A 103207-nucleotide genomic window follows, 5' to 3' on the forward strand; every position below is an offset into this window, starting at 1 on the left:
GTGATTCCCTGTTATGAGCATTTTTTTTTTTTTAATTAATCTTAATTTGTTTTTGTGATTTCCCTATTTGAGTTGATACCAGGATGTTCTGTTTTGTGACCTTGTGTTGTGCTGGTATCTGATATTATTGGTTTTCTGACCAAACAATATCCTTTAGTATTTCTTGCAACTTTGGTTTGGTTTTTGCAAATTCTCTAAACTTGTGTTTATCTGTAAATATCTTAATTTCGCCTTCATATTTCAGAGAGAGTTTTGCTGGATATATGATCCTTGGCTGGCAGTTTTTCTCCTTTAGTGCTCTGTATATGTCGTCCCATTCCCTTCTTGCCTGCATGGTTTCTGCTGAGTAGTCTGAACTTATTCTTATTGATTCTCCCTTGAAGGAAACCTTTCTTTTCTCCCTGGCTGCTTTTAACATTTTCTCTTTATCTTTGGTTTTGGCAAGTTTGATGATAATATGTCTTGGTGTTTTTCTTTTTGGATCAATCTTAAATGGGGTTCGATGAGCATCTTGGATAGATATCCTTTCGTCTTTCATGATGTCAGGGAAGTTTTCTGTCAGGAGATCTTCAACTATTTTCTCTGTGTTTTCTGTCCTCCCTCCCTGTTCTGGGACTCCAATCACACGGAAGTTATCCTCCTTGATAGAGTCCCACATGATTCTTAGGGTTTCTTCATTTTTTAAAATTCTTTTATCTGATTTTTTTCAGCTATGGTGGTGTTAATTCCCTAGTCCTCCAGATGTCCCAGTCTGCATTCTAATTGCTCGAGTCTGCTCCTTTGACATCCTATTGTGTTGTCTAAATCTGTAATTTTATTGTTAATCTTTTGGATTTCTACATGCTGTCCCTCTATGGATTCTTGGAACTTATTAATTTTTCCACTATGTTCTTGAATAATCTTTTTGAGTTCTTCAACTGTTTTATCAGTGTGTTCCTTGGCTTTTTCTGCAGTTTGCCTTATTTCGTTTCTGATGACCTGAAGCATTCTGTAAATTAGTTTTTTATATTCTGTATCTGATAATTCCAGGATTGTATCTTCATTTGGGAAAGATTTTGATTCTTTTGTTTGGGGGGTTGTAGAAGCTGTCATGGTCTGCTTCTTTATGTGGTTTGATATGGACTGCTGTCTCCGAGCCATTACTGGGAAACTAGTTTTTCCAGAAAATCTGCTGACTGGGATGCTGGCTCCAGGCTCCGAAAACAATCGCTGCTTCCCCGTATTTGTTCGTTTTCCGTCTCTAAATCTGTTTGTTGTCAGGTTCGTAGATTGTTATGTATGTGATCAATTCACTTGTTTTTCCGAGTCTTTGTTGCAAGAGGGATCCGAGGTAGCGTCTACCTAGTCCGCCATCTTGGTGCCGCCCAATCCAGATCTGCAGGGTATTTTAATTGTGGGAAAAAATAATCCCCTATAGTTTTAATTCAACAAAGTCTTGAAGAAGGCTTTGAAAGTGGTATACGACTAGAGGGGAGAAGAAGAAATAAACATGTCAGCAGGAAAGAAATTGAAAGTATGGAAACTGGACCAAGAAGGGAGACAGGGGTCTTGTTCCTTGATGTCAACCCACCTGGTTAAAAATTTGAATATATTCATCCATTAGCCAGGGGTATTATTTCTGTCATAGGAATCAATTTATTTGAATTGAATTTTTTCCTCTAGTACAATTTTTTTTTATACTTTTTGCACAGCTAGGGAAAAATCAAAACAAAGAAAAGTATCAGACCATTGATTTACCCAGCCAGGAACCTTAACAAATTTCAGAAAGGATAAGCACAAGGAAATACACTTCTGTATTCATAATCAAACTACAGAAAGACAAAGATAAAGATGCATCTATTGGTCTCTATTCGTCCGAAGTAAAAAAGGAAGAAGGAAACAAATGACTCAGAGAAGAAACTCGTCTATAGGACTAATCGTATACAGGAACTAAGGCCTTATCTACGCTGAGACCAGGAGAACTATATGGTGCCTGGCTACCAACACCAACCATTCTGATCAGGGACACAATACATGGGTCCTGACCGAATGGGAGAAAAATGTGGGACAGAACTCAGATTCTTAAAAAGTCCATACTTGCTATACTGGTTGAGATTAGAGGACTCCATGAAACTATCGCCCTGAGATACTCATTAAACTTTGAACCAAAACTATTCCATGAGGTCACCTTTTAGCTAAATAACAGATTGGCTCATAAAATAAAGAATATCACCCATGAGTACTGTTACTTAAAAAATCATCTGTATGAGACAAAATAGTTACTGTTTATTCTAAGGCAAAGATGAGAAGGCAAAGAGGCAAGGAAACTAGATTACTGGAAAGAGAACAACTGGAACAGAAATAATGAGAATGTTAACACGCTGTGAAAAATGTAACCAATGTCACCAAACAATTTGTGTAGAAAATTTAAATGAGAACCTAATTCGCTGTGTAAACTTTCACCGAAAATACAGTAATTACTTAAAAGAAAAAAAAAAAGATAAAGAGAAAATCTCAACTGCTTGTTGCATCTAGAGAGACAATGGTAAGATTACTGTATTTTTATGCAAATAACGCACCTTCTATGTTTGTTTGCCAACCGCACCCTTGCCCTTGTGAGGTATTTTCAGAAGTGCCGCTACACCAATTTTTTTTTTTTAACATGTTGCTGTAAGAAAACTAGCAGAGAGTGCTTACAAAAATATCTCATGGTGGGAGGGCAAGGTTGGCAAACAAGTGTAGAAGGCACGCATTATTTGTGTAAAAATACAGTAATAGCTGAATTCTCATCAAAGTATGTGGAAACTATAAGACACAGTGGAGCTCTGGTGGCGCTGTGGTTAAGAGCTTGGGCTGCTGACCAAAAGCCTGGCAGTTTGAATCCACCAGCCGCTCCTTGGAAACCTACTGGGGCAGTTCTATTCTGGCCTATAGAGTCTCTGTGAGTCAGAATTGACTCAATGGCAGCGGGTTAGAAGACACACTGGAACAACACATTCAGAATGCTGAAGGAAAAAAGAAACTGAACTGCCTTCCCAGTCCAGGACTCAGCAATTGTTTGAAGCAGCTCGGTGTCATGGGAAGATTGTGGGCTTTAACATCAGATCTGGTTGGATGTTGGATGGGCTAATTACCAACTGTATGATCTTGGTTAGGTTACTTATCCTCTGATCATTGATTTACATATCTAAAAATGAGAAGAGTTTAGTGTCTGGGAATCCTTGCATTAATAACCGAATTAACTAAGTTTGGCAAGGTTGTGGGATTTACTCATGATGACACACCTAGAGAACAACTCATATTTAGATTTCCTGGTGTTCCAAATCCCAACATCGTTCTATAGTAACACAAAAGGTGAATGAGATAAGTCACCTTCTACTCAAGCTAACAGGAATCTGAGTATTATTCTCTACGCTGGTTAATCAGTTTCACAGTGATAAACACAAAAAGTAGGTGATAGGAAGTAACTGAAATTGGGAATTATTATACTTGGCACACAAAGGTAATACTTAGGGCAATGCCCAAAACATTAGTCCCAATGCTAGTGTAACTTAAGGACCTACCGTGATGGCCTGCAAGTCCAATATCTATAACCAGTTTATGTTATCAGTGGGATATGTAAACAGGAGGCCACTTAGTCAAGAAACACATGAAATAGAAAACATATCTCAAAACTACATATATGCTATATGTGAGATTTTTTTTACATTTTCTATCTACTTGCCTATTTGATCTGTTGCCACATTTATCAACTTTCTGAGACCAAGTGGCAAATGTCATAAAAGACCAGTTACAAGCCAGGAATGTCTAAAGCTTAGATTTAAAAATACAATGAAAATGGGACTTAGTTGCCTTACAGAATTAAAAAAAAAATACAACAAATTCCATAACAAGTTTTTAGTTTTCCAGACAGTATCTACATCATTGATAGTGTTATCAGGTGGATATGTTATCAAATATATTGATATCAGGCATCACGACTCACACAGTTTTAGTGCTTTTAGCATAAGAAGAAATCTCTGGGTAGTGCAAATGGTTAACACACTCGGCTGCCAACCAAAAAGTTGGCAGTCCAAACCCACCCAGTAGTGCCACGAAAGAAAGGCCTAGAGACCGGTTTCCATAAAGTTTAAATCCAAGAAAACCCTAAGGAGCACAGTTCTACTGTGATACACATGGGGTCATCATGAGTCAGAGCTGATTTGACAGCAACTGGTGAGCCATGAGAAAACACACTAAAATCTACTTTTAAAAAGTATGATACTTTTTGACATGGTCACTTGAAGTCTTATTAAAATATCAGCTTTACTCAGTATTAAACTTCCAGAAGAGTAAATATATGGACTTCTCAGTCTAGGTTAGAAAAAAAATGTTTAAAAGTTTCGATTAAAAAAATTAAACAACATTTATCAGACTCAGAGACTTAAATAATCTCATAAAAGAAAACTTATTTATTCAGCATTATACAGACGTATGGATGTGGGTGATCTGCAGTGACATAGAGGCTGTGACTGGGAGGTCTGCCCACCAGGTGGCTCTGGCGGTGGCCCACTGTACTTCCCCGGCGCTCACTCCTCCTTTCCCACCCCACCAAGAACCTTTCCAGTATTTCCGAATAAAATCATAACATTATAACTATGACATCATGAAGAACCATTTCAGTGTTTATAATGTAGTTTCTAAAAATAGGACATTAATGATATAAAAATAAATGTCTTAAAAAAGCAACCACAGGTTTAAACAGCATCACTGAGCATTGGGGGGCTTTACGGCTCTTCCTGGGGGAGGAGCTTCCACTTCACTGAGGCATCAATTTCTTCATCAAAATCATCCAGCTCCTGCTCTTTGGAAAGTTCCAGGAAAACCTGAAAGGATTGAAGGGAATAGAGAGCTCAGAAGGTCACGCAATCTTCTGTAGCTCCAAGTGAGCAGGAAAAATTGCATTATGAATCCATTACAGTCATGTAGCTGATATAAAGTAACTCAAATGACCCACCTGCTCCAGGGTGGACTGAGACAGGCTGTACTCCTCCAGGTCGAAGCTCTGCTTCACTGCACAAGGATGAGCTTATGTTAGAGGTTCATGTATTTTTATATCTAGGCGGTCTGATAAGTCAGCATATAGTACATGTAATATTTAAAATCTTAAATAAACAGGTTAAAGTGATAATTGTTGGTGGCCTAAAAAACATCATTCAGTTAAAAATATACCAATGCATGCATTTAGGTTTTGGAGGAAAGTGTTTGGGTTATGCTTCCATGTGGCACAGGGTTTCAGACCTGGATTTAAGGGAGAAAGCAATGCCGAGAAGGCTTCCTGCCCTGCACTTGATCCAGCATTTTCGCACACTGGGCACAGCAACAGGAAGCGGTGGGAGGAAGGCATATTTTGAAAAATGAAACACCAGAACAGTAAAAGGAAGACGTTTGTGGTTTTCTAGGGAGTAGATATCCTCGTGAGCCTCTCTCCAGAAGCCACTGCAGCTTCTTCTCATTGGCTGAAACCCTTCTCATTGGCCAGAATGGACTGGGAAGGGCAGGTAGAGCCCTGATAAGAACCCAGCTCTGGAAATACACCACCGACCATCCTGGCCAGTAGTGGCCACAGAGCCAGTCTGGGGACATGTGACCTAGAAATTGAGGTGCTCAGCTCAATCAGGGAATGGAAAAAAGATGCGTCACTGTGACCACTGATGCTCTCAGCCAGAGTCAGAACAGTCTTTTCTAGAACCGGGAGACCTGAGTCTCTTCCTAAGGGCAGATGACAAGCCAGCAAAGATGCTACTGAGCAGTGAGGTGAAAATAGCACAGGAAGGGGGCTCAGAGTAGCCGAGATCATGGGCTAGGGATGGCAAGGAAAACGTGACCCTGGTGACAGGTGGTCCCTTTTAAAGTGCGACAGGTTCAAGAAGATTGTTTTGATGGCCAGACAGGATGTCAGTTTCTTAGGTTTAAGCTTAAGGCAATAAAATAAGATGCAAATCCACATAAAATTTAATTTTTTATTTCCATGTATCTATGCGCTAAAGGGGGCCCTGGTGGCACAGTGGTTAAGACCTACGTCTGCTAACCAAAAGGTCAGCAGTTTGAATCCACCAGCTGCTCCTCAGAAACCCTATGGGGCAGTTCTACTTTTCCCTACGGGGTTGCTATGAGTTGGAATAGATTCGACGGCAGCAGGTTTATTTTAGTTTTTATGAGCTAAAGGAAGGTATTGTCGTTCAATGAATATATAACTGAGTTTTGACTTATTTTGTACCCACATGTGTGCGTGGGACGCACAACACATGCACACAAATATATAAAAAATCTCACAAAATGAAAGTAAAATCACTCCATACCCCTCTCCCCACGTGCACATACACACAGACTCTCTCTGCCTCCCTGGTTTTGTACTCCTAAAGTTCAATTAGCGTGTTTAACTTTTAAATTTTGCACATTATGTCATGTTTCATTTTGTCATGTATCTGGATTACTTCATTACTCGGAATTATCTGCTTTCCAGGGTCTTATTTCCAAACCACAGCTCTTACCCTGCTCTAATTTGAAGAAAGCCTGGGATAAAGGTCGCACATCCTCCACCGGCAACTTGTAGACCATCAGAGGGGAGTACCTGGAAGGAGAACAGAGTGAGGCTGATACCACCTATGGCAGATGTGACCTGACTGAAAACACCTTTCTGGTCTTCGTTTCTATAAATAAGAGTCTATCTTGTGTTAGTGAAAAGCTTTGGCTGAATCCATAGTAATTCAAAGAAGAACTGGGGATGGGAAGGTCTGACCCAGGTAATTTAGTGCCTCTGGCTCCTTGGATGGAAGTGACTAGGTGTACCAGTTGTCATCGAGTCAACTCCAACTCATGGTGACCCAGTGTGCGTGTCAGAGTAGAACTGTGCTCCATAGCATTTTCAACGGCTGACTTTTTTAAAAGTAGATCACCAAGCCTTTCTTCTGGGCACCTCTGGGTGGACTGAAACCTCTAACCTTTCAGTTAGCAGCCAAGTGCATTTACCATTTACACCTCCCCAGGACTTCTTGAGTAGATGTAGCCCAGGTGAAAATTTGAGATTTGCTAAAGGCACCTTCCACCTTACTTTTCTAAGGTGAACACTTGATCTTGGACATCATGTTCCAACCAGGCGGTGACACCATATAGCTTCTTAAAGTTTCCCAAGTAGAGTGGAGATCTAGGTCTATTCTCCAGGAAGCTTCATACCTCTTCCTCCCTCCTCCATCCTACTCAAATTGCTGTCCCAATATAGGGTACCTGGGTCTCTGATTAGGAGATTGGGACTCTTCAGGAATTCAGCTTCAAATTATTTTTGAAAATTCAGCAACAATCATTTTTAAATAATTTGTCTCTCACATAAATGTTTATCTTTTTATCATTTGCAAATCAGGAAAACTTGAGATTTAATTTCATCAGATACAATCTCATATATTCATGGGAACATCACTTCCATCCATAGTGCTCATTTTCTGTACTTTCATTTGTCTATTCAGTGACGGACTGCATGCTGAGTTATTCCCTTGCTTTTCTATTCTCCTTTGTTGAAGAACTATGTTATCCCACCTTGTCGCTTTGACTTCTTATTATCTTTTCTCCCCAGCTCCTAATTCCTCTGTCTTCTACAGCACTCGATGGCAGTGGGTTTCTGCAGCACATTCTAGCATTTTTACCAAGGTCACTCTTTGATTTTTGTTGCATTACTTTCCTAAGGAGGGTGCCATCCATCAGAATTTATATAAGGTTGGAAAGACTAACTTAACTGGAATAAAATAATTAGGTTAACACCCTGATTCTATCACTTGTTAGCTCTGCCATGTGACCTAAACTGTCCATTTCCTATTCATAAAAATAATAATTCTACTTAGTAATTTCTTTGTAAAGGCCAGACCCTCACTACCCTTTTCTCAGGTTATCTCATTTTTTCACGGAAATAGCAGCGTCTCCTTTGGAACGTCCGTGTGAGGATAAAATAAGCTAACAGAAGATCAGGACAGTACCTGGCACATAGTAGGACCACAACCCATGCTACATTAGTGTCCAAATCAGTTCTATTCCCTAGTTTATATTCTGGAGTATTCGATAAATAATATCTTTCTTTTAGATTCTCATTTATCTTTCTTTTTGGCTAAACGTGGTTGTGAATGACTACAGATCAATGTAACTGACAGGGAAAAGCAGACATCTGGTACTGATCAAAACCAGCAGCCATCTTTACCTCTCCTGCCGAGCAGCCTGGGGGAAGAGCCTCAGAATCTCCTCGTGGAGGGGCTCCACCTGTGCGGGGGTCTTCGCCTTCATCTCCAGCAGGTAATCTTTACCAAATTTGCTTTTCAGGTGTTGGATGGAACCGATACATCTGGGGGCAGGAGGAGGAAGAAGCCATAGCAGAAAGGACAACAACAGGTAGAATACAAGACTTGGGCCCTGTGATCTGCCGCTAACATCGCCTGCAGGTCCTCACTGTTAGCAGTAGCTTCTGCGGCCCCACAGTGACCTCTCCGTCTCCACAGAGAAACTCTCCTGGTCCTGCTCCCTGGGGCCCAAGGGCAGCTGTGGACAGGCACCCACCTGAGCCTCCCGGACACCATGATGGCCACACGGTCGCACACAGCCTCCGCCTCGGCCATGTAGTGTGTGGTCAGGAGGGCGCCCCGCTCCGTGTTTCTGATGGTGGCCCGGATCGCCTGCCTAAATTTTCATGAGGATACTTGCAATTAAAGAAAGTCCTCGAATTAATCAAGAAAGAATGGCAAAACAAATTTTTAACCAGGGCCTCAAATCGGTTCATTCCAGTTTGAACCCCTGTGGAGAATTTGCATTTCCACCCCCGGATATAGTGAATCAGAATCCACATTTTAATAAGATCCTGGGGTGATTCTTAAGTACAATAAATTTTGAGAAGCACTGCTCTACTAGTGCTTCTCAGAATTGGTCCCTAGCCGGCAGCATTAGCATCATCTGAGAACTTGCTAGCAATGCAAATACTAAGCAGGGGTTTGAACCGGTTCAAAGCCATGTTTTTAACTGGCACAAATGTGAAACGGTAAGCAAATAGTTATGATTAAGCAAGGGAGATGCCAGGTAAAGGCAGTTAAACTCAAGATATGTTAGAATAGGGCTGTTGGAGGGATAAACTATTACGTGGTTGTATTGAAAGACAAATGCTCAGCAAGAGAGAATTCTTAATAAAAAGGCTGTGCAGAGTTATCACAAAAAGAAAATAAATGTACAGCATATACACACAATCTCCAGAAACCCCACACCTTTACAGCTTAATATACTCTCATGTCACTATTGGCAACTACGTGACTGTGGTACAAAGCTAGTGCACCATCCTTACCTAAACGATAAATGAGCAATTATAATACCCAAAAACCCAAACCAAACCCACTGCTGTTGAGTTAATTCTGACACAACAACCCTATCGGACAGGGTAGAACTGCCCCATAGGGTTTCCGAGGCTGTAATCTTTACAGACTGCCACATCTTTCTCCCGTGGAACGGCTGGTGGGTTCCAACTGCTGGCCTTTTGGTTAGCAGCTGAGCACTATAACCACAAGTGAGGGTTTTTTTTTTTTTTTAACTAAGTATTGGTTTTACTAATGATATTGTATGGATAGCTTTTTTCACACTAAGAAAAAGTTTAAGGGACAAGTTTTAGAGGATAAAAACAATTCACAAATTTCCTGCCAGGTATGGGCAGCTGGCCCTGCCCGTGGTCATGCTGCTCACCACATCTGCTGTTGCCCTTCGGGGTCCATCCCCGTGGATGGCTCATCTAGAAGCACCACCGCTGGGCCACCCAGGATGCTCAGCACGAAGCACAGCTGGAACGAGAGGAGCAGTGTCCGTCCCCGTCTGTGCTGTGGGTGGAGTGACCCTGTGCCCTGCCCTGCCCATACCTTCCTCTTTATCCCCTCTGACAAGGTCTTCACGGGCACCTTCAGCTGGTCCTGCAGCTTGAGTGCGTCTACTAACCTGATAGAAACACAACAGGGCCTTACAGTCTATTGTCTTCTTGACAATGAGGAAAGTTGGGAGAATGGGCCAGCAGGACCGGGATCGTGGGGTAGAGCTCAGAAATGAGGTTCTGGTGATAGTGCTGGGGCACCTTGCAACTCACTGCTCTGACACCCCTCTCCCCACAACCCGCCAGAAGAGTTTGGTCTTCCAAAAGAATGTAAGCATATTTCATGATATTCAACCAAATAGTTGTCCCATAGTATAGCTTTTTTTTTTGAGTCCTTGGGTGGTGTAAATGTTTAACACACTAGGGTTGGAGGTTCGCATCCACCCAGAGGCACCTCAGAAGGAAGGCCTGGTGATCTACTTGTGAAAAAGCAGCCATTAAAAGCCCTGTAGAGCACAGTTCTAGTCTGGCACACATGGGGTCGCCATGAGTCAAAATCAACTCCATGGAAACTGTTTTTTCTTTTTTTAATGTATACTTAAATTTAGTAACTTTGATAAATTTCACTAATCAATGCTTGCTTTTTTTTTTTTTTTCCATGTTTAATATGAGAAAAAAGAAATTTTCTATACTTTGAAATCCAGCAAACCAGTTTCTAGTTGCAAACCTACCCAATGTGGCCTGGCCCAGCATTTAGAATCTCCCTTTGTGAAATTCCTGTGAATGTTGTCATTCCCAGCCTTCTCCCCGTACCCGCCCTGTACCCTTGTCCTCTTCCTCCAAGCTCCCCCTCCCAGTATAGAACTACCCCTACCGTGTAACGGCAGCTGTAGCGTCTCCTTTCCTCAGCCCTTTCACAGTGGCGTACACGTCCAAATGCTCCCTCACTGTCAGGTTGGGCCACAGTGTGTTCTCCTGAGGACAGTACCCCAAGAACCCGGTGGTATCCCCTCTGCTGCTGCCTTGTAGTAACACCTGCAGAGGCGAGTTCACCTTCAGATCCCGTACATGTTTTTCTGCGTATTTCAACGACATCTTTCTCTTGGTTGTTGTTGGGGCCATGGAGTCAATTTTGACTAACAGTGACCCTGTGTGACAGAGTAGAATTGCCCTATATGGTTTTCTAGTCTATAATCTATATGGAAGCAGATGGAGAAACTCTAGGGCCTAATAGAGTTTAATAGTTTATAATCATTTTGGGTGGGAGCCCCTGAGTAGTGACAATGGTTAATGCCCTCAGCTGCTAACTAAACGGTTGAAGGTTAACCAAATGGTTGGAAGTTTGTGCCCACCTAAAGGCACCTTGGAAGAAAGGCTGGTGATCTATTTCTGAAAAACTAGCCATTGAAAACTCTACAGAATAGAGTTCTACTCTTACACACACGGGGTCGCCATGAGTCAGAATTGACTCAATGGCAACTGGTTTGTTTATTTGTTTGGTTAATCATTTTTGGAGAAAGTTGTCGGAGAGTAAATCCATGAAAACAAGAGTGTACACGGCTAGCAACCTAACCTAAGGTGGGAAACCAAATATACCATAAGTATAAAAAAATATACATGTGTGCAAAAATGTGTGGTTTCAAAGGTAAGTACTTTATCAAGGCCAACTAATGTAATTGTATATACTAAAGGGTTTCTTTTATTTTTTTGACAGTTCTATTCAAAATTAAAATATTACATACTAGGAAGACAATGCTTGTTGAAAGTGAAAAATCCATGTGTTTTGTTGTTATGTTGTTAGCTGCCATCAAGTCAGCTCCGACTCTTGGCAACCTTATGTATAACAGAACAAAATGTTGCCTGGTACTGCACCACATTCATGGTTGTTGATATGTTTGAATCCATTGTTGCGGGAATTGTGTCAATTCATCTCATTGAGGGTTCTCCTCCTTTTCATTGGCCCTTGACTTTACCAAACATCCTTTTGTAGCAGTTATGGTTCTATGTTTTGTTGTTGTTGTTAGGTGCTTTTGGGTCAGTTCCAACTCATAGTGACTGTCTACAACAGAACGAAACACTGCCCAGTCCTGCGCAATGCTCACAATCATTGTTATGCTTGAGCCCATTGTTGCAGCTACATGTCAGTCCGTCTTGTTGAGGGTCTTCCTCTTTTTTCTGACCCTCTACCTTACCAAGCATGATGTCCTTCTTCAGGAACTTATCCCTCCTGATAACATGTCCAAAGTATGTGAGACGAAGTCTTGGCATCCTCCCTTCTAAGGATTACTTACTTACAGATTAGTGAGTAAGCATAATTAAACTCGTGTGTACCTTGTTTACTGGGTAATCCATCCCTGGATATGAACCTCTCTTCCAAGGAGAAAAAAATTTTTTTTTTTTTTCCAAGGAGCACTCTCGTTGTACTTCTTCCGAGCTCAACTTGTTCATTCTTCTGGCATTCCATAGTGTATTCAATATTCTTGACCAACACCATAATTCAAAGGCATCAATTCCTTTTTGGTCTTCCTTATTCATTGTCCAGCTTTGGCATGCATGTGAGGTGACTAAAAATATCATGGCTTGGGTCAAGCACACCTTAGTCCTCAAAGTGACGTATTTGCTTTTCCACGTGTTTTATGGCAGTATAAATAGGATTTTTATGGATTCTGATAATGATTTCTAATTTGATATTGGATGTGTCACATTCCTTCTCAATGCCCTTGAAGGACATAAGATAGTTAATAACTATTCCCTGGTACCGATTAATTTTTGTGTGTATTAATGTGATAATTAATGAATTTATTCCTCTTTATATTTCATGAATCATTTCAATCATTGAATGATTAATGACATTTTGCTCCTTGTATGATTGTAATGTCATATGAATTTATTTTGAGCACTACCGGATGACATATTTTCCACATAATTCACCTACCTGTCCTGCAGTTGGTTTTGTGTCTCCAGTTATAACCTTGATAGATGTACTCTTTCCAGCTCCATTGTGTCCTAATAATCCTAAAACCTCACCTGAAAAAGCATGGCCACACTTAGTATTAATTGATTTGAATAGTAAAATTAAGAATAAAACATTAATGGGGGTGGAAAAACACTAAATAGACAATAGATAAGTGGTAGCTTTGGTGAAGGGTAAGACAGTACACAATACGGGGGAAGCCAGCACAACTTGTACAAAGGAAGGTCATGGAAGCTCCATAGACACATCCAAACTCCCTGAGGGACCGAATTGCTGGGCTGAGGGCTGTGGGGACCATCGTCTGGGGGAACTTCTAGCTCAGTTGGCATAATATAGTTTATAAAGAAAATGTTCTACATTCTACTTTGGTGAGTAAGGTCTGGGGTCTTAAAAGCCTGTAAGCAGCCATCTAAGGTAGTCCACTGGTCTCACTCCTTTGGGAGCAAAGAGGAATGAAGACAACTAAAGATACAAGGGAAAGATTAGTCCAAAGGACTAATAGACCACATCTACCATGGTCTCCACCAGACTGAGTCCAGTACAACTAGATGGTGACCAGCTACTACCACTCACTGCTCTGATAGGGATCATAATAGACGGTCCTGGACAGAGCTGAGAAAAATGTAGAACAAAATTCTAACTCACAAAAAAAGACCAGACTTACTGGCCTTACAGAGACTGGAGATACCCCGAGAGTATGGCTCCTGAACACCCTTTTAGCTCAGTAATGAAGTCACTCCCGAGGTTCACCCTTCAGCCAAAGATTAGACAGGACCATAAAACAAAATGAGACTAAAGGGGCATACCAGCCCAGGGGCAAGGACTAAAAGTCAGGAGGGGATAGGAAAGCTGGTAATAGGGAACCCAAGGTTGAGAAAGGAGAGTGTTGACATGCCCGTGGGGTTGTTAACCAATGTCATAAAACAATGTGTGTACTAACTGTTTAATGAGTAACTAGTTTGTTCTGTAAACCTTCATCTAAATTACAACTAAAAAAAGAATAAAACACAGTCTGAAGTCTCACTACATGACAAGCATCGTGCTATGTGCTTTATGTATAGTTTCTCATTTAATTGTCACAGCTGGCTGAAGCTCTCAGAGGTGAGGTTACCTGCCAGGGTTACATGGATGTGAAGTGGCAAAGCCACCCTTGGAAGCCAAGGGTGTCAGACTCTGTCTCCTGTCTTTGTCTCCTAACCACTGTGTGACAGTCATGCAAAGCAAGGCATGACTTGGCCTAACACCTCCTGGCCAAGACTTCAGAATGTGCTAGCTCATCTCCTGTCAGTACTCTTGTGAAAAATAATGAGCCTTACGATATCAGTTGTGTTGATTGCATAGAAATGTCATGGTTTCAGTGGTTCACTTTAGTAGAGAGCTTATGGTTTCAATGTAGATGTGAATATGTCCCTACTCATGGGGGATGTTGATTAAGTTCATTTAGGAATGTATCATGTAAAAGGAGCAGTCAGGGTCACCCTGCAGATCGGTCTGCCTGTGAACCAATAGGTGATTTACAGAATAATTCTCATCCATATCCATAAAGCTCTGAGGAAGGCCCTGAGCCCACAGTGGGAAAGCCCAACCTTTTCTAATACAGAAAGAGACATTTCTTGTGGCTATTTTCTTCTTCTTCTTAGAAATGCAGCATTTCCTCTGCCCTGTATACTCCTTGCGTAGACAGTTGGCAATAATGACTGGCTTCTGTAAATGATAAGTAAATCATGTCAGACTTTAATTTTCTCCATTATCTTTAAAAAGGCTCTACTTTCCCACTGGGTCCCTGGTGGCACAGTGGTTAAGAGATCAGCTGCTAACCAAAAGGTCGGTAGTTGAAATCTTCCAGTTGCTCCTTGGAGACCCTATGGGGTAAATTTACTCTGTCCTATGGGGTCTCTGTGAGTCAGAACTGACTTGACAGCACCTAACAACAATGCGACCCCCCCGCCCCCCAGTGGCTAGCCCCTCACTGCACAAACCAGGCATCAAAGGAGACCGTATATGAGGTGACATGCCCACTGGCCATTCTCCTGTCCTAATACTTATTTTAAAGGACTGTCATTTTCCTCTCCTACAAAGACAGTTACTCAGGAGCATATTATTTACACAACATGCCCAACTCCTCTCAACAAGAGCAAAGAGTCTTGGAAAAGTACTGAGTCATCCTCAAGGATAAAATGGCACATGCTGTGGACTGGACTTGATCCTGAATTTTGGACAGCTCACTTTGCTCAGTTTCTAAAATTCACAAGTTCTTTCTTGGCTTTTGCAATTTTAATTGTATTAAAAAAAAAATTTATATATATATATATTCCACCCCGCCCCCCCCCCCAAGGAAAACAGGTAGTTAACTTGACTTCTGATCTTCTCATTTAGATGTAAGGATGGTGACTACCTTTTAAAATAAAGGAGGTCCTCATTTGTATAGACTGGAGAAACTCAAAATCATTTGAGAATTAGTCTGGTAGGCTGGCCACCATAATTGACAACATCTGCGTTATTTGGCGAAATGACAACATTTGTGTGTTTTACCTCATCAAAATTTGTAGAATTCAAAGCATTTGCTGTTCTCACTCTTTCCATCTGAACATCTTCATCCTCCCCTTCTGGGACTTCTGGATTTTGACACACATCATTGCTTCTTGGAGAAATTCTAGAGTCAAAGCCATCCATTCATAATTAATTTTTGGTTTTCATCCTTGTAGCAAGAATATTGAATTCCTTCAATCTTATATTAAGTAGAGGGGATAATTAATAAATCATAATCTCCCTGCAATGCAGCAGTCCTCTCGTCCTTCATAATCTCCTTGTTCCTATCAGTACTACCTATCTATAGAAACATTCTAACATTCTTCTTCAATCTCATTTTGCAACTTAGTACATATTACCTGACAAATTTTTGTATCATAGCTTAATGAAGTAACTATTTTGATAATCATAGCTTTGACACTAACATGTCAGCATTATTGTGTTATTATAGAGAGGATGGGAACTCTGGTGGCATAGTGGTTAAGAGCTATGGCTGCTAATCAAAAGGTCGACAATTTGAATCCACCAGCTGCTCCCTGGAAACTCCATGGGGCAGTTCTACTCTGTTCTACAGGGTTGCTATGGGTCAGAATTGACACCAACTTTTTTTTTTTATATAGGGAGGATGGGCCAGGATAGTTGAAATCAGGGCTTTCCCAGAAGATACAAGTTAGCTAGTTGATCTCCTATTAAGCCTGATCATTTCTTTGGAATATGTGTGAGAATCACACTTTCACTCCATTCTGTCTGCTCCTTTACACAGAGAATAATATTCATTCTAGGAATCCCTGGGTGGTGCCAATGGTTAATGCTCTGAGCTGATAACCAAAAGGCTGGAGGTTCAAGTCCACCCAGAGATGCCTTAGAAGAAAGGCCTGGTGATCTACTGCCAAAAACTCAGCCATTGAGAACCCAGTGGAACATAGTTCTATTCTGACACACATGGGGTCACCATGAGTAAGAATCAACTAGGTGGCAGTGGGTTTGGTTTTTGGCTTTAATACCAGGGCTAGTCCATGATCTATCAGCTAGGATTCTCACTTCCTCAGGAAAACAAGCACATTTTTTTTTTTTTTTTAAATTTTGCCTCTTGCTCATTCTATTTCTCCTTCCTGGATTGGCAGTATTCCTCCAATTGCCAGTCTACTTAAATTGATTGCTGTTTAAACTGAACCTGCCCCACAGAACTTTCCCCTGTGCTCACCACATATAGTGTCAATCCAAAACCAAAACCAAACACACTGCCATCGAGTTGATTCCAACTCATAGCGACCGTATAGGACAGAGTAGAACTGTCCCATAGAGTTTCCAAGGAGCGCCTGGTGGACTCGAACTGCCTACCTTCTGGTTAACAGCTGCAGCACTTAACCACTACACCACCAGGGTTTCCATAGTGTCAACAGAACCCTTCATTTTCAAAGTTTTAGGTGTGTTAGTTCCTCCACTAGATTGTAATCTTCCTTGGTTTTGGTGCCTGGATCTCTACTATTTGTCTTGACACAATAGTTCCTCTTCCAGCCTATTCTAGTATGTAGCACCTCTTTGCAAATACATTGGTTTCTGCATGAGGAAATATTTTTTAATACTGATCAATGAAATAAAAGACAGAATCCAGTTTGATTTCTCCCAACCTAAAGACGGGATCCTTTCTCATTGTTCTCTTTCCAAACTTCCATTCCAGACATCGCAGAATAAAAACAAAGATGATAAAATGAAGGAAAGGCTAGGGATAAAGAGAGAGATGCACTCTTAGAAACACCAAAAGATCATTGTTTCGACATCGTAGATGAATTAGGAATATCTGGTCTTCTACAAAGATACATTTGGCAAAATCATTACAAAATGTCTGAGAATCTATCTGGTAAATTATGAAACTATCAAATTCATTTTCAAAATTGTTTACAGAAACCACTGGAAACCAATATAATTATGTGATAGTGTTACTTTGTGTCATTTTCTCTAACGGTTGTACAGAGTTTGTAAAATTTGGGAAGCATATTATCCGGTCAGTGGATCTTCATAAAAAGTTTGTTCCAGATTTTACAGCTTATATCTCCATGAGCTACAGATATCTATACTCCCACTTTAATAAAAATTTCACAGTGCATATAGGAATTAAAATTACTGAGTACAGTAAAAAACACAATAATTTTAAAATGATAACACGTGCTTACGATTAGGAATACCAGGAATGCGCCTACAGCACCTTTTTCACTAAACATAGCAAACATGAAAAGCTGCAAAAGGAAACACAGTGGTTAAATGTAAAGTTTTCTAATTCATGAATTTTATCCAAATAAATGTGATTTGGTGCATTGAATAGTCCTTCTGACATCCTTCCTGCTTTTACCATGCATATCTGGTAACTGTCAGTCCCAAAATGTGGAGGGAAGAGCTGTCTTCTCTCTCCCTATGGCTATGAGCCACTGTGCTGTTATTTGAAGCAATAGGATTTAGGGATTATTCATCACCTGGTGAGAAAATCCTGGGGTTCTTGCTGGCACAACCCCAAACAGTGAGGGAGACAAGACTTATCCTCTGCACACAGAGCTTCACACATTGTTTGTGTCCATTGCTCCCCTTTGTGGTGTCATTTCTTTTATTTTCCCTTCCCCATAGATAACTCTTCACTCAGAAATAGATGATCTTAGCTTGGGGTTCATGGAAAAGAATTCTGATGAGTACTTTTCTGAGGAGAGAGATGGTCCATAGTTGTCACCAGATTCTCAAAGGGAGGTTCCCTTACCCAGAAAACCTCTTATTCCTTTTGGGGAAAATTACAGATGTTATACATGTATTGTACCTTCCTTCTTTTTGTAGAAATATAGGTTTCAGTAGGCTAGAAAAAATGGGGTGCTTTTCTAGAACCCTGAAACTGCAAAGATAAGGAGCATTCATTTTCTTCCTTCTAAAGCTGAGAAATGCCCAGGCGTATATAAATCCCAGAATGAGTGTAAACACAGTTCTATTTCCCACCACCTATATATCAACAAGGGCCAGACATCTGATTACAGGTCAACAGGAGCACATCTGGGAGAAAACCAATCACGGGGAACCTTCAAGCGACATGCATGTTCAGCATGTTGTAGAGTCCCAACACTAAGCAAAGCTTTCACAACTATGAATTCCAGGTCACAGAGACAGAAGGTGGCATTACTTACACGAAAAGATAAGAACATACAACCAATCAGTGTGGCAGGTGGAATTAAAAAGGTTATGCAAAGTAGTGCACTAGTTCCACTGATTTCTAACAGAAATCCAGTCACAGAGAATATGGTGATCTAAAGAAAACACAAGTCTGCATGTTAATCACTCTGAATTCAATGTCTGTTGTCTCAAATTGTGATGGCTTTTCTTGGAGATATTCCTAATTTCAACTCCAACCTCATAAACTAAGCTGAAATCAATGTCTCCACTAACATTTTCTCTTAGTGGCTTAGCCAAATTCCTTTTGCCTAGAGCATCATGAATGAGACATCCCTGGATATACCTAGGATCTGATATATAGAATATTTTAATTACAGAAGTGAAATAAAAGTTGTCTTTGGAGCTAAAATTCAGAATAGTAGATAAGCAATAGTCATAGAGAAAAAAAAACCTTAAAATTGATCTGAAACAGAAACAGAAAAAACAAACAATGAAAGGAGACTTTTGTTAACTCTACCAATAGAGAAATATAAGCATTTAACAACTTAGAGTGGCTTAGAGAGAAGTACCAAAATACAAAATTCAAGGATAGGAGAATGAAGCCTCATGCTTTCTCTTCTAAATCCCTTCAAAGACTCCCTAAAAGCTTTTATACTTCTTTCTCTGTATTTCAAACCATCACTTTCATAACTGTCAGAGCACTCTTCCTAAGAGTGTACCTCTGATTGTATTTCTCTTGCACACCAAAGGCTTCCATAACATCCCATAGCCTATAGAATAAATTCTTGGGTAGATCATTTAGCATTTAAGGCCATTCCTGATTCCAACCTTTATTTTCACTGTAACTAGGACCACATCCAGACAGCATCTTGTATTCCAGCCTGATCCAACTAGACAATTACCAGTTTCTAGGATAGGGATTTTCTTTCCTCCTGAGTTTTTGTTCATTCATGATTTCCTGTTTGCACCATCAATCTTCTCTAGCTGTTGAAAACTTATTCTTCCTCAGGTTTCACCTCCTAAAAGAAATCTTGTCTACTCCATTTCTAGAAATTAATCTCTCCCTTTTCTGGTTTTCCCTTTTTACTACTCAGCTATACTCAATTTAAATGTGGAAATACCCCAATGAATAATCTTTTCCTTATCACTCTTTACTTATCAGTTTACTTCCAGAGAGTTCTGTCAGGGTTGAAACTGTCTATATAATATTGCTTCTCCATTATCAGTCTTAGTTTGCAGCACATTGTGGAAGTCAACCAATGTTTATCAAATTAATAATTTACTTTTTGGCATCCTGAAGTCACAGGGAATTAGAAGAGACACTCATGAATTATGCATATTTTTCCTCTCAACTTTAGACAGCTTTTGGCTTTACAGAATTAATTCTTAGTAGGGAGTTTGGAGAAGTAGTTCCTAATTTTAACTTTGCTGCTAACAGAATTTGTATTCACATGTCTGTTTATGGGCTTTGGGCTTTTTTTTTTTTTTTTTCCATTAAAGGTATAGATGGTCCCCGTGCTTCCTTCTAGTTCAATATTTTATGGTTTTACAGGTAATTTGGCCAGTTTTAAAGAACACAAAAATGGAAACAGGAAGAGGAAAAGGTGCAAATTTTTAAAGAGATTCATATATGATACAACCTTAAAATATCTTAGGCTGTAATATTAATATAGCATTCTACCTAGAGTAAAATTTAAAGAACTCGCTCAGAATTGTATATTAAATATATAAAATGAATGGTCACAAGAAACATACTTACAATATGGAAGCAAAAGGCCCAAATCCCACTATTTTTTCTCCCATTTCGAGAAATGAATGAAATTACGTATGTCAGAAAGATAAGTGATGTGGCATAACCAATAGCACATGGTATCTGAAATCAACAGGAATGCTAAGTTTAAAGACAAATACAATCTAGGAAAACATTTAGGATCCAAAACATTGTCACAGCACAGGATTTTATAGTTTTAGCGTATGACAATTTAAATATCAATGAAAAAAGTTTGCATTGTTGAAAATTCTCTAATTAAATCATACAATGATATTTGTTCTTTGACTGTTGTCACTTACTTGCATAATCTTATTTACAATTTTAAATATAGTCTCTTCAGAGCTTAAAATGTAGTCCATTAAATACATAAAAAGGAAGATCAAGCAGTACAATGGAACATCCACCAGTGCCTGCCCAAACCAGTAAGAGGAAGGGAAGAGCCCGGATATCCGTAGCTGAGACCGGACTTTGTTCTGATTAGGAGACAGAAAAGATAGAAAGTGGTATTTCAACTTGAGGTTTAAGAAAATGTAGATTATGTAAGAAAATACTCAAATAAAATCTTCATTTGTCATAATTCTGCACCATGTCTACAAATGTCATCCAGGGCAGTTCCAAACATAAATTTTCAGTTGGCTTTTTTAATTAATGACAGCGATGCTCCTCATACATCTGGTACAGAAAGAAGACCTCAGAGTAATTGAGGTGTAAACACTGAAGTAAACAAAACAGTGACTTAATGACTTATGGGGGGGAGGGGAGGCAGAGTACAGATATATCCATCTAAGCAAATAACTTCACATCGCAGAGTGAATCTGTATTGACTCCACACTGAGGACTGCCCTACAACTAGCGGATTAACCAGTAAGCATAGTATGCACTGGATTACGGTAAGCAAGGTACGGAGGGGCTTAATTGTGTTTACTTACTAATCTGTAGTGCACAGTTTCACATGGGTTTCACCATACCTTTGATGAAATTTTGCACTACAGAATAGTTGTTAGGTGCTCTTGAGTCAGTTTCAATTCATAGAGACCCCATGGAAAACAGAAAAAAACACTTCCCAGTCCTGCACCATCCTCATAATTGTTGTTATGTTGGAGCCCACTGTTGCAGCCACTGTGTCAATCCATCTCATTGAGGGTCTTCCTCTTTTTCGCTGACCCTCTACCCTACCAAGCATGATGTCCTTTTTCAGGGACTGGTCCCTCCTGATAACATGTCCACAGTAAATGAGATGAAGTCTTGCCATCTTCCCTTCTAAGGATTAGTTACTTATAGATTAGCAAGTAAGCACAATTAAACCCATGTGTACCTTGCTTGTTGGGTAATCTGTCCTTGGATGTGAACCTGTTGGGGTGTCTACCAAATAGCAGCCCCGGTGGCACAACGGTTAAGTAGCTTGGCTGCTAACCAAAAGGTCAGAAGTTCAAACCCACCAGTGGCTCTGAGGAACAGAAGACCTGGCAATCTGCTCCTGTAAAGATTACAGCCTTGAAAACCCTATGGGGGGCAGTTTTACTTTGCCCTATAGGGTCGCTATGAGTCCTGATGGACTGGAAGGCACACAACAATAATACCACTGCCAAATATACAGGTATTCACTGAGAACTTTCCCCACTTCTCATGGAACATCTCCCAGCCCTGTGGAGATCTGGAAATTGTTCATCTTACAGCTTCCAAATTGTTCTTTGGCTGGCCTCACCCTATATGTGCTTAGCTTAATATTCACCATTAGACTCTGTGAGACTCCGAGGCAGATTTCTATAGAACACTCCTATCGGATATTCTATCATGTAAATTTTAGCCACCTCAGTTGTCCTAAACCCTGAGCTCTGTATTCTCAATTCAGGAAAACAAAGTGCTCACTTTGAACTTCCCCTCTTTGCACTGTGGTCCAGAACATGCCCCTAGAAAGACAGAGATATAATGGGGTCCACACGATGTCTTTCCTTTCTCTATATGATCATAGTCCTCTATTGCCCATTGTCAAATATCCAATATTCTGTCCATTTTCCTAGTTATTTGTCATGAAAGACCAAGTCAGGCTCTAGTTTCTTCATCATGGCTAGAAGCTAAATTCCTATCTCTCTACCTAAATCTCTCTCTATATTTTTTCCTTTATTTTATATACATATCATATTATTATAGATAATATATGCATAAAATATAATATGTATAAATAATATGTATAGAAAATAAAATATTTCCCTTTTATTATATATAAATATATATATATAAAAAATATACACACACATATATATATTTCCATGTTTCTTTTTGTTTTTATAGCTTGAATTTTATTTATGAATTGGCCGCTCAATATGTAAACATGTATAAGTATCCTGTTGAAAAATGCTATAATTATGTTGCCATAAGCTTCTAATTGGAAACCCTGGTGGGGTAGTGGTTAAGTGCTATGACTGCTAACCAAAGGGTCAGCAGTTCAAATCCACCAGGCACTCCTTGGAAACTCTATGGGGCAGTTCTACTCTGCCCTATAGGGTCGCTGTGAGTCGGAATCGACTCGACGGCACTGGGTTTCTGGGAAGCTTCTAATTATACCAAAGGAAATTCCAATTACTCACTATTACCTTATAATCTTCAATGCTGCTCATGGCAATATAAGGAGAACAGCTGGCTGCCAAAATCAGCCAGAACATGGTAAGGCTTAGGAATTCAAAGGGGTTACTCTCTTCTTCCTGAAATTGCAAATAATACAATGAGTTGAACAAACAAATTCAAAATTAATTTTCTGGAGCACATTTTTAAAAAATACTAAACTGATTGTAGGTAATTCTGCTTTAGGCCCTTTTTGAGATTCCCAAACTTTTCCATTGTCCACCCAGTTTTGAAGCTTGACTTTTGGCTTCACACTCAAATATATGGGTAAGGAAACTGATTCAGAGGCGGCAAATGAATTGATAAAATTACACAGAAATTTATGAAGTAAAAGCAAGATCTCTTATTTTCTTGCCTTAGGATTCTAAAATTTATCCTGGTGCTAAATAATACTCCACAGTTAACATATTCAATTGATCTTGAGTTATTTCAAATATGAGTGCTTGACTCAAAAATTGTATAGGGTATTTTATGGGAAAATAAGTTGTCTCTTTAAATATACCATGAGACCAGATAAATACTGGTTTGAGGATTCAAAAGTAGAGATGAAGTATTAGAAAGGGGAGTGAAAAGTCCAAGAAAAACTTTTGCTCTTAGTTGCATGTATTGCTGTTCATGGTTTTAATAATCTTCGGGGACAGAAGATTCACAAACTGTCTTGAAAGCCAGAACCCATGTTACTATCATGATTCATAGAGCTGTTGTTTAATTAAGTATATTATTGAAGAATGTCATAGCTAGAGGCTGGTGGTCTTCGTCTTAGCCATTAGAAAGACACTTGTTAACTACAGAATGGTGAGATAGAAGATTATTGTCAGAATCCTTCCAGAACACCCTTCAAGTTGGGTGGGTTCAATGTTGTTGTTGTTGGGTACCATTGAGTCAGTTCTGACTCATAGTGACCCTGTGTAAAACAGAAGGAAACACTGCCCAGTCCTGCGCCATCCTCACAATCATTGTTCTGCTTGAGCCCATTGTTGAAGCCACTGTGTCAAACCATCTCATTGAGGGTCTTCCTCTTTTTCACTGACCTGCTACTTTATTAAGCATGAGGAACATGGTCCCTCCTGATAACATGTCTAAAGTATATGAGATGAAGTCTTGCCATCCTTGCTTCTAATGAGCATTCTGGCTGTACTTCTTCCAGGACAGATTTATTCACTCTTCTGGTAGCCCATGGTATATTCAATGTTTTTTGCCAACGCCATAATTCAAAGGCATCAATTCTTCGGTTTTCCTTATTCACTTTCCAGCTTTCACATGAATTTGAGGTGACTGAAAACACCATGGCTTGTGTCAAGCACACCTTAGTCCTCAGAGTGACATCTTTGCTTTTTAACACTTTAAAGAGCTCTTTTGCAACAGATTTGCCCAATGCAATGGATCTTTTGATTTCTTGACCTCTGCTTCCATGGGCATTGATTGTGGATCCAAGTAAAATGAAATCCTTGATGACTTCAATATTTTCTCCGTTTATCGTTATGTGGGTTCAGTACTCAGTAGCAAATCCATTGACTTTGGGCAGGACAGAAACAAGGTCTGAAACTACTGAAAATTCTTACGTTTGTGGCAACAAGCAGGTAAATCCCAACAGAGAATATCTAGCTACATATTTTTATACTCTTCATACTTATCACAGACACGTAGTGTACCAACCATGTGCTAGTCACAGTGCTCTGTAATTCCACTTTTGTTGTCTCATGTGCTGTTGGAAAATGTTTTGTTACTTCTATTTTGCTCCTAATATGTAGTTAAATATTCAAGCCCTGAAAAATATAATGTATGGATTTTCTAAACCCACAGAGTTAGCCTGAATCCCAATGTTAATTTTTTATGTAGTGGTTTACTCAATAAGATAAAAGTTGTCCCTTAAAAGGGACAACTGGGAAATTCCCAATTAAGTAGAGTCTATAAGATTATATACTTACCCCCCAAAATGTGCTTCTGTCAGTTTGGATATGTGCTGATGGTTTAAACATTCCAAGTAGCCCATTACTAACAATATCCATAAGAACTGGGAAACAATTCAATCTTTTGGCGTTGCAAGCTAATGAAAAGTGGTACTTCTAAGACATAAAAAGAAAAATATAAATTGTCAAAAATCTTAATTTTTTCAAAATCAGTCAAAAATCTACATTTTAATAAAAAAAATCATGATTTTAAAATGGTATCAAATAATTAAAACAAAACATGTATATAGGCTATGTCTGATTTTCAGGACCACCAGCTATCTAGCCTAAGGCTTCACAGAGCCAGGTATTGAATGTTTATTATTTAAGAACAAAACATAAGCTTCAGAATATGTGTATTATAAAATCCTTGAGGAAATATAAATCCTTTAGACTTAAATACGCACTTGGCAGTGGATATTAAATATGCACTTGGCAGTGGATATTGCATAGTATATATTTTACTGATACATACTGTTTGTGTTGGTAGCCAATGATTGATACATAAATTAATTTTAATTACTTATTACACCAACAAATATGATTTATTAAGTAATAAATTTAAAAAGTTTTTTTTTTTTTCATTTTTGTGTCTTCAGTTGGAGACCTAAATATATTGATATTATTTTCAAATAGCCTTCTTCACCTTTGGGAAAATCACCTGGTGGTGCAATGGTTAAGTACTTGGCTATTAACTGAAATGTCAGTGGCTCAAACTCATGAGCCATTCCACAAGAGAAAAGACCTGGCAATCTGCTCCCATAAAAATTACAGTTTAGGAAATCCTATGGAGCAGTTCTACTCAGTCGTGTAGAGTTGCTATAAGTCCGAATTGATTCAACGGCACACAACAACAGAGTCCATCTTACCTTTTTATTGCTAGACACTATGATGGCTCCATTATAAGATGGGTCATCCGTGCCATTTCTAGTTCCAAATGCATCCACCTCCAGAGCTATGTTCTGGCGTTCCACAGGATACATAAAGTCATCAATGCTTGCCCCTATTTCCAATACATAGTTAAATACGTTAAATATCACAAAACTAAGAAAATTAATGTCAAGTTGTATAGTAAAATTAAATTTCCTAACACAAGAAGGGCTATTGGTTTTTAAACTAACTCTTTGTACAGTAAGTGTATTTGGAAAAAGAGTGTTTTCCACATTATCACCTGTTTTATTGATGATCAGTAAGCGAGTGAGGGGGTCATGTGGTTGTTGTCCAGGAGCCAGAAAGTACATATGAGGAGAAAGTTCCCAAGTGTAACTTTTTTGATATATTTTTGTGATGATATATTCCAAAAGAAGAGGAGAAAATCCAACCACTACAATCAATAGCCTACATGGAAGAAAACTGATAATGTTAATCTGTAGCCATTTCACAATCTTTTAAAAATGTCTGAGCAGATTATAATTTAATAAGATCAAGAAATTATGAAAATTAAACATATATAGATCTCTGTCTCAATTCTTGCTTTTTTTTTTTTGGTCTTTTTGTATCTCTCAGGTGATAAGATGTAGATTTATTATCTTTCATTCATTTCTGTCTGGCCAATGGATATCATACAATTTTACGGGAGATGTCTCCTTTAGCTGTATGTACAAATTCTGCACCTCTTCTGGGCTTCCAGTGTACTGCTCTCCTTTTTTGGCTGGTCAGTCCATCACCGTTTATTCTAATTTTTTCACTTCTACTCTTCTCACAGTACCTATTTCTATTACACACCCCACAATTTCCTTAGTCTTTCAGTCTAAAAATTTTTACTATTTTTCACTGTTTCTTCTTCCCTATTCCACCTTTCAGCAGCTCGAAAAATCTTACCTGCTATGCCCTCAGAAAACCTAGTGGTGTAGTGGTTAAATGCTATGGCTGCTAACCAAGAGGTTGGCAATTCGAATCCGCCAGGTGCTCTTTGGAAACTCTATGGGGCAGTTCTACTCTGTCCTATAGGGTTGCTATGAGTCAGAATTGACCTGACAGCAGCGGGTTTGGTTTGGGTTTATTATACCTTCATTGTATTTATTGCTTCAAAATCTTTCTGCAAGTCCTAATTTTATAATTTTTCATCTTGTCCGACTTCTTATTAAATGACTGGCATCCGTCCATTCTTTAATCTCTCAAGGATCCTTTATACGGTATTGCCAGATTAATATTAAAGATTTTTATTTAGTCATGCTAATCTCTGTCTCATCTTTTGAGTGCCTTCCAACCTGGGGGGCTCATCTTGCAGCACTATATTAGACAATGTTCCGCTGCTATTCATAAGGTTTTCCCTGGCTAATGTTTTTCAGAAGTGGATTGCCGGGTCCTTCTTCCTAGTCTGTCTTAGTCTGAAAGCTCAGCTGAAACCTGTCTTCCATGGGTGACCCTGCTGGTATCTGAATACCAGTGGCATAGCTTCTAGCATCACAGCAACACACAAGCCCCCACAGTATGACAAACTGACAGACATGTCAAGCAGGTAAAGCAAAAGGAAGAAATGATGAAGTAAACGAACTGAACAGAAGATTTCAAAGGGTGTTTCGAGAAGACAAAGTATTATAATGACATGTGAAAAGAGCTGGAGATGGAAAACCAAAAGGGAAGAACATGCTCAGTGTTTCTCAAGCTGAAAGAACTGAAGAAAAAATTCAAGCCTCGAGTTGCAATAGCGAAAGATTCTATGAGGAAAATATTAAATGACGCAAAAGAAGATGGAAGGAATACACAGAGTCATTATACCAAAAAGAATTAGTCGATGTTCAAGCATTTCAAGAGGTGGCATATGATCAGGAACTGATGGTACTGAAGGAAGAAGTCCAAGCTTCTCTGAAGGCATTGGCGAAAAACAAAGCTCCAGGAATTGATGGAATATCGATTGAGATGTTTCAACAAACAGATGCAGCACTAGAGATGCTCACTCGTCTATGCCAAGAAATATGGAAGACAGCTTCCTGGCCAACTGACTGGAAGAGATCCATATTTATGCCTATTCCCAAGAGGGGTGATCCAACTGAATGTGGAAATTATTGAACAATATCATTAACATCACATGCAAGCGAAATTTTGCAGAAGATCATTCAAAAACGGCTGCAGCAGTGTGTTGACAGGGAACTGCCAGAAATTCAGGCCAGTTTCAGAAGAGGACGTGGAATCAGGGATATCATTGTTGATGTCAGATGGATCCTGGGTGAAAGCAGAGAATACCAGAAGGATGTTTACCTGTGTTTTATTGACTATGCAAAGGCATTCGACTGTGTGGATCATAACAATTATGGATAACACTGCGAAGAATGGGAATTCCAGAACACTTAATTGTGCTCATGAAGAACCTTTACATAGATCAAGAGGCAGTTGTTTGGACAGGACAAGGGGATACTGATTGGTTTAAAGTCAGGAAAGGTGTGCGTCAGGGTTGTATTCTTTCACCATACCTGTTCAATCTGTATGCTGAGCAAATAATCCGAGAAGCTGGACTATATGAAGAAGAATGGGGCATCGGGATTGGAGGAAGACTCATTAACAACCTGCATTATGCAGATGACACAACCTTGCTTACTGAAAGTGAAGAAGACTAATAAAGATCAGAGTCCACAGCCTTCAGTATGGATGGTACCTCAACATAAAGAAAACAAAAATCCTCATGACTGGACCAATGAGCAACATCATGATAAACAGAGAAAAGACTGAAGTTGTCAAGGATTTCGTTTTACTTGGATCCACAATCAATAGCCATGGAAGCAGCAGTCAAGAAATCGAAAGATGCATTGCATTGGGTAAACCTGCTTGCTGCAAAGGACCTCTTTAAAGTGTTGAACAGCAAAGATGTCACCTTGAAGACTAAGGTGCACCTCACCCAGCCGTGGTATTTTCAATCACATGTATGTGAAAGCTGGACAATGAATAAGGAAGAGCGAAGAAGAATTGATGCCTTTGAATTGTGGTGTTGGCGAAGAATATTGAGTATACCATGGACTGCGAAAAGAATGAACAGGTCTGTCTTAGAAGAAGTACAGCCAGAATGCTCCTTAGAGGCAAGGATGGTGAGACTGCATCTTACATACTTTGGACATGTTGTCAGGAGGGATCAGTCCTTAGAGAAGGACATTATGCTTGACAGAGTACAGGGTCAGTGGAAAAGAGGAAGACCCTCAGCAAGGTGGATTGACACAGTCGCTGCAGCAAAAAGTTCAAGCATAACAACGATTGTAAGGATGGCGCAGGACCAGACAGTGTTTCGTTCTGTTGTGCATAGGGTCGCTATGAGTCAGAACCAACTCAACAGCACCTAACAACAACAACAACCTCTGTCTGAAGAAGCCCTGGTGGCACAGTGGTTAAGCATTCAGCTGCTACCTGAAGTTGGCAGCTTGAACCCACCAGCCTCTCTGTGGGATAAAGATGTGGCAGCCTGCTTCTATAAAGATTTACAGCATTGGAAACCCTATGGGACAGTTCTACCCTGTCCTATGGGCTCAGTATGAGTTGGAATCAACTTGATAGTAATGGGTTAATCTGTCTCATAAATTATCAATGAAGTCTCATTACTTATTCATTTAGGAAGCATCTGTTGAGATGCTATTATGTGCCAGGACTCCTATCTATTTGATCCTTAGACACAATATTGATTGACGAGGTACTGATTGGCAGCCAAGGTACAATGGACACCAGGATATTTACGTGAGGTAAACTGGTTTTTGGGAGCAGAGATGATGTCTAGTATTCACATAGTAGGGATGGAGAGTGAGCTACCTTCACTTGGGAGGAAAGGAATGAAGTAGTCAGGATACCTAGAGAAGATCCAGTAGGACAACAATGGGGGAAGCAGAACATTCAAGAAAGAGTCAGTAGGATGACTATACAGTATCTAAAATATTTAGGGCATTGGTATGGATCCCTGGAAAGAGGATCCACATTCCAATGTGTCTGTCACCTACCACTGTGGAGAAACTGAAGAGAGGGAATATTAAAGGAAAACCTACATTACTTAAACAACTTCAACTAAAATTTGTCTCTGAAATACTATAAAGTCAACCTGCTGGTCTGCTAATGGATAAATATTAAGACCATTGATTAAACAGGACAGTATACTTCACCCAAGTGTGTAGATGAAGAAATTTATTTTTGTTTTGCATTTGTTTTCTCTTGGTTTTCCACCTTAGGTTTGTTTTTTGATGCACTGACTGAAAAAAACATGTATGGCAGTCTGGTACTCACAGTGATAAAAGTGCTCTTCTTTCATGCTTTAACTTTAATAAGCGAACCTTTGCAATTGCACAGACTTGCCTCCCCCAGAGAGCCATGCCACTCATTGTGTTTTTCATCTCATTAAGTGAAGAGAGGACTTGTTCCATCTCAATGAGCCTTTCTGTGTCTCCAGCTCCTTCTGCTTGTACTTCTCCCAAAATGCCAATATCTGTAAAACACACAATAAGCAATTTATAAAATCTCGCTTCAGAGGTGCTTTACGGAGCTTATGGTAGGAGTTTGTTCTACCAAGGATATCACAATTAGAGAGTTTTCTGCATAAAAAGAGTTAATAATTTATGTGATACTAGTGACTACTGCCTTAAACTAGAAGATCAAATTAAAGATTCATTCCTTTCAAAAAAAAGAGTAGAAAGGAGATCTTAGAAAGATATTTTGGCTGTAGACAATGCATAAAAGCAGTTAAGTTAAGGTAATATACAAAGTCATCATAGTGCCTAGGTTGGTAAACTTGGAAATAGAAACATCTTCCTTAGGTGCTTACCTAAGAAATGATAAGCTGTAAGCTGGGGGTGAACTATAAATTGTTGCCACTAGAGATATTTCAGATCTATTCACGTGGCTTGAGGCTGCACTCTTTTGTATGTTCTGTATAATCCCTAGATACCAGGATGGTGTCCCTTGTATGATGCTGATAGCAAACCTCAAAAGGCACACATCCATAAATACACAAACACAATCACAAACACAAAAATAAACCATGCCAGTTATGAATATAGATGTAAAGATTTTAAACAAGCTAGAGTTCAATAGTATACTAAAAGAATACTTCAAGAAACTTCTTCCAGTTGCAAGAGGCTGTCATCCCGCTTACCAAGAGACTATACTTTAATTTTTTTTTCAATTCATCAGATACAACAGTGCACAAACAAATAAAAAAGCCAAACCCACTGCTACTGAGTTGATTCTGACTCTTAGTAACTCTACAGGCCAGAGTAGAACTGCCCAATAGGGTTTCCAAGGCTGTAAATCTTTATGGAAGCTGACTGCCATATCCTTCTCCTGCGGAACCACTGATGGGTTCGAACTGCCGACCTTTCAGTTACAGCCAATGCTTTAACCACTGCATCACCAGGATTCTGAGGAGGACACAAAGAAGACTAAAAAGACTAAATTTCATAAAGGGAAGAGCCATACTAAGAGAGAAGATGCCTGTGGTTGTTTTAACATCTAGGGGCATGGCAAAAAGAGGACGGAACTACTATAGCCATGAAGAAAGAAAACGATGCCCATATTAAATTCTGATGTTCTCATATGGGCTGGGATGACTGACTGTAATCACATGGTGCCCAAGTCACAAAGTGAGTTTGTATCATCTACCAAGTCTTTCCTATGGGGTCTTTGTTAAGTGTGTGGGGATAGTACACTGAATGCTTGGGGATAGAAAGGAAAAACTAAGGGAGAACCATACCAAGGTGCAAGGGGGAATAGAAGTATATATAATATAATACTATTGGAATATAGACTATTCTAAGTAAAGATTCCTATTGTAATATATATGTTGATCATGAAAAACAAATAATACCAAGAAGTATAGCTAAAAAGGCAATAGGGAGATAAAATGATTTAGTAATAGTATGTAAAAGATGGCAAGCAGAAAGCAACACAAAAGCAAAGACCAGATGGGACTGACAGGACAGATTTAAACCTAACCATACTAACAACTGCATTAAAAAATAAATGGGCTAAACATACTACATTTACAAGAAACAGACTGTAAGATGTTTTAAGAAGCAAAATTCAACTACATGCTATTTACAAGAAATATACTTTAAAACCACAAGCAGGTTGAAAATTTTGCAAACAGCGGAAAGCACACCATGCAAACACAAATCACATTAAATCTGAATTAAATTAAAATTGAAATGCCTCTATTTTTACTAGATAAATTACACTTCAGGACAACTGCCATTACCAGAGTTTAAAAGGGATCTTTCATAAGGATAATGGATGCAATTCATCAAGAAGTCATATTACTCCTACATACCAAGGTAAGTCAAAAAGTATTGCTATGAAATCATAGAAAGATTTATTAAATAAAGATATCAAAATGTGAAGTTATTGTTTATTGACATATCCTCCATCTAGGTCTATATACTACTGAAGGCAGTGTTTCCATCTCTCTAACCCTTCCCCAGAGAATTCTGCACTTTTCAATTTATGCACATCAAATCAGCAATTTTGGCATCCTTAAGGGACTCAAATCGTGATTCTTTTAAATGTTCTTTGAGTTTTGGAAACAAAAAGAAGTCTGAAAGAGCAAGATCAAGGCTATAGGGTGGATGGGGTAAAGTTTCCCAATGAAATTCTTGTAGGACAGCCCTTGCTATCCTTGAAGAACAAGCACATGCATTGTCATGGTGGAAAAATAAATTCCTTAGTTCAAGTTTCCTGTACTTTTTCTCACCAATGCAGTTTACAATTTTCTTAAAACTTCTTCATAATAAGTCCCTGTGATTGTCCTGTGTCCTTTGAGAAAATCTAGCAAGATTACTACTTTGGAATCCCAAAAAACAGTCGCCATAACCTTCTAAGTGGCCTTCCCTCCCTTGGCCCATTTTTGAGGTCTTCCTTACTCTCCTTAAAATGCTTGATCCACCCAAACACTGTTGTCTTATGTGGGGCAGCATTCCCACAAACTTGTTGCAAAGCTTCTATGATTTGGGAAGATGTCCACTGAGTTTTGTTAAAAATTTGGTATTAGCCTGGATCTCAAAATTGTTTTTTTCCATGATACAAAAAGTATCCCTTTTTTTGAAGGCACCCTAACAAGACTAAGACAAGTGTATTACTGAGAGAACTTGTCTGCAGCCATCCACTGATCTCAGACACATGTTTAAGCATGTTTTGTTTGAAATAAACCCATGCATGTATGAACTGGAACCCTAGCAGCAATACTTTTTGACTTACCTTCATTCGTATGTGCTTAAAAACAGATTTCAAATTACATGAAGTAAAAACTTACCCAACTATAGGGAGAAGAAGACAAATCTAGACATGTCTAAAATCATAGTTAGAGATTTCGATAATCCTCAGTAGGGAAAAAAAAATCAGTAAAGACAAAATACGTTGAACAACACCATCATCCAATTTTACCTAATTGGCATATATACAACTCTCCATACAACAACTGGAGTTCTAAAAATACATATTATATATGTATATAGTTCACTCAACACAAACTTTAAAAAAAAAATAGAGTAAAATAAACATTCACCAAAATAGACCAAATGTGAATTCAGCAATAAGCTTAGTAAATTTAAAAGATTTTAAATTATCAAGTATGTTCTATGACCACACTAAAATTTTTAATATATCAATAACTATACTATACAGGAAATTCCCAATTATTTGTAAATTAAACTGCACTTTAAATGATCAAGATGACAATCACATCTCACAAAATAGGAAAAAAAATTTTTTTTTTTTTTTTACAAAATAGGAGATATCATTAAAGAAATAAAAAATTATTGAAAAACAAATTATAAAAAATAAAGTTTGAAGTTGAAAAGTATAATAATTGAAAAAGAAAAATACACTACAGGAACTCAACAGTACATTTGAACTGGTGGAAGAAAAATCAGTGAACATGACAAAAGATAAATTGCGATTATCCTATAGGGTTGCTATGAGTTGGAATCGACTCGACGGCACTGGGTTTAGTATTAGGAATGGAAAGAAAAAAGAAATGAACAAAAACGAACAGTCTCAGAGAAATGTGGGATGCTATCAAGCACAAACATACATATAATAGGAGTCCCAGAAGGAGAAGAGAGAAATTGTCAGAAAGTATTCTTGAAGAAATAATGGCTGTGTTCCAAATTTGATGAAAAATAATAATCTACACTTTAAAGAAGCTCGACTAACTCCAAGTAAGACACATTTAAGGAGATCCACACCTAATCACATCATAGTCAAACTGTTAAAAGCCAATGACATGTCAGGGAAACTAGGTTAATGGAAATAAAACAACCAGAATGGAAACAATGAGAATGTTTGTGCATTGTGAAGAATGTAACCAATGTCACTGAACAACTTGTGTAGAAATTATTGAATGGAAACCTAAACTGTTGTGTAAACCTTCACCAAAAACACAATAGGATATTATTTTAAAAAAGACAAAAAGAGAATCTGAACAGCAACAAGGGAAAAATAACTCATCATACGCAAGGGATCCTTGATGAGATTAACAGTTGGCTTCTCATCAGAAACCATGGAGGCTAGAAGGCAGTTATTCACAAAGTGCTTACAGAGAGAGATTTAGAATAAATGTTTAGTCTGAAATTTCTCTTGGTGGGCTGAGGATAAGATAAGGACAATGAATTTGGGTTAGAAGTAAAAGGGCAATCTTCGATAGCAAGACAATCCTGACAATAGAAGTAACAAATGTGACAAGGATACATTGTGTCTTGATGAAGGTTTGTCTAAAAATGGCCACAGACTTTGTAGTCACATACGTGGAACAGAGCCTTCTGGAAATATATATTACATTGGGGGTTGTGAATACTAAATTTTACACGAGTTTTCATGGATTTTTTTTACCTGATTCATCAATGGCTGATTTTCCTTCTAATTTCAGGAACACCTCATTCAAAGTTGTTGTGGAAACACCATAATTCTCAATTCCCAGGCCAGGACAGACATCGAGATCCCTGTAAAGTTCTAAAGAACACACACAGAGCAGCAAATAAACACACACACACAAAAAATACAAGTGAGCTGAGAACAGTTTTTCAAATGAAAAAGGGCAAATATATGAAATTATACTTGTGATACGTGCAGCACATTTGAAAAACTGAAAATTTCATAATAAATAACTTTATTATTCAAATTCTATATATTATTTTCAATTTGTATCAGGTGTCATCCCAAATATTACCTTCTTATGATCAAGTATTTATATTCATTTGCATTTCTATTAAGATTTCATTTTACCTTTCCTCTGAATTGCTTATAAAAATTAACTAATATGAGAACTTTTGATTTCTTCAACACTAAGCCTAATTAATTGAAGAGTATTTTCCAGAGAACAGATACAAATGGGAGTCATTTATACTCCAACTGACAAAAAGGAAAAGAACTTTTTTTTTTTTTAAAGAATTAATTGGATGGTGCAGAATCTTCTTCAGTTCAGAAAATATCTGTAAAAGGAAGGACACAACATATGTCATTTTTAAAATTTCTGCTTCTGGCAATGGAAGAAAAAATTCAGAATATCTCACAGATGAAGAATGAGGAATTGATTTAGGGCGTATTCTGGGAAAATTAAGAAATTGTGATAGTAAATACTCCCTCTCAGCAATTCTGTCTCCAGTCATTTTTTAGTTCATCAAAAGTATTTTGTATCAGTTGTCATTGTTAATATAGCAATGAACAATGTCCTTGCTTGTAGAGATTTAAATTACAGTGGTTAATTAAATGAGGTTTAAGTAAAAATCTAATTCCAAATCCTAGTGTGTTGGCAGAAGTTCCAGGGCTTCAACCTGAGGCTTCTACCAGGAGAAAGGAAAAGTTAAAAAAGCTTCTCTTTGTTGAAGTATCCAGTAAAGTAGAAAAGAATACTAAACTGCTAGTAAGTATTATGTCTTACTCTTCATTCTATTGGAAACCCTGGTGGTGTAGTGGTTAAGTGCTACAGCTGTTAACCAAGAGGTTGGCAGTTCGAATCCACCAGGCACTCCTTGGTAACTCTACAGGGCAGTTCTACTCTGTCCTATAGAGTTGCTGTGAGTCGGAATTGACTCCATGGCAGTGGGTTTGGTTTTGGGTTTTGGTTTTCTTCATTCTACCTAAGTCTTTCACAGACTTTCTCTAAATTATAATTACTACTAAAATGCTCTAATAAGATTTAAGTAACAACTTCCTTGTTGGTTCTAAGGAACACTTGTGTTGCCATTATGAAATGTACATTTGAAAGGCTTTGTGTGGTAATTTATGTGTCTTTGTTAACCACCCACATGGCAAGGTTAATTGTTTCAACCATTCAACCTACCCTTCATGGGAAAACAAAAACCTGTGGCCATCAAGTTGACTCATAGAGACCCTATAGGACAGAGTAGAACTGCCCCATGGGGTTTCCAAGGAGCAGCTGGTGGATTTGAATGGTCGACATTTTGATTAGCAGCCATAGCTCTTAACCACTGTGCCCCCATAACATGCTATTATCAGGGAGAAGTTTCCCTGAATGACAGACAAAATTAGAAAATTTTTATGTGTTCACCTGAAAACCCCAAAATATGGCAAAAGTCATGTCAAGAGAAATAGCCATATCATGGCTCTGTTTAACATAGTGGTTAAGCCAGAAGTTTTCAACTATTTGTATTCATATATGGTTATGAAGGAGCCCAAGCAGTGCAGTAGTTAAGAGCTTGACTGCTAACCAAAAGGTTGGAAGTTCAAATCCACTAGCCAATCCTGAATTGTGGTGTTGGCAAAGAATACTGAACATAATACCATGGACTGCTAAAAGAACGAGCAAATCTGTCCTGGGAGAAGTACCAACAGAATGCTCCTTAGAAGCAAGGATGGCAAGACTACGTCTCACATACTTTGGACATGTTATCAGGAGGGACCAGTCCCTGGAGAAGGTCATCATGCTTGGTAAAGTAAAGGGTCAGTGAAAAAGAGGAAGACCCTCAACAAAATGGACTGACACAGTGGCTGCAACAATGGGCTCAAGCATAACAACGATCGTGAGGATGACAAAGGACTGGGCAGCATTTTGTTCTGTTGTACATAGGGTTGCTATGAGTTGGAACCAACTTGACAGCACCCAACAACAACAATGAAGCCATTCCTTGGAAACCCTATGGGGCAGTTCTGTGCTGTCCTATAGGGTCACTATGAGTTGGAATTGACTCGACAGCAACAAGTATAGTTATGAATACTTGAACATTCTTCTAAACACTGCAAGGCAAATGAAAGACTAAAAGAAACTCTGTAAAATGACCAGGTATTACAATGCAACTATTAGAATAAAATAATATTTCCCCATATAGATAAAACAGTCCAGTTACTCTACTATTCCTTTGACCATCTTTCAAATATGTGACACATATTATACTCTCAATAAATGTTAGTTATAGTAATTATCATTATTATTATGAATATTATTTACATATTTCATTTCACGGTATTCATGTACATTACCTGGGAATTTATTTGTTCTTTCTAAGGGCAACGTATAGATAAGTTTTCCTTCACTTTGTGCTGATAATTTGGCATCAGGGATGTGCTGTTTAATAAGTGCTGTTATTTCTTCCTGAACACACGTTTCATCCACCTGCAAACTGGTGTTCAAAAGAAAGGCATATGTTATTTGACATAGTCCCCAATACCATGAAAAAAAATTACTAGTGTTTATGGGACAAAGAAAAAAAAATCACTTAAAACCTAATGTAAGAAATAGGCCATGTGAACATCAAATAAGAGGACAAAAAATCAGGTCCTATAAATGTGGTGGGGAAAAAAAAAAAGAGCTAACCAGAAAAACTGTCCAGGTTAACCAGGGATGGTACCTTGAGAAGATCAGTGTTGATCATGTCCTTAAAGAAGAATAGCTACTGAGTAGGGACACCAGGTGTGCAAAACAGCAAAGATCAGGATTATACAAGATAAATAATGTTCAAGGAAAATTAAATAAGAGGATTGTATTAGGCAAGAACAGAGGACTTTGGATAGACATAGGAGCAAAAGATGCTCAGTATTCAATGTAGTCATCCATTGCAAATTTATTGAGTTCTTAATATGTGACAAGCATCGGACTACCTGCTGAAGGTACAATAGTGAATAATTGGTTCTTGCAGAGTTGACTGACTGTCTAGTGGAGGGATGGGCAGAAAACCAATAAACAAACAGATAAGTGCTATAAAGAAAACAGGGCTATAAGATAGATTAACAGGGTTATGAGATGGATAAATGTTGGTGTGGCTTGGACGATGGCTAATTTTTCCCTTCCTTTGTAATATTAACAATAGAACTTTGAAGAAGAACAGAGTATCATTGAGAAAAATAAGTCTATCCATTCAAAAACACCCCCAGGTAAGTTTCCTATTGTAGAAAAACATTTAACAAGTTCTGCAAAATCAATCTATAAATCAAGGTTATAGAGTATACAGTAGGTAAAAATATAGGTAGTGACCTGGCTTTAAAAAGTGGTTTTGCAATTTGAAATGTGTTAGCCTGTCTAAACAGTTTCCTCATTAGTAAACTGGAATACTGATACTAGCATAGAGACTTGTTCTAAGAATTGAATAATAATGAGGTTTGCACTTAACGAGCTCTCAAAAAAATTGTTATTTGCCCAGTGGTTAAGTCGAAATTATTCCATTTACTCATAAGGTATGCACAAACTTACAAGAATATATGCCATACTTAGAACCAGTGAAATCCACTGTGGGAATGAAGCAAAAAGTATCTGAGATGTTCTCCCTGATGTCACCATAAAATACAAAAACCATTCAAGAAATATTTCATGTTCACTTTAAGGACTTGTTATGGGCTACAGAAGACTTCATGAGCAGGACCCAGTGTCCTTCTCCCAGGAGCTTACGGTTTAAAAGAATGGTTTACTATCTATAAACAGCCAGATAGTAAATATTTTAGATTTTTTGTGGCCCTGTAAGTCTTGGTTGCAATTTCGCAACTCCGCCATTGTAACAGGAAAGCAGTCATAGAAAATTTGTAAACCAAAGGCATGGCTCCGTTGTAATAAACTTTATTCACAAAAACAGGAAGTGGGTCAGATTCAGCTCCTGGGCTATAGTCTGCTGACCTCTGGTTTAGAAGGAGAAGTAAATACACAAATTACTATCTAGGAGCAGCCAGAGAGACTTGTGAATTAGCCAGGGATCCTAACTAGCATTGTTTGTTTTTATGTTTTGAGAACATGTTATGTTGCCATGCAATATGGTAGTCATCATCTCATTTATTTTTCTATAACATTTACTCACAACTAGGAATTACTACTCCCACTTCATAAGTGATTTTTAATGATTCCCAAGAAGAAAATTCAAACAAAATGCTTTAGGAAATCAGGGAATTGGGAGCTTACACAGAGCTGGAATCTTAATAACGTCTACAGGAAGAGGTGGCATTTACATTAACTCTTTAGGACTTAAACAGTGGAAATGAGTTCAGTGAAGCTGTGCCAGACTTAGAAAATACCTCAAACAAAGGCAAAATGTGGACCATGATGGGGCATTTTAACTACAAAAATGTATTGAATTGGGTAAGAGCAAATGAGACAGGAGTCATGATAGGTTGGGCTACTCTAGCATTCCGTGGTTAAGTAGTTTGGACTCTGGTAGGTTTAATGGAAGCACTAGAATTTTTTTTTTGTTATCATCATATGTTTTCTTTTTAAAGTATGGATGATATAAATCAGAGCTGTACTTTAGAAAAACAAACCAATCATATATAAATTAAAAAGTAGTTTAAAACATGGATTTAGATACTAGACTTTGAAGTTAAAAATATCCTGACTCAATTCTTGGTTCTACCACTTATTAATCTAGGGAGCTTATATTTTTACCTGTACAGTAAGAGTAACAAAAGTTTCTATCTCAAAAAAAATTTTTTTAATAAAATAATACTGAATATCATACCTCTGAATTACTCAATAAACAACAGGATATGCTACCATTCAAAATAATGATAATAAAACAAAGAGGAAGGAAAGAAGAGCAAGAACAAGAAAGAAGTAGAGGTTCTAGGGTGAGGGGTGGAAGTAAGGAGCCCATTTAAGAAAGTATATTAATATACTAAAAAAAAAAACTCATTGCCGCTGAGTCGATTCTGACTCATAGCAAACCTATAGGACATAGTAAACTGCCACCATAGGGTTTCCAAGAAGAAGCTGGTAGATTTGTACTGCCGACCTTTTGGTTAGCAGCCGAGCCCTTTACCACTATGTCACCAGGGCTCCAGATTAATACACTGGATGAGAGATAATGAGCGTGTGAAATACTATGTGTCAATGCTTAGAAAGTTCTCTTATATTCTCAACTAAATATATATATATATCTATTTATATATAATACACACAATATACACAACATACATATGTACAAACATCTGGGTATAATAATAATAATAAAAGATTTGCTTTTGTGTTGTAAAGTTCTGCTTTAATCATTGCGCCTTACTCAAGCCCAGCTCTCATTTATTCTCAGCCTCCTCAAGTGGCCACACCTTAAGTGATATCCAATCCCCCATTTCTTCTTCAGAAACAGAGAAGAGCCTGCACACTTCAGCTTCCCTTTGGAGAGAAACACTTTCCTATCTGAAAGGAAAGAAGCAAAGAAGAAAGTGTTAGGAAGTTGCCCATTCATTTCTGAGAAAAGACAGGTAATGGATTACATGACTTAACTTTAATTTAGGAGCTTTGACAGTTTCAAATACATAGCTTAATGAGGGCTCATTGAAATAGACATACTTCTACTCTTTCCTATAGGGTCGCTGTGAGTTGGAACTGACTGGATGGCATATAACAACAATCCTATTTATATCTCTTAGGCTGTTGTTTTACCATCCAACCCATGAGGGATATTAAATTATGTGGGTATATTTTCTAATATTGCGAATCATCACATTATATGTTTTAAAGGAAAATATATTAAAATTATTTGGTTATCAAGTTGGTTTACCTCAATTCTGAGTAAAAGTATATCTTTTAGAATATAGATTGTCACTTGCTTTACCATCTGTGTGCTTCTTGGCAGATAAAGTTCCTGTGCAATCACAGTGATACAAATTCTATGGAACGCACTCAATGAGTAATACTCTCTGATCCTAGTTCATATTGTCACCAGTAAAGGTACAGCTGTTTAGGATACCAATCCGAATTTCTTAGATCTCTAAAGCCTTCATCCCCATGCTAAAGGAAACCAACAATTACCAGCCAGGATGTCAGCCTCATCCATGAACTGGGTAGTGAAGAGGATCACTCTGTCTTTTTTACGCTCCTTCAGGATGTTCCATACACGGTGTCTTGAAAAAGGATCTAACCCAGCAGTGGGTTCATCTAATAAGAAAATCTGCAGAGGAGAGATATATAGAAAAGCATTTTTCTCTTTAGGTGAATTTCTTCCAGAAGCAATAAAGAAACTATCAATTATCTACATTTGAAAGGTATTACGGTTAGGATTTTACTCATTTTTAATGTTCTGCTATAAATATCATAGATATTCTTTGCAAATAAAGGGTTTGAGTTATTAACAAAGTTTCATTTTTTTAAAAAATTTGAATTGCCTGTAAATTTAGTTCCACTTACCTGAGGATCTCCTAAAATGGCAATACCAAAGGTTAACTTTCTTTTCTGTCCACCACTTAAGTTTTGAACGAGGACATCCTGAATATTTTTCATTTCCAATTCCAGCAAAACTCTTTCTACCTAACCAAAGGACAACATTTATATCATAAACCAAGGTTCATCCCTCTCTCCCTCCCTCCCTTTCTCCGACCCTCACTTCCTTCTTTCCTTTCTTCCTTCTGGCTTCTACATTTCTCCCCGGCATTAGCTCTCTGTTTCTAGCAAGAGGTTGCTAGATGACCAGTGGTGTCACTTTCTAGAAGATTCCGATGAATATTCTAACACTTTCTCATTCTTACCTAAGCTGGGGTCCACCTGAGGGAATGCTGTAAACTTTCTACATGACTTTGTGTGAGGTGGAAGTAACTTTAATTTATGAATATAAGGCTGTAAGGTGTAGTGATTAAAAACAGGGATCCTGGAGCCAGACTGCCTGGGTTGGAATACCACATCATGTTTACCAGCTGCATAATCTTGGTCAAATTACTTGCCCTCTCTGAACCTCAGTTTCTGCATGTGTAGAATGGAGATAATAATAGGAACTACCTCATAGGGTTGTTATGAGGGACAAATGAATTAGTATGTTTACAGTTAGAGATAATGCTTGGCACATTGTAAGTTATATATAACTTGGATTTAAATTGGATTTTCTTGTCCAACATTTATATAATCCTTTAGGCACAGATAATTTAATGAAAAAAAAAAAAAACTCAGTGAAAATAAACTTAATAATCTCATTTTGACCAATGTATTAGTCCCAACATATTTTTGTACCTCTTTATCCACTTCTTGTGGAAGAATCCCTCTTATTTTAGCAAACAGCCTGAGATTTTCTTTCACAGTGAGGAAGTCAAATTGAACATTGGATTGCGGGCAAACTCCAGTAAGTTTGCTGATATTTTCGAAGTCAGTCATTTCTGAAAGTTTGTTATTGTAAATGGTGACTGAACCTATAACAAAGATGAGAAGTTAAAATCAGGAGAATGCTTAAATGAAGACCTTTTTAAATTAAAAATAAAAAAACCTAAATATTAATTCAATTTTAAGTGTATGATTTTATTTTTAAGGTATTATATAATTCAGACGTCATGAATTTCCATTTTAGTTTTGTGGTACATGGAAAAAAAAAAGGCTTCATCAAGAGGTAGTCTCTTTAGCCACCCCTTACATTAAGGTTTGGCTCTATAACCAATGCATCCCTGGGTGGTGCAACAGTTAACATGCTCAGCTCCTGACCAAAAAAAAGGTTGAAGGCTCAAGTCCACCCAGAGGTACCTTGAAAGAAAGAGCTGTTGATCTACTCCTGGAAAATCAGTCACTGAAAGCCTTAGGGAGCACAATCATACTCTGACACACATGAGATCTCCAGGAACTGGAATCAACTCAGTGGCAAATGGTTTGGTTGTTTGTTTTTTATATAACCCGTAGGATCTTAGCAAACTTGATACAAGCAGAGGCTATAAAGTGCTTTGCACACTGTGGTTTGGCCTCTCTTGTTGCTGGGAACATGGCGATCACTGGGTGAAGAATCCCAGGCTAACCTCCTCAAAGATGAAAGTCCACATGGACAGATACGCAAAGCTGTCTCAGCTGAAGCCCCAAACGCATGAGTGACTCCATGCTAAACAATCCAGTCCCAGCCACTTCAGTCCAGAACAGAAAGACTTCCCAGCCAGCCCAGAGAATTGTGAGAAACAATAACAATAAAACGTTTTTGTTTTAAGCCCTTAAGTATGGGGGTGGTTTGTTATGTAGCAAGAGTTAACTGATACAAGTTGGAATGTTAACCATGCCCCTTCCCCTCACCCCCCCAAAGACAACAGTTGCTTTGTAGTTGATTCCTACTCATAATGAACCCATATGAGTCAGAGTAGATCTGCTCTATAGGGTTTTATGGCTTTGACCTTTTGGAAGCAGAGTGCCAGGCCTTTCTTCTGAGACACCTCTGGATGGGTTGGAACGGCTAACCTTTTGAATAGTAGTTGAACGCTTAACCGTTTGCACCACCCAGAGATTTCTAAATGATAATTAATGACCATGAAAATAATTATCATGAACTATTCAAATTCCATATATACAAATTAATTATATACTACTACTACCATTACTACCACTACTACTACCACTACTAGTACTACTACCACTACCGGAAACCCTGGTGGCATAGTGGTTAAGAGCTATAGTTGCCAACCAAAAGGTCAGCAGTTTGAATCCACCAGGCGCTCCTTGGAATCTCTATGGGCAGTTCTACTCTGTCCTATAGGGTAGCTATGAGTCAAAATCGACTCAATGGCAACGGCTTTTAACTACTACAACCACCCATTGCCATCAAGTAGATTCTGACTCTTAGTGACCCTGTAGGACAGAGTAGAACTGCCGCATAGGGTTTCCAAGGAGCGGCTGGTAGATTCAAACTGCTGACCTTTTGGTTAGCAGCTGAGCTCTTAACCACTGTGCCACCAGGGCTTCAAATATATCTCTATAAAATAATAATATAGGTAAAGTTCCAGTTTTTCCCTTGATATCTGTGTTTGTGATTATCAGAAGGACTTTATATTAATAGCTGATTTTTTGTCTACTTGTGACTTGGGAAAAAAAATCTCTTACCTTTGGTAGGAACAGACAACCCACTAAGAATGTTTAGCAGTGTTGATTTCCCAGCTCCACTGTGGCCAAGTATTGCAGTGATCTGCCCTTCATATATGTCAAATGCCAGATCTGGGATGGAAAGAAGGTTGAAAGAAAGGAAAGAAGGAAAGGACATAGGGAATAAGGAAAAAAACAACAGTTAAAACCACATACAAATTTTATTACGGAGCCAATGAATTATCTTTTTAATTCTTTGAATGGCTGTTTTCTAAGTATGAATACACTGGCTTGTTAAATTCAAAATAAAATATAACAAAATGCCTTTTCATAAACATATTCTTCAAAAGGAGCCCTGGTGGTATGGTGGTTAAGAGCTCAGCTGCTAACCAAAAGGTCAGCAGTTTGAATCCACCAGCTGCTCCTCCAAAACACTATAGGGCAGTTCTACTCTGTTCTATAGGGTAGCTCTGAGTGGGAATTGACTTGATGGCAATAGGTTTGGGGATCCTTCAAAATATCCTGTTTTGAAATTACTTGGTTTTATTTATTTATTGTTTCTTTAATCCCTGCAAGGTGACAGCACACTCCCCCTCTCCACCCCAGGTCTCCCGTGTTGATTCAACCAGTTCCTGTACCTTCCTGCCTTCTCATCCTGCCTCCGGACAGGAGCCACCCACTGTACTAAGAAGCACTCTTTGTGAATATTATTTTATGTTTTATAGTCCAGTATAATCTCTGTCTGGAGAGTGGGCTTCGGGAATGGTTTAGTTCTGGGTTAACAGAACATCCGGGGCTCATAGTTTCAGGAGTTCCTCCAGTCTCGTCAGACCATTAAGTCTGGTCTTTTTATGTGAATTTGAGTTCTGTTCCACATTTTTCGCCTGCTCTACCTGGGACTCTCTGTTGCGTTCCCAGGCAGGGTGGTCATTGGTGCTAGCCGGGCACCATCTATTTCTTCTGGTCTCAGGCTGATGGAGTCTCTGGTTTATGTGGACCTTTTGCCTCTTGGCCTACTATTTTCCTTGTTTCTTTGGAGTTCTGCTCCAAGTGGGTTGGGACGAATTGATGCGTCTTAGATGGCTGCTTGTAAGCTTTTTAAGACCCCAGAAACCACTCAACAAAATGGGATCCAGAACATTTTCTTAATAAACTTTGTTATGCCAGTTGGCCTATATGTCCCTGGAAACTATGGTCCCCAGACCCCCACCCCTGCTATTCTGTCCATCAAAGTGGTCATGTTCAGGAAACGTCTTCACTTTTGCTTTGGTCTAGTTGGGCTGACTTCCCCTGTATTGTGTTTTGTCCTTCCCTTCACCTAGGATGATTCTTGTCTACTACCTAGTTAGGGGAATTTACCAACAAAATTACTTGGTTTTAAAGGAACCAAACACGTTTTGAACTCCTCAACTCATTGATATTTCCTGGCATATGGTACCCTTTGCCGTCGCGTCAATTCCGACTCATATGTTAATATTTATTGAATGGGAGTACGATCAATAGTAAGTTATTATATGGTTAAAAATCCTTTGAGGCAATTAACTTTTCTGCACAAAATAAAAAACATACAGTATCTAAAATAATTTGGGATTACAAGAGAAAATTTTCAATTTCCAGAAAAAAAAAAAAGACTAGGCTTTCCCAGTATTGCACAATATATCTTTCAAATACATATAATTTCCAAATGACCCAGTTTTTCTAACTTCTCTATAGTAGAAATAATGCAGTTGGAAGGGAAAATGTATCAGGTGGCTCAGATAACTATCTTCAAACCTGAAATACCACTAGAATTTGCTCACCAAGAGTAAAACACATTGAATTAAAGTCAGGAAATCGATATCAATATAATAACTAATTTTTTTTTTTTTACCTTTCAAAGCTTCTATGTTGTCGGGCTTTCTTTTGTATTCTTTTGTAACATTTCTGATTCTGAAGAAAGAAAAGAAAAGATGCTTCAAGGTGACAGTTTTCTTCAGTTTGTAATTCTGAGGTTGGTTGACTGGATTAGATGACTCTTATCTTCAGGGTATAGGAAAATCTGGGGGACCTTCACTTTCATGCAGTCATAGTTGTCTGGCAGAATCAGCTGGAATCCCAATCCTGGCCTCATAGTTTCACCTAGGGAGTTTTAAAAATTTACCTATAATAGTGACCCATCGTTGGAGATTCTTCTTTCATTGATTGGGGTCTGGGTCAACATTGGAATTGCGTGCCAGCATCATCTCTGAACTACAAAGCCAAGGAAGCTAGATCAAGACATAATGATACTATCCAATACTAAAAAGCTCATTATGAACCACTAGCACAGAAGATAACATCTTTGGTTATCTTGAGTCAGGGTCACCAGAGGTTGGGTAGGGAGTGTACACTCTGGTTTGACCCCCTGCTGAGAATGCATACTTCTGCCTCAGATATACTGAATCTACATTTTAACAAGGTTCTTATCTGGGGACTATTAAAATGTAGATTCTGATTCAGTATAAAAACAAAAAACCAAACCTGTTGCCATCTAGTGGATTCTGACTCATAGTGACCCTATAGGACAGAGTAGAACTGCCCCATAGGGATTCCAAGGCTGAAATCTTTACGGAAGCAGACTGCCACATCTTTCTCCTGAGGAGCTGCTGGAGGGTTTGAACCACTGACCTTTCTGTTAGCAGCTGAGCACTTTAACTACTGTGCTACCAGGTCTCCTCTTGATTCAGTATATCTGGGGTGGAAATGCAAATATTCAGCAGAGAATCGAACTGGAATGAACCAGTTCGAATTGCTGTAAGGAAGACAGGCAATGTATCATACCAGCAGGAAGATGGATTTCACGGTCCTAACCATCTGAACTTGTCCCATCCATACCAGTTAATAGCGCTGTTACTTTAACCAATGCATGTATCCCAGATAAGCTTCAGCTTTTCCAACTTGATAATTCAGAGTAATTTAGGGTTGTTTTGAAGGTAAATTAAATATTTCATGTTGCATGCACAGTGCTTGGTTCATGGCTGGCATTTAATAAACACAAGATGATACTGGCTAGATGATGATTATGGTAATAGAAAGGAACTGAGTTAACATATGCTGGGTGCTGTTACAGGTCTATAAACTTTATCTGCATTGTTTTATTCTACCAGGTAAGTATAAAATCCATAAACTTAATTCAATTTTACATCTTATCACCTACTACAACCTCATCATATGACTCAGGCTACATTATATGAGTTATGTGAACTAGGAGTCCCTGGGTGTTGCAAGTGAATAAGCATTTGGCTGCTAACTGAAACCCTCACGTGTCTGTCAGTTTGTTGTACTGTGGGGACTTGTGTGTTGCTGTGATGCTAGAAGCTATGCCACCGGTATTCAGATACCAGCAGGGTAACCCATGGAGAACAGGTTTCAGCTGAGCTTTCAGACTAAGACAGACTAGGAAGAAGGACCCAGCAGTCTACTTCTGAAAAGCATTAGCCAATGAAAACCTTATGAATAGTAGCAGAACATTGTCTGATATAGTGCTGGAAGATGAGCCCCCCAGGTTGGAAGGCACTCAAAAGATGACTGGGGAAGAGCTGCCTCCTTAAAGTAGAGTCGAGCTTAATGATGTGGATGGAGTAAAGCTTTTGGGACCTCCATTTGCTGATGTGGTATGACTCAAAATGAGAAGAAACAGCTGCAAACATCCATTAATAATCGGAACCTAGAATGCATGAAGTACAAATCTAGGAAAATTGGAAATCATCAAAAATGAAATAGAACGCATAAACATCTATATCCTAGGCATTAGTGAGCTGAAATGGACTGGTATTGGCCATTTTGAATTGGACAATCATATAGTCTACTCTGCTGGGAATGACAACTTGAAGAGGAATGGTGTTGCATTCATCGTCAAAAAGAACATTTCAAGATCTATCCTGAAGTACAATGCTGTCAGTGATAGGATAATATCCATATGCCTACAAGGAAGACCAGTTAATAAGACTATTATTCAAATTTACGCACCAACCACTAGGGCCAAAGATGAAGAAATAGAAGATTTTTATCAGCTGCTACAGTCTGAAATTGGTCGAACATGCTATCAAGATGCATTGATAGTTACTGGCAATTGGAATGCAAAAGTTGGAAACAAAGAAGAAGGATCAGTAGTTGGAAAATATGGCCTTGGTGATGGAAACAATGCCGGAGATTGAATGATAGAATTTTGCAAGACCAACAACTTCTTCATTGCAAATACCTTCTTTCACCAATATAAACGGTGACTATACACATGGACCTCGCCAGATGGAACACACAGAAATCAAATTGACTACATCTGTGGAAAGAGACGATGGAAAAGCTCAATATCATCAGTCAGAACAAGGCCAGGGGCTGACTGTGGAACAGACCATCAATTGCTCATATGCAAGTTCAAGCTGAAACTGAAGAAAATCAGAGCAAGTCCACGAGAGCCAAAATATGACCTTGAGTATAATATCCCACCTGAATTTAGAGACCAACTGAAGAATAGATTTGATGCATTGAATACTAGTGACCGAAGGCCAGACGAGTTGTGGAATGACATCAAGGACATCATCCATGAAGAAAGCAAGAGGTCACTGAAAAGACAGGAAAGAAAGAAAAGACCAAGGTGGATGTCAGAGGAGAATCTGAAACTTGCTCTTGAGTGTCGAGCAGCTAAAGCAAAAGGAAGAATTGATGAAGTAAAAGAACTGAACAGAAGATTTCAAAGGGCCTCTTGAGAAGACAAAGTAAAGTGTTATAATGACATGTGCAAAGAGCTGGAGATGGAAAACCAAAAGGGAAGAACACGCGCAGCGTTTCTCAAGCTGAAATAACTGAAGAAAAAATTCAAGGCTCGAGTTGCAATAGTGAAGGATTCCATGGGGAAAATATTAAATGATGCAGGAAGCATCAAAAGAAGATGGAAGGAATACGCAGAGTCATTATACCAAAAAGAATTAGTCGATATTCAACCATTTCAAGAGGTGGCATATGATCAGGAACCGATGGTATTGAAGGAAAAAGTCCAAATTGCTCTGAAGGCATTGGCGAAAAACAAGCCTCCAGGAATTGATGGAATGTCAATTGAGATGTTTCAACAAATGGATGCAGCGTCGTAGGTGCTCACTCGTCTATGCCAAGAAATATGGAAGACAGCTTCCTGGCCAACTGACTGGAAGAGATCCATATTTATGCCTATTCCCAAGAAAGGATCCAACCGAATGTGGAAATTATAGAACAATATCATTAATACCACACGCAAGCAAAATTCTGCTGAAGATCATTCAAAAATGGCTGCAGCAGTATATTGACAGGGAACTGCCAGAAATTCAGGCCAGTTTCAGAAGAGGACGTGGAATCAGGGATATCATTGTTGATGTCAGATGGATCCTGGCTGAAAGCAGAGAATACCAGAAGGATGTTTACCTGTGTTTTATTGATTATGCAAAGGCATTTGACTGTGTGGATCATAACAAGCTATGGATAACACTGTGAAGAATGGGAATTCCAGAACACTTAATTGTGCTCATGAGGAACCTTTACATAGATCAAGAGGCAGTTGTTTGGACAGAACAAGGGGATACTGATTGGTTTAAAGTCAGGAAAGGTGTGTGTCAGGGTTGTGTTCTTTCACCATACCTATTTAATCTGTATGCTGAATAAATAATACGAGAAGCTGGACTATATGAAGAAGAACGGGGCATCAAGATTGGAGGAAGACTCATTAACGATCTGTGTTATGCAGATGACACAACCTTGCTTGCTGAAACGGAAGAGGACTTGAAGCACTTACTAATGAAGATCGAAGACGACAGCCTTCAGTATGGATTACACCTCAACGTAAAGAAAACAAAAATCCTCACAACTGGACCAATGAGCAACATCATGATAAATGGAGAAAAGACTGAAGTTGTCAAGGATTTCATTTGACTTGGATCCACAATCAACAGCCACGGAGGCAGCAGTCAAGAAATCAAAAGATGCATTTCCTTGGGCAAATCTGCTGCAAAGGACCTCTTCAAAGTGTTGAAGAGCAAAGATGTCGCCCTGAAGACTAAGGTGCACCTGACTCAAGCCATGGTATTTTCAATCACATCATATGCATTTGAAAGCTGGACAATGAATAAGGAAGACCAAAGAAGAGTTGACGCCTTTGAATTGTGGTGCTGGCGAAGAATATTGAATATACCATGGACTTCCAAAAGAACTAACAAATCTGTCTTAGAAGAAGTACAACCAGAATGCTCCTTAGAAGCAAGGATGGTGAGACTGCGTCTTACATACTTTGACCATGTTGTCAGGAGGGATCAGTCCCTGGAGAAGGACATCATGCTTGGCAGAGTACAGGGTCAGCAGAAAAGAGGAAGACCCTCAACGAGGTGGATTGACACAGTGGCTGCAACGATGAGCCAAGCATAACAACGATTGTAAGGATGGCGCAGGACCGGGCAGTGTTTGGTTCTGTTGTGCATAGGGTCGCTATGAGTCGGAACCGACTTGACGGCACCTAACAACAATAACAACAACAGCTAACTGGAAGGTTGGAGTTTGGAGTCCACCCACAGGCTCTTTGGAAGAAAGGCCTGGCCATGTACTTCTAAAAAAATCAAACATTGAAAACCCTATGGAGCACTGTTCTACTCTGACACACATGGGTTTTGCCACAAGTTGGAATTGACTCAGCAGCAATTGGTAAGTGCCCTGGCGGTGCAATGGTTAAAACACTCCACTGCTGGGTGGGGTCGAACCGCCAACCTTTTGTTTAGCAGTCTTAACTGTGTGCTACCAGGATTCCTTTTTATTTAATGTAAATGTCTACAATATAGGCCAGCAAGGGGGGGTTTCTTTAAATGTGAGTAGGAAGTGAGGGAGATAGCATGGGATGAGATTAAGCAGAAGATGTCTGCAGGGAACAAAAGAGAAATTTGCTCAGTGTCATGCCTGAGGGAGGCCCGACACTATTACCATTGCCGGTTAGTCGATTTTGACTCATAGCGACCCTACAGGACAGAGTAGAACTCCCCCAGAGGGCTTCCAAGGAGCAGCTGGTAGATTCGAATTGCTGGCCTTTTGGTTTGCAGCCAAGCAGTAACTGTATTAGCTTCTCAGAATTTGGCCTGTCCTCCATTTGCATTTGTTACCTGATGGTTTCTTTCCCATGGAACTCTGTAGACACTGGTTCAAAAGAGTCGTCAGATGAAGGATCAGAATCTAGTTTATCTTCAAGGGCCACCTGATCAGCCGTTTGTTGTCGTGACCAAAATGAGGACTTAAGGAAAAACAAGGGTGAATGTTGATGTCCATATTCATCTACATGAACAGGAGACAATTAATTATTGGGTCAGTCATCACTTTAAGGGATTGAGTCAGCTTAATGCAACGCTGCTATGAACCTTTTTGTTTCTAAATCTGAACATATTGTCAACACAAGGTAATGTGCATATTTTGGCATATCTAGCATCCCAAGGGGAAAAAAAAATCACTAAAATATTTCTACTATTTGTTTCCCATAGAAAGCAATGAAACTGTGATTTAAAAAAAAAAATTCAGGAGCAATTTAGTTAAACATTAACAATTTTCTTAGCCTCCAGAAGGTCAGATATTGGAATACAGACTCAAGATACCACATGCATGCTGAATTCTGTCCAGGAGACCATGCGTCATTACACTGGCAAGGGAAGAGGAAATGGAGACGTGACTATTGGGTATCTAAAACAAATATTCCAAGAGAAGAGTAGGATTTAATAAAAGTAAGTGACATACTATCAAAAAGGGAGAAAAGGGGACAGAATAATTTATTTAAACTTAACACAGAGTGGAACAAAAAAAAAAAAAAAGCTATTTTGTATTTACACTTGATCTCTTCCAAAGACACTTTTCTTGGAAGCGAGCTTATGACCTGCTTTAAGAGCATGTTATTCGTGAACATCTTGCTGGAAGTTAATTCTCAGTGTACTTGCACTTTATCATCACTTTTATTTTCTTACATGTTAGGAAAGACTATGAAATGAGAATTATATTTGTCTAATATTCTGCAACTCACCTCCACTGAAAAGGTGATGAATTTTCAAATGGATGTGTACAGTCATTCATCCATGCAATAAATATTGAGTGACCATTCTCTATGTCCCTGGCACATGGTATATGATTAGTTAGCACTGTTAAAATTTTTTATGGAGGGAAGAGTTCAAATGGCTTCCCTGGGCCAAGAGCCAAATTAGTCATAAGGCCATTTACAAAAAACTCAATCTAAACGTAAGCAAGTTTTACTTATCAGCATGGATTAGCAGGAGTTAGCAGTGCTGCTTATCAACATGAGTTAGCAACACTGGTCCAACCATGAAAAAGCAGGTTAAAACCCATTGCCATTGAGTCAGCGTTAACTCATAGTGGCCCTATAAAAAAAAAAAATAGGACCGAGTAAAACTGACCCATAGGGTTTCCAAGGAGTGGCCAGTGGATTCCAATTGCCAACCTTTTGGTTAGCAGCCAAGCTCTTAACCACTGCACCACCAAGACTCCTAACTGTAAACTCCAGCCCCCTCACCACTTTCAATTGGGGTACTACCTGTTTTTAAACAGTTTCTCTAATGGACTCCTTAATCAAGTTTTTTTTTCCCCCCACAGTGCGCATCTCTTCCCCTTGCTCAGGAAGTCTAACTTTCACTTAGAACAAATAAAAGCGTGCAGCCATAACTGCGTGCATTCTGCCACCAGACTTAATATTGCATGACTCTGCCATTTTCATCCAGTTGATTTTCTGCTGTCATTCTTATCTTTAAAAGACTTTTGAACAAGGTAACCTCTAGTCTGAAAATTCAGGCCTAATGAATGGATGATAATTTGTAAGAAAAATAAAATAATTTTGTTATTTTAGCTTAAAGAAACCTTCCAGTTATATTAATAAAATGAAATATTTTGGAAACTGGAAAAAGTGTGCATGCAAAAAAGATCTTTGTGACTAGAAAAAATGTTAAGAATAAGGTATAGGGATGGAGGTGGAATAATACTTGATATAAGATGCTAAAACAATACCATAAAAATAGAATATTTTAAGTTATATCATCTTAACATGTTTGAAACAATGACTGTGAAAAGATGAAATTATCACACAGTGCACAAGCTATTCAACAACATCAAAAGAAAATTTAAATTGATAAGAGAAACCAGTGACCTAAGAAAATTCTATTAAGTAATTGCAAAGATAGTGGCATCTGAAACTAGTTTGCGCACGCATTAGGAACAAACACCATGAAGGAAAAAAAAAAAACCCAAATAGACGAAAAACTGTAAGTAGGATGGTCAAGAAAAAGCAACAACAACAAAAAAAAGAGGAATAACTAGTAGTTATAACACCACAAAGAACCCTGGTGGAGCAGTGGTTAAGAGCTTGGCTGCTAACCAAAAGGTTGGCAGTTTGAATCCACCAGTCACCCCTTGGAAACCTTGTGGGTTTCTACTCTGTCCTATAGGGTCATTATGTGTCAGAATCGACTCGATGGCAACGGCTTTTGGTTTTTATAAGCATCGTAAGAGTAAAGTTCCTGAACTAACAGTGCACGAGGGATAAAAAAATTTTGCGGTGTAAACACAAACAAGTCACTGAAATTTCTCCATAAAAGTAACACCACAGAAGTTGAACAGAGGAAAAATATTTAAATACATTTCTTAAAGAGGCAGTGTCATCAAGGGTTAGAAAAGCTTGGGTTATTAGCAGATGAGAAGAAAAATAATTTTGTTATATAGCTGAATAATTAAAAAATATATATTAAATGCACTCAAACAATTCCAGTTACATAATGAATATATAAGTTTATGATTATAAATCTTGAAATCTTTTATTCTGGGCTCTCCAGAAAGGTACAGCCAGTTACCATTTTTAAGGGATTATCTAAAAGAACAACACGGTTAGTTCATTGCTCAGGGAGTTACTTCCCTTCTTCCCTCTCATCCTTCTCCTTTCTCCTCTTTCTGCGAGTGTTCATTCATTGGAAGGGCCCTTGGCATTCTGTCTCAAACAGGAAATGCTGTGATGAAACACAAGGTCTTGCCTTTGCTTATAGAAAAAACAGTTGGTGTCGAGTTGATTCTGACTCATGGTGGCCCCATGTGTGCTAGAGTAGAGCTGTGCTCCTTGGGGTTTTTAATAGCTGATCTTTTGAAAATGGATCATCAGCCCTTTCTTCTGGGGAGTCTCTGGGTGGACATAAGCCTCCAATCTTTCTGTTATCAGCCAAATGTTGGAACTGTTTGCACCACCCGGGAATCCTGATTATAGAAGATGGGATAGAAAAGTCAACCAACATTCCAGCCACCAATATTTACTGAGTCCCTAGTGTACACAGGACCTCTGGTGGCCCAGTGGTTAAGAGCTCTGCTGCTAACCAAAAGGTCAGCAGTTGAAATCCACCAGCCGCTCCTTGGAAACCCTATGGAGCAGTTCTACTCTGTTCTGTAGGGCCACTATGAGTTGGAATCAACTCAATGGCAATCGGTTTTGGTTTGGTACATCAGACACCGCAGTGGGTGCCTGGGTTACATCTATGGAAAAACAAATACCTGCTTTTGTGGAATTTATACTCTTGTAAGTTGCAAGGTGATAAAAATGAACATTTATGACTCAACAGCTTTCCTACTGTAAAAACTCTCCGGAGACTTTAAAAAATATAGATGCTGATTAATTGAATCAGAATTTCTCCTGGGGTGGGGCTGGCCTTGGCATGTCATTAAAGTTCCCCAGGTGGTTCTGATAGACATCTGAGGTTCAGGACCACAGAGCTAAGTAATTATACAACTGCAACTATAAATTTCTATGATTAAGGAGCGGGCCAGACCCATTGAGCAAACAGCTTTCTAAGCATCTATTAGAAGAGAAACAAGTCATACACTCAGAGAAGAGAGAAATTTAAATAAAGGTTCGTGATTCTGTAAAAAGTCCAGGCTTTAGTTTTCATCCAGAAAGTTGCAAGAGGAGTTAATCCTGCCAATGGTGATGACTGTGCTTATCACCTTCCTGTTCGTACACAAGGTAGTTCTTAAAATACAAATAACACGCGTGCTAGGCCATTTTGTTTAAAGAAATAAAATGATTAAAATGATGTTTGATTTTAATCATATCACTACTTACTTGGCAAAACTTTTTCAAAGTAAATCATCAGTGCCAGATAGAGGAAAATATCAAACACCAACATGAAATGTGTTGCTACGATTAGATTTGAGCCATGTGCTAAATCAGGAAATGCGTTAGAATTCAAGTCATAGTCCAAGCGTAGAAGCTGAAAATATAAAAATAGTTAATTAAAGGAAGTTAGGTGTATGAGGAATTTTAAGCAATTAGCTTTATCATAGGAATGGCTATTTTTTTGTCTAATACTAGGAACACAATGATAAATAAGGAGGCTGCCTACTTTAAAGTTCTCAAGTCTACTGGAAAGTATGGACACATGAACAACTCTAATATGAGTTAGTAATTGCTTTGGTAAAGTCCCTGGGTAGTGTAAAGGTTATGCAGCTTAGCTGTTAACTGAATGGATGGTGGTTCGAGTCCACCCAGAGGTGCCTCAAAAGAAAATCTGGTCATCAACTTTTGAAAAATTAAAAAAAAAAAAAAAAAAACCAAAAACCAAACCCATTGCCTTCGAGTCAATTCCAACCAATAGCCACCCCATAGAACAGAGTAGAACTGCCCTGTAGGCTTTCCAAGGGGAGGCTGGTGGATTTGAACTACTGACTTTTTGGTTAGCAGTCACATCACTTAACTACTGAGCCACCGGGGTTTGTTGAAAAACCCTATGGAGCACAGTTCTTCTCTCACACAAATAGGATCACCATGAGTCAGAATTGACTTGACAGGAACTGACTTTTTATGCTAAAGATATGTTCCAAATGAAATTAGAGCATTAGGAGGAGGTAGGGAAGCATGGGAAAAGATCAGATTTGAGCTTGACCTTACATTAATTTTTACCAAATGGAACATGGGAAAAAGGTTTGATGCTCCTTGAAGAGAATTTGCTCTCAGAAAAAATGTACCGATATGCTTAAGGGAGACTCAGTGGGAAAAGTGTTCAAGTTAATGAATACTTTTTAATGAACAACTCTTTTGATAATGGATCCACTTTTGAAAAATTAAAAAATAAAAACCAAACCCGTTGCCTTTGAGTTGACTTACTGATTGGCATTACCATCTAATTGTAGGGAAAGCCAAGGTGGATCCAATGTAAGACTCAAATAGACACAGCAAAAGAACATTTTAGGAATAGAAATATAATTTTTCAATAAGTGTGTTTTCAAGGTGTTTTAATTTAGTTTTATCTTTCTTTTTCACTTTTACCATCATCAGTAGGGCAAAATATGAGCTGGAATAGTTAGAATTAAATTTAGAACAGCAAATAGCCTAAAAAAAACGCTCTGTATTGTCTCTAAATAATTATATATTGACCCTCCACTTTTTACTTGCTAAATGACTTATTTGCTGGGCTAAACACTTCCAACACTTTTAAAAGTTCATCTTTGCAGCCTCACAAGTGTCTTCTCTAGGGCTTTAAATTTACAGCATGGATCATGGAAATGATGACAGACTACTGAATTCCAGAGAGAAAAAATGCTTTGGAAATTTCATGAATAGAAAATCAACTTGATTCTCACCTGAGCCATTCCAACCATGAAGGCAAAAGGGCTAAAAATACTTAAAGTCCACTCCAAGGATACAGGAAGATGTCTATACAACGCTGTGAATCCCAGACTCCCCCAAAGGACAGTGAGAAGGAACACGACCAGGCCAGTGAGGAAAGACTTCTTTACCAAGACGCTCATTAAGAAAGCCAAGGCTATCTAAAATGAGATAAGATCCAGTTGGTTTACGCTTCTTTGAGAGATATTATTAGCATAAAAAATAAGGGTTTTAATATACAAAATTATAGTTTGCTCTACAAATCGTACTATAAGTTGGCATTACAAAACACTACTGTCTACATATTTTCTCATGCAAACAGAACAAATGAAAGGAGTATATGGAGTAATGAACGTGATTAGATACCAACACTTGTGCCTTAGAGCTGACAGCCGATTAGGAAGAGATTTAATTCACCAACTCACCAAAGACAATCCATAGAGGAGAAAGAGTACGAAGACCACCGCAAAGCCAGACAGGATAACAAACTGGGAAGATTTAACAATAACGGCCACAAAAAGGGCCATAATGAGGATAAAGCCAGCATAGAGCAAACCCCAGGAGAGCCTAGTGAGGAAACAAAATGTTATTTTAGCATTTCGTCTTTAGTTGAAAAGTAGGACCTGGAATGGATATTGACATTATTCATTCATTCTGCAGATATTTATTGAGCATTTTAGGATATATAAATAAAAGATAAATATTCTGGGCAGAATATATTATTTGCTTCAAATCAATTCCAGAAACACACACACCCCATTGTGAACAAAAGGAAAAAAAGCAGGCTTCCAGTCTCATAGATTTGATACAGTAGGAAGTCAATAAACTGGAGTAGTAGTTGATTCCTTCCTCCCATTTCCCACTTTTAGTCACCAGGTCTTCTCCAAACCTGTTCACTCTTCTCCATTCCTCCTACTGCAACCTCATCCTATGATACCTTCATCTCTTGCTGAGACTTCTGCAACAGCTTCCTAATTGGTTTTCTGCTCCGCTTTTACTACATTACTTCATTCTCAATAATGAAGCAAGGATGATCTTTTAAAAGCATATTGTTGTTAGTTGCCGTCGAGTCATTTGAGACTTATGGCGACCCTATGTGTACAGGGTAGAATAGCCCTCCATAGGGTTTTCAAGGCTGTGACCTTTTGGAAGCAGATCACCAGGTCTTACTTCCAAGGTGCCTCTGGGTGGATTTGAACTACCAACCTTTCATTAGTAGTCCAGTGCTTAACCATTTGCAACTTATAACTTCTTTTTCTTTTTCTAATTTTTTAAAAATTATACTTTAGATGAAGGTTTACAGAATACACTAGTTTCGCATTAAATAGTTAGTACACATATTGTTTTATGACATTGGTTAACAACCCCACGACATGTCAACACTTTCCCTTCTTGACCTTGGGTTCCTTATTACCAGCTTTCCTGTTCCCTCCTGACTTCTAGTCCTTGCCCCTGGGGTGGGTGTGCCCCTTTAGTCTCGTTTTGTTTTATGGTCCTGTCTAATCTTTGGCTGAAGGTTGAACCTTGGGAGTGAACTCATTACTGAGCTAAAAGGGTGTCCAGGGGCCATACTCTCAGGTTTTCTCCAGTCTCTGTCAGGCCAGTTAGTCTGGTCTTTTTTTGTGTGTGTGAGTTAGAATTTTGTTCTACATTTTTTCTCCAGCTCTGTCTGGGACCCTCTATTGTGATCCCTGTCAGAGCAGTCCGTGGTGGTAGCTGGATACCATCTAGTTGTACTGGACTCAGTCTGGTGGAGGCTGTGGTAGATGTGGTCCATTAGCCCTTTGGACTAATCTTTCCCTTGTATCTTTAGGTTTCTTCATTATTCCTGACTCCCAAAGGGGTGAACAGTGGAGTATCTTAGATGGCTGCTCACAGGATTTTAAGACCCCAGACCCTACTCACCAAAGTAGAATGTAGAGCATTTTCTTTATAAATGATGTTATGCCAATTGAGCTAGATGTTCCCTGAGACCATGGTCCCCACAGCCCTCAGCCTAGGAGTTCAGTCCCTCAGGAAGTTTGGATGTGTCTATGGAGCTTCCACGACCTTGCCTTGTATAAGTTGTGCTGGCTTCCCCAGTATTGGGTACTCTCTTACCCTTCACCAAAGTTACCACTTATTTATTTTCTATTTAGTGTTTTTCCATCCTCACCCCACCTCTCCCTTGTAACTATCAAAGATTGTTTCTTTTTGTGTGTAAACCCTTTTATGGTAGTGGTCTCATATAGTATTTTTCCTTTCGTGATTGACTTATTTCACTCAGCATAATGCCCTCCAGACTCATCCATGTTGTGAGATGCTTCACAGATTCATCAGTGTTCTTTATCATTGCGTGATACTCCATTGCGTATATGTACCATGGTTGTTTATCCATTCATCTGTTAATGGACATCTAGGTTGTTTCCATCTTTTTGCTATTGTGAACAATGATGCAATGAACGTGGGTGTGCATATGTCTATTTGTGTGATGACTCTTATTTCTCTCAGATATATTCCTAGGAGTGGGATTGCTGGATCATATGGTATTTCTATTTACAGCTTTCTAAGGAAGTGCCATATCATTTTCCAAAATGGTTGTATCATTTTGCATTCCCACCAGCAGTGCATAAGAGTTCCAAACTCCCCGCAGCCTCTCCAGTGTTTATTATTTCCTGTTTTTGTGATTCGTACCAGTAGTGCTGAGGTAAGATAGTATCTCATTGTGGTTTTGATTTGCATTTCTCTGATGGCTAGGGGTCACAAACATTTCCTTGTGTGTGTGTGTGTGTGTGTGTGTGTGTGTGTGTGTGTTGGCTGCTTGAATGTCTTCTTTGGTGAAGTGTCTGTTCACTTCCTTTGCCCATTTGCCTTTTTCTTGTAGATTTTAGAGAGTAAGCCTTTGTCTGATTTGTAAGGAAACCCTGGTGGTGTAGTAAGTGGTTAAGTGCTATGTTGCTAACCAAAATGTTGGCAGTTCCAATCCACCGGGCACTCCTTGGGAACTCTGTGGGGCAGTTCTATCCTGTCCTATACCACTATGAGTTGGAATTGCCAAAATTTTTTTCCCAGTCTGTGGGTTCTCTTTTTACTCCTTTGGTGAAATCTTTTGATGGGCATAAATGTTTAATTTTTAGAAGATCCCAGTTATCTAGCTTATCCTCTGGAGTTGGTATGTTATTGGTAATAGTTTGTATCCTGTTAATGCCATGTATTAGAGCCTCTAGTGTTGATCCTATTTTTTCTTCTATGAACTTTATAGTTTTTGGTTTTATATTTAGGTCTTTGATCTACTTTGAATTAGTTTTTGTATATGGCATGAGGTATGGTTCCTGTTTCATTTGTTTGCATATAGACATCCAGTTTTGCCAGCACCGTTTGTTTAAAAAAAAACGAAACTGTCTTTTCCCTGTTTGATGGACTTTGGGCCCTTCTCGAAGATCAGGTGACCATGGGTGGATGGATTTACATCTGGGTTCTCGTTTCTGTTCCATCAGTCAATGTATCTGTCATTGTACCAGAACCAGGCTGTTTTGACTACCATAGCTGTATAGCCAAAAGGACAAACAAATCCGTCTTGGAGAAAGTATAACCAGAACGCTCCTTGGAAGCAAGAATGGCGTTACTATGTCTCACATACTTTCGACATGTTGTCAGGAGGGATCGGTCCCTGGAGAAGGACATCATGCTTGGTAAATTAGAGGGTCAGGGAAAAAGAGGAAGACCCTCAATGAGATGGATTGACACGATGGCTGCAACAATGGGATCAAGCATAACAATGATTGTGAGCATGGTGCAGGACGAGGCAGTGTTTTGTTCTGTGGTACATACGATTGCTATGAATCAGAACTGACTCGATGGCACCTAACGATAATCTAACAAACAACAGCTGTATAGTAAGTTCTGAGGTCAGGTAGTGTGAGTCCTACTTTATTTTTCCTCTTCAATAGTGTTTTACTTATGGGGGCTTCCTTCCTTTCCATATAAATTTTTAATGATTAGTTTTTCCATCTCTTTAAAGAATGTTGATGGTATTTGGGCTGGGATTGCCTTGTATTTGTAAATTGCTTGGGTAGAATTGTCATTTTCACAATGTTGAGTCTACCTATCCATGAGCATGGTATATTTTTGCATTTATGTACATCTCTTCTGGTTTCTTGCAGTAGTGTCCTGTAGTTTTCTTTGTATAGGTCTTTTACATCTCTGGTTAGATTTATTCCTAAGTATTTTATTTTTTTAGGGGCTATTATAAATGGCATTGTTTTCCTTTTCATCGTTCCCTTTATTGGTGTATAAGAATCCAACTGATTTTTGTGTTTATCTTGTATCCTGGTACTCTGCTGAATCTTTCTATTAGTTTCAGTAGTATTTTTGTGGAGTGTTTTGGGTTTTCTATGTATAGTACCATATCATCTGCAAATAGGGACAGTTTAACTTCTTCATTACCATTTTGGATGCCCTTTATTTTCTTGCCTTATTGCTCTATCTAGGACTTCAAGCACAATGTTAAATAGGAGTGGTGATAAAGGGCATTCTCGTCTTGTTTCTGTTCTCAAGGGGAATGTTTTCAGCCTCTGTTAAGAATGATGTTTGCCATTGTTTTTGCAGAGATGCCCTTTATTACCTTGAGAAATTTCCCTTCTATATCTATATTATTGAAAGTTCTTATCAGGAATGGGTGTTGAACTTTATTGAATGTCTTTTCTGAGTTGATCGAGATGATCATGTGATTCTTTTCTTTCCTTTTATTTATGTGGTGGATTACGTCAATTGATTTTCTAATGTTGAACTATCCTTGCATACCTGGTATGAATCCTACTTGGTCGTGGTGTATTATTTTTTTGATATGATGCTAAATTCTATTGGTTAGAATTTTGTTGAGAATTTTTGCATCTATATTTTGAAATTGACTCAACAGCACTGGGTTTGGTTTTTGGTTTTATATTCAGGAGAGATGTTTGTCTGTAATTTCCTTTTTTTTTTGTGGTGTCTTTGCCTGGTTTTGGCATCAGGGTTATGCTGGCTTCATAGAATGAATTCATAAATATAGCTTCCTTTTCTATGTTCTGAAATAGAGCAGTACTGGTGTAAGCTCTTCTCTGAATGTTTGGTACAATTCTCCAGTGAAGCCATCTGGGCCAGGAATTTTTTTTTTTTTGTTGGAAGCTTTTTTTTTTTTTAATTGTGCTTTAAGTGGAAATTACAAATCAAGTCAGTCTCTCATACAAAAACTTATACACACTTTGCTCTGTATTCCTAGCTGCTCTCCCCCTAATGAGACAGCACACTCCTCCTCTCCAACCTGTGTTCTCTGTGTCCATTCAACTAGCTCCTACCCTCCACCCTTGCCTTCTCATCTCACCTCCAGACAGGAGTTGCCCACATAGTCTCATGTGTCTACTTAAGTCAAGAAGCTCACTCCTCACCAGTATCATTTTCTGTCTTGTAGTCCAGTCCAATCCTGTCTGAAGAGTTGGCTTTGGGAACAGTTCCAGTCTTGGGCTAATAAAGGGTCAGAGACCATGACCTCCAGGGTCCTTCTAGTCTCAGTCATACCATTAAGACTGGTCTTTTTACAAGAATTTGAGATCTGCATCCCACTGTTTTCCTGCTCCATCAGGGATTCTCTGTTGTGTTCCCTTGTCAGGGCAGTCTTCGGTGGTAGCCAGGCACCATCTAGTTCTTCCGGTCTCAGGCTGATGTATTCTCTGGTTTATGTGGCCCTTTCTGTCTCTTGGACTCATCTTTACCTTATGTCTTTGGTGTTCTTCATTCTCCTTTGCTTCTGTGGGTTGAGGCCAATTGATGCATCTTAGACGGCCACCTGCTAGCGTTTAAGGCCCCAGATGCCACTGTTGGAAGTTTTTTAAAATTACCTTTTCAATATCTTCTCTTGTTATGGGTCTGTTCAGATTTTCAACATCATTTTGTGTTAGTTTGGGTAGGTACTATGTTTCTGGAAATTTGTCCATTTCCTCTAGGTTTTAAAATTTGTTGCAGTATAGTTTTTCATAATACTCTGTTATGATCCTTTTTATCCCATTTGGGTCTGTTGTAGTGTCCCTCATTTCATTTCTCATTTGGGTTGTTTGTACCCTCTTATGTTTTTCTTTTGTCAGTTTGGCAGCAGTGGTTTGTCGATCCTTTCTAAGAACCAACTTTTGGTTTTGTTGATTTTTTTCTATTGTTTTTCTATTGTCTTATTTCATTTATTTCTGGTCTGGTCTTTATTAATTCCTTTCTTCTGGTGGCTGTAGGCTTTTTTTTTTTTTTTTGCTGTTTTCTTTCTGTTTGTTCTATTTGTGTAGCCAATGTTTTGATTTTTGTCCCTTTCTTCCTTTTTGATGTGTGCATCTATTGCTATAAATTGACCTTTGAGGACTGCCTTTGCTGTGTTATATGGGTTTTTGTATGACATGTTTTCATTCTCATTTGATTCTAGGAATTTTTTGATTCCATCTCCGATTTCTTCTATTACCCAGTGGTTTTTAAGCAGGGTATTATTCAGTTTCTATGTAATTGATTTTTTTTTTTTTTCCTTGCTCTTCCTGTTGTTAATTTCTACCTTGATGACATTGTGGTCAGAGAAGATACTTTGTATTATCTCAATGTTTTGGATTTTGTTGAGCATTGCTCTGTGGCCTAAAATATGGTCTATTCTGGAAAACGTTCCGTATGCATTGGAAAAGAATGTGGCTTGCTGCTGTTGGGTGGAGTGCTCTAGATATGTCTGTGAGTTCAAGTTGGCTGATTGTGCCCTTTAGCTATTCTGTATCTTTGTCGAGTTTCTTTCTAGATGTTCTGTCCTTTACCGAGAGTGGTGTGTTGAAGTCTCCTACTATTATTGTGGAACTGTCGATTTCTCTTTTCAGTGCTGTTAGAGTTTGTTTTATGTATTTTGGAGCCCTGTCATTGGGTGTGTAAATGCTTATTATGGTTATGTCTTCATGATGGGTCACCCCTTTAATCATTATACAGTGCTCTTCTTTGTCTTTTTTGTAGATTTTGATTTAAAGTCTATTTTATCTGAGATTAGTATTGCCCCTTCTGCTCCTTTTTGGTAGCCATTTACTTGATATATATTTTTCCATCCTTTGATTTTTAATAAATTTACATCTTTGTTTCTAAGGTGTGTCTCTTGTAGACAGCATATTGATGGATCCTTTTTTTTTTTTTTTTTTAAATCCATTCTGTCACTCTTTATCTCTTTGTGGGTGCACTTAGGCCATTTACATTCTGTATAATTATTGATAGGTGTGAGTTTATTGCTGTCATTTTGTAGTGCTGACGTTTTCTTTGTTCCTCTTAGTCTCCTGTGCTGAACTGCTTTTGTTTGTGGATTTTTTTTCCATTTCTTTTGTTTTACTGAGACTAAGTTTTTCTTCTTTATTTTGATGAGTAGGTTTGTGAACTTTCTTTGTGGTTATCTTGAAATTTACCCTTATTTTCCTAGGTTTGAATGAGTATATTATTACTTGGTATCACCTTACCTTCCTCTCTGTTAGAAAGTTCTATACTTAAACTGTTTATTCCCTCTTTTATTGTTTTGACATTGTTATCATTTACAGATTAAACTCTCTGGTTCCCTGTTGTAATTCTTTTGTTTTTGAATAGTCCTTGAGATTTCAATTCCTAAGTTGGCATCTGGGTGGTACAAACGATGTTTGTTCTCAGACGGAAGGACTACCTTTAATAATTATTTTAAGGTTGGTTTGATTTTTACATATTCCCTTAATTTCTGTTTATCTGGAAATGTCCTAATTTTGTTATCATATTTGAACATTCTTGGTTGGCAATTCTTTTCTTTCAAGGTTTTATATATGTCATCCCATTGCCTTCTTGCCTGCACCATTTCTGCCGAATAATCACCTTAGTCTTATTGTTTCTCCTCTCTATGTGACTTTTCGTTTTTCTTGAGCTGCTCTCAGGATTCTTTTTTGTCTTTGGTTTTAGCGAGTGTGATTACAATATGCCTTGGTAATTTTCTTTTGGGGTCTATCCTATATAGGGTTCATTGAACTTCTTGGATGGTCAGCTTTTCATCTTTCCTGATATTAGGGAAGTTTTCTGTCAGCAATTCTTCAATGATCCTCTGTGTCTTCTGTGTTATCCCCCTGTTCTGGAAGTCCAATCAGTGGCAAATTTTTGCTTTTGATTGTATCTCACATAATTCTGAGGATTTCTTCATTTTTCTTTTTTTTTCTGATTTTTCCTTGAATGGAGTTCCACCCAAGTGTTTGTCTTCAATCTCACTCATCCTGTCTTCCATTGTTTCAAACCCACTCCTCAGCCTTGTATGACACTGTCCATTTCTGAAATCTTGTTGTTTATGTTTTGGATTTCTAATTGTTGTTTTTGTATGATTTCTAGTTGTGAATTTATTTTGCCATTTTGTTCCTGTATTATTTTCCTGAATTCTTCCATTTTTTTGTCTGTATTTTTTTCATTAACTTGTTTGCCTTTTTCATGAATTTGTCTATTTTTTCCTCATCTTTGTCTGCTTTTTCCTTAGCTCTTGGTTAGGTCTGAATATTTGAGATTTGAGTTCCCTATCAGGTAGTTCTAATGCCTTTTCTTCTACTGGAAAGTCATCTGGTGTTTTATTTTGGATGCCTACTGGAACCATCCAGTCCTGTTTTTTAAATATGTTTTGATATTATCTGCTATCTTCAGGACATTCAGTAGTTATTTTCTTCATTTATTGATTGTAGATTTGTTTGTTTCATCCTGCTTTTTTGTTTTATTTAGTTATGTTTGAGCAGATGGGCTGTGCGTTCTTAGTTGTTTGCTTATCTGTGGGTATGATAATTTTTACCTCCTTGTTCAGTGAGCTGGGCCAGTCACTCAGCTATGGTGCAGCAAGGCAGATCCAGCTGAAGGGAAGGGGCTGGGATTGTTGTTTGTGGCATGTGGTAGGGCTTAAAGGAATAGGTGCAGGGCAGGTTCTGGTAGGCCATGCCTGTGCTGCTCAAGAGTGTGATCTTCAGGGCACAATGAAGGTAGGCAGGAAGGAGGGGGGAGGTTGTGATGTGTGGAGCGGGTTCTCTGTCTCCTTGTGGGAACTCCGTGAAGCTTCTTTCCCATACTCCTTGTTTACCAATCTCTGACAGGAGTCCAAGATGGCCAATCCGTGCTGTGTTAGCTGATAGGGGACCTCTGTACATATCTCTCCTTGCTCTCTGTTCTGTTAGTTTCTTATTCCATTTGGTGCTTGGCCGAGTTCTTTATCTCTTCACTTGATGCTTAGGGTTCCAGGATTGATGTTTGTCTTTGTTTTATGGGCCTTTGCTGTGGAGAGATGGCATGGTGCTTCTGTCTATAGCACCATGTTGGCCTGCACCATATAAATTCTGTCATCTTTCCTCCATGTACACTGCTGATGATCCCTCAATTTTCATAGGGCGACAATCCAAAGTTATTAATCTGCGATAATACCTCTCTATGACCTTGCTGCTGATGGCCTATCTAGTTTTCCCATGTTGCTGTTTCTACATGGAACACTCCTCCTCACCCCATGTCTCATTACCTGGTAAGACATTGTGGACTCCCAAAGTATCCTATTCTTTTTTTTCCTAGTTCTTACCACAGTATGCTGTTTCTCTTTCCTCAAATCCCAGTGAAGACCTAAATTCTGGCATTATGTCCTGTTGACCTTTCTATTCCAGTCCCTACTATAGACCTTGACACAGGGTACGCCCACAATCATGTTTGTTGAGTAAATTAATCACAGATAAATCAGTTAATCACTTGAACTGACAAATGCTCTGAACACCATAATGTCCTTTTTTCACTTCAGAGAAGGATGGCAATACCCAGCCTTAGCCTAGCCAGCATTACATCAAAGGCAAGTTATTCCATTCACAGGGAAAAAGAAAATGTTAGAAAATTATTAGGTTTTAATAATGATGCTCTGTAGCTAGAAGAAGCCAACTTTGCCTGAGCTCATTCATTTATCTATTTGTATCACTTTTCACTCACCAGAATGCTGAATCTCGAAGACCCATCATTGTCATCAAGCCCTTCATCTTCTTCCTCTCTCTTGTAACATTGATAGAGGCATAGTAAGTGAATGGGGAAAAAGAAATGATACAGAAGAAAATGAAGACATCTGTCATAAGTCCTCCTTGACTTATGAAGGGATATATCTTCATAATTTTTCCAGTAGCTGACATCAATTCTTCCATCACTGAATGATTTGTTGTGCTCTGAAGAAAGATATTAATAAATAAAATTTGTATATTGTTGGGTGGCACACTCCATATATATTTTCCTGTGCGTGTATACGCATAAGAAGATTGTCTCGAGCTGTTGTAAACCTAACTTTCTGCTTCCCCATCATGTCATTGGTCCACTTGTAGCCTGGACTTTAGACATTCTAAGCTACTCACAGTTCTCAGAATCTACTATGTGTCTTACCACCTCCCTGCCTAATTCAGGGATGGATTATCCAACAAGCAAGTTAAGCATAGGCTTGCTTGTCCTTACCTATTAACCCATAGTGAACAACTTCACATTTTTTCACCACATCAAAGATTCTGCTTCTAGGTATGACTGGCATCTGTCTCTCCCAACCCCACAGTACCTTCCAAAAGAATCAAACCCTCTTTTCCAGTTTACAATTCCAGACAGGGGTGGTTGAAATTCATGTGAAATTGTTCATTACAGATTAGTAAGTAAGCACAAGTAAGCCTGTGCTTATCTTGTTTACTGGGTCATCTTCCGCTGCTAATATTGCCCAATGTTTTGCATGAAATGCCTTGTCTGACTTTATATATTCAACAAAACCCCACCTCAAACTTCAAGTTTAAATGTCATTTCAATTAGGAATTCTTCCATAGCAGTCTTGGCTCATAATCTTTTGCAAGTTTGCTTACAAAGACTTTATTTATACCACCATGATGGCCTATTTCTCCTATTCTAATAATTTTCTTATTACATGCCTGGCTTCCTGACAGGGTTGAGTCCTTGGAGGAGAAATTTTCTATTGTATTTATATCTTCTTATCATACAGTAGCTTCAATAGACTTTCTTATAGAGATATCAGTGAGCAAATGAAAGAATGCAGCTATCTATTTATGTAGATGCTGCTAACATCGTTAATTTGCATTGCACATTAGTTTGCATTGATGTTTTGCACTTACTTCTATGATAGCAGCATTAATGGCAGCTTGAAAAGCCACAAAACCTTTCTCCCAGAATTCTGAAATTCCACAGTCAATATCTCCATGGATTTCATAACAATGAGCTTTGGGAAAAGAAAGAAACCAAAATATCATCCTGGACTCTCTCAGTCCTGATTATAGGAAGCAGTGAACTTTACAATGGCTCCAAACTCTAAATGTTCTTACGTTGAATCAAAACCCATGAAAACATAAATTATAATAATGATTCTCCAAGTGGGGAAGGCAGAACACTCCCAGGGAAAATTCTGGGTTAAATTATAATACATGCTGTATGCTTTCCCACAATATCTTCTGTGCTTCTCTGCCAGTGAAGGATTTGTGGTGCTCTTCTCTTTTATGATTTTGTACTGTGAACACAGTATTTTTTAAAAATGTTTTTCAAAAGTTAGCAAAGCCTTAGTATGGACTGAGGAACAGTGAACAGCATTAAAGCTTTTACTTGTAGACTAACGTTGAATATACCCAAACCAAAAATACATTGCCATCAAGTCGATTCCGAGTCATAGTGACTCTGTAGGGCAGAGTAGATCTGCCCCATAGGTTTCCAAGGCTGTAATCTTCACAGTGGCTGACTGTCTCATCTTTCTCCCATGGAACGGCAGGTGGATTTGAACCATCAAACCTTTTGATTAGCAGCCAAGTGCTTTGACCACTGTGCCACCAAAGCATAGCACACGCATAATGTACAAATGGAAGTTCAAATGAGGCAAATTATTTTGCTTAAATCATGCTGATCAGAAAGTCTTTCGAGGAAAAAGATTTACTTATTAAAACACACACACACACAAACTACCATTCCATTGAGAATTAATCTATATTAAAGAGATATTTTAATATAGTACAAGAATTAAATGAATATTACATTAAATTTTTAAATGTTGAAAAAATTGTTTTGAAATACATCACACCTACAAATGATATAAAATAAGTCATCACAAGAACAGTTAGAATCCCCTATATGCACTCTATGATCTTACTGCTTTCCTTATCACCAAGCCCCAAAGTGGTAGAAGATAACTTGTACCATGTATCCCTAAATGACACATATAATTTTAAAAAATTTCAAACTTTATTAAAAACCATATTCTTCTTTGTTGTTTCTACTCTCACTTATGCACCTTGCCTTCTCATATTGAACTGCAAATTTGAATTCAGAGATAGTTTATCTTGTGGGCTGAATTGAGGGTGTGCCTTTCTGGAACAGATCTATAATCTCTTCTACCGACCGCCCCAGTACCTGAACAACTCAGGACCACTTTGTTTATATTTGTACTTGAGGTTTCCCAGACCAGGCAGATGATGTAATTAAGAACTCCAAACCCAAGAGAAGGCAGGCTAAGGGTTGCAGCTTCTCAAAGGTGAATTCTTTTTTCCTCCCCCAGAGCCCAAGGTAAGACAAACAAGCTTCCTTTGCCCATAGGTGATTTATTTTTCTTGTCTACTCATTTACTGAGTGTACAGTCTTCCCAGGGTTCCAAATTAATGCAGAAATCTCAACCTCATGCAAGTCTGAGATTTTCTCCTCTGTCCTCATATTAAAACCCAAATCTCTTGATTACTGAGACTGGCAAAATCATATTGCATTAGTAATTACCTACCACTCTGAATTTAGTGCCCTCTTCATGTCAGGCCCTTGGGAATTCCCCTGTCTTTCATGTGAGCTTATTTAGGCACTTAAAGGGAGGTTTTGTGGTACAAAATGTTGACGCTTGTCTACTAACCTGAAAGTTGGCAGTTTGAACCCACCCCAGTGGCACCATGGATTCAGAAAGGCCTGGCAATCTGCTCCCATAAAGAGTACAGTCAAGAAAACCCTATGGAGCAGTTCTACTCTATAACATACAGGTTGCCATGAGTCAGAATCAACTCAACACCAATGAGTCTGGGCTTTGTTTTGTTCTATCTTATTCATAAATAACTTTATTTTCAACAACCATTACAATATGTTAATATACCTCAAAATACGTGTAAATTTCTAAAATGTCTGGTGTGACAATATTGACCTCAGAGAGGTATTATCTATTTTGCCATACTAACATTTGTCCCCATGTATGACTTAAATTGAAACAGAGTAGTAGATTTTATAGCTGTGAAGTTACCTGTATGGTCCCCGTGTTCCTTCCTTGTTGGGATTCTGTGTCCCAACAAGAACTTCAAATGATATGAGAATGTATCAGTAAAGATGACTTTTACTATTTCCTCAGGATACATTGCAGATAATTCTTCAATACTTTCTTCATCTGACAGTCCCATGACTACCCTACCTGCCATTACAAGAAGGCAATGTTATTGTAAGTACATTACTAATGGGTACAAATTCAGGACACCATGTTCCAAAAAAATTTTTTTATGTTAATAAAACAAAATCAAGCATTGGCTTTAGTAAATTAGACAGACTAAGAGGTTGGGGAAAGGCATTTCTAAAGCTCAGACTAGATCCAATCAGAAGAATTCATGACATTATTTTGTCTTCATGTGCATGTTGATTGAGTCAATTCCAAGCACAGAAAATATCATACTATACCAATGAAATTATTTACAGAACAATTAGCAGTGCAACAAATCTAAAATGGTAGTAAGACAATTAATATATTTATATAATCATTAGACACTGGTTTATATCTGGTGGAAATAACTATACAACTAATTTTTCTATAACAACCCTGACAGTATGGTTAAGGTGCTCGAAAAAAAAGTGAACATTTTTAAATACATAGAGTGACAATACTGACATTACTAAATATTTTTTGAAGATGTCTTGTTATCTCCATATAGACGTTTTCTTAAGAATGAAGGAATGATTGGCAACCCCCGGGTGGTGCAAATGTTTAGGCACATGACTACTAGCCTAAAGGTCAATGATTCAAACTCACCCAGAGTTGCCTTAGAAACAGGCCTGGCAATCTCCTTCCGAAAGTCCACACACAGCCTTGAAAACCTTATGGAGCAATTCTACTCTGCACACATGTGGTCACCATGACATGAAACAAAGATACGATGGAAATGTCTAATATATCCTGGGAACTATGACCACAAGGAGTCTAAATACCAAGTGTCTTAACACAGGCTACAGAGAGATTGAATTTCTGGTTACTGAATCCAGATAGGGTCAGAATTCAAGCACAAAATAAATGATTACCTGGACCAGGGTGGAACTATGAACTGAGAAAGAGAAATGAGGTTATATAGGCTGCCAGTGACTGGGTAGAGCAGAATCCATGGGTTTTTCTTGCAGTAATGCCCTTGGTGAGGAATTATGGTGCTTAAAATTAATATCAAGTACCTTCTAAGTCTCTTTAACATTGTCTAAATTGAAATATCATTCACATACCAAAAAAATTCACCCTTTTCAAGTGTACAGTTCTGTGGGTTCACAAATTTTTGTAAACTTTAAGTCACTATTAAAACATAACTCAACTCACATTTGTGAGGCAATTGCCACGGATTCTGCTTTGGAGTACGCATTTATATGTGTAAAGAACATCTGTTGTTTTTATCTGCCTGACATCCAGTTATCCTCCTAGTAAACATCATAAGATACGTTTGGAATACTGTCTCTCCTCTATTCTTACTCCATTTCATTTGGATGTGGCATATGGTTTGACCTGAGGACCAACCATGGGCAATGACAGTACTGCACCCCCCATCCAAAGAGATTACTTCTTAGTGGGTGAAGACCAAGACTAACCCAAAGTAGCCCATTTGAGCCAATGGATATAAGCCCCGAATTTTATGTTTTTAAACTATTGGTAAAGATCTGTACTCCTTTCAGTGAGATTATCTGATAGGGTTGAGATCTGGAGATTCTGCAGACCAATTCTGACTCTGGGGACAGCCAACCTGTGAATAAAGCCATCACACAGGGTCATAAACCTGAGGTGGAAACATACTTTTTCCTCTGTTGACATACCTCTACCCACCAGTATACTGAGGTGTAACCCATACTGAAGTCTGTAGTTTTTGATCTTCATTAGTGTTTCAAGTCCTCTTCACTTTCAGCAAGGAAGAAGAATTTATGCATTTGAATTATGGTGCTGGCGTAGAATATTGAATATATCATGGACTCCCAGAAGAGTGAACAAATCCATCTTAGAAGAAGTACGGGCAGAATGCTCCTTAGAAGCAAGGATGGTGAGATTTTGTCTCACGTACTTTGGACATGTTATCGGCAGGGCCCAGTCCCTGAAGAAGGGCATCATGTTTGGTAAAGTAGAAAGTCAGCAGAAAAGAGGAAGACCCTCAGTGGGATGGACTGACACAGTGGCTGCAGTAATAGGCTCAAGCATAGCAACGACTGTGATTATGGCACAGGACCGGGCAGTGTTTCATTCTTTCGCGCATGAGGTCTCTATGAGTCAGGACCAACTTGATGGCACATAACAACAATAGCAACAACAGCAGCAGCAGCAGCAGCATAAAGAGGCAAGGGAACTGGAGCGAGAGCCAGAGGAGCACTCTGGTTGTACTTCTTCCAACACAGACTTGTTTGTTCTTCTGGCAGTCCACGATATATTCAATATTCTTTGATAACACCATAACTCAAAGGCATCAATTCTTCTTTGGGCTTCTTTATTCATTGTCCAGCTTTCTCATGAATAAAAAAAAGAAAAAACCCAACTCATTGCCGCTGAGTCAATTCCGACTCATAGCGACCCTACAGGACAGGGTAGAACTGCCCCGTAGAGTTTCCAAGGAGCACCTGGTGGATTTGAACTGCTGACCTTTAGGTTAGCAGCTGTAGCACTTAACCACTACACCACCAGGGTATCCTCATGCATATAAGGCAACTGAAAATACCATGGCTTGGGTCAGGAGCACCTTGGTCCTCAAAGTGACATCTTTGATTTTCAACACTTTAAAAGGTCTTTTGCAGCAGATTTGCCCATGCAATACAACACTGTTTTGCTTCTATTTCAGGAAATTGTTATAGAAGCAATCTTGATAGTAATACTCCTCTTTTGAAATGTTTATTGATAAGTACCTTAACTCTGAAGAATGAAATTTGGAAACACAGAATACTCTTTGATAGAATTTTCAAATATAGTAAGAAAATCTTTTCTTTTTTGGTGTTAAAAACTGAGGATAAAATTCTTATAATCAAACTCAAGAAAAGATGAAACTGACTGCTCTTTATCCATAATAACAGGCAAACCCTACAGCAATAATCTCAGTCTAGTAACAATGCTTACACAGCTATGTGTCAAAAAACCCCTTTTCAATGTCTTCCGATCTATGCATTTCATGCTTTCCAAAGTTTTCCTTGTTGAGAGACTTGCACTTCAACTGGTGATCTGATACTTGCCTTGCCAAACAATACATTCGGTTTTGATATAGATATTGAATAACGGCCTCTTACTTCCAACAAAGAGAAAGTATATTAATGTTTCATATAACATAGAAATTTTGACAATCGACATGGTTTATCAACTGAAATGCAAACTAAACGCATGCATCAGTGGTCTAGTGAACTAAATCTTGACACTAGAAGTTCCTGTAGGGTTTTTAGAAAACTCACCTGTCATGAAGGGGGCTGAGGTTACTTTATTCATTATCTGTTGAGTTGTATTGGTGACGGGTGTGTATGCGATAATATAGTTAGAATCTTTAAATGAATCTACACGTCCCAGGTCCACAGTGGGCATTGAAGAGAAATCATTAACATGATGAATATTAGGAGACAGGTATAAACAAAGTAGTAGGAGCGATGAGATCAACCATTCCTACATAATTCAAGAGAAAGAATAAAAAAAATTATGATTCTAAATTAGTCATCCACAATCAGTTCTGTCATAAAGATTGCTTCTTTGTCCACTTTTGTAATTTCGATATATACCAAATTATGAACCTTTTAAAATATGTATAGTACGAAAGTCAGTGGTCTCAGTAATCCCAAGCAATTATCAGTTGGAATGGAAATTTACTGACCCTCAGCACTAATGCTGAAGCTTGCACTGGATCATTCAAGACATCAGAAGTGACAATGGCAAACTGTGATGACTTACTCTCAGCTGGTATTACCTTGGTGACTCACTCATGCTGTATTGGATTCTGCTGAACGCTTATGTGTTGCAAGAGAGTTCCAAGGTGCTCATTTAGTAACAATAGATTGGTCACATGCCAAGATTCTGGAATTGGAAACTCAACAGAATGTGGACGACCTGAGAAACACCAGCTTGGTTAACTAGTTACCAATCCTGGTCCCTTGCAAACTTCCAGTAGTAAGTCATTTAATATTTCTAAAATGCATAATCTTAGAAAAAATCCACAGTGGATATACAGTACAATTCCAATTTAGTTAAAAATGCTACCTAACTCCACCTATCTGATTACGAAAAGGTACTAAACTCTAACCGGGATTTTTGTTAGATGGTGAACTTCTAAGACTTCGTGTTAATTTTCCACCATTTTTGCAGCATTAAAAAAAATTGTTTTTTTTTTTCAAGAAAAAGAGATCCAAAAGAGAAAATGCCAGTTACCTGTTTCTTTAAACAGGGGCTTTATGGTGTTTTTGTCCACTATATCATCAAAATACTGGTATCTTAATCCCAGTATTAAGCATTAGTATAAAGTGCAAACTTTGGCTTTTAAAACAGGTACTGCATTCTCAATGGCTGATGAGCTTCAGTGTTTTTAGGCTTTAATTTATAGCCCTGTGTTGACTGAAATGTCTTCAGACCGATTCATGTTCTGAGGAACAGCTTTTTCTGTACTATAAAGGTGCTTTATTTTGGGGAAAGACATACAAAGCATATATACCAACCAGAGAAATATATTTTCCTATTAAAAACATGAAGTGACATAGATATTCAATCATACCATTAAGGAGTCTCTTCTCATCCTCCATTTTTTAAGAACATTCTTGCATAGTAAAGCCCCAGTTTGTTGACACAACCTTATCTCTCTCTTACTCATTTTGCCCTGTTTAATGAGAAAGAAAGGAAAAGGATAAAATAAATGTGAAGGTCTTAATAAGACATTTCCTGCAAATGAAGAGCCACCTGGTAACTTCAGTGTACTAAATAAGTGACTTCTGAGGGAAGTGGCCTCCTCCCTCTATGACTGTATTGGCTATGAGATAGAACCACATGGTTGATATGAACTCCTCCATAGTGATAAGGAGTGACTGTGTCCCCACCTGAAGCCTTCATCTCATTCATGGGACAAGGTCATGCCCAGGGTGGAGCTATTTCCTAGAGACAAAGCTGGGTTGTCCAGGGGCCAGTTCCAACAAGAGGTATATTAGTCAAGGCAGCCTCAGACAGCACTGCCAGAGGAAGAACCTACACATGGCTGCTGAATGAAATTAACAACTCTTCTTGAGCTCTTTAGAGAGCTAATATCACAAGGCAACCAGGTGAACTGAATTCCAAATGGTGAAAGTCTCTTCCAAGGATAGATGGGACCCATGAACAGACCCGTGAACTACTTTGGCAGAGTAAGAATGGAAGACACGGTAACCATAAAAGTGGATAAAAAGAAAACAGCTGAAATGTTAACAAATCCTCAAAGGCTTCTAGCATAATTGTTTACAATTCCTGGAAGCCCCAAACACAAGGGGCATGCATGTTCATTCATTTAATTTTTTCCTATGGTCCCACTGGGTATTCATAGCAAAGGTCAGGGCAGTGTAAGGGACCGAGACACTCCTCAGAAGGTCACAGGCCACAAAGCCTGCCCACTTCTTAGAATGTTTTCTCCTAAGAGCAGCAGCTATCAGTCTGAGGGGAGGAAAAGGAAGCCCTGGCAGCCCCAAACAAGATCTGCTGAGGGAGGGATTAAAACAAAAGTCAATTGCCACTGGGGGACAGTCTATAAACCCTCCTCCCCACCTGTGCTCCCATTACACTCTTCCTAAGGGACCAGTAGAAGCAAAGCCATTTTCCCTTGGGGAGAGGGAAGAAAATCACCTTTCCCCAATCACTAATCTTGTACTAAGCAAAAAACAACAGCTGTTTACTGCTCAGTGTGGGGTGGGAAATATACCATCCCCATTTCCAAGGAACGATCAGTTGCTACTGAGGAATGCTGTCTAGACCCAGCACTAATACTAAAAGAAATCTGCTATCACTGAAGGAGGGAGAGGAATATAACTCACATATTCAAGACCTCTCAACACATACTGGTGGGATCTGGTTTCCATGTAGTAAAGGAAAAATGCTGAGGAAGCTCCACGTCAAGGCCCAGGTCCACAGCACCTACCACTGAGGCTGGACAGGAAATCTAGATCTCCCCTTTCCCTCACTCCATGCACTGTACTGAGCACCAAGTTACAACAGTCAAATGATGGGGTAGAGGTGAGAGAATGGAGAGGGACTCTCTATGCGGCTCAGGTGTGCAAGGCCTGTTGAAAGTTGAAGATGGAGCAGGACCTCAGAGGAAAAACCTACAGCTCCTCAGGCCCCACAAGAGCACCGATTAGTAGCAGTGCACCATTTGGTGAATTTCAAGCATGGGGTGATTTGGAGGTAATTATAACAACAAGAAAATCCAAATCCAAGCTCAACTACTAATGATATTGACTCAATGTCCTACACTAATGGCCTGACATGTACCCATTTCCAGCATAAATACTAGTTACTTTAGCCTCTATTGTTCTTTCACACTGTGGCAAGTATTATTACATCAACAAATATGAGAACATAAAAAAGCAAGAAAAAAAGAACTACTGTCAATAGACAGTCAACAGACACAGGCTCAGAGATGACCCAGGAGTTAGAACTATCAGGCAAGAACTTTAAAATAACCATGATCAATGTGTTAAAGGACCTGGTTGAAAAGGTGAAGAGCCTATGAGCAGACTGATGACTTTAGCAGAGAAATGAAAGCAATTATAGTTTAGTGGAATTGCTTACCAAAAAATCCCACAATATCGTAAATGAAGAATCCCTCTGACATATGTATCCACAGAGTTGACACAGCAGAAGAAAAATCAGTGACTTAAAGATAGGTCAATAAAAATTATCTATATTTGCCAATCTGATGGGAGTGCAGGGTATCTCATTATTATTCATATTGCCTTGTTTTCCACATAAGTTGAGCATCTTCTCACATGTTGAATGGCTATTTAGATTTCTTTTGCAAACAGCCTTTTAATATAAAACTGGATTTCTCTTTTTGTCATATCAGCTTTAGGAGTTCTTTATGTGTTCTAGATACTTCTTTGTCCATTATGTATGTTGCAGATGCTTCTCTTACGTAGTTGCTACTCCATTAAATTTATTAATATCAAATTGGTCTATCTTTTTCTTTTATTGCATTTAAGTTTTAATTTTCTTGTAGAAAATTTAACAATCCTTTTCTTTGTGATTTTGTATTTTGTAAGTGTCTGTATCTTGTTTAGGAAATGCTTCCTTTTGTTGAAGTCATAAATACCTCTTCCTTTATTTTCTTCTAGTAGTTTCAAATAGTTGTTCATCATGTTTACTTCTTTAATCAATTTGAGTTTATTTTGTGTAAGACGTAGAATAGTGACTTTCTTAGTTACCTAGTACTGTTACGACAGAAACACCACAAGTGAATGGCTTTAACAAACAAATTTACACTCTTGCGGTCTAGGATGCCAGAAGTTCAAATTCAGAGTGCCAACTCTAGGGGAAGGCTTTCTCTCGCAGTCAATTCTGGGGGAAGGTCCTTGTTATCAACATTCCCCTGGTGTAGGGGGTTTTCAGCACAGACACCCCGGGTCCAAAGGATGTGCTCTGTTCCCAGCTCTTCCTTTTTGGTGGTATGAGGTCCCTCTCTTCTCTGCTTGCTTTTCTCTTTTATATCTCAAAAGAGACTGAGGGATGATACAACCTAATCCTATAGATTGGGTCCTTCCTTAGTAATATAACTGCCTCTTATCCTACCTCATTAACGTTGTAGAGGTTAGGATTTACAACACATAGGAAAATTACATCAGATCACAAAATGCAGGATCAACCACACAATACTGGGAATTGTGGCCTAGCCACGTTGATACACATTTTTGGGAGACACAATTCAATTCATAACAGTGACCTAAGATGTTGGTGATTTTTTATACTTGTCAATCTAATTGTCCCAACACCAATTACGTTATGGTTCCTTCTTTCTTTATTAATTTGTTATGGCTTCCCTCTCATTTGTCATACACACACACACACATATATATATATATATACACAAACCCATCTTCTTTTGATGCTTCCTGCGCCGTTTAATATTTTCCCCATGGAATCCTTCACTACTGCAACTCGAGGCTTGAATTTTTTCTTTGGTTCTTTCAGCTTGAGAAACGCCGAGCATGTTCTTCCCTTTTGATTTTCCATCTCCAGCTCTTTGCACATGTCATTATAACACTTTACTTTGTCTTCTCGAGCCGCCCTTTGAAATCTTCTGTTCAGTTCTTTTACTTCATCAATTCTTCCTTTTGCTTTAGCTGCTTGACACTCAAGAGCAAGTTTCAGAGTCTCCTCTGACATTCACCTTGGTCTTTTCTTTCTTTCCTGTCTTTTCAGTGACCTCTTGCTTTCTTCATGGATGATGTCCTTGATGTCATTCCACAACTCGTCTGGTCTGCGGTCACTAGCATTCAATGCATCAAATTTATTCTTTAGATGGTCTCTAAATTCAAGTGGGATATACTCAAGGTCATATTTTGGCTCTCGTGGACTTGCTCTGATTTTCTTCAGTTTCAGCTTGAACTTGCACATGAGCAATTGATGGTCCATTCCACAATCGGTCCCTGGCCTTGTTCTGACTGGTGATATTGAGCTTTTCCATCGTCTCTTTCCACAGATGTAGTCAATTTGATTTCTGTGTGTTCCATCTGGCAAGGTCCATGTTGGTGAAAGAAGGTATTTGCAATGAAGAGGTCGTTGGCCTCGCAAAATTCTATCATTCAATCTCTGGCATTGTTTCTATCACCAAGGCCATATTCTCCAACTACTGATCCTTCTTCTTTGTTTCCAACTTTTTTTTTTGATCCTTCTTCTTTGTTTCCAACTTTTGCATTCCAATTGCCAGTAACTATCAATGCATCTTGATAGCATGTTCGACCAATTTCAGACTGTAGCAGCTGATAAAAATCTTCTATTTCTTCATCTTTGGCCCTAGCGGTTGGTGCGTAAATTTGAATAATAGTTGTGCTAACTGGTCTTCCTTGTAGGTGTATGGATATTTTCCTATCACTGACAGCACTGTACTTCAGGATAGATCTTGAAATGTTCTTTTTGACGATGAATGCAACACCATTCCTCTTCAAGTTGTCATTCCCAGCAGAGTAGACTATATGATTGTCTGATTCAAAATGGCCAATACCAGTCCATTTCAGCTCACTAATGCCTAGGATATTGATGTTTATGAGTTGCATTTCATTTTTGATGATTTCCAATTTTCCTAGATTCATACATTCCAGGTTCCGATTATTAATGGATTTTTGCAGCTGTTTCTTCTCATTTTGAGTTGTGCCACATCAGCAGATGAAGGTCCTGAAAGCTTTACTCCATCCACTTCATTAAGGTCGACTCTACTTTGAGGAGGCAGCTCTTCCCCAGTCATCTTTTGAGTGCCTTCCAACCTGGAGTGCTCATCTTTCAGCACTATAGCAGACAATGTTCTGCTACTATTCATAAGGTTTTCACTGGCTAATGCTTTTCAGAAGTAGACCGCTGGGTCCTTCTTCCTAGTCTGTCTGAGTTTGAAAGCTCAGCTGAAACCTGTCCTCCATGCGTGACCCTGCTGGTATCTGAATACCAGTGGCATAGCTTCTAGCATCACAGCAACACACAAGCCCCCACAGTATGACAAACTGACAGACACGTGTGTGCATAGGGTCGCTATGAGTTGGATGGCACCTAACAACAGCAACAACATATATAAACCCATTGCCATTGAGTCAATTCTGACTCATAGTGACCCTATAGGACAGAGTAGAACTGCCCCATAGAGTTCCCAAGGAGCACCTAGTGAATTCGAACTGCCAACCTCTTGGTGAGCAGCCATAGCACTTAATCACTACACTACCAGGGTTCTCATATATATATATATATATATATATATATATATATATATATATATATATCCAATTTGAAATGTTCCATTCTTTCCATGAATCTTTTTGTATAGTGCTTATACACAATCTTAGTCACTAGTGCTTCATAGCAAGGCTTCATAAATGACAAACTAAGACATTATTCTTCTTTTCAAAATTGTCTTGGTTATTCTAGGACTTTAGCATTTGTGGCAGAGACTGCTAGCTCTTCACCAAAATGTATTTCTTTGTCTGCCTGAGCACAGAGCTACATTCCATTCACAGTTTTACACCATTTATTTCTAGCCGATGGGATATGCGTAGAAGTAATATGTGTCATTTCTGAGACAATATTCTTAAGAACTAGATGGGCCTCTCCATACACTTTTTCCCCTTTCACTAGTTGGATGCCTTAGGAGACAGCAGTGCCAAAAGGTAGATGAAGCCTAGCTCCCTAAATCACCAGGGAGGGAAAAAAAATCCCTTGAGCAGAAGCAGACACCTTAGACTGTTTAATGAGTAATAGATCATATGCTACTCTATTTGAGCCATTATATAATACTGGGTAGGTTTATTCCCACAGCCTAATTTACATGAACTAATACACTCCTCTAAAAGAGTCTTAGAGATACTATGACAAGTTCCATGATGAATCACTATAATAGCCAATTGGAATTGCATTCAATTTCTAAACTCAGAAAAATTGACATCTTAACGACATTGAGATTTCTTCTACGTGGGCATTATTTCTTTTAGTTATTATTTCAGGTCCTTTAATGATGTTATTTATTTTTTGGAGTCTCCGTAAAAGTCTTGTGATATGCTTTTATCAGAATTCCTTACACAATTTATAGTCTGTGACTACCATTTTGGTATATTACATATGTGCATTGGTAATTGGCAATTTATAGAAATGCTATTGATTTTGTATGTTCATCTTGTATCTAAAAATGCCAATGAATTCTCTAATTAGTATTACATTTTAAAATAAATTTGACTATGTTTTAATATAGACTCATATCATTTGGAAGAATAATCCTTATATATCTTACATCCTCTCTTGCATTGGTTAGGACTACAGTGCAATGTTGAAAAGTTAGGTTTATAGCAGGCATCCTTGCTATCTTCCTAATTTAAATGGGAGTGCATGACAACTTCATCATGAAGGGTTGATTATATTGCTATATGTTTTTGGTATATAATCTATACTTTAAAGATGGTCCCTGCTGTTCTACTTCCCTAAAGTTTTTTTTTTTCATAGATGTACTTTGCATTTGAATAAATACTTTTTACCACAACATTTTGTTAGGATCATGGCATTTTCTAATATAAACTGTTAATATGTAACTTAGATTGATAGATTCAACTTTTCCAGAAAACACTATAATTTTTCATTTTGTTTTACGTAAATGCTACTTGTTAAAATTAAACAACTCCCCAGAAGCCTGGACAACGCCCCAAGACTTCTCGGTGTCTTATCATTAAATGCACCTCTGCAAACCGACCCCATTAATCCCTCAAGAATGCCCCTTCTTATTTCCCAAGGAGATTGCTCACTTTGAAGTAACAGGTGGTAGATACTTAGCCTAAACGTTTATTTTCTCAAGACCCGTATCTCTGGAATTTTGTGTATTCCATGGGACTTGTCCTTCTGCACTACTGTGTAGCCTTCGAAAAACCAAATGCATATTCTTTCTTTTAGCACAAGATTATGAATGGCATGTAGACAAAAACGGCTTTGTGAAATTCGCAGCGGTTTCTCTAGAACTGACTGCCCACTTGCAAACATCTCTCTTTCTCTCTCACTCTTACTAGCTGACCTCTTTGATTGTCAAATTTTTGTTGTTTTTAACATACTAGATTGAATTTGCCAATGCTTTATTTGGAATTGTTTGTTTTGATCATAAGTGAAACTAGACCCTTTTTTTTTTTTTTTCCTATTGCCCTTGCCTAATTCAGCTGCTAACCAAAAGGTTGGCAGTTCGAATCCACCAGCCGCTCCTTGCATACCCTCTGGGGCAGTTAGTTCTACTCTATTCTATAGGGTTGCTATGAGTTGAAATCGACTCCACGGCAATGGGTTTTAATTTTAGTCTCAGGGTTATATAGGCTTTTCAGTTCTCTCCTGCAGAGTGTAAAATGAGGATGACCTGTTTTTTAGACTCAGAAACTCACCAATAAAATCTTATGAGCCTGGTGTATTTGGGAGAAATTGGGTTGGATGATGATGATGATGAGTGTTATGGATTGAACTGCACAGCCACAAAATATAGGTTGAAGTTCTAATCCCGGTACCTGTGAATGTGACCCTGTTTGGAAACAAGATCTTTGAAGAAGTTATCAATTAGGTTAATTGAGGTCACACTGAGGTGGGGTGGTTCCTAACCCTGTATGACTGCTTGTTCTTATGAAAGAGAAGGAGATACAAAGAGAGGGACAAAGGAAAAACATCCATGTGAAGATGCAGCTACAAGCCAAGGAATGCTAAGGATTGACAGGAGCCACCAGAACTTAAGACAAAGGTGTAGGGCAATTTCTCTCTCAGAGCCCTCAGAAAGAATCAACCTGGCCAATCAATGGATTATACAAGTTACTGTAGGGAGGCTGTGATATGCCTGGGCTGTGCTTAGGGTGATGGGAAGAAACTCCACCTTCTTTGAGCTTGGATGGACATTAGTCAGATGAAGAACCTAGGGCTGTTTATCCCATATGTAGGTTAGTTGACTGTGAAAATATCCCATGGACTTTACCTCAAGTTGTCTGCAGAGAGTAGCCCAATTCTTCCACAGATGTTGCACCAGCAATCAGAGAGGATTATGGCATTAGATCAGCTATATACTCTCCAGATAGAAGGAGCAAATCACAATTTTAGCATATTTTACCTTGAGAAAAGGGCATGTATATGAGTGTGTATCTGGGGCAGGAGATATTTGGTAAAGGAATTTTATGCATATGTTTTATTTATACATATGCATACATTTTATTTTATTTATACATACAAATGCCTCCCAGAAGGAGATGCCTCAGTGCATAGTAATAATGCCACATCTTTCCATAGTCTAAATCAACCAATATTATGCAAATATGATGTGTTCTCCTGAAAACTGTGGGACCTGAGTGTTCTAAAAAGTCTTTACTGTGGAAAGAAATAGGGCATCTAAGCTGAATTATAAAAAGCAAAGGGAGTCTGGAAGTATTCTCAATTTTCTGGGAAGCGTGCCAGGGAGAAATGGCTTGGAGGAATGGGTCAGGGTTTTTGAGTACAAAGCCAGCAGCTCCATTCTGACTACTCTCAGTTGGCTTTGAAGTTCTGAATTTTTTTTCCTACACACATTCTTTTTTTAATTGTGATACATATATATATATATATATAGTTGCTGTAGGGTTGCTATGAGTCAGAATCAACTTGACAGCAACAGATTTGATTTTTGATATACATATGTGTATGTGTGTGTACATATATATTTACATATAAACATTATTATATAAACTATATGTGTATATATATAAGCATTTGCCATGTCAACATTTTTTATATGTATAATTGAGTGACGTTAATTACTCTCATCATGTTTTGCAACCATCACCACTCTCAGTTTCCAAATTTTTTCATCATCCTTAACAGAAGCTCAGCATCCCCTATTGTCTTAGGCTGAATTCTCTAGAGAAGCAAAACCAGTGAAGAGTAAATATCGAGAGAGAGAGAGTAAGACAGAGAAATTTGTCTCAAAGAAATGGCTCACACGATTGGAGGCGCTAGAAAGCCCCAAGTTCGTGGGTTAGGCATCAGGCTGGAGGCTTTTCCTGACTCATGTAGCTGCAGGGACTGATGAACCCAAGATCGGCAGGTCAGATGGTAGGCCGTCGGCTCATGGGTGGCAAAAGCTGATAAATCCAAGATCGGAAGGTAAGACAGCAGGTCACTGGCTCAAGTCCCAAGAACTGGAGGTCAGATGATGACAAGCCAGATGCAGGATCAACAGCAAACAAGCAAGCTTTGCCAGAACGTCCATATATGTATATATTGGATGCAGGTCACATTCCCAAGGAAACTGCCCTTACAACTGATTGGCTGATCACATTATGGAGGAGGACTACATCATTACATAACCGCCAAACTACATCATTACATAACTGCAAACCACTGAGAATCATGACCCAGCCAAGTTGACACACAGCCTTAAACATCACGCCTAAGAAATGACTTCCCCTTTTTCCCTCCTTGGTAACCCTAATAGATTTCCACACATTGTCCTAATCTACATATTTTATATATGTGAGATCCTACAACATTTGTCCTTTGTGACTGACTTATTTCACTCAGTGTAATATTTTCAAGGTTCGTTCATGTTGTAGGATGCATCAAAACTTCATTTTTCTTTATGGCGGAGTAGTATTCTATTGTATGTATGTACCATATTTTGTTTATCCAATCATCCATTGGTGCACATTTAGGTTGTTTCTACATTTTGGATATAGTGAATAGTACAGCAATGAACATTAGTGTGAAAATATCTGTTTGCATGTCTGCTTTCAATTCTTTTGGGTTGATTGGACTTACTGGATCATATGGTAAGTTCTGACTTTTGAGGCAGGTGGCTTCCTCCCTTTATGACTATATCGGCCGTGAAATAGAACCATATGGTTGCTTTGAACTCCTCCATTGTGACAAGGAGTGGGCGTGTCCATACCTGATGCCCTCATTCCATCCACGGGGCAGGGTCATGCTTAGGGTGGTGCTATTTCCCAGGACAAAGCTGGAGTAAGTTGTCCAGAAGCCAGTTGCAACTAGTGACATGTTAGCCAAGGCAGCCTCAGACAGCACTGCTAGAGGAAGAACCTACACATGGCTGCTGAGTGAGCTCAAAAGGCAAGTCTGTATAGAAAGCAGACCAAGTAAAGGGCTCAGACAGCCCACGGAATGAGAGGAGAAGGAGAAGACAATTCTGAGAATAAAATAGCATTAGGTTCAGGGCAAATAGTGAAGGGGGCTGTGGGTCCCCAGAGATTGTTCCTAGAGCAGAGAATGCGGTGTGGACACCTTTAAGGCATTGTGCAGGGCTGTAAGCGGGGCTAGCTGGCCAGGTGGATGACCTCACTGTGGAATCAGCCATTGTCCAAAGTAGCATGGCGACCTGAGTCTGACTCCAGCCCCTTAGATTTTCCATTGTAAATTAGTATTGCTTGCTTTATTTTCCCCCAGTTTGTGTATGTTCTGTAGTTTATAAAAAGGCTAACAACCACAAGAACTCCTTATTATTCATGTGGTAGGTAGTTTCAAATTGCAAAGACTAATTTTTTTCCCCTCACACTGTTGTTAAATTCAGAAAAAAATGCTGACTATTCACCATGAGAGCCTGAAAAATCTGTATACCGTGAACACTGGGGATTTGAAATCATATTCTGATAAGGAAAAGCTACATATTTCACATTCTGATTCTACACATGGTATCCAAAGTATAAAAGATCCTTGAAAGTGTCTTACATTTTTTAAATTCTTGTAGCCTGAGATTGAGAGGCAAGGGCTTTTCTGTAAATGTTCATATAATCTCAGATTCAGAAAAAAGAGTTTCCTGCATCCAAAGTGCATGAAAAGTATTGTGCAATAAAAGTGAATAACTTCAGACGCAACTCAGACTTAGAAATTAATTTTCAAGAAACCTAGTTCCTCGTAATTTGTTAACAAATTTCAGCTTATTCCTGGATGAGTTTCTGGTTTAAAATGATATCAGAGTTGCATAAGTTTTAAAACCTTATATTTTAACTCAACTCATTTATGTATATAGCATACAGCATCAGATATTCACAAGCATCAAATAATACTTTAATTTTCAAAACAATTTCTCCACAGATAGTTGGCATTGAGATCCATCTTTATAATTGTATGCTAGAGAGAAAAAAAGAAAAACTCAAAAAACAAAAAAACACAAATGGAACAGAAAAAAAAAAACACAATAAACTTACTTTTGGGTAATTTGAAGCAAGGACTATAGAAGCACTCTTTATCCAGGATCTCCTTATTTAGAGGACAACAATTCAGTTGTTTTCGTGGGCTCTGCTACATATCTAGATTTTGCTTTAACTGTTTGCCTTCTGTGAAGCGTCCCTGTCGAGACTGCTTTTGGAGCGAGGTTATGATCTCAATTTTGTTGCTGCCAGACACGTGATCCCTCTTGGACTGTTTGTCTTTTCACTGACATCCAGCCAGTTCCTGTTGAGCAGTGGCAGTTGTACTTGGTTGAATGATGTATCGCATGATAACTAACAATCTTATAAAAGAAATCCAGTATTCACAAACTTTTCTCTTTTATACCCAAGATGAATATGGTCAGTAGCAAAATTTTAAGTATTACCTTTAAATCATCAGAAAGTACACAGCTTGGTCAGAGAAAAGCTCTTCTCTCTACCCAGAGCTCTGGAGGGTCAGATTGACATGTTGATATTGTTGGACTCAGGGCTACCATTTTGTTGTTTGTTTTCTGTTTGTTCCCTCTGACTTTCATTCCTCTGGTTCCCATTTCCTTCCTTCTTTTGGATTATTTTAACATTTTTTAGTATTCTATTTTAATTTGCATATTGTCTTTGATTATATCCTTTTGTATAGTTATTTTCGTGATGACTTTAGGGATTTCAAAAGACACATTAACATATCAATGTCTACATGGAATAATATTTTACCACATCAAGTGGAATGCAGAAACCTTACTATTATTTATGAGCAAAAGAGGCAGGCAGCCAACAAAGCTGCTGCTTAATAGCTATAACTAGAAGGAAGCAGGGATGGAGGAGCAAGAGTCATTCCCATAAAGTCATGATCCCTTGCTTAGTTCCTGGCCATGAGTTAACTTGCAGATCCAGAATCTATTGACTGAAGTTGCCAGCTTTCTAGCAACACCTTGACAAGTATATACAGTGATTGTTCCACCAATCCTTCCTGCCTTCCCCAAAGGGACCTTCAGCCATTTACGTGGGTTACTGTACACTGGAGAAGGGGAAATCTCTAGACATTTAAAGGGTTCTTGGGCATGGGGTGGACGTTGTCCCAATGTGACTATGCCCCCCCTGCCCCCCATTACAGTGAACTTTAGGGGCAAGTAATAAATGAAGTCCTGGTTAAAGTCCAGCTCTACAAGTGCCTACTGGGTTTATGGACACATCCAGCGGTCATTTCTCTATCCTCAAGTGCATTATTAGAAATGATATACTTGAAAGTTGGAATAATTCCCACATTGGGTCCTTGGCCTGTGGGGAAATAGCTGTTATAGTGGGGAGGGACAAGTGGACACCTCTGATGCTTCCCCCATTCCCAGCCAAGACAGTCCATAATGAACAATATTGCATCCTGGGGAAGGGGATGGCAGGAAATAATGCTGCATTAATGGCACAAAGGATGCAGAGGTGGTGGTGCCCATCACATTACCATTTAATCTGCCAATCTGGTTCCTGCAGAAACCAGATGGATTCTGGAGAATGACTGTAGACTACTGCAGCTGAAACCAGTAGTGGTTCCAAGCACAGCTGCTGTGTCAGACATGGTAACTGTTCCTGGGCAGATGTATGCCATTCACCCAATGATTAGACGAATCTATTTATTTCCATCCTGATTAGAAAAGAGCATCAGAAACAGCTCACATTCAGGTGGGTGAGACAACTGTGTTTATTTACAATTTTGCCCCAGGGGTATGTTAAGCGTCCTCCTGTCATAATATAGTCTCAGGAGATCTGGACCACTTGGACATCAAGCAGAATATCATACTGATGCCATCATGCTGATCAGATAGGGTGAGCAAGAGATGCTAGAATACTGGACCGGAGTAAGACACACATGCTCCAGAGAGTAGGAGGTAAATCCTACCGAAACTCAGGGACCCATCACTTCAGTGAAGATTTTATGGGTCCAGTGGTCACAGCTGTTCTGCAGATAACCTCCAAAGTGAAAGACAAATTGCTGCATCTTATATTCCCTACCACAAAGAGGAATGATCAGCATTTGGTATGTCTCTTTGGGTTCTGGAGGCAACGCATTCCACATCTTGTAACACTGCTCCAACTCATATCCAGGGAAGCATTCCATCACTGAAAGGGGCCTGAGTAGGAGAGGGCTTTACAGCAGGTCCAGGCTGAGGCACAAGCAGTCCTGCCGTTTCAGCCATATGATTTGCAGACTGTATGGTATTGGAAGTGTCCGTGGTGGGGAGATTCTGTTAAAATTAGGGCAGTTAAGCATCTGGGTCCTTGTCCTTGAGCTGTATACATCAGAGACTCATTAGGCTGTGATCAATTTACCAATGAAGATTTTAGGTATTTTTAGACAGGCACTTTGTTTGGTCAATGTCATACATTGTGCAGTGTGATTTACGGCATTCTGCTTCCACAGAAAATTTGTGCGAAGAGCTTTATAGTTTACAAAATCTTCCACCTACAGTTTCTTATTTGAGTCCCATACAAACCACTGGGTAAGAACAGTTAAGCTCAGTAGGGTTATGGGATTTACTCTCAATCATATAGCTAGAAAGAGGACCATCTAGTCTTAGATCACCTGGGGTTCCAAATCCCAAGATCTTTTCCATGTAACACAAAATCTGAATTAGATGTTCAACATTCTGCCAGAGCAAATAGATAGTTGAGGATTATACTCCAAGCAGACTGCCTTTTTGTGTGTGTGTGTGTTTTGTTTTATTTTCATTTTAATCATAAACCTGAAATGGGTCCCAAGAAATAACTGGAATTGTATTTAATTTTTATACTTGGCAGATAGTAAAACATCCAACATTGGCTTCAAAGAGAGTTATGATGCTCTTAAAATCCAGTAACTATACGTTTACCAATTTCTTCTCCTTCTGTCATGAATAATAATTTGGGCATTTCTGTGTAAAATTATAACAGGTAGTCCAAAAATATTTATTAGCATCTGTCTGAGATGATATATAACGTTGAAGCTACAAAAAATAAGCCCTCATGTCCTGTAGTTATTGCACTGTTCATTTTAACACCCTTCAAATGTCTGTGACTGCTGAACAGAACTGGCTACTCGTCTGACCATGCTATGTTTTATATTCATGTATGGCAAATTCCTTGATTGTTGCAGTGAAAAACAATTCTTTTGATATTTTCTTGATACTGCTATGTACTTACTTTAGGCAAATTGTACTTTTTTCTAGCTATCTCATAAAAAATGTTGAATTCCATTTTTATTTAAAAGCTAGCACCCATAGAGTAAGCATATCATTTTTTTGGCAAAGATACTTTTATAGAGTACCATACTTTTATACAAATAATGTGCACCTTCTGTGTCTGCCAACCACTCCACCCACCACGAGGCACTCTCACAAGTGCCGCTATGCCAATCCTCCTTCACATGTTGCTGTAAAAAAAAAAAAAAAAGAAAGAAAAATTAGCATAGCACACCTAGGAAAATACCTCGCTGGGGGAAGGAGAGGAGGTGGAGGCGGCACAGCCAGCAAACTAACACAGAAGGTGTGCATTATTTGCACAAAAACATGGTAATCAAAATTTGGCATTACACCTTAGGGAAATTCATGGCATCACAAAGCTATAGAATTTGAGTCAACAACCACAGGGTTTAAAATATTAGCTGTGGTGTCAGAGAAGACTTATGACTTCCTGCAAGTTACTTAAACTTACATGCTGTTGTGTCATCATCCGCAAAGTGAACATAATAATGCTATAGACCTCCAAGCGTTTTTATGAGGATTAAATGAAATCAGTACAAGGCTAAGTGATTTTCTCCAGGTGTGTTCGTCCTCCAATAGAAAGGTAGGACTATGGAATTGATCCAGATTTGGGTGTTGTAGGGTATCCGTGATTCATGGAGATGATGAAAGAGAGATCTGTACCAGAGAGCACAGTGAGAAAGGAGTCTCAGTGGGGATGGAAATACAGACAGTTCAGTGTACTCACAGGCCTTGACATGATACAATTCTCTTCGATCATCTAAGTAAATATCCCTTGAGACTTGTCAAGAGAAAGTTTGACAACACTGTAGAAATTTTAACAATTATAGAGCAAGTGGAGCTACTCAAACAAAGATGAGTAGAACAACACACCAGTTTCAACAACTTAAATGATAAAGGAGATGGTGTGAAATCTGTGTTAAGTGATATGTATATTTTTGTCCAATTCTCTATCCTTTTTTCGGGACATGGTCTTTTCTAATCACTTCCAACTCATCATTCCATTACCTCCAATCCATCAGCTACTGTGTACCCTTTCAACTTTTGCTGGAGAAATGAGGGTGCAGAAAGAAGGAGCAGACATCCCAGAGCCTAGAGTGAGGGTAAGGGGCAGCTTAAGATTTAAGGAGAAGATAAAGGATCTAGGCTGAGCCAACCATAAAAATGATCATTCTCTTGGCCACAATAGTTATGGATTGCTATAAGTTACTCTGAGTAGTAGACTACAAGTTAATAGCCCAGGCAACCGATAAAATGGAGCATAGTTCTCTCCTGGACTGAGTCTCAGCCATTCCCAATCAATCATTGTGCTCAGTGTATAATATAATGAGATATAATTTTTTGTTGTTGTTCTCCTATACACAGATAAGTTTCTTTACTTGGAAGTTAAGGAAATGATGGTATGGTTTCTACAGTCAACTTCAGACCTATATACTATGTTTATGTTCTAATGCTGGCTAAAATGCACTCCTAAGCCTCTGGTAGGGAGCTTGTATTTAGTCAGGCTGCCAAAATAAGGAGATTTATCTCAATATAAGCACATGGTAACTTTTCAACAATTATTTTTCTGGCTAAGACACTCAAAGGAGAGCCATTTGTTCATGGAGGAGTGGCTTCTATATCCAACCAGATGAAAACTAGATAACTTTGCCATCATTTCAATAATCTTGGCTGTAATTAAATTTTCAAATGTTGCTCTGAATCACTCTACACTACAACTCCTTTGCAATGGTCCTTTGTTTTCCCACACATAAATGATTTACAAATGATTGAGTAACAAAGTTTTGTATCATGTGCCCTTTTGCAAATACATAGAGACCCATGAACTTCAAACAAAAATTTGCTAGATGCTTCTGATTTTGAGTAAGATGTAGCAGATTGTGACAGATCACGGTTTCTTTTATAACAACTACAAAAGAGCCAGGTAAATTTCTCATGAGAAACCATGAAAGTCAACATTCAATGGACCAACATTTTTATAGAGCAAAAAGAAAAAAAGTTAGTTGACATAGACTTTTAACCACCAAAGGCATATGCCAAAAATGAAAGCAAAATGAATATTTTTCAGAAAAACAAAAATAACTGAAAGAATTTAGTACATGCTGAAAAAATTGTTAAGGATACATACTGTCAACCTTAGAGAGGCCACTAACAATTAACAAAGAGGTATAGCTAACATGCCAATAGTATACATAAAATGGAATATTAAAAATACACTATTATTTCAAAAGAAGAAAGGAGTAGAGAAAAAAGAAGTAGTGAGCAAAGGGGAAATTTAAAAAATAGAATATGGTAGATTTAACCTAATCATTTTGATAATTACACAAAATGCAAATAATTAGAATACTCCAAATATATACCGCCTACAAAAAACAAAAGCTAAACAAACAAACAAAAACTTTAAAATACTCAAAGACAAAAACTAAAAGAATAGGGAAATACATACCATAGAAGCACAAATCACAAGAAACCTGGAGTGGTTATATTAATATCATACAAAGTATAATTCAGGACAAGAGTTATTGCCAGAGATAAAGAGGAACATTTCCTAACAATTCGTTAAAAGACACACAGTGTTTGATTTCCGATTGTGACCGAAATAAGCTAGAATTCAATAACAGGAAAATATAGGGAAGTTGCAAATGTTTAGAAATTAAGTGATTCAATTCTAAATAAGAAATGGGTCAGTGGGACCAAATGGTGGAATAGTCAGACCCTTCATGTTGCCCCTCTTACAACAAAGACCCCCAAAAAACAAGTGAATCATATATATATGACAATCTAGGAACCCTAACCATCAAAGACAAAGCTGAAGAACTGGACTGAGTGACAGGTGGAGGAGAGACAATTAAAAAACAGCAGAAGTGGAGAATTACGGATTGCAGAATTGCTGGGATCCTGCTGGCTGAAACTGCACAGTGCACACAGGTTGAGGCAAGCAGCAACATCCTAAGCCAAAATCCACCCTATCTGGGGCAGTCAAGCAGCAGTGACTCTGCACACACCTCCAGAACCAAACAGGAGTGACACCAAACCTGCAAAAGTTAAGTGTGAGCTCCCAAAACACCACACATGCACTATAACCCTTCCCCTACCAGAGCTCCACAGCTGAGGAGCACTTCCTTCTCCTCATTCATTCCCATTCCTGCTCTGACACCGGTCTGGTGGCATTCAACACCACCATGCACCCTAAGCAGGGAACTCACTGCTGGGTCCAGAAATATCCACTCCTTCACCTAGCCACTGCCTTAGCGTAGATCCATAAACTTGCAGTGCCCTTCATCCCCGCTGACCACCCACACCAGTGCCTTGCAGGCCAACCCCACATGGCACACCCTCATGAGGACAAAATGGGCAGGCATCCACCTGAAGCCCATTTTTTACCTGCAGCAGCCAAGTGAAGCTGCAGATATGTGACATTTGACACCGCTCCACCCCATAAGAAGGGGCCTCACCTACCCACACAGGGGGCCTGAGGGCCGATAGTACCACCCATTCCATCTAGCTGCCCACAACAGCACACACATCCAGCCTACTTGGACATGTCACAACAAAACAAAACAAACAAAAATTCAGGATGCAGTGAACAAAAATACAATACATAAATATAATAATTTATTGATGCCTTGGAGATGACAGTCAATGTCAAATCACATAAAGAAGTAGGGAAAGAGGGCTCCAGCAAGCAAACAAAATAAAGAACCAGAAAACCCTCCAGAGGAGAAAAGGCAATAGAACTACCTGATAAAGAATCCAAAAGACGAAAATACAAACCTCTCCAAGAGATCAAGAAGGAGATCAGGCAAAATACAGACCAAACCAAGGAACACACAGATAAAGCAATAGAAGAATTCAGGAAAACAATACAAGAACAAAACAACAGAATAAACAGCCTGCTAAAAACCATAGAAAAACAGCAACTGGAAATCCAAAGATTAACAATAAAATGTCAGAATTAGACAACTCAATAAAAGTTCATAGGAGGAGAACTCAGACAATGGAAGTCAGAATTAGTGAGATTGAAGATAAATTCCTTGACACCAGTTTGTTTGATGAAAAGTCAGAAAAAAGAATGCAGAAAAATGAAGAAAGCCTAAGAATTATGTGGCATACTATCAAGAAGAAAAACCAATGAGTGATCGGAGTACCAGAGCAGGGGGAATAACTGAATAACGGGAAATACAGAGAGAATTGTTGAAGATTAGCTGGCAGAAAACTTCCCTAATATAATGAAAGATGAGAAGATATCTATCCAAGAAGTTCAAGGAACCTCATACAAGATAGATCCCAAAAAGAAAGTCACCAAGACATATCATAATCAAACTTGCCAAAACCAAAGACAAGGAATCCTGAGAGCAGGTAGGGATAAACAAAAACTCACCTACCAAGGAGAACCAATAAGATTAAGCTCTGAGGACTCAGCAGAAACCATGCAGGCAAGAAGACAACGGGATGACATATATAAAACCTTGAAGGAAAAAACAAAAAAAACTACCAGGCAAGAATTATATATCTGGCAAAATTGTCTTTCAAATACAATGGTGAAATTAGGTCATTTCCAGATAAACAGAAATTAATGGAATTTGTAAAAAACAGGTGTTACAAGAAATATTAAAGGGAGTCCTCTGGTTAGAGAATCAACAACATCAGACGACAACCCAAGACTAGGTAGGACACAGGCATAATAGCCAGATACCAACCAAGATAGGGAACTCACAAAAACAAATCAGAGCTAAAAGACTGAAAATACGGAACCAGAAATGTCAATATGTAAATGACATTGTCAAAAACAAAAAAAGAGGGAATAAATGGTGACGTCATAAAACTTCCATAGGTAGAGGCGGTCATGGTGATATCAAGAAACAAAAGACTGGTTAAATCTAGAAAAATAAAGGTAAATTTTAAGGTAATCACAAAGAAAGCTAACGAACCTAACCATCAAAACAGAAAAAGAAAAACATAAAGACTCAGCAATCCACAAAATCAACAATAATGATAGAGAGGAAAAGAAAATAAAAAGAACTCAGCACAGAAGCCATCAACACCACACACACACACACAAATACAACAAAATGACAGCAGTACCCTCATACCCATCAATAATTACACTGAATGTTTTAAATAGCCTAAGGCACCAGTAAAGAGACAGAGAGTGACAGAATGAATTTAAAAAAAAAAAAAAAACCATGATCCATCTGTAAGAGACACACCTTAGACACAAAGACATAAACAAACTAAAACTTAAAGGATAGAAAAAATATATCAAACAAACAATAACCAAAAAAGAGCAGGAGTAGCAATATTAATCTCTGATAAAATAGACTTTAACGCAAAATCCACCATAAAGGATAAGGAAGGACACTATATAATGATTAAAGGGTCAATACAACAGGAAGATATAACCATAATAAATATCTATGCACCCAATGACAGGGCTCCAAAATACATAAAACAAACTCTAACAGCACTGAAAAGAGAAATAGTTCTACAATAACAGTAGGAGACTTCAGCACACCACTTTTGGTGAAGGACAGAACATCTTGAAAGAAACTCAGTAAAGAAACAGAAGATCTAAACACCACAATCAATCCTCTGGACCTCATAGACATATACAGAAAACTTCACCCAACAGCAACGAAGTATATATTCTTCTCCAACGCACATGGAATATGGAATATTCTGGAATAGACAACATATTAGGTCACAAAACAAGGCTGAACAAAATCTAAACATCAAAATAATATAAAGCACCTTCTTTGATCATAATGCCATAAAAGTAGAAATCAATAACAGAAACAGAAAGGACAAAAAAAATTTTTTTTTGAATACATGGAACCTGAACAACAGTTTACTTAAAAACTACTGGGTAACAGAAAAAAATCAAGGATGGGATAAGAAATTTCATAGAAGCAGTTGAGAATGAAAACACATCTTACCAAAACCTTTAGGACACAGCAAAAGCAGTGCTTACAGATCAATTTATAGTAACAAATGTACACATTAAAAAAGGAGGAAGGGACAAAATCAAAACATTAACCCTACAGCTCGAATAAATAGAAAGAAAGCAGCAAAAGAAGCTCTCAGGCACCGGAAGAAAGGAAATAATGAAGATTAGAGCAGAAATAAATGGAATAGAGAACAGAAAAACAGTAGACAGAATCAACAAGAGCAAAAGTTGGTTCTTTGAAAAGATCCACAAACCATTGGCCAAACTGACAAAAGAAAAACAGGAGAGGAAGCAAATAGCCCAAATAAGAAACGAGACAGGTCACAACAGACCCAACTGAAATAAAAAGAATCATAACAGAATACTATGAAAAACTGTATTCCAACAAATTTGAAAACCTAGAGGAAGTGGACAAATTTCTAGAAACACACTACCTACCTAAACTAGCACAAACTGAGGTAGAAAAACTAAACAGCCCCATAACAAAAGAAGAGATTGAAGAGGTGAAAAAAAAAAAAAACTCCCAACAACAACAACAACAAATCCAGATTGTGAGCATGGGGCAGGACCTGGCAGTGTTTCGTTCTGTTGTACACGCGATAGCTATGAGTCAAAACTGACTCAGTGGCACGTAACAACAACAAGTTCTACTTTGTCCTAGAGGGTCGCTATCAGTCCGAATTGACTCAGTGGCAATGGGTTTTTGAAGAGTGTATGTATCTCTAACCTAAATGAATGTAACCTCCTTCAATGTGTAGTGAGTTCTGTCTTGTACCTTTATGGGTGCAAAATGAAACGCAAAAGTGAAAACACAACCACTCTTTCCTGCAACACACACACACACACACACACACACACACACACACACACACACACACAGACCCCTCACTTCTTGGGCTTTTGAAATTCCAATTGAGGTTTTAACTTTGAAGATTTACTGTGTTTTGTTCCAATTCAATTTACCATTTATATGGGTTATTTTAAATTTTGGAATTATCTGCTCCCTGGGATCTCATTTCATACTTATCTCTCTTAAACCTGTCTCTAATTTGAAGAATGCCTGTGATAAAGGTTGCATGCCCTCCACTGGCAATTTATAGACCATCGAGTACCTGCAATGACATTAGAATGAAGCTGGTCACTGGGTTTTCAGGTCACCACCTATGGCTGATCTAAATCTACGGGAAACATCTTCAGTATTTACTTTCCTAAATGTCTATTTGGCAGAGTAGTAAAGCCTAGCATGAATCCACAGTAATTAAAGGAAGGCAGTTCACAAGCAGGAGAATCAGGAGAGGAGAAGGTGACCCAGTTGGCTTAGTATCTCAGGCTACTTGGAGAGAAGTGGGTAGGGTCAGTCCAAGTGACATTTTTGGATTTGTCTTTGATACCACCCTTCCACCCACCAAGCAAGAACTAGATCAGGAACTCAAGGTCCTCTTACCACACTATAGTTTCCTAAAGATTTCAAATACCGGTAGAAATGTAGGTCCATTCTCTACAGAGCATCTCCATGAGTTGCTTTCCTAAGATGTTGTTGTTAGCATCCTTTCAAGTCCGCCTTAGTCTGGAAGCTCCACTGAAGCCTGTTCTGCATCATAGCAACACTCAAGCCTCCACTTACCCATAGGTGTAACCCAGGTCTTCTGCATAGAAGGTGAGGATTTACAAGTGAGTCACCAATGCCTCACAAGCTTTCCTAATATAAAAAACCAAGCCAGTTGCCACTGAATTAACTCTGACTCATGGTGGCCCTGGCGGCGTAGCAGTTAAGTGCTACGGCTGCTAACCAAAGGGTCAGCAGTTCGAATCCCGCCAGGCGCTCCTTGGAAACTCTATGGGGCAGTTCTACTCTGTCCTATAGGGTCGCTATGAGTCAGAATCGACTCGAAGGCACTAGGTTTGGTTTTTGGTTTTCATGGTGACCCCATGTGTGTCAGAGAACTGGACTCCATCTGGCTTTCAATGGCTGATTTTTCAGAAATAGATCACCAGGGCTTTCTTCCAATTTCCTAATATAGGATACAATAAACAAGTCTCTGAGAAGATAATTAACTTCTTCAGGAATTCAGTTCCAAATTCTATTCAGCAGTGCCCAATAGCCATAATTTATTACTCAGATAAATATTTGTTTATCTCTCACAAATAATTAGAATGAATTAGATTCTATTTCATAAGATTTAATTTTGTGAATTTATGGGGCAATCACTTAAGTCTGTGACGCTTATTTATTATTATGTCCTTGTGATGTATTCAAATTTAGTAACAAACTATACAGGTTACGTTTATATTGTGATCCACTAAAAAAAAAAACTTCTTGCTACTTTGAATTATTTCTGTCATTTATCTGCTTATATTCTCTATCTCCTGAAACAAAATCTAGGTGTAAAATTTCTGCGTTACTTTCCCAAGGTTGGTGTTACCTATGAACTTTTATATAAAATTGTAAATATTTAAACATTTAGAATAAAAATAAGGTTTACATTTTAGTTCTACAACAAAGCAGCTCTGTCACATGACCAAGTTTGTTTGTGTATCAACTTCCTATTAATTAAAAAAAAAAAAAATTTTTTTTCATAAATGTCATTTACCAAATTCCTTGTAAAAGCCATCTGCTTACTTTGTTTTACTCAAGTTAGTCATTGGAATGGCAGTGTCTACTTAGAAATTTCTCTCTAAGGACTGGATAAGATAACATAAGACCAGGACAGTTCCTGGCTCATAGTAGAGCCACAACCCACGCTACATCAGCTTCTAAATCAGCTTTCTTCTCTGGCTTACTTCCTATATTATCTCATAAATAATATCTTTCTTTTGGGATAAAATTGACCCCGGGTGTCTACAAATCCAAAATAATCATCAGGAAAAAACTGGTACTTGGTACTAATTCAAAACAAGCAACCATTTTTACCTCTCCCACCAAGAAGCCTGGGGAAAAAGTCTCAGTATCTCGGTGTGCAGCGGCTCCGCCTATGTGAGGGTCTTCACCTTCATCTACAGCAGCTGATCTTTCCCAGGTTTACTTTTCAAGGGTTGTATAGAGCCAATACATCTGGGAGCAGGAATAACAAGTAAACAAGAGAAATGTGTTTAAAAAATATTTATGTTGCTGACTCTACTGGAAAATCATACTCCAATCTTTGAATGCTCCTTAGAAGGGAAAGTGGGTGAGACTTTATCTTGCTTACTTTGGACATGTGGTCAGGGAAGACCAAGCACTAGAAGAGGACAGCACATTAGAAGAGGTCACCCAAAATGAGGGAAACCCGCGATGAGATGAACTGACACAATACCCACAACAACGGGCTCAAACATATCAAAGACCATGAAGATGGTGCAGGACCAGGCAACATTTCATTCTGTTAGACATACAGCTGCCATGAGTTGGAGCCAATGTGACAGCAACAAATAAGAACAATCATGGTTAGATGAGACAGCAGCAGGCCCAGCTCGTCTCCTTGAGCTGGCTCACTCCACAGCAAAGCTTGTTCTCCTCTGGGCATAATACAGGTATGGGAGTCAAAGGTGGGCCCTGAACCAGCACCCACTTGAGCCTCCCGGACACCAGGATGGCCAAGTGGTCACGCAAAGGCTTCCCTCTCTGTACTTCCAAAGGTGGCTTGAATCACCTGCCCAAACTGTCAAAAGAATCTTTGCCATTAATGCAAGTCTTCTAATTAAGCTGGAAATGGTGGAAAAAGAAATCTCAAATGGCAGAAAAGCAAAGCAATGGGCAAATTCAGATGAAGGCAGAGAGAGAAGGATGAGGAGGGCGTTTTAGGCTACAGATGAAAACCGGAAACTTAAATTGGAGAAGTGACATGAAAAAAATACTTAGCACCAGGTTGCATGGAGTAAAGATGCTGAGCAAGGGAGAATTGTCTATGAGAAAGTAGAGGGAAGGGGAACAGAGAAACCCAGTGAAACTAACCATGAGTCAAAAACAGCCAGGGAGAAAAGGAATGCATAGGAATAGCGCACATGACAGCATCCAGAAACCCCAAACTTTATGGACTATTGAAAACTCTATCCACAAGCTAAGTCTTAGAGGTATTTGACTATGGGCCTAAGAGGAAATATTTGTACACTTACAGGGTCAAAGAAGCAAACGAAACACAGAATGAGTATTGGATCCTGAAAAGCATATCTTCCTTCAATGAAAACTGGATATGAAATAATATTAGGGAATTTTTTTTTTCTGTATCTGTGTGTGTGTAAGATATTAGTTCCTAATCATATGGACTCATCAGGTTTGGTATTCGTGTTAATCATATGGATGGTGTTTGCTACATTTAAAAACAATTTTAAGGGAAGGTTTTTGTTTGTTTTACAACGTTAACAAAACACATAAATTTCTCACCAGGTGTTTGGCTGGCCCTGCCTGTGGTCACACTGCTCACCACATCTGCTGCCGCCCTTTAGGATCCATCCCTGTGGATGGCTGGTCTAGAAGCACCACCACCAGTCTGCCCAGGGTGCTCAGCATGAAGCACAGCTGGAGTGAGAAGAACAGCATCCAGCCCCGTCTGTGCCCGGTGTGGAAGGACCCTGAGCCCTGCCCTGGCCGTACCTTCCTCTTTATCCCCTCTGACAAGGTCTTCGCCGGCACTTCCAGCTGGTCCTGCAGCTTGAGTGCAATCTACTAACCTGATTTAAAAAAAAAAAGAATAAGTAAATAAAGCCTACATTCTCCCCCAACAATAAGGAATATATATGGGAGAATGTGCAAATCAGAACAAAAGTTATAGTGGAGAAATTTGTAAAAGAGTAGCCAGAGTAATCATAAAACTGAGGCCACCTCCTTAACAAAATTCTAGCCAATAGAATTCAACAACATATCAAGAAAATAATCCACCATGACCAAGTAGGATTTATACCAGGTATGCAAGGCTGGTTTAATATTAGAAAAACCATTAATGTAATCCACCATATAAATAAAACAAAAGACAAAAACCACATGATCTTATCAATTGATGCAGAAAAGGCATTTGACAAAGTCCAACACCCATTTATGATAAAAACTCTCACCAAAATAGGAATTGAAGGAAAATTCCTCAACATAATAAAGGGCATCTATACAAAACCAACAGCCAACATCATTCTAAATGGAGAGAGCCTGAAAGCATTTCCCTTAAGAACGGGAACCAGACAAGGATGCCCTTTATCACTGCTCTTATTCAACATTGTGCTAGAGGTCCTAGCCAGAGCAATTAGGCTGGACAAAGAAATAAAGGGCATCCAGATTGGCAACGAGGAAGTAAAATTATCTCTATTTGCAGATGACATGATCTTATACACAGAAAACCCTAAAGAATCCTCCAGAAAACTACTGAAACTAATAGAAGAGTTCAGCAGAGTCTCAGGTTATAAGATAAACATACAAAAATCACTTGGATTCCTCTACATCAACAAAAAGAATATCGAAGAGGAAATAACCAAATCAATACCATTCACAGTAGCCCCCAAGAAGAGAATACTTAGGAATAAATCTTACCAAAGAGGTAAGAGACCTATACAAAGAAAACTACAAAGTACTACTACAAGAAACCAAAAAGGACCTACTTAAGTGGAAAAACATACCTTGCTCATGGATAGGAAGACTTAACATAGTAAAAATGTCTATTCTACCAAAAGCCATCTATACATACAATGCACTTCCGATCCAAATTCCAATGTCATTTTTTAATGTGATGGAGAAACAAATCACCAACTTCATACAGAAGGGAAAGAAGCCTCAGATAAGTAAAGCATTACTGAAAAAGAAGAAAGTGGGAGGCCTCACTCTACCTGATTTCAGAACCTATTATACAGCCACAGTAGTCAAAACAGCCTGGTACTGGTAGAACAACAGGCACATAGACCAATGGAACAGAATTGAGAACCCAGATATAAATCCATCCACATATGAGCAGCTGATATTTGACAAAGGCCCACTGTCAGTTAATTGGGGAAAAGACAGTCTTTTTAACAAATGGTGCTGGCATAACTGGATATCCATTTGCAAAAAAAATGAAGCAGGACCCATACCTCACACCATGCACAAAAACTAACTCCAAGTGGATCAAAGACCTAAACATAAAGACTAAAATGATAAAGATCATGGAAGAAAAAATAGGGACAACCTTAGGAGCCCTAATACAAGGCATAAACAGAATACAAAACATTTCCAAAAATGACGAAGAGAAACCAGATAACTGGGAGCTCCTAAAAATCAAACACCTATGCTCATCTAAAGACTTCACCAAAAGAGTAAAAAGACCACCTACAGACTGGGAAAGAATTTTCAGCTATAACATCTCCGACTAGCGCCTGATCTCTAAAATCTATATGATTCTGTCAAAACTCAATCACAAAAAGACAAACAACCCAATCAAGAAGTGGGCAAAGGATATGAACACGCACTTCACTAAAGAAGATATTCAGGCAGCTAACATACATGAGAAAATGCTCTTGATCATTAGCCATTAGAGAAATGCAAATTGAAACTATGATGAGATTCCATCTCACCCCAACAAGGCTGGCATTAATCCAAAAAACACAAAATAATAAATGTTGGCGAGGCTGCGGAGAGATTGGAACTCTTATACACTGCTGGTTAAAAAAAAAAAAAATGTAAACTGGTACAACCACTTTGGAAATCTATCTGGCTTTATCTTAAACAATTAGAAATAGAACTACCATACAACCCAGAAATCCCACTCCTCGGAATATACCCTAGAGAAATAAGAGCCTTCACACAAACAGATATATGCACACCCATGTTTATTGCAGCTCTGTTTACAATAGCAAAAAGCTGGAAGCAACCAAGGTGTCCATCAACGGATGAATGGATAAATAAATTGTGGTATATTCACACAATGGAGTACTACGCATCGATAAAGAACAGTGACGAATCTGTGAAACATTTCATAACATGGAGGAACCTGGAAGGCATTATGCCGAGTGAAATTAGTCAGAGGCAAAAGGACAAATATTTTATAAGACCACTATTATAAGATCTTGAGAAATAGTATAAATTGAGAAGAACACATACTTTTGTGGTTACGAGGGGGGAAGGGAGGGAGGGTGGGAGAGGGTTTTTTACTGATTAGTTAGTAGATAAGAACTGCTTTAGGTGAAGGGAAGGACAATACTCAATACATGGAAGGTCAGTTCAACTGGACTGGACCAAAAGCAAAGAAGTTTCTGGGATAAACTGAAGGCTTCAAAGGTCAGCGGAGCAAGTGTGGGGGTTTGGGGACTATGGCTTAAGGGAACTTCTAAGTCAATTGAAGTTCATAATAGCAACATGGTGCTATTATGAAAACATTCTGCATCCCAATTTGAAATGTGGCGTCTGGGGTCTTAAATGCTAACAAGCGGCCATCTAAGATGCATCAATTGGTCTCAACCCACCTGTATCAAAGGAGAATGAAGAACACCAAGGTCACACGATAACTATGAGCCCAAGAGACAGAAAGAGCCACATGAACCAGAGACCTACATCATCCTGAGACCAGAAGAACTAGTTGGTGCCCGGCCACAACCGATGACTGCCCTGACAGGGAGCACAACAGAGAACCCCTGAGGGAGCAGGAGATCAGTGGGATGCAGACCCCAAATTCTCACAAAAAGACCATACTTAATGGTCTGACTGAGACTAGAGGAATCCTGGCGGTCATGGTCCCCAAACCTTCTGTTGGCCCAGGACAGGAACCATTCCCAAACACAACTCATCAGACATGGAAGGTACTGGACAGTGGGTAGGAGAGAGATGCTCATGAAGAGTGAGCTATTTGTATCAGGTGGACACTTGAGACTGCGTTGGCATCTCCTGTCTGGAGGCGGATGGGAGGATAGAGAGAGTTGGAAGCTGGCAAAATTGTCACGAAAGGAGAGACTGGAAGGGCTGACTCATTAGGGGGAGAGCAAGTGGGAGTATGGAGTAAGGTGTATATAAACTTATATGTGACAGTCTGACTTGATTTGTAAACGTTCACTTGAAGCTCAATAAAAGTTAAAAAATATATATATATTAAAAAAAAAAAAAACTGAGGCCACCTAGGATATTTATGACCCCTCCTTGGTGGTCAAACTCATATTTCAATGACTTCTTTCCATATTAAGAATAAGCAATAAAGTTTTTCTTTTCAGGTTTAACATGAGAAAAAAGAACGACACTAGACTGGATTCTAGATGGCCAAGTCTCACCCTACAAGCATAGGGTGGTCAGTTATAATTTCCCTTACTGTCACTCACCTGTAAACCAGTAGTTGTCAAATCGATAATGACTCATGGTGAGCC

The 103207-nt window shown here is 38.7% G+C and overlaps 1 protein-coding gene across 4 annotated transcripts; it reads right to left on the bottom strand.

The window, feature by feature from the left end:
- Positions 1-4407: 4407 nt before the first annotated feature.
- LOC126063239 (ABC-type organic anion transporter ABCA8-like) lies at positions 4408-85930 on the bottom strand. Of its 4 annotated transcripts, XM_049861465.1 has the most exons (39): positions 85748-85928; positions 74608-74709; positions 73307-73511; positions 69891-70055; positions 67750-67853; positions 66587-66813; positions 57055-57196; positions 56605-56790; positions 55088-55235; positions 51102-51270; positions 45845-45903; positions 43996-44106; positions 42163-42338; positions 41350-41469; positions 40975-41113; positions 40269-40359; positions 37227-37366; positions 34620-34739; positions 30027-30225; positions 26002-26168; positions 25700-25833; positions 24810-24947; positions 22854-22961; positions 20559-20732; positions 20248-20361; positions 18503-18622; positions 17516-17578; positions 16973-17064; positions 15345-15465; positions 14399-14516; positions 12774-12865; positions 10713-10873; positions 9891-9966; positions 9721-9815; positions 8557-8676; positions 8204-8344; positions 6513-6592; positions 4976-5031; positions 4408-4844 (listed from the first exon to the last, which is right to left on the bottom strand). In XM_049861465.1, the coding sequence occupies exons 2-39, from the start codon at positions 74701-74703 to the stop codon at positions 4746-4748; spliced, it is 4866 nt and encodes a 1621-aa protein (XP_049717422.1). In that variant the 5' UTR covers positions 74704-74709; positions 85748-85928; the 3' UTR covers positions 4408-4745. The 4 variants fall into 4 exon arrangements, 3 of the variants coding, with proteins under 3 accessions (XP_049717422.1, XP_049717423.1, XP_049717424.1); XM_049861466.1 differs by lacking the exon at positions 41350-41469 and having other exon boundaries at positions 85748-85929; XM_049861467.1 differs by lacking the exons at positions 57055-57196; positions 67750-67853 and having other exon boundaries at positions 85748-85930.
- Positions 85931-103207: the final 17277 nt, after the last annotated feature.

The sequence above is a fragment of the Elephas maximus genome, chromosome 19 (genome assembly GCF_024166365.1).
Source record: "Elephas maximus indicus isolate mEleMax1 chromosome 19, mEleMax1 primary haplotype, whole genome shotgun sequence".
NCBI classification, from domain to species: domain Eukaryota; kingdom Metazoa; phylum Chordata; class Mammalia; order Proboscidea; family Elephantidae; genus Elephas; species Elephas maximus.

Coding starts and splice junctions, on each gene's coding strand:
- LOC126063239 (XM_049861465.1), bottom strand. CDS start 74,703: ATGAGTAAGAGAGAGATAAGGTTGTGTCAACAAACTGGGGCTTTACTA. Junction 25,834..26,001: donor ACTGATCATCAATAAAACAG/GTGATAATGTGG, acceptor TATTGGAAATAG/GGGCAAGCATTGATGACTTT. Junction 24,948..25,699: donor TAGTGTCTAGCAATAAAAAG/GTAAGATGGACT, acceptor TTTATGTCTTAG/AAGTACCACTTTTCATTAGC.